The sequence below is a fragment of the Hemibagrus wyckioides genome, linkage group LG01, assembly GCF_019097595.1.
Source record: "Hemibagrus wyckioides isolate EC202008001 linkage group LG01, SWU_Hwy_1.0, whole genome shotgun sequence".
NCBI lineage: Eukaryota > Metazoa > Chordata > Actinopteri > Siluriformes > Bagridae > Hemibagrus > Hemibagrus wyckioides.
Genome location: NC_080710.1, coordinates 31,917,000 through 32,061,178, shown reverse-complemented (window position 1 = coordinate 32,061,178; position 144,179 = coordinate 31,917,000).

The window sequence follows — 144,179 nt, the reverse complement described above, 5'->3', positions numbered from 1 at the left end:
GGAGGCTGAAGCTAAAAATAGCGTTTGCTGTAAAGACTCGGGATGATGGAGGGATGTACGAGAGAATAACACGGTTAGGTGGAGGAGTAATCTCGGTCCGAAAGGCAGCGGCGTTCCTTTGGGTCGACGCTATCCGATTCTGCCGTAATAGCTTTAAAATTCAATATGTAGAGCAAAATCAATGGGTTTCTATGGGATGATGGAGGGATGAAAGATTGAAGCGCAGCATCTCATCAATGAGTGCAGTAGGAACGGATGAAATGGCATTCAGGGATTTGGGTTCGAGCGTTAAATCTTTCCTGCAAGTTTTCGGAGTATCAGATTCATTTAGACATCGCGATGTAAATGCAAATCGATTCCTTCTATCAAGTTGCAGACTTCAGAAAAATATCCAAATCATTTGGCGACGATGGAAAGGTGAATAGAAGAAAAGCAAATTGGTGTAAACGTAAATCAGCTGCAACGTAGCCGGAGGTTTGGATGATCGAGGATGAAAACAGCGCAGAAATGTGAATCATATAGAAAAGAAAGCGCAGATAAAGAAGGGATAACGCTGACAAGTAAATGACCGGTTTCCGGAAACTTCAAAGGTTTCGTCGTGAAGGCCGGAGTGAACGAATTCATCCAGGATATCTATCGAGCCTGCATTCTGGGTCAGACGAAACAGACGAGCTCGTCCGCTAATCCTCCCAACAGATGCCGCTATGACTAAATGTCACTTTAATCAACCACAATTACGTGTTTCAGCTCCAGATGTCTGCAGCGCTGTTATGTCATTACTCTGCGCAGGGTTTAGTGAGAGGGAGACGTGCAGACATCAGAAGGCAGTGTGAAGAGACGCCGGCGCTTGCAACGGGCCAGTTCGGGTATTTTGGAACGATCTTTAAGTCGTAACAGATGGCCAAAGTATAATGTCTGGCGTTCTGGGAAAATCAGTCGGAATCTGTCATCGTGACTGGATTCTGGAAAAGAACACAACTGAGATTTCCCTTTCTTTAAATATACTTTAACATCTCTGTTACATTTACACCAACTCAATATTGGTCACGATACCAACGTTGCCTTCAGCATGCGTTCACAAGCTAGGTGATTTTGCGGGTGTTTTTTTGTTGACAGATTGGTGGTGTGGGCGGTCTGTTCTATTTTTAGCTCAAGCTTGGTGGTACGACTTCCTGTGAGGAGCCTTGACATGGAATGCTTGGCTTGGGTCAGTTCTTTGTAAGCAGCCGTACAGTTTCCATACGCTTCATATTGGGAATATTGGTCATATTTTTGGGAGGCTGGAACGGATTATCTGCATTTACATTATTTCTGATAGGAAAATTCATTTCAATACAAATTTTCACCTTAAGAGCTCACCTCCAGATCAAATTAAATTTGTATGCCGAGGTTATCACGTGATGGACGTTAACATCATGATATTTGTGGGTCAAATCGATGAAATGTGGAATCTGGATTGTCAGATTGAAGAAAAAGAAACATAGCTTTTAGTGTAATTCCTAGGAGAAGTATGGTGGTGTGACGGCTGGAGCTCATGTTAAAGCGCCGCATGTCCGAGTGAAATCATCCCTAAATGAAATCATGAGCTTCTCCTGCTTTGTAAAGGATTAAAGGCTGAACACAGGCATTTATTTTCAACATGGCTCTGTGTATGTGTGTGTGTGTGTGTGTGTGTGTGTGTGTATGGTCTTACAAGTTAACCCTCATTTACAGCACTGACCTTTTGGGAATTCCATTCGTCCAGTTTGCTGTTTGTAGCTCAGTCGCTGTGTCGCTAACCGAGAACGTTAGAATTCTAGCGTTAGAAAAATAACATTCACAGAATGCTGCTGTAATACACTGCAAATTTCTGAGTTTTAATAATAATAATAATAATAATAATAATAATAATGTATATAAATGTTGTATTCATTTTTAAATCTAAAACATAATTCTTTGATCCAGATGTTTTTAGAAGTTAGAGTTAGAGTTCTGCTAACCCACCCTTTTAGCCTAGCTGGTTGCCATGGTTACACTCTCCGCCCCCCGAGCTTATACGAAGGCCGTGTTTGCAATGGTGAGACTTTCTTTTTGTCTCCTGTGTCAGTTTGTTTGCATGTTGTGTTTATTTGTTTACTTGTCTAGCCATGTTTACATGATGGTCAAAAAGTTAACCACGGATTCAATTTTTTTTAATAACAATTTATGCAAATTAGTTATTATTATGCAAATCAGGTTCCAATATTTTCTCTGGTCATCTGGACTTATGGCTGAAAACTACACATTTGTAAAAATAAAAAATATCCGTATGCTTGTGATCAGGATCGTTTCTATATTTTATTACGTTTTTTTTCTTAATCATTTCCCTTTTTGTAAATAAAAACAAAAAAAGAATGTTAGTGTGTAATGGTGTGAAGATGAAGTGTTGTTGATTATTTATCTATAACAGCATCCCAGTGTCATTCACTTTATCCTGGTTACAGGTGGAGATGGACCTGGAGTTCAACACACACACACATACAGACACACACACACACACACACACACACACACTCACATACAGACACACACACACGCACACACACACACACACGCACACACACTCACATACAGACACACACACACGCACAAACACACTCACACACACTCACATACAGACACACACACACACACGCACACACACACACAGACAGACACACACACACGCACACACATACACACAGACAGACAGACACACACACACACACACACACACACACACACACAGAAACATTCACATCTATCTGCCGATTAAAAACAAGTTACTTCCTTTCATTTGCATTACCTTAAACCTAGCATAGTTACATCACTAGCCCCGCCCACTTTTTGGTTCAACATGCACTCCTCATTGCTGGAAAAGTCCAAAGGTCTCTGGATCTCCTCATCTCTGTGTGTGAACAGGGCAGGACTGCATGTCAGAGTATTATACACACACACACTTCCTTACTGTCTACCCCCGGCTTCCTTGAGTTCCCTCGCTTCCTCAGCTTCCATTTTCTTAGAATTATTTATCTCATATCTCCTCTCTCTCTCTCTCTCTCTCTCTCTCTCCCTTTATCCCGCTCTCTGGCTTTCCATCTCTATTTCTCTCCACAAATAAAAAGCTGTGTTTCTCTCTCTGCACATTTTCTGCAGTAACAATGTTGTCTGAAGTCTCTAGCAACCGAGCTGCTTTCTTTTTTTGTGTTTATTTCTTCTTTTTCCCATGCCCTCTCTCTTTCTCTCTCCACATACACACACACACACACAGCTCGAGATCCATGGTTGTTCATGCCAGGAGAAATCAACCCCTCGTTCTTTTGGTAAACTCGTTTCTGAAGTAGATGCCCATACATCACACTGAGCTAAAGCAGATTACGGAGAACCGCGGCTCAAACGTCGCCTCCAAACTCGGTTTGGCTTCTCGCGTTCATATACAGCCAAATAACAGCCTGAAATATCCGTGCCCTGTTTATGGGAGCTCAGATAGAAGAAAAAAAAACACTGAACTAAATGATCTCATCCATCTCTGCAAGCCATATTTCAACATGTGGAATGAGGAAATATTCCAACTTTAGAACAATAGTTTTGCATGGGTTTTTTTTTCCTGCTTAAATAACATATTCTCTAAAACAAACACAAAAAACCATGTCCTTCATATTTTATAAACTTACACCATCTGATTGGACAGAAGTCGTTGGTCAGACTCCAGTGGTGGGCGGTGCATTTCACACCTAGGCCATTTACTGGTGTCCTTCCTGAATTAATCCACCTCTATACCATCATTATGACACCACGGCAATTGATACTAATCAACTATTAACAAAGTAAAAAAGAAATTAGGCTACAGTATTTCACACCTCACAAGGAATAGTCCATTTTATTACAGTCTGCCTTGAAAATGTATTTGTAAGGATGTCTGCGACCAAATCGAGTTCTTCTCCTCTGTCAGCCATTGTGAGTTAAAATATATATATTTTATTTTGTTTGTGCAGGTCGCCGCCTCTGACTACTCCAATTATCCAATCAGAGGACGGGAAATTGCTGATGTAATCGTATGCCTGCTAGATGGCCCCAGTGACGCCAACTCGAAATCTGATTGGTTAATGGAACAGTTTCATTGCCACTTATTTTAAGCTCCAGGCGCCTACACTGTTGATTCTGAAGGCCTTAAGAGAGATTTCTTTCACCCTGGCAACACATGATGTCAGCCACTGGCTGAAATATGATTGGATAAATATTCTTATCATAAATATACACTACTGGAAGCAGCGCAACCGAGAGAAAAGCTATGAAATGTAGAGAATAGACTATTGGGAATAATTTAATACACATTCATGGAAAAAACATATTAAATATATTAATATCAGTGATTCAGATAACTGCTGTTTAGCAGCAGAGAAGGCCTTGCTGCCCCTGACGCCCCACCACTGCCAGAATCATAGCTGAAAATCGCATGCCTATATTCTATTGTATCTGCGTTATCGTTTCCATAGCAACAGCTCTTTCGCAAACAGAAGCTGGCGGTCACTCTGTTTATTGCTGCTATAATGTCACCGATAACGTAATCATTTAAATGTAACTACACTCAGATAAAATTAAAACAGTGATGTTTGCTTTGTAATAAATACAATGGCAAGTTGCTGTGCTATGAGAGGAATAACAACTGCCTAAGGAGGTTGTGTTACCGTGGTAATGCCTCACACCACCCAGATGTGGATTGTTTTCCCATGACAGCATGATGCTGTGTGTTTTATTCTTTATTCTTCATACAGTATAATAGAATAGAATATTGTGTTAGTCCTCCTTTTGGTGCCAAAACAGCCCTGACCCGTCGAGGCATAAACTCCACTAGATCCCTGAAGGTGTGCTGTGGTATCTGGCACCATGATGTTATCAGCAGATCCTTTAAGTCCTGTAAGTTGTGAGGTGGGGCCTCCATGAATCGGACTTGTTTGTCCAGCACATCCCACAGATTCTGGATTGGATTGAGATCTGGGGAATTTGGAGTCCAAGTCAACACCTCAAACTGGTTGTTGTGCTCACTGAACCATTCCTGAACCAATTCTGCTTTGTGGCAAATCATGTTATGCCTGATCACTGTATATACTTCTTGTCATCTCTGCTGGAAGAGGGCAAGTGCTTGCTATTTTCTTTTATTTTCTTATCACTGTTCCAGGATTTCTTTTTGTTATGTTTAAGGAATGTTGTATAGGGGGTTTATTTGCTGTTTTAGGCTAGATTACCTGCAAAAAGATTTATTAAATGGTACTCACTTTCTTAAAATTTACATTTACGGCATATGGCAGACACCCTTATCAAAAGCGACTTATAATTAAGGGCTAAGGGCCTTGCTCAAGGGCCCAAAAGTGCTAGCATGTGGTCCTGGGATTCAAACGCACAACCTTCCAATCAGTAGTCCAATTAACCACTGAGCTACCACTATCTCATTTACACATCTGAGCAATTGAGGGTTAAGGGCCTTGCTCAAGGGCCCAACAATGCCAGTGGGTGGTCCTGGGATTCAAACTAAGTTCTGATCAGTAGTGCAACACCAGTAGATGAAAATTAACTGAGCTACCACTATCTCACTTATACAACTAAGCAATTGAGGGTTAAGGGCCTTGCTCAGGGGCCCAGCAGGTGTTCACATCCCCACAGAAATCTTTCTGTGTCTGTACTACATGTTAAAATATATATCATACATAAAATTATGTATGATATTATATATTTATATGTATTTATATTACATATATTTTGTTTATTTATTTGTGTGTTTGTTTGTTTGTTTATAATTACAAAAATAAATATATTATATAGATTTAAATTTACCGAAGATTTATTTTATTGAGGTTTATAACAGAAATAGAGCTCCAAAGTCAGCTAAACTGCCATTAGCGCTTTTTAAAAGCTAGGAAAAGTGTTCTTTATAACTGTCCTAGCGTGTTGGTGTAGCTGTATATCGTTTAACGTGTGCTGATTGTTGCAGTACGGAGATATCAGGCTCTGGTTCTCCACAAGTGCAGATCTCGCAGGCTCTACAGCCCAAAGAGATCAGCGAGCAATCTATATATTTCCACAAGTGAGCAATCAACATATTTCCACCATGTACATCATCACATTGTTGCGCTGTGTCATAAAGTATTATTACACTCTGGTTTAATTGTATATTATTAAATAATACAGTACGCTAGAATGTAAACATGGCTTTGTAATAAAGAAATATCGCCCTGACTTTACAGCGATCGATGAGATCTGATTTTCCTCAGGCAAGTGTATAATTATTGGATTTTTGAACGAGGTGTTTTATCTCCTCGGGTGTGTGCGGTGTGTTTTATCAAGACAAGATAATTCACTTTAAAATCCAATACAGTACTACAACGTAATAATCTGACAGGATTTTGAGATGAACCAGTGCTCGAAGCTTTTGTGTACTAAGAGCTAATCATATGCTTGTAATTTCTTCCCTTCCAGCAAAAGAATCGCTCTTCTCGTCTGTTCGCTGTAATGACTCCTTAACAGCGTGACTTAATGACATCTTTTAGAGTAATGAAATATTTACTCTTGGCACTAAAATAACAATGGCTGGCCTAACATCTGTGCTTCTCCTTCCTAACATACAGCTATGATTTAACGTTATTATGAGCGTCGAATGTGTCCGGTGGAGTGGTAATATGAATGGAAATGAGAGTTGTGCTGGAGGAAAGCTCAGATGCTCAGAAGGATTATACAGTATTACTGCTTAAATGCGTGTAATCCAAATGCGCAGAACTCGTAATTGTTCTGGAGTTAGTTGCCAGTGAACCGAATCCAAACCACTGGGTTTAATATAAAGGTCAGGTTTTTTACAGGTGGCTCCAAAAACTAGCGCCAAGGACTGATTAATACACTAATAGAATAATTTTTCAAAGAGAAAGATGCACACTAGCAACTGCAGTCTTTAGCCTCCTTGTTGGTGTGCCCGCCTCCCATGCCGGAGACCCCGGTTGGAGACCCTCTTGGAGTGGGTGTGAGTAGGACCCGGGGGGGTTACATTGGTGCCGTGACCCGGATAGGAGTGAGGTGTAGCGGGGTGAGTGTAACGGAGGCCAGTGGTAGGTACTGTGCAGGTAAAAACCTCACTCCTCTCAAGAGGTGCACTAGCAACTGACGCTAGTGGCTGCAGTCTTTAGCCTCCTTGTTGGTGCACCCGCCTCCCATGCCGGAGACCCGGGTTTGAAACCCGCTCTGAGTGAGTGTGAGTAGGACCCGGGGGGAGGGGGGGTGCTTTGGGCATAATAAACCTGTAACTATTTACATTTATTAAAGGATTATTGATATTGATAATGTAGTTGGACAAAACTTTTTCACCCTTTTGTGTTTTTTTTTCTTGAAGAATATTTAGACCCTCACATGAAGGCGCCACCACCTTTATTAATTCCTGCCACCTGATTTCTAAACTATTTAATAAGCAATTTAACGCTTTTTTAAAAGATGCTGGTGTCAATGGGGAGGAAAGTGACCTTTTTTATTCAAGAAATGAACGGCTTCCAGTGTGTTTTATTCGTGTGTTTTCCCCTCTGCTGGAGAACCTTACACAGAATGTTACTGGTTGAAGATGAAATCTGAGCTGCTTTTTAGATGAACAAGCACTTGGAGAACATCTCAGAGAGCAGAAATGGGTTTGAGATCAACATTTACTTTGAAGATACAAACATTTGTGTGGAAAAAGAATGAGCCGTTTTTGTTTATTCAGATCTTTTCTATGAATATATCATCCGTAGTAATCTAGTGAAAAACAGAAATCCTTCTAAAACACTACAAATTCTTAAAGTCCTGAGTGGCTACGTTGAAATGAGCTTCATATTCACCACCACTGTGAAGTGGAACATGACAAAGACCTTCAATCATCAACATGGACCAGGAGCAAACTCAAAAAAAACATTTTTCAGCTTGTGGGTGAAAAAGACGCCTTGTCGGCCCGAGGCTCGGGATCCACCTCAGTGTTTTACTGCTAGTTCCGTTTTGAACAGTCGAGAGCATGACGAATTTAATCTCAGACTGAACGAGTGAAGCATCTGGCATGAGAGTCGTTTAAACATTCAGGTTCAGAGGTGTTTAAGTGTTCAGGAAGCTGAATGTAGAACACAATTTTAGCTCCACTTGCTAATGAGGTTTTAAGCTCCGTCTGCATGCGCAGTGCGTCTGTACATGTGCAGCTACGCTTTCTATTTTCATTCTGTCTCCTATTAAAGTGGGACAGGTGGGTTTTTATGCTGCTCCAGAGCAACATTGACCTCTCTTTCAAACACACTTTACTTTTTTTTTTCCCCGACTCATAAAGCTTTTAGTGTCGACGGCTTAGAGTGTTTAATGTGGAGTGATGTAGATAAAGCTAGGTTTAAAGAAAAAAAAGAGAAATGTGCAATAAATAAATAAATAAATAAATAAATGATGCATTACTTAAAACAATTTAAAAAAAGAAAAGAAGGATAAATAGCCTATTATTAGCCCAATTACATTCAAAGTAATAATAATAATAATAATAATAATAATAACAATAATAATAATAATAATAATAATAATAATAATAATAATAATAATAATAATAATAATAATAATCCTTAGTTCTACTTCTAAAATGGTGTTTATGTATTAATTACTATAGCTTTAATTACTACTCTACAATACTGGTGTGTGTGTGTTGTGTGATTGCTGCTTGAAAAACACACATACACACACACTGTAGCTATTTCAGGATTTTCCGTGAGGTTTTGGTTTTATCGATCCATCAAACCAGAAACGTCAACCCAGTTGTGAACGCAGCCGTCCTCCTCAGCACTGTCCCTAAACTCTGCTGTGATGAGACACGAGCGAGCCTCTGCTTTTATTTTTAGTGAGTGAAAATCCATACATCAGCTGTGACACTGCAGATAAAAGCAGACACAACACTGTCTGAACCGGGTGGAAGCTCACATCTGCGTCTGATGCTCCATCAGGGCTGAATTTATAAACTCTGTATAAATGCTTCAAGTAGCTTGGAAGTAATTACACACCAAATGTCCATATATGGAAATGTAGGAGTGGCTTTAAAAGGTAAAGACAGAGTTTGTCTGGAGGATGAAAGTTGTTGATGTTTGTATGACCTGATTGGATGTCTAAAAAGAGATCTTAAAAGACAAGCCCACCTTACCTCTCTGTGACACACCCACAGAGTCCCATCAGAGACACGCCCTTCTGTGTCCTTGGAGACACACCTGATTGTCTTGTCATAGAAATAGTCGTCACTTTCTTCAAAGACACACCCATACCTTTAGCTACTTGTCTTTCCTTTCACACAAACCCATATATGTCTTTAGAGATACGCCCCTCACATCCTCTCAAAGACACACCCACCCCCTCCTGAGACATGCCCATCATGTCACCTCAGAGACATGCCCACTACCTCCTGAAACACACCCATCATGTCGCCTCAGAGACACGCCCATCATATCCTTTCAAAGACAGGCCCATCCCCTCTTGAAACACTCCATGAGACACACCCATCACATTCCTTCTTAGACACGCCCACCTCTTCCCTCAGAGACATTCTTTTCTGTTCCTTGAGAGACACACCCACCCACTCCTAAGACATGTCCATCATGTCCTCTCAGAGACACACCCACCCACCACTGAGACATACTTGTCATGTTCCTTCCTAGACACTCCCACCTCTTCCCTCTGAGACACACCCTTCTGTTCCTTCAGAGACACGCCCACTCGCTCTCAGAGTAATCAATAACCAAACTCAAAATAAGGTGTGAATACTGCACCTGATCAGAGGCGTGGCTTTGAAAATACATTCTGTTAAATCAGCCCTGTTTGTGTGTGTGTGTGTGTGTGTATATGTGGGTGTGTGTGTTGTAAGCTTGAGATCCTTGGAGCATGTGACTGGGAGAGAAAGAGAGCAGGAGGATCTGAATGATAAAAATAGAGAGATGAGAACACCTGGTGAGGGGAAAGCGAGAGACACCAGGGAGAGACGAGCGCATGGAGATGGACAGGTTTATGACTCTGGAAACCTCTGGGATACACAAAGGCCTGAGGCACTGAGAAAGACGGAGGGAGAGAGGCAGACTGATGGGGGAAAAAAGAGAGAGAGAGAGAGACGGATGGGGATTAAGTTGGAGAGTGAGACAAGAAGAGGTCGAGAGATGAGAGAGAGAGAGAGAGAGAGAGAGAGAGAGAGAGAGAGTAAAATCATTACGTTTTCTTTTATCTCTCTGGACCTCTGAGTGACGGGCCCGAGGAACAAAGCTCATTCAGACACTCACCTGTTCACACACACACACACACACACTCTTGCCCTCACATACACCCTCTGGTCCCTTGCCTCCACTCGGTCGCTCTTAGTGTGCTGCAGGTGTGTGTAGGTGTGTGTGTGTGTGTGTATGGGGAGGGGGTGAAAATATGGCGTTATCTTTCATCTCTCTTTGTACCAAGTCACCACACAGAGAAACCCAGACAATGCAGAAGAGTGTCTCCCCAGGTAGCTGGTGTGTGTGTGTGTGTGTGTGTGTGTGTGTGCTGAGTTCAGGGTTGACTTCTGGAGTTGTCTGCTGGTCTACCAGATCCTTTGCTGTTGTTCTCTGCATTCAACACTCAGAAGTATTGGCACCATAAAATCGTTCCAGTGATCAGGATAAAGATCAGATTGGAAGATTTCTTGGGAGAACTTTTGGATCATCCATCAGACACTAATCCGAACTTCACTAAGCTTCAGTGGAGCTACAGTTTTGTTCATCAACATCATGTTGTGGTGGAACGAGGCAGCAGGTACGAGGAAAAGCCTCCAAACCCAAGCACGTTGTGGAGTAAACACACAGGATGTGGTCATCATTGGTCATCGATCGTTTGTGAATGTTTTGAGGCTTTTATGAAGACTGATGATGTTATGATTTGTCAATCTGAACACTCTATCAGACCTCCACAAGCTGGACTCCTCCCCAGAGGAGGGGTCACCTAACGGTAATTGTGGGGGTGCTAATAATTTTGTAAAAAGTAAAGGGGAATTATTTAAGAAAAATTATTTTTAGGTTGTTTTTAGTGCTGCCTGGTGATGCATCAGTGTTTGGGATGCATGTTACTCCTGTGTCCTGAGACTGAAATGAAGAAGCTTCTGACTCATTTATTAATAAATCAGGAGGATTGTCTCAGAGCCTCAGAGTTTCAGAGCCTCGGAGTTTCAGAGCCTCTGGGTTTCAAAGCCTCATCATCTAAGTGCTTGTTGTCTCAGTGCCTCATCATCTCAGTGCCTCATCTCCTCAGTGCCTCATCATCTAAGTGCTTGTTGTCTCAATGCCTCATCTCCTCAGTGCTTTTTGTCTCAGTGCCTCGTTGTTTCAATGTCTCACTCTCTAAGTGTCTCAGTGCCTGAATGTCGCAGTGCTCATTCTCTCATTGCCTCAGTGCACATTACTTAGTGCTCATTTTCTCATTGTCTTTTTTCTCAGTGCTTGTTTGTCTCAGTACCTCATCATCTCAGTGCCTCATTGTCTCAGTACCTCATCGTCTAAGTGCTTACTGTCTCATTGCCTCATCGTCTCAGTGCCTCGTCATCGTCTCAGTGCCACATTGACTGGATGCCTTATTGTCTCAGTGCCTCATTGTTTCAGAGCCTCACTCCCTGGGTCTAAGCGTCGCAGTGCCTGAATGTCCCAGTGCTCATTTTCTCATTGTCTCATTGCAACAGTGCATCATTTTTAGTGCTTATTTTCTCATTGTCTCAGTGCCTCATTGTCTCAATGCCTTATTGCCTCAGTGCCTTGTTGTCTCAGTGCATGATTGTCTCAATGTCTCATTGTCTCAACGCCCCATTGTCTCAGCATCTCAGTGCCTCATCATCTGAGTGCCTCATTGTCTCAGCATCTCAGAGCCTCAGTGTCTTATTGCTCAGTGCCTCATTGTCTCAGTGCCTCAGGGACCCAGTAGTAATTTTTTCATTGTCTCAACATCATATTGTCTCGGCATATCAGAGTGTCTCATATCAGATATTAGTGTCTCATGGTCTCGGTGCCTCATTGTCTTAGCGTCTCATTGTCTCAGTGCCTCAGTATTTGTCTCAGTGGTGCAGTGCTTTATTCTTTGTGCTCATTTTCTCATTGTTTCTGCACCACATACCAGAGCCTCAGTGCCTCATTGTCTGTGTCTCATCGCTTATTGCCTCATTGTCTGGGTCTAAGTGTCTCAGTGCCTCAGTGTTCCAGTGCTCATTGTCTTATTGTCTCAGTGCCTCATTCTCAGTGCTCATTTTCTCATTGTCTCAGCCTCTCAGAGCCTCGGTGTCTTCTTGCTTAGTGCCTCAGTGCCTCATTGTCTCAATGCCTCACTGTTTCAGTGCCTTATTGTCTGTGTCTAGTGTCTAATTGTCTCAGTGCCTCAGTGTCACAGAGCTCAGGGCTTCTGAGTATTATTCTGAGTGCTCATTATCTCAGTGCCTTGTTGTCTCGGTGTCTCAGTGCTCGCTGAAGTGAAGTGCTCTCACAGGTGACTGTTTCTCTGCAGGTGAAACGCCTTTCTTGTGAGGTCAACTCAGCTCATTTTTTAAATGACCTGCTCACTGACCCTGCTTTACACACTCAGGTCAGACGTCCTTACGCACTCTTCCATGTTACACTGAGTACATGCTATGAGATGCTCTATCAGCTTACTTGTATTGTAAGAAATGCTGTGGCTCCTCCTCTTGATATTTTTTCCATCTGGTTTAACTGTACTGGTGTCAATCACTGGAAAACGTCAATGTCATTAGCATGAAAATATCCACTCGTATTTTCTCACCTGGTATCAGATGCTAGCGTCTGATCATTTGTCAGCCTGATCAACTGATCGTTATCTACGTGTCTTAGAAGGTATTTTCAAGAAAATGCCAATAATTCCTGTGAGTAACTGACAGCTCGTCTTCCTCTTTATATCCCGTGGTGAGGCGTGTTGTTTATCTGATCTCTGCCTCTCTTTTTACGCTCGGATTTAGTGAGGATCGAGTGTATTTACCTTTTATAACTCAGATGTGTTTACTTCCATAAACACTGAGGAGGAAGAGAAGTGACCCTGCACCCTGCATCCTCGCTGAGGATTTCCACCGCTTTATGAGGACCGTCCATCCGTCTCATCCATGACAGGAGACCTCGGGGAAGGCCACAGAACTGCGAGGTGAAGAAGAAAGTGACAGAAGAAGTGAGTTCAGCAATAGCAGCAGCAGCCACCGCTCCTGAATCCGATGCCCTGCGACGCATCTGCAGCTTGTTTTCTTGGATTTTTCCACAGGGCTGAAATAAAGATTTCATTGCAGAACAACAAGAAAGTCGATCTGTCTGCGTAAACGTTGGGGCCGATCAATAACGGCAGCAGAACGCGTCTTTAATTATTTAACAAATCAGCTTGCAAGTGCATGCAACACAATGGCTGGGCTGAAGGTTGCAGCTATAAAAAAATCATCCAAATGAATGCTGTTTTAATGTCATTTAGCATGGCAGAGATCGGAACTAGCTGTTCATGGAGCCGCGAAAAACTCCAGTTGTTTAATACATCAGCTTCTGAAGCCGTGAAATATATCAAGCATCATTTAGGAGAAAATAATCAGGTGAAGCAGTTGGAATTCCAGCAATACGCTTTAATGCATGCCTTTATCTGCTGCACTGAAGTCACTTACAGCAGCAATGCAACAGGAAAAATAACCACATTTCATTTAAAAAGATTTTTCACAGAAGACTTTCCCAAAGTAGTCCCAGTTTCAGGTGATCAAAAGCAGCGTGACAGGGAATTCTGGGAGTTCCGACTGATTCTGCATGCTCCTAAATGAACTCTTCCAAAAGAATTCCCACCAACTGAGCAACCTTGTAAAAGAAATTTGACTAATCCCTACATACCTGCAGGAATTCTGACCAATCCTGTGTGATCCTGAAGCCATTCTGACCAATCCTGTGTGATTCTGCAGGAATTCTGACCAATCCTGTGTGATCCTGAAGCCATTCTGACAATCCTGTGTGCTCCTCAAGGAATTTAAAATCCTGTGTGATCCTGAAGAAATTCTGACTAATCACATGTGATCCTCAAGGAATAATGATGACTCTTGTATGCTCCTGGAGGATTTTTTTCCAATCCTACATGCTCCTAAAGGAATTATGAACATTTGAGCAAACTTCTGAAGGAAATGTACCAATCCCTCCCACACCTACAGGGATTCTCACATGCTCTGTGTGCTCTTGAGGGAATTCTGATCAATTCTGCATGCTCCTTCAGAAATTCGGTTCAATCCCCCATGCTCCCAAAGGAATTCTGACCGATCTCTAACGCAATCCCGGAGGAATTTTCACAGATCCTGTGAGCTTTTGAAGGAATTATGAATGACTGAGCAAACTTCTGAAAGAAATGGACCACATACCTACAGGGATTATGACCAAATTGGTGTGCTCCTGCCCAGTCCTGCCCTCTCTCTAAGGCATTCCTCCCATGCTCCTGAAGAAATGATCACAAACTGAGCAGATTCCTGAGGGAATTCTGATCCATCTCACCCACTCTCTCAGGAATTCTGACCAACCTCCCATAGTTTCTTTGCATGAACGTAACACACAAATGCAGTAAACACACATGAACATGTGAGCACCGCTTATCTTGCGTCTTACTTCATTATTTCAATATTTTATTCTTTCCCCCCATGAGCTTCATATCTCACTGGGCTTTCAGTCCTGCTACACATCTCTTACAATTAAAAACCCAGAATGATTGTGCTGTGAAGCTTCTTCTCTCTTCACTTTAAAGGCAGCTGAAACAGATTGTCTGCTCGGGGAACGGCGTGTACAGAGGGTTTTTACCGGAGTAGACAGATGGTTCTGTGTCGTTAGGAGACGGATTCGGGAACACAACACACTTCTGTGTAGAGAACATCCACGGGTTCTCTGCTTGGGGAACAACTTTATTTGCGAGCTGAAAATCTGCTGTGTTCTGGATGATGAGAGTGAGGACTGATGAGAGTGCACAGCGTGTTGTGTGTGTGTGTGTGTGTGTGTGTCGGGGGTTTAAGCCGCCTTTGTTGTGTGTTCAAGGTCACTGAGGCTTTTCCGCTCCCTTGCACACACACACACACACACACACACAGATGGCTGTCACCAAAAATTCTGTTTTTCCTGAAACACACTAAAATGTTTTTATTAAAAAAATAATAATAAAAAAGTGACACAGCATTGTGGCTGAAAGGTCTGTTGCCATAGAAACCTCAAACACACACACACACACAAACACACACACACACAACTAAACAAAGAATTGTAACAAAACATCTGGTGCTGCTTTATGCATGTGGAAAATTGAATGGAATTAACATCACTGAACAAATTAAGGAAAAGCAGCTAATAGAAATGTTGTTGGGATTTAAATCTAATTAAAAACAACTAAAACTGTCACATCGTAACCAAGGCCAATAATAATAATAATAATAATAATAATAATAATAATAATAATAATAATAATAATAATAATAATAATGTACAAAGCATCATTACCAAAAGGTCTGTTGCCATAGAAACCCAACTAAAACAATAATTAGTATTATTAGTAACTAATAAGTAACAAAAAGACTCTATGTGTTTGTCTACACACACACATATACACACACACACACGTATAAGGAATTCTGACTAATCCCACACTCCCCAAAGTAAACTGACCAACCCCACACTTTTCCTAATGTATTCTGACCAATCCTACACTTTTCCGAACCAATTTTGACTAATCCCACACTTTCTATAAGGAATCCTGACCAATCCCAAACTTTTCAGAAGGAATTCTGTCCAATCCCACACTTTCCCTAAGGAATTCTGACCAACCCCCCACTTTTCTTAATGAATTCTGACTAACCCCCCACTTTTCCTAAGGAATTCTGATGAACCCCACACTTTCTATAAGGAATCCTGACCAATCCCACACTTTCTATAAGGAATCCTGACCAATCCCACACTTTCTATAAGGAATCCTGACCAATCCCACACTTTCTATAAGGAATCCTGACCAATCCCACACTTTCCCTAAGGAATTCCAATCAATCCCACATTTTCTGCAAGGAATCCTGACCAACCCCCCACTTTTCTTAATGAATTCTGACTAACCCCCCACTTTTCCTAAGGAATTCCGATGAATCCCACACTTTCTATAAGGAATCCTGACCAATCCCACACTTTCTATAAGGAATCCTGACCAATCCCACACTTTCCCTAAGGAATTCCAATCAATCCCACATTTTCTGCAAGGAATCCTGACCAAATCCACACTTTTCCGAAGGAATTATGTCTAATCCCACACTTTTCCTATGAAATACTGAGCAAACCCATACTTTCCATAAGGAATTCTGATCAACCCCACACTTTCCACAAGGAATTCTGACCAATGCTGCATGCTTGTGAAAGAATCAGGACCAATCCCCACCAGCCCCAATGGAATTATGACCAAGTGAGCAAACTCTGTTAGAGAAATTTGAACCAATCCCCACACACCTACAGGAATTCCACCCAGTCACCCAGTCCTGGGTCTGGCTGAAGGAATTCTGACCAACACTTTCATGTTATTAAAGGAATTCTGTCCAATCCCAATCCTGGGAAAAAACAAAGGGGGAAAAAAGGAACCACTATTACAAATGATTTTCAGTAAAATGGCTTTGGAATGACTTTGAAAACAAATGAAAGTTAGTTAAAAAAAAAAAAAACAGACACTACTTTCATAAAAAGAAATGTAAAATATCGTAAAATATCAGATTTTATATTCTAATATCTCAAAACAAAATATAAGAAATAAAAGATTTATATATAAAGTGTGTGTACAGTGCAGTGTGTTGGTTAGATCCAGAAGGAAACAAATAAAAGTAAGAGAAATAAGAATGATGTAGAGTGTTGTGATGAATAAGAGATGATAACGCCATGAAAGATTTATTCCTCTCTCTCTCTCACTCTCTCTCTCTCTCTCTCTCTTGCTCTCTCTCTCTCTCTCTCTCTCTCTCTCTCTCTCTCTCTGAGGTCAGACTGGATGTCAGTGCTGATCCGCTGTGACTCTGCTGATGGATTCAGGTTTACTCCCACTGTTCTTCTGCATCGCTAGCTAAAAAAATATCGGCTTTTTTTTTTTTTTTTTTTAACAAAACTTGGCGTCTGTTTTAATAAAGTGCTTTTAGGGGATAAATGATTTAATCCCATTTTTTTTCAGATCTCAGTATGATGCCTGTGTGATGATGATGATGATGATGATGATGATACAGTGGTATATAAAATATTACATTTATTTGTTGGGGATAAGGTGGGCGTGGGGGGTTTTAGTGGTCTCCATGGCAACAGAATTTTCTTTTTTTGCTTATAAGATATTATTTGCTTTAACATATTATATGGAAATTTTCTATAAACTGCCAAAAATGTGATGCGATGGAGAAGAATACACAAATTTAGTCAAAAAATAAATAAATAAATAAACAAACAATTTTGTAAACTTCCATTCAAATATTTGTCACCATGGAGACTGTCTAAAATGTCCATCAGCTAAAAACTACTTCATAAAGGCTTACAAATGCAAATAAAATTAATTTAAAAAATAACTGCAAAAATCCAAATTGCAAAACTGCAATAATAATAATAATAATAATAATAATAATAATAATAATAATAAATTCAATAGCTATTACAGTATTTAAGAACAAAATAATAAAATAAATACATTGTGCACAAAATAAACAAACACACAACTGAAGCAAAAACAAATAAATAAGAATTGAACGTATGTGAAATACTGAGGCCTTGGGACACTGTGTGTGTGTGTGTGTGTGTGTGTGTGTGTGTGTGTGGCGATTATCACGCTGTCAGGTTTGTCCTATCGGCCTGGTCCTGCACTGCACAGCAGGGTGATATAAGAGTGAGAGAGAGAGAGAGAGAGAGAGAGAGAGAGAGAGAGAGAGGGAAAGAAAACAACATCCCAGCGTGAACATGAAGAGTGCAGAATTGAACAAACGTGGCCCGGAGCTGAGAAGCAGAAGCTATTTACAGTGGGTAATTGGAAAGGGCCGTCCAGACTCGAGCCCATTAGGAAAAGCTTAGACGCAGTCGCCGCCAATGATAGCATCGTTTGGCTAATCTGGACAAATAATGAATTGAAAAGGGCAAAAACATCCACCCTGGGCAAGTCGGACTATCTGCACAGACAGAACCCAAACACTACAGAGGAGAAACACATTAGATGAATTCCAATGATTTGCCTACGAGCATGAATCGACTTTATAAAGCGGACGAAGGACTGGACACAGGACACACTCTGTCTGGACACACGTCTGTGACTTTCTTATTATGTCTTGTCAAATACTTTAGTGTTACGAAGCACTGGACACTGGAGACTCCTTCCGTAAAAACATCTTCTTACAGAAAAGTCTCTTTTTCTCATTTTAACCTTTATTACAGTACAACACGTTACCATAGAAACAACATTCCTATAATCCTGTGACTAGGCTGCTTTTAGAGGAAATTAATCAGCAGTCTCTTCTCTTCCCTTCCCTTCCCTTCCCTTCCCTTCCCTTCCCTTCCCTTCTCTCCAGTCCAAACCCATGCAGCTGATGGTGTTTTCTAAACTGCTGTGTTGTACTGTATCTGTAAATTGCTAAAGGCTAACTTGGCTAGAGCTGTATCAGCAGAAGTGCAGCCAAGACGTCGTGTTTTTAAAGGCCGGAGTGAAGAATACATTTTTGAGCCGGCCTTCAGACAGGAATCAGCTGTTTATGGATTTTATATCCAAGCTTGTTGGCCGCCAGTCGAATGAGAGCGCATTTGGCTCTTGAAAACAGGCAATGCAGAATAAGCGTGAGGAATTATTGATTAAAGTCGACAGTCTCGCTCCAGCACCGCCTCAGCACGTTTTAGTGAGCCTGAAGAATATCCGGGTTTGACAGAAAGACCACGCTGGAATTTCGGAATTCCAACATCTAACAGCTTAGTTTTCATATTTCATTTACATTTTTGAGCCTCACATCCTCCTGGTACCTGCTGCCTTTAAAGGTTTCTGGTAGGACCATACAACAGCAAGTTTTTTTTGTGTTCTTGGCCAGCGTTTCATCATCATTCCTCTCGTCTTCTTTATGTTCTATAATATAAAGTTTTGGCTCCTCACAATCTCCTGGACCACAACCATACACTCTCAGCAAAAACAGTACAGTCTAACACTGGAACTAAAACAGTTTAATCTAGCATTAGAACTAGAAAAGTTCAATCTAGAGAGTTCTATTCTCACAGTTCCAACATTCCTTGTATCTCTTTAGCATTTTCAGATCCCAAAAAAAATAACTATTAAAATAATTGAAATCTAGAACCATAAAGAGCAAACTAATGCACCATAAGAAATTCCCAAGGAACCTCATTTGACGTCCTACGTTTAAAAAAATGCTTCTATTAAATAGAAAATGCCAAAATTCCTGATCTTTTATTGCCACACAACCATGTTGATGGTATTCAGGTTCAGTACAGCACAAAAAAAATGCAAGACAAGACAACATGCACAAAATATGTCCATTTCAGCCAGGTCTTAGCAGAGTATGTGCAAAAGTTTCCATTCTGAAGGTCTAAGGCTTTCCCTCACTGCATGCCTGGAGCTAGCATTTCTACTGACCTTCAGGCTTCATCTTGCTAATAATGAGTCCACAAGGTGGCTCCACATTAGCATTTCAGATTGAGCCAGGCTGGGTCACGTAGCTGACCTAGTAACCAGATACTTGTCTTGATACTTGGACAGTACCCTAGAGGATTGAGTCAGGGGGCAGTAATGGTGCTTTCACTGTAGTGCAGAAGTCTCCAGTCTTATCTGTAAAAGAGTGTTCAATCTTATCTTTAAAAAGACTGTCCAGTCTTATTTGTAAACGAGTGACCAATCTCATCTATAAAAGAGTGTCCAATCTTATCTGTAAGAATGTCCAATCTAATCTGTAAAAAAAGTGTCTGACGTTATCTGTAAAATAGTGTCCAATGTTATTGGTATAAAGTGTCCAATCCTATCTGTAAAAGAGTGTCCAATCATGTCTGCAGATTTTTTACTTCACTACAGCCCACATCTGTTTCCACGTGTTTAATTAGTTGATCTTGACTTTCAGTAGATTCGGGTGTTGCTTCTGCTTGGTTGGAGTGCAAACCTTATCTGGATAAGATTGGACACCCCTGGTGGAGCAGGTCTGTGGTGGTGAAGCAGGAGCTCAGTGTGTGGATGAACTGAAAGAATAAGGTCCATACTTTAGAAATAAAGTATCTCCAGAGTGGCTTCAGAGTACAGCTGTTCCTTTTCTGAATACAGAAGAGCCATTTGAGGTGACTGGTCACCTTTTTGGTCATATTCTGCTAGACCTGTATCAGGCACATCCCACTGGACAGAGACTCTAGGGCAGATCCAGGACCTGCTGGGGTGGTTATACTTCACATTTGACTTGGGAGTGTCTGGGGTTCACCCTGGAGGAGTCTGGACTGAATTTCTCAACCTGCTGCTGCTGTGACCAGATCAGCAAAAGTGGAGGAAAGTTATGACTACGATCAGAATTAGGAGTTTAGGTTTAAATGTCTGTGCAAACATCACAGCATTTCAGACTGAAAGAACAGCAGCATCTGAAGAGCAGTTATGAGTGGAGATCTCTGATGGCAGAAGGAAAGCAACTGTTTCTGAAGTGTCTTGTTTGAGTCATCGAGCGTCTGTATCTTTTGCCAGATGGAAGCAACTGAAGTGTGTGTGCTGGGTGGGAGGGGTCACATGACACTTTTACAGCTCTTCTCTGGAAGTACAGAGATTGGACTGATAGATCATTTTTGAGATCTGCTCAAGCTTGAGTCAGTGATATATAATCATCACATTGTTTACTCCATCTGAAAGAAGTGAATAAAAATAAAAATTATGTACCATCATAGTCTATGTGGTAAGTATGCACATCTTTAGATTTTAGAGAGCACAAGATCATGAACATAACCTAAATATTAATGCATATGGTCAGTCCAGAACTTCCCTTCAACTGGCTTTACAGATCAAACCTTCTTACAGACTTCCATCTTTGCTCTTTATTTGGAAGTCTAAGAAGCAAAGGTACTCAACTGTTGGCATGTAAACAAGTAAAACTGCAACTTTACTTGTACTTTACTCACACGTTTCTTTCACAATCTACTCCCATAAGGTCATCACTCAGCTTCAAGGAGTCAAACTATGGAAATTCCTAAGAAGCCTAAACAGATGTAAGTGAAATCTATCACACAGGACAATAATCTATCTTTTGCTATCTATTTATCACAACTAGCAATTCCGCTAGAGTTATTATCATGATAGCTAACATTTAAAAAAATTAGCAAGGTTTTGTTAGTTTGCCTTAGCTAAAGTTTTGCCATGTTCCTTGGTTTCTTGGTACTTGGTTAACTCAGTATGATTTAAAATTAAGGCCACCAAACTGCCACCATTGAGCCCTTGAGCAAGGCCCCCAACCCACCGTGCTCCAGGGGCGCTGTATCATGGCTGACCCTGCACTCTGACCCCAACCCCCAAGGATGGGATATGTGAGGAAAGAAATGCAGTAATGTATATGTGACAAATAAAAACAGCTTAACTTCAACTTGAGTAAATCTGCAAGTGTACTTAAATTTAGAGCAGATTTATTTAGAAGATTAGCACTTTTAGCAGCTCTGTTTCAGATAAATAATTAGACTGTAATATCCAGTATGGAAACTGAGAATACATTTCCATCCTTTTCTCAATTGCTTCCACTAAAAGTGTAACACGATGCCGATATCTGGATTTTGGTTAATGTTCCAAATATTCATATCTGTATTTGGATTTAATCCTGGAGTGGGCATGGCACTAGGCGTGGCCTAAACCAGAAGGAATTTTTTCTTTTCTTGTCTGTCTGTTCCCTCCTACAGTATTTTCTAATGAACTTGGCTGAACATTATGTATTTACCAAAATATTTAAAGAATTTCAACCACAGTGACCCTGACCAGGCAGTTACTAAGGATGAATGAACGGATGCTGAAAAGATCACGCAGTGTTCATGTGAATCGATGTGGTGTTTTGTTGTTCCATAAAATTCAGATCTGTCTCATGAGATCCCAGTCCTGATGCTCACTTAAAATCTCAACCAAATGTCCAATTCATATCTGTTTAAACCCCATCTGTTCATTCTGAATAATGCATTGGGATTGGGTTACATTCCACCAACATCTTCCAGCTTCTTTTCGGCTAGTTCAAATCTCCAGACTGCTGGAGAGTCACTTTAACCCTGCTCAGCATCCTGCCCCACATATAAGTGGATAAAAGCATCTACTAAATGAATAAATGAATAAATATAATCCTCCAACCCCGGATAATGACCTGGGTTTATTCCCAGCAAAGATACGAGATACCGTACGAGCTTGAGTGTTTCTCAGAGAAAGCAAGAACACTTCATGAGCATGATGTGATCGTGTTAACAGTTCTGGGATAAATGTATTACCCCTCTGGCTCTTTAACCAGTGAAATGGAGCTTGGGAGTTTAAATTAAAACCACTTATCGTTGCATTATACATGGCTTTGCATCAGAGCTCCAAGATTTGTACAGCAAAACCCATTTGTAATAAAAATGCGCAGTGCATTCGGGTTTATTGAGCATCTCATTTATTTAAGTAATTGCCCCTTAACATGCTGAGTTACTAAAACCAGCGCTGTGTGATCAGCTGACCCAAGAGAACTCGTAAATCTCCCTTGGGCAAGAGAGAGAGAGAGAGAGAGAGGGAGAGAGAGGGGTGTGAGCGAGCTCGGGGAAAAAATATATACACTGGCCAATGGCACATGTTAGCATACAAGGTAATAAGGTTTTAATACGCTATCTGCTCACGTACATCTTTCAATAATTCTACGAAAACAAAATGATGTAAGGGGATTAACATATTTTGGGCCAAATATACTAAACTCATCCATTAGCCCCTTACCTCAGTAACTCGGTGGCTAGAGTTTGGGATTAGCCAGTTTATTAAGCTAAATGTTTTACTACCAGCTAATCTGAAGCTGAGCTAGTTTTGCTCAGCTTCAGACACTACGACTCTACAGAGAGAAGCTCGCGGTCTGACAGCAACATCCAGGGTTCTTATCCAGAACTCAGATTTATGTCTAGACAGAGATTCAGACATTCTCCTCATTCCTGCATCCCTTTCAGAGTGTATTCCTGCATCATTACTGCACACGGGATGGGCTGACCAGAATAAAGCGATTAGTGATGATGAATGAGTGACTGAATGAAAAAATAGCTCTAAATACAGGTGAATAAGGTGATGTCGGCCCGAGGTCAGACAAATGCACCATGTCAGGAACAAATTAAATTCTGTTCAGAAGGAGGACGTGGAATATATTGAGTGGTCACACACTGAAGGGAATATATCACTTTCCCGGAAAAGCGTCGATCCTACCTTATTGGCAGCTTAGCGAATTAATCCCTTCTTTTTTCTTCTCTTAATCCTTTTCCTTATCATAAGATTATGAAAAGCCTGATCCCTCTTCTCTCAGATATTAAAATTGCATCCATAATATGACTCCGAGCTTAAAGAAATCAATGCGGGCGTCCCAGCGGCCGCCGCCGGTGGCTCAAGAGCACTTTGTTTTGAATTTCTTTTCCGTAATTTGTAATTCCCCCAGTCCGTCCCGGAGCCCGTGACATGAATAATGCGTGAGAGGCCGCACATCGTTGGCATTCAGAGAATGCCAATCTGCTCAAACGGGACACAAATTGGAAAAACACTCCAGACGTATTTTCATTCAGGTGCTGGAGGTTGGCTTATTTTCTCATTCACCTCACCTGCTTTGACAATATCTTCTTGTGTGTGTGTGTGAGTGTGTGTGTGAGTGAGAGGGTGGTTCTGAGTGACCGGGCACACACACAGTTTTGCCCAAACATGGCACTCGGCATTGTGTAAAGCTCATTTCTTCCTTTCATCTGCTTTGCATCGAGGACTAGAGGTTATCCACTCATGCATGCCCAAATAACCCGAGTGCCCTTTGTGTGGAGAGAATAGAAGTTAGTCGCCTTGTGTTGCCTTTTCTTCACACCCACTGATAAAAAGTTCCCATCTCATACGCCGTGAATAGCAATGCGCTTGCCGAGGCAATCTCAGACAGACGCACTCCAGATGAGCTGTAAGGTAATGCGAAAGGTAATGTATCGCTCTGCGTGCCACTAATACAGACTCCTTCTGCGTTTATTCCTTTTTCTTTTGTCACGATTTAAGAAGTGTACACGATTACACGACGAATACGCCCTGGACTAGCATAAATAACACAACACTAAACACCTTCTACAAAAGGGAAGTGTAAAGTCACCGCAAAAAAAAAAAAGGTGTTAGGTCTTAAATCTCCTTGAAATTGCCAGAGAGGGGGTTTGATTACATATGTGAATGTATTTCCTTTTGAAACAGGAAGTCAGCACAAGCACCAACAAACATTTGAGTCCCATGGAAAAACGAAACAAACTAAACAACAATTTAGCTAACTATGCAGAGTTTAAAGCACACCTTCTTTCAGCTGTTTAGGATTTCTCACCACCACCTTCACCCACACTGAGATGCCGCGTGATTGTTGAGATGAAGTGGTGTTGATGGTGACGGAGAGCTGCAGGGTTGTCATCAGATGCGTCTGAGTGTTAAGATTATAATTATTTACGCTACTAGCAACACCCTAGCAATGGCCATGAAAAGCCTAGTATCCACCTGGAACACCACAGCTACCACCTAACATGACAAGACAACATAACATATTCCCCCATATCTATCAAACCCTTATAGCCCCCATAGCCAACATTATAGCCATCAAACCCTTATAGCCCCCATAGCCAACATGACATTATAGCCATCAAACCCTTATAGCCCCCATAGCCAACATTATAGCCATCAAACCCTTATAGCCCCCATAGCCAACATTATAGCCATCAAACCCTTATAGCCCCCATAGCCAACATTATAGCCATCAAACCCTTATAGCCCCCATAGCCAACATTATAGCCATCAAACCCTTATAGCCCCCATAGCCAACATGACATTATAGCCATCAAACCCTTATAGCCCCCATAGCCAACATTATAGCCATCAAACCCTTATAGCCCCCATAGCCAACATTATAGCCATCAAACCCTTATAGCCCCCATAGCCAACATGACATTATAGCCATCAAACCCTTATAGCCCCCATAGCCAACATTATAGCCATCAAACCCTTATAGCCCCCATAGCCAACATTATAGCCATCAAACCCTTATAGCCCCCATAGCCAACATTATAGCCATCAAACCCTTATAGCCCCCATAGCCAACATTATAGCCATCAAACCCTTATAGCCCCCATAGCCAACATTATAGCCATCAAACCCTTATAGCCCCCATAGCCAACATGACATTATAGCCATCAAACCCTTATAGCCCCCATAGCCAACATTATAGCCATCAAACCCTTATAGCCCCCATAGCCAACATGACATTATAGCCATCAAACCCTCATAGCCCCCATAGCCAAGATTATAGCCATCAAACCCTTATAGCCCCCATAGCCAACATTATAGCCATCAAACCCTTATAGCCCCCATAGCCAACATGACATTATAGCCATCAAACCCTTATAGCCCCCATAGCCAACATTATAGCCATCAAACCCTTATAGCCCCCATAGCCAACATTATAGCCATCAAACCCTTATAGCCCCCATAGCCAAGATTATAGCCATCAAACCCTCATAGCCCCCATAGCCAAGATTATAGCCATCAAACCCTTATAGCCCCCATAGCCAACATTATAGCCATCAAACCCTTATAGCCCCCATAGCCAACATGACATTATAGCCATCAAACCCTCATAGCCCCCATAGCCAAGATTATAGCCATCAAACCCTTATAGCCCCCATAGCCAACATTATAGCCATCAAACCCTTATAGCCCCCATAGCCAACATGACATTATAGCCATCAAACCCTTATAGCCCCCATAGCCAACATTATAGCCATCAAACCCTTATAGCCCCCATAGCCAACATTATAGCCATCAAACCCTTATAGCCCCCATAGCCAAGATTATAGCCATCAAACCCTCATAGCCCCCATAGCCAAGATTATAGCCATCAAACCCTTATAGCCCCCATAGCCAACATTATAGCCATCAAACCCTTATAGCCCCCATAGCCAACATTATAGCCATCAAACCCTTATAGCCCCCATAGCCAACATTATAGCCATCAAACCCTTATAGCCCCCATAGCCAACATTATAGCCATCAAACCCTTATAGCCCCCATAGCCAACATGACATTATAGCCATCAAACCCTTATAGCCCCCATAGCCAACATTATAGCCATCAAACCCTTATAGCCCCCATAGCCAACATTATAGCCATCAAACCCTTATAGCCCCCATAGCCAACATTATAGCCATCAAACCCTTATAGCCCCCATAGCCAACATTATAGCCATCAAACCCTTATAGCCCCCATAGCCAACATTATAGCCATCAAACCCTTATAGCCCCCATAGCCAACATGACATTATAGCCATCAAACCCTTATAGCCCCCATAGCCAACATTATAGCCATCAAACCCTTATAGCCCCCATAGCCAACATGACATTATAGCCATCAAACCCTCATAGCCCCCATAGCCAAGATTATAGCCATCAAACCCTTATAGCCCCCATAGCCAACATTATAGCCATCAAACCCTTATAGCCCCCATAGCCAACATGACATTATAGCCATCAAACCCTTATAGCCCCCATAGCCAACATTATAGCCATCAAACCCTTATAGCCCCCATAGCCAACATTATAGCCATCAAACCCTTATAGCCCCCATAGCCAAGATTATAGCCATCAAACCCTCATAGCCCCCATAGCCAAGATTATAGCCATCAAACCCTTATAGCCCCCATAGCCAACATTATAGCCATCAAACCCTTATAGCCCCCATAGCCAACATGACATTATAGCCATCAAACCCTTATAGCCCCCATAGCCAACATTATAGCCATCAAACCCTTATAGCCCCCATAGCCAACATTATAGCCATCAAACCCTTATAGCCCCCATAGCCAACATGACATTATAGCCATCAAACCCTTATAGCCCCTACAGCTATCATGCCCTTACAGCTATCAAACTCTTATAGCCCCCATAGCCAACATGACATTATAGTCATCAAACCCTTATAGCCATCATGCCCTTATAGCCATCAAGCCCCTTATAGCCCCTATAGCCATCATACCCTTATAGCCATGATACCATAGCCATGAGCCATAGCCATCAAGCCCTTTCAGCTATCAACTCTTCCTTATATCCATCAAGCCATCATGCCCTAATAGCCATCAAACCCCCCGTAGCCATCAAACCCTTATAGCCATCAAACCCCCACATAGCCATTAAACCCCCATAGCCATCACACCCATATAGCCATCAAACCATTATAGCAATAACCCGTCAAACCAATGTTTAGGCTTTCTGAAAGGTCACATGACCACCAACTCATATAAACTCCACTTTCTTCCAAACTCCAAACATTTTTTCAATGAAAGGCACAAACAACACACAAAAGAACCGTGTTTACTGCTACTGTAGCACAAGACACGCCTCTAGAGGTGGAGCATGCCTCTGAGGAACATCCGAAGAGCTTTTAATAGATAAACCCAGGATTAATACAGGATGAGTCATCAACGAGTTTGAATCTTTTCCTGAAACTGATGAACCGTAAAGTTAAGTTGGATTTCTGGGGCATTTTAAGGCAAGACCTGGAAATCTTGGAACCTTTTCAAAAGTGAATTTATTTATGCAAACAAGCCTTGGTCTAAATAAACACAGTATTTTTATTTCTCTGTGAAGTCTCCTGAAGAAACTTTTACTTGAGTAGATCTTTACTTGATCTTGGATTTTGACTTCATGAGGTTAAGTTCAAGTTAGTAGAATTTATTAGGTTTATACAATAAGCAAACTTTTTACCTACATAAGTAATGATGTGGTTGTGAAGTGGGCGGAGTTTAAAGTCTTCTTCAGTGTTGCTTTAAAGTTACAGATTTATATGATGCATGTGAGTGGACATGTGTAGGTTCTTGCCTTTAGAAGTAATAAGAAGAACACACACACACACACACACTACAATAAACTCTGCTTATAAGAAACGAAATTAGGCTCCTAAAATATCAGGACTAATTGAGCAACACAAGTCGGTTTGATTTACGTTACAGATGGTGTAAACCGTTTAAAGGTTCATTAGAGCAGTAAACCAAGGACATTAGCTCAGATCTTATAAACACTGAAAGCAAATTCTCCTTTAATAGGAAGCACCATGTCACACTGCAACAAGAAACCATTCCAGCTTTCAGATTTCTCACCTCAGTGTTCCTGACCACAGTAATACCATCACACATCTGTTTTACTCCTGTCTCTTTAGACATCTGGCAACTTGGGGGAAAAACTTCATATAGTGATATGTTGACAGTTTAAAAATGTGAAATTTGTATATTTTTTCCAAAAGCTATCATTTTAGTCTATTTTTTAAATGTTTAACTATTATGACAGTTAGGATTTTTTACCATCCAAAAGTTACCTTTAACACCTTTAGTTACCTCCACAACCCTGAAGTTTCATTTAATGTCCAAACTTAGCAACACCAACCAGATCTTCACACCCCAGAAGTTACCCTCACAACCCTAAGGTTTACCTTCACAACCTTTAAGTTACCTTGGCCACCCAGATATTTACTTTTAAAACCCAGATGTTACCTATACAGCCCAGAAATTACCTTCACAACCCAGAAGTTACCTTCACAACCCAAAAGTTACCTTCACAACCCAGAAGTTACCTTCACAACCCAGAAGTTACCTTCACAACCCAGAAGTTACCTTCACAACCCAGAAATTTAGCTTCACAACCCAGAAGTTTACCTTCAAAACCCAGAAATGTACCTTCAAAACCCAGAAGTTAGCTTTGCTGCCCAGATGTTTACCTTCAAAACACAGATGTTTGCCTTTACTGCCAAGAAGTTTATCTTCACTACCCAGAAATTACATTCACAACCCAGAAGTTACCTTTGCTGCCCAGATGTTACCTTCGCAACCCAAAAGTTACCTTCACAACCCAGAAATTTACCTTCACAACCCAGAAGTTTACCTTCACAACCTAGAAGTTACCTTCGCAACCCAAAAGTTACCTTCACAAACCAGAAATTTACCTTCACAACCGAGACGTTACCTTCACAACCCAGAAGTTTACCTTCACAACCTAGAAGTTACCTTCACAACCCAGAAGTTTACCTTCAAAACCCAGAAGTTTACCTTCACAACCTAGAAGTTACCTTCACAACCCAGAAGTTTACCTTCACAACCCAGAAGTTGACCTTCACAACCTAGAAGTTACCTTCACAACCCAGAAGTTTACCTTCAAAACCCAGAAATGTACCTTCAAAACCCAGAAGTTAGCTTTGCTGCCCAGAAGTTTATCTTCACTACCCAGAAATTACCTTCACAACCCAGAAGTTACCTTCACAACCCAGAAGTTACCTTCACAACCCAGAAGTTACCTTCACAACCCAGAAGTTACCTTCACAACCCAGAAATGTACCTTCACAACCCAGAAGTTACATTCACAACCCAGAAATTTACCTTCACAACCCAGAAGTTACCTTCACAACCCAGAAGTTAGCTTTGCTGCCCAGAAGTTTATCTTCACTACCCAGAAATTACCTTCACAACCCAGAAGTTACCTTCACAACCCAGAAATGTACCTTCACAACCCAGAAATTTACCTTCAAAACCCAGAAATGTACCTTCAAAACCCAGAAATTTACCTTCAAAACCCAGAAATTTACCTTCAAAACCCAGAAGTTAGCTTTGCTGCCCAGATGTTTACGTTCAAAACCCAGATGTTTTCCTTTACTGCCCAGAAGTTTACCCCAAAGTGTTTAATTCCTTTTGTACCCCAGCAGTATAAGTGGTCTGAGTGCTCCTCAGGTCCGTCATGTGTATAGAACATTTCATTGGTCAGTGAACAGAATTATGGGATTGCTCTCACTCACACACTCACTCACCCCGTCCCTCACTCACTCAGTCACACACTCACTCACTCCCCCACACACTCACTCCCTCACTCACACACTCACACACTCACTCACACACTCACTCACTCCCTCACTCACACACTCACTCACTCACTCCCCCACACACTCACTCCCTCACTCACACACTCACTCACTCACTCCCCCACACACTCACTCCCTCACTCACACACTCACTCACTCACTCCCCCACACACTCACTCCCTCACTCACACACTCACTCACTCACTCCCCCACACACTCACTCCCTCACTCACACACTCACTCACACACTCACTCACACACTCACTCACTCACTCACTCACTCACACACTCACTCACTCACTCCCCCACACACTCACTCACTCACTCACACACTCACTCACTCCCCCACACACTCACTCCCTCACTCACTCCCTCACTCACACACTCACTCACACACTCACTCACTCACTCACTCACACACTCACTCACTCACTCCCCCACACACTCACTCCCTCACTCACACACTCACTCACTCCCCCACACACTCACTCCCTCACTCACACACTCACTCACTCACTCCCCCACACACTCACTCCCTCACTCACACACTCACTCACCCCGTCCCTCACTCACTCAGTCACACACTCACTCACTCCCCCACACACTCACACACTCACTCACCCCGTCCCTCACTCACTCAGTCACACACTCACTCACTCCCCCACACACTCACTCACACACTCACACACTCACACACTCACACACTCACTCACACACTCACTCACTCCCTCACTCACACACTCACTCACTCACTCACTCCCTCACTCCCTCACTCACACACTCACTCACTCACTCCCCCACACACTCACTCCCTGACTCACACACTCACTCACTCACTCCCCCACTCACACACTCACACACTCACTCACTCCCTCACTCACACACTCACACACTCACTCCCTCACTCACACACTCACTCACTCACTCCCTCACTCACACACTCACACACTCACTCACCCCGTCCCTCACTCACTCAGTCACACACTCACTCACTCACTCCCCCACACACTCACTCCCTCACTCACACACTCACTCACTCCCCCACACACTCACTCCCTCACTCACACACTCACACACTCACTCACCCCGTCCCTCACTCCCTCACTCACACACTCACTCACTCACTCACTCACTCACTCACACACTCACACACTCACACACTCACTCACCCCGTCCCTCACTCACTCACTCACTCACTCACACACTCACACACTCACACACTCACTCACCCCGTCCCTCACTCGCTCAGTCACACACTCACTCACTCACTCCCCCACACACTCACTCCCTCACTCACACACTCACTCACTCCCTCACTCACACACTCACTCCCCCACACACTCACTCCCTCACTCACACACTCACACACTCACTCCCCCACACACTCACTCCCTCACTCACACACTCACACACTCACTCACTCACACACTCACACACTCACACACTCACTCACCCCGTCCCTCACTCACTCAGTCACACACTCACTCACTCCCCCACACACTCACACACTCACTCACCCCGTCCCTCACTCACTCAGTCACACACTCACTCACTCCCCCACACACTCACTCCCTCACTCACCCCGTCCCTCACTCACTCAGTCACACACTCACTCACTCCCCCACACACTCACTCACACACTCACACACTCACACACTCACTCACACACTCACTCACTCCCTCACTCACACACTCACTCACTCACTCCCCCACACACTCACTCCCTCACTCACTCACTCACACACTCACTCCCTCACTCCCCCACACACTCACTCACTCACTCCCTCACTCACACACTCACTCACTCACTCCCCCACACACTCACTCCCTCACTCACACACTCACTCACTCACTCACACACTCACTCACTCACTCACTCACTCACTCACTCACTCACTCACACACTCACTCCCTCACTCCCCCACACACTCACTCACTCACTCACTCACTCACACACTCACTCCCTCACTCCCCCACACACTCACTCACTCACTCCCTCACTCACACACTCACTCACTCACTCCCCCACACACTCACTCCCTCACTCACACACTCACTCACTCACTCACACACTCACTCCCTCACTCACACACTCACTCACTCACTCCCCCACACACTCACTCCCTCACTCACACACTCACTCACTCACTCCCCCACACACTCACTCACACACTCACTCACTCCCTCACTCACACACTCACTCACCCCGTCCCTCAATCACTCAGTCACACACTCACTCACTCACTCCCCCACACACTCACTCCCTCACTCACACACTCACTCACTCCCTCACTCACACACTCACTCACTCACTCCCCCACACACTCACTCCCTCACTCACACACTCACACACTCACTCACCCCGTCCCTCACTCCCTCACTCACACACTCACTCACTCACACACTCACACACTCACACACTCACTCACCCCGTCCCTCACTCACTCACTCACACACTCACACACTCATACACTCACTCACCCCGTCCCTCACTCGCTCAGTCACACACTCACTCACTCACTCCCCCACACACTCACTCCCTCACTCACACACTCACACACTCACTCACTCCCTCACTCACACACTCACTCCCCCACACACTCACTCCCTCACTCACACACTCACTCCCCCACACACTCACTCCCTCACTCAGACACTCACACACTCACTCCCCCACACACTCACTCCCTCACTCACACACTCACACACTCACTCACTCACACACTCACACACTCACTCACCCCGTCCCTCACTCACTCAGTCACACACTCACTCACTCCCCCACACACTCACACACTCACTCACCCCGTCCCTCACTCACTCAGTCACACACTCACTCACTCCCCCACACACTCACTCCCTCACTCACACACTCACACACTCACTCACTCCCCCACACACTCACACACTCACTCACTCCCCCACACACTCACACACTCACTCACCCCGTCCCTCACTCACTCACTCCCCCACACACTCACTCCCTCACTCACACACTCACACACTCACTCACTCCCCCACACACTCACACACTCACTCACCCCGTCCCTCACTCACTCAGTCACACACTCACTCACTCCCCCACACACTCACTCCCTCACTCACACACTCACTCACTCCCCCACACACTCACACACTCACTCACCCCGTCCCTCACTCACACACTCACTCCCCCACACACTCACTCCCTCACTCACACACTCACACACTCACTCACCCCGTCCCTCACTCACTCAGTCACACACTCACTCACTCACTCCCCCACACACTCACTCCCTCACTCACACACTCACTCACTCCCTCACTCACACACTCACTCACTCACTCACTCCCTCACTCACACACTCACTCACTCACTCACTCCCCCACACACTCACTCCTTCACTCACACACTCACTCACTCCCTCACTCACACACTCACTCACTCCCTCACTCACACACTCACTCACTCACTCACTCACTCCCTCACTCACACACTCACTCACTCACTCACTCACTCACTCACTCACTCACTCCCCCACACACTCACTCCCTCACTCCCTCACTCACACACTCACTCACTCACTCACTCCCCCACACACTCACTCCCTCACTCACACACTCACTCACTCCCTCACTCCCTCACTCACACACTCACTCACTCACTCCCCCACACACTCACTCCCTCACTCACACACTCACTCCCTCACTCACTCCCTCACTCACACACTCACTCACTCACTCCCCCACACACTCACTCCCTCACTCACACACTCACTCACTCACTCACTCCCCCACACACTCACTCACTCCCCCACACACTCACTCCCTCACTCACACACTCACTCACTCACACACTCACTCACTCACTCCCCCACACACTCACTCCCTCACTCACACACTCACTCACTCCCTCACTCACACACTCCCTCCCCCACACACTCACTCCCCTCACTCACTCACTCAAACACTCACTCACACACACTCACTCACTCACTCACTCACTCACTCACTCACTCACTCACTCACACACTTACTCTCACTCACTCAAACACTCACTCACACACACTCACTCACTCACTCACAGACACTCACTCACTCATTCACTCACTCACACACTCAATCACACACTCACTCACACACTCACTCACTCACTCCCCACACACTCACTCCCTCACTCACACACTCACACTCCCTCACTCACACACACTCACTCACTCACTCCCCCACACACTCACTCCCTCACTCACACACTCACTCACACACTCACTCCCCCCGTCACTCACACTCACTCACTCACACACTCACTCACTCACTCCCTCCCTCACTCATCACTCCCTCACTCACACACTCACTCACTCCCTCACTCACACACTCCTCACTCACTCACTCACTCCTCACTCACTCACACTCACTCACTCACTCCCCCACACACTCACTCCCTCACTCACACACTCACTCACCCCGTCACTCACTCACTCACTCCCCCACACACTCACTCACTCCCCCACACAAACACACACTCACTCCCTCACTCACACACTCACTCACTCACACACTCACTCACTCACTCCCCCACACACTCACTCCCTCACTCACACACTCACTCACTCACACACTCACTCACTCACTCCCCCACACACTCACTCCCCCACACACTCACTCCCTCACTCACACACTCACACACTCACTCACTCACACACTCACTCACTCCCTCACTCACACACTCACTCACTCACTCCCCCACACACTCACTCCCTCACTCACACACTCACACACTCACTCACCCCGTCCCTCACTCACTCAGTCACACACTCACTCCCTCACTCACACACTCACTCACTCACTCCCCCACACACTCACTCCCTCACTCACACACTCACTCACCCCGTCCCTCACTCACTCAGTCACACACTCACTCACTCACTCCCCCACACACTCACTCCCTCACTCACACACTCACACACTCACTCACCCCGTCCCTCACTCACTCAGTCACACACTCACACACTCACTCACTCACTCACTCCCCCACACACTCACTCCCTCACTCACACACTCACACACTCACTCACCCCGTCCCTCACTCACTCACTCCCCCACACACTCACTCCCTCACTCACACACTCACACACTCACTCACTCCCTCACTCACACACTCACTCACTCCCCCACACACTCACTCCCTCACTCACACACTCACTCACCCCGTCCCTCACTCACTCAGTCACACACTCACACACTCACTCACTCCCCCACACACTCACTCCCTCACTCACACACTCACTCACCCCGTCCCTCACTCACTCAGTCACACACTCACTCACTCACTCCCCCACACACTCACTCACACACTCACTCACCCCGTCACTCACTCACTCAGTCACACACTCACTCACTCACTCCCCCACACACTCACTCACTCACTCCCCCACACACACACTCACTCACTCACTCCCCCACACACTCACTCCCTCACTCACACACTCACTCACCCCGTCCCTCACTCACTCCCCCACACAGTCACTCACACACTCACTCACCCCGTCCCTCACTCACACACTCACACACTCACTCACCCCGTCCCTCACTCACTCCCTCACTCACACACTCACTCACTCACTCCCCCACACACTCACTCCCTCACTCACACACTCACTCACCCCGTCCCTCACTCACTCAGTCACACACTCACTCACTCACTCCCCCACACACTCACTCACCCCGTCACTCACTCACTCAGTCACACACTCACTCACTCACTCACTCCCCCACACACTCACTCACTCCCTCACTCCCCTACACACTCACTCACTCACTCCCCCACACACTCACTCACTCCCCCACACACTCACTCACTCACTCACTCCCCCACACACTCACTCACTCACTCCCCCACACACTCACTCACTCCCTCACTCACACACTCACTCACTCACTCACACACTCACTCACTCACCCCGTCCCTCACTCACACACTCACTCACTCCCCCACACACTCACTCACACACTCACTCACCCCGTCCCTCACTCACACACTCACACATTCACTCACCCCGTCCCTCACTCACTCCCCCACACACTCACTCACTCCCTCACTCACACACTAACTCACTCACTCCCCCACACACTCACTCCCTCACTCACACACTCACTCACCCCGTCCCTCACTCACTCAGTCACACACACACTCACTCACTCCCCCACACAAACACACACTCACTCACCCCGTCCCTCACTCACTCAGTCACACACTCACTCACTCAATCCCCCACACACTCACTCACAAACTCACTCACCCCGTCCCTCCCTCACTCACACACTCACTCACCCCGTCCCTCACTCACTCAGTCACACACTCACTCACTCACTCCCCCACACACTCACTCACTCCCTCACTCCCCCACACACTCCCTCACTCCCCCACACACTCACTCACTCCCCCACACACTCACTCACTCCCTCACTCCCCCACACACTCACTCACTCCCCCCACACTCACTCACTCACTCACCCCCACACACTCACTCACTCACTCACTCACCCCACACACTCCCTCCCCCCCCACACTCACTCCCCCCACACACTCACTCACTCCCTCACTCACCCCCACACACTCCCTCACTCCCCCACACACTCACTCACTCCCCCACACACTCACTCACTCCCTCACTCCCCCACACACTCCCTCACTCCCCCACACACTCACTCACTCCCCCACACACTCACTCACTCACTCCCCACCCTCACTCCCTCACTCAGACACTCACTCACTCACTCCCCCACACACTCACTCCCTCCCTCCCCCACACACTCACTCACACACTCACTCCCCCCCTCACATCCCCCCACACTCACTCACACACTCACTCACTCACTCCCCCACTCATTCACTCACTCACTCACTCACTCCCCCACACTCTCACTCACTCCCTCACTCACACACTCACTCACTCGCCCACACACTCATTCACTCACACACTCCCCCACACACTCCCTCACTCCCTCACTCACACACTCACTCACTCACTCCCCCACACACTCACTCCCTCACTCCCCCACACACTCCCTCACTCCCCCACACACTCACTCACTCACTCCCCCACACACTCACTCACTCACTCTCCCACACACTCACTCACTCCCTCACTCACACACTCACTCACTCACTCCCCCACACACTCACTCCCTCACTCCCCCACACACTCCCTCACTCCCCCACACACTCACTCACTCACTCCCCCACACACTCACTCACTCCCTCACTCACACACTCACTCACTCACTCACTCCCCCACACACTCACTCACTCACTCCCCCACACACTCACTCACTCCCTCACTCACACACTCACTCACTCACTCCCCCACACACTCACTCACTCACTCACGCACTCCCTCAGTCCCCCACACACTCCCTCACACACTCACTCACTCACTCCCCCACACACTCACTCACTCCCTCACTCACACACACACTCACTCACTCACTCCCCCACACACTCACTCACTCCCTCACTCACACACTCACTCACTCACTCCCCCACACACTCACTCACTCACTCCCTCACTCCCCCACACACTCACTCACTCCCCCACACACTCACTCACTCCCTCACTCGCACACTCACTCCCCCACACACTCCCTCACTCCCTCACTCACTCACTCACTCCCCCACACACTCACTCACTCCCCCACACACTCACTCACTCACTCCGTCACTCCCCCACACACTCCCTCACTCCCCCACACACTCACTCACTCACTCCCCCACACACTCACTCACTCACTCACTCACTCCCCCACACACTCACTCCCTCACTCACTCACTCACTCCCCCACACACTCACTCCCTCACTCACTCACTCACTCCCCCACTCACTCCCTCCCTCACTCACTCCCCCACTCACTCCCTCCCTCCCTCACTCACTCACTCACTCCCTCACTCACTCACTCACTCACTCCCCCACTCACTCCCCCACACACTCCCTCCCTCCCTCCCTCCCTCACTCACTCACTCACTCCCCCACACATTCACTCCCTCACTCACTCACTCACTCCCCCACACACTCACTCCCTCACTCACTCCCCCACACACTCACTCACTCACTCCCCCACACACTCACTCACTCACTCCCCCACACACTCACTCACTAACTCACTCACTCACTCCCCCACTCACTCCCCCACACACTCACTCCCTCCCTCACTCACTCACTCACTCCCCCACACACTCACTCACTCACTCCCCCACACACTCACTCCCTCACTCCCCCACTCACTCCCCCACACACTCACTCACTCACTCCCCCACACACTCACTCCCTCACTCCCCTACTCACTCCCTCAATCACTTACTCACTCCCCCGCAGACTCACTCCCTCAATCACTCACTCACTCACTCCCCAACACACTCACTCACTCCCCCACACACTCCCTCACTCACTCATTCACTCACTCACTCCCCCACACACTCCCTCCCTCCCTCCCTCCCTCACTCACTCACTCCCCCACACACTCACTCACTCACTCCCCCACACACTCACTCACTCACTCACTCTCCCACTCACTCCCCCACACACTCACTCCCTCACTCACTCACTCCCCCACACACTCACTCCCTCACTCCCCCACACACTCACTCCCTCACTCCCCCACACACTCACTCCCTCACTCACTCACTCACTCCCTCACTCACTCACTCCCCCACACACTCACTCCCTCACTCCCCCACACACTCACTCCCTCACTCACTCACTCACTCACTCACTCACTCACTCACTCACTCACTCACTCCCCCACACACTCACTCACTCACTCACTCCCCCACTCACTCCCCCACACACTCACTCCCTCACTCACTCACTCACTCCCCCACACACTCACTCCCTCCCTCCCTCCCTCCCTCACTCACTCACTCACTCACTCACTCCCCCACACACTCACTCACTCACTCCCCCACACACTCACTCCCTCACTCACTCACACTCACTCCCCCCCCCACACACTCACCCCCCCACTCACTCACTCCCCCACACACTCCCTCACTCCCTCATTCACACACTCACTCACTCACTCCCCCACACACTCACTCCCTCACTCCCTCCCTCACTCCCTCACTCACTCACCCCCCCCCACACTCACTCCCTCACTCCCTCACTCCCCTACTCACTCCCTCAATCACTTACTCACTCCCCCGCAGACTCACTCCCTCAATCACTCACTCACTCACTCCCCAACACACTCACTCACTCACTCCCCCACACACTCCCTCACTCACTCATTCACTCACTCACTCCCCCACACACTCACTCCCTCCCTCCCCCACACACTCACTCCCTCACTCACGCACTCCCTCAGTCCCCTCACACACTCCCTCACACACTCACTCACTCACTCCCCCACACACTCCCCCACTCACTCACACACACACTCACTCACTCACTCCCCCACACACTCACTCACTCACTCACTCCCCCACACACTCACTCACTCACTCACTCTCCCACTCACTCCCCCACACACTCACTCCCTCACTCACTCACCCCCCCACACACTCACTCCCGCACTCCCCCACACACTCACTCCCCCACTCCCCCACACACTCACTCACTCACTCACTCACTCACTCCCCCACACACTCACTCCCTCACTCCCCCACACACTCACTCCCTCACTCCCCCACACACTCACTCCCTCACTCACTCACTCACTCATTCACACATTTACTCACTCACTCCCCCACACACTCACTCCCTCACTCACTCACTCACTCAGTCACTCCCCCACACACTCACTCACTCACTCACTCGCCCACACACTCACTCCCTCACTCCCTCACTCACTCCCACTCACTCCCTCACTCACTCACTCACTCCCCCACAGACTCCCCCACTCCCTCACTCCCTCCACTCACTCACTCCCTCACTCACTCACTCTCACTCACTCCCCCACACACTCACTCACTCACTCACACTCACTCACTCCCCCACACACTCACTCCCCCACTCACTCACTCACTCCCCCACACACTCACTCACTCAATCCCCCACACACTCACTCACTCACTCCCCCACACACTCACTCACTCCCTCACTCACACTCACTCCCCCACACTCACTCACTCCCCCACACACTCACTCCCTCCCTCACTCACTCACTCCCCCACACACTCACTCCCTCCCTCCACTCCCTCACTCCCTCACTCACTCACTCACTCCCTCACTCACTCACTCCCCCACACACTCACTCCCTCACTCCCCCACACACTCACTCCCTCACTCCCCCACACACTCACTCCCTCACTCACTCACTCACTCACTCCCCCACACACTCACTCACTCACTCACTCACTCACTCCCCCACTCACTCCCCCACACACTCACTCCCTCACTCACTCACTCCCCCACACACTCACTCCCTCACTCCCCCACTCACTCCCCCACACACTCACTCCCTCACTCACTCACTCCCCCACAAACTCCCTCCCTCCCTCACTCCCCCACACACTCAATCCCTCACTCACTCACTCACTCACTCACTCCCCCACTCACTCACTCCCTCCCTCACTCACTCACTCCCCCACACACTCCCTCACTCTCTCACTCCCTCCCTCACTCACTCCCCCACACACTCACTCACTCACTCCCCCACATACTCACTCACTCCCTCACTCACTCCCCCACACTCACTCCCTCACTCACTCACTCCCCCACATACTCACTAAATCACTCACTCACTCCCACACACTCACTCCCCCACACACTCACTCCCTCACTCACTCACTCCCCCACACACTCACTCACTCCCTCCACTCACTCCCCCACACACTCAATCCCCACACACTCACTCCCTCACTCACTCACTCCCCACACACTCACTCACTCCCCCCACACACTCACTCCCTCACTCCCCCACACACTCACTCACTCACTCCCTCACTCACTCACTCCCCCACACACTCACTCCCTCACTTCCCCCCCCACTCACTCCCCCCACACTCACTCACCCCCTCACACACTCCCTCCTTCCCTCACTCACTCACTCACTCACTCCCCCACACACTCCCTCACTCACTCACTCACTCACTCACTCCCCCACTCACTCCCCCACACACTCACTCCCTCACTCACTCACTCCCCCACACACTCCCTCACTCCCTCACTCACTCACTCACTCACTCCCCCACACACTCACTCACTCACTCCCCCACACACTCACTCACACACTACCCCACACACTTACTCACTCACTCCCCCACACACTCACTCACACACTCACTCCCCCCACACTCAATCCCTCACTCACTCACTCACTCACTCACTCACTCACTCCCCCACACACTCACTCCCTCCCTCACTCACTCACTCCCCCACACACTCACTCCCTCCCTCCCTCCCTCCCTCACTCACTCCCCCACACTCTCACTCACTCACTCCCCCACACACTCACTCCCTCACTCACTCCCCCACACTCTCACTCACTCACTCCCCCACATACTCACTCCCTCACTCCCCCACACACTCACTCCCCCACACACTCACTCCCTCACTCACTCACTCCCCCACACACTCACTCACTCCCCCCCCACACTCACTCCCTCACTCACTTACTCACTCCCCCACACACTCACGCACTCACTCCCCCACACACTCACTCACTCACTCACTCACTCACTCCCCCACACACTCACTCACTCACTCCCCCACACACTCACTCACTCACTCACTCACTCTCCCACTCACTCCCCCACACACTCACTCCCTCACTCACTCCCCCACACACTCACTCACACACTCCCCCACATACTCACTCACTCCCTCACTCCCCCACACACTCACTCCCTCACTCACTCACTCCCCCACACACTCACTAACTCACTCACTCACTCCCCCACTCACTCCCTCACACACTCACTCACTCATTCACTCACCCCCCCACACACTCACTCACTCCCCCACTCACTCCCCCACACACTCACTCCCTCACTCATTCCCTCACTCACTCCCCCACACACTCACTCACTCCCCCACACACTCACTCACTCACTCCCCCACACACTCACTCACTCACTCCCCCACACACTCACTCCCTCACTCATTCCCTCACTCACTCCCCCACACACTCACTCACTCCCCCACACACTCACTCACTCACTCACTCCCCCACACACTCACTCACTCACTCCCCCACACACTCACTCACTCACTCACTCCCCCACACACTCACTCACTCCCCCAGTCACTCACTCACTCCCCCACACACTCACTCCCTCACTCATTCCCTCACTCACTCCCCCACACACTCACTCACTCCCCCACTCACTCCCTCACTCACTCACTCCCCCACACACTCACTCACTCACTCCCCCACACACTCACTCACTCACTACCCCACACACTTACTCACTCACTCCCCCACACACTCACTCACACACTCACTCACCCCGTCCCTCACTCCCCCACACACTCACTCACTCCCCCCCACACTCACTCCCCCCCACACTCACTCCCTCACTCACTCACTCCCCCCCCCACTCACTCCCTCCCTCACTCACTCACTCCCCCACACACTCACTCCCTCCCTCCCTCCCTCACTCACTCCCCCACACACTCACTCACTCACTCCCCCACACACTCACTCCCTCACTCACTCCCCCACACACTCACTCACTCACTCCCCCACATACTCACTCCCTCACTCCCCCACACACTCACTCCCCCACACACTCACTCCCTCACTCACTCACTCCCCCACACACTCACTCACTCCCCCCCACACTCACTCCCTCACTCACTTACTCACTCCCCCACACACTCACTCCCTCACTCACTCACTCACTCCCCCACACACTCACTCACTCACTCCCTCACTCACTCACTCACTCCCCCACACACTCACTCACTCACTCACTCCCCCACACACTCACTCACTCACTCACTCCCCCACTCACTCCCCCACACACTCACTCCCTCACTCACTCCCCCACACACTCACTCACTCACTCCCCCACATACTCACTCACTCCCTCACTCCCCCACACACTCACTCCCTCACTCACTCACTCCCCCACACACTCACTAACTCACTCACTCACTCCCCCACTCACTCCCTCACACACTCACTCACTCATTCACTCACCCCCCCACACACTCACTCACTCCCCCACTCACTCCCCCACACACTCACTCCCTCACTCATTCCCTCACTCACTCCCCCACACACTCACTCACTCCCCCACACACTCACTCACTCACTCCCCCACACACTCACTCACTCACTCCCCCACACACTCACTCCCTCACTCACTCACTCACTCACTCCCCCACACACTCACTCACTCCCCCACACACTCACTCACTCACTCACTCCCCCACACACTCACTCACTCACTCCCCCACACACTCACTCACTCACTCACTCACTCCCCCACACACTCACTCACTCCCCCACTCACTCCCTCACTCACTCACTCCCCCACACACTCACTCCCTCACTCATTCCCTCACTCACTCCCCCACACACTCACTCACTCCCCCACTCACTCCCTCACTCACTCACTCCCCCACACACTCACTCACTCACTCCCCCACACACTCACTCACTCACTCCCCCACACACTCACTCACTCACTACCCCACACACTTACTCACTCACTCCCCCACACACTCACTCACCCCGTCCCTCACTCACTCCCCCACACACTCACTCACACACTCACTCACCCCGTCCCTCACTCACACACTCACACACTCACTCACCCCTTCCCTCACTCACTCAGTCACACACTCACTCACTCCCTCACTCACACACTCACTCACTCACTCCCCCACACACTCACTCCCTCACTCACACACTCACTCACCCCGTCCCTCACTCACTCAGTCACACACTCACTCACTCACTCCCCCACACACTCACACACTCACTCACCCCGTCCCTCACTCACACACTCACTCCCCCACACACTCACTCACTCCCCCACACACTCACTCCCTCACACACTCACTCACTCACTCACTCCCCCACACACTCACTCACTCACTCCCCCACACACTCACTCCCTCTTTCACACACACTCTCACTCACTCCCCCACACACTCACTCACTCACTCCCCCACTCACTCCCTCACTCACTCACTCACTCACTTCCCCACTCACTCCCTCACTCACTCACTCACTCACTCCCCCACTCACTCACTCACTCCCCCACACACGCACTCCCTCACTCACTCCCTCACTCACTCCCTCCCCCACACACTCACTCACTCACTCACTCCCCCACACACTCACTCACTCCCCCACACACTCACTCACTCACTCACTCCCCCACACACTCACTCACTCACTCACTCACTCCCCCACACACTCACTCACTCCCCCACACACTCACTCACTCACTCCCCTACACACTCACTCACTCACTCACTCCCCCACTCACTCCCTCACTCACTCCCTCACTCACTCACTCCCCCACACACTCACTCCCTCCCTCACTCACTCACTCCCCCACACACTCACTCACTCACTCACTCCCCCACTCACTCACTCACTCCCCCACTCACTCCCTCACTCACTCCATCACTCACTCACTCCCCCACACACTCACTCACTCCCCCATTCACTCCCTCACTCACTCACTCCCCCACACACTCACTCCCTCACTCACTCACTCACTCCCCCACACACTCACTCACTCCCCCACACACTCACTCACTCACTCCCCCACTCACTCCCTCACTCCCCCACACACTCACTCACTCCCCCACACACTCACTCACTCACTCACTCACTCCCCCACACACTCACTCACTCCCTCACTCCCCCACACACTCACTCACTCACTCCCCCACACACTCACTCACTCACCCACTCACTCACTCACCCACTCACTCATTTGCATGTCCATCATGTTGGTGTTTAATCAGAGTAATCTTTAACCCCAGGTTGACCTGTGGTCCTCCAAAATCTCCTATACTCATAGTCTCTTCTTCTTGACCCCACAGGTTACAGGTCAGTCCTGCGAGGCTCCTCTGACCACTGATACTCTCAAGCTGGCTGCTCTGTGTACACTGTAATACTTGGAGGACTTGCATCACTAATAAAAAAACCCAGCATGCTATGCACTTACAAATATTACTCCTTGGAGACCCACATCCTGGTCTTGGATGGTGGAAGGACTCTGGAAGCATTCACTGAGGTTCCTGTTGTGTTTATTTATTTATTTTTTTTATTTTACTGACCAGGTAAGCATTTTCTCCTGTGAATCTGCAGGCTATATACCAAGTTATTTTTAGATTCTCCATCTTCTTGCCAAAGCTTTGGCAAAGCTTTTAGTGACCAGGAATGGAATTGTTGAATTTAATATATATCTATAGGTTATTATTTTGGGGCAGTTTAAGGGTGGAGCAACAGTCAGATTCATGATAGAAGGCTCCTCCCACTTCTTGTAGATCCCAGTGCATCCTTGGAAATAAACACCTAGCCTTAATTAACATGCTACTGCTATGCCAGTGTTCATCCATTTTCTGCAACTCATCCCAATGTCTCAACAGCTACTTCATTCTACCCGTCGTCCTCCATGCGCGGCTCGTTCCGTTACCCATGGCCTTAAGTATTTCCAGAAACACAATATTGTTGGATGGGATTTTTGCTTCAAAGTCCAAAAGCTACTGGGAAACAGCAGAAACTCTGCTCATTAACCAAAGCCAATTATGCCGTTGTTGGCAGTGATTCATCTCCTGCAGCCGGTCTGGAAAACGCATCTGGATTCCCATGAGCTTTGCTGAATTTTACAGCTAAAACAAACCAGCTCTGAATCCCACCTCACCTCACTAACCTCCACCAGGGCCGTGTAGGATGGGTGTATTGCTTATTTAGCTGCAGTCAGGATCGATCACCTGATTGTGTTGGGTTTTTTACGTAACTTTAGCAGATTGGAGATGGTGGAAATGCTAAATAACACTCTTCTGAGAAGAGCTACAGTTACTACACTGAGGATGACCTTTCTGTTCCAGCAAGCTCTGAGATTTTTATTCATCTGATACCACAGCATCATAGTATTTATCCGTTTATGGTTACATTTAATTCTCCACAAAGCAGCTTGTCATGTTAGCATAAACTCCTCCGCCCTGAACAGCTTCACCTGGAGACGGAAAAATTTACCACATGATGAGGATCCCGAGGTATCTAGAGATGTTGGATTCCACTTCATAAAGATTTCGGACGTACGAAGAGAAGATGCCGACCCCATGTGAACTTTGAGGATAACAGCCTCCTAATCAATACACAAAATATCACTCTACACATGCTGTATCTCCATCATGGAGCATCTGCAGGCTTCAGCATGGAGGAGTTGGTGTTGAAGCTATAATGAACTCAGATGTTCAGCTAATTTATGAGTTCCTCAGGAGCTCCTGGTTACAACTCCAACTGACTGGATATGACTGTAGAAAGGACATTATTCATAATCACACTCTCTGTGTTTATAATCATTCATAATCACACTCTGTGTTTATAATCATTTATAATCACACTCTCTGTGTTTATAATCATTCATAATCACACTCTGTGTTTATAATCATTTATAATCACACTCTCTGTGTTTATAATCATTTATAATCACACTCTCTGTGTTTATAATCATTTATAATCACACTCTGTGTTTATAATCATTCATAATCACACTCTCTGTGTTTATAATCATTCATAATCACACTCTGTGTTTATAATCATTTATAATCACACTCTCTGTGTTTATAATCATTTATAATCACACTCTCTGTGTTTATAATCATTTATAATCACACTCTCTGTGTTTATAATCATTTATAATCACACTCTCTGTGTTTATAATCATTTATAATCACACTCTCTGTGTTTATAATCATTTATAATCACACTCTGTGTTTATAATCATTTATAATCACACTCTCAGTGTTTATAATCATTTATAATCACACTCTCCCATGTTTATAATCATTTATAATCACACTATCTGGTGTTTATAATCATTTATAATCACACACTCTGTGTTTATAATCATTTATAATCATACTCTCCCATGTTTATAATCATTTATAATCACACTCTGTGTTTATAATAATATATAATCACACTCTGTGTTTATAATCATTTATAATCAAACTCTCCCATGTTTATAATCATGTATAATCACACTCTGGTGTTTATAATCATTTATAATCACACTCTGGTGTTTATAATCATTTATAATCACACTCTGGTGTTTATAATCATTTATAATCACACTCTCCCATGTTTATAATCATGTATAATCACACTCTGGTGTTTATAATCATTTATAATCACACTCTCCCATGTTTATAATCATGTATAATCACACTCTGGTGTTTATAATCATTTATAATCACACTCTCTGGTGTTTATAATCATGTATAATCACACTCTCTGGTGTTTATAATCATTTATAATCACACTCTCTGGTGTTTATAATCATTTATAATCACACTCTCTGTGTTTATAATCATTTATAATGACACTCTCTGTTTATAATCATTTATAATCACACTCTCTGGTGTTTATAATCATTTATGATCACACTCTCTGTGTTTATAATCATTTATAATCACACTCTCTGGTGTTCATAATCATTTATAATCACACTCTCTGGTGTTTATAATCATTTATGATCACACTCTCTGTGTTTATAATCATTTATAATCACACTATCTGGTGTTTATAATCATTTATAATCACACTCTCTGGTGTTTATAATCATTTATAATCACACTCTCTGGTGTTTATAATCATTTATAATCACACTCTCTGGTGTTTATAATCATGTATAATCACACTCTGGTGTTTATAATCATTTATAATCACACTCTCTGGTGTTTATAATGATGTATAATCACACTCTCTGGTGTTTATAATCATTTATAATCACACTCTCTGGTGTTTATAATCATTTATAATCACACTCTGTGTTTATAATCATTTATAATCACTCACTCTGTTTATAATCATTTATAATCACTCACTCTGTGTTTATAATCATTTATAATCACACTCTCCCATGTTTATAATCATTTATAATCACACTCTCCCATGTTTATAATCATTTATAATCACACTCTCCCATGTTTATAATCATTTATAATCACACTCTCCGGTGTTTATAATCATTTATAATCACACTCTCTGGTGTTTATAATCATTTATAATCACACTCTCTGGTGTTTATAATCATTTATAATCACACTCCCTGGTGTTTATAATCATTTATAATCACACTCTCTGGTGTTTATAATCATTTATAATCACAATCTCTGGTGTTTATAATCATGTATAATCACACTCTGGTGTTTATAATCATTTATAATCACACTCTCTCTGGTGTTTATAATCATGTATAATCACACTCTCTGGTGTTTATAATCATTTATAATCACACTCTCTGGTGTTTATAATCATTTATAATCACACTCTCTGTGTTTATAATCATTTATAATCACTCACTCTGTGTTTATAATCATTTATAATCACTCACTCTGTGTTTATAATCATTTATAATCACACTCTCCCATGTTTATAATCATTTATAATCACACTCTCCCATGTTTATAATCATTTATAATCACACTCTCCCATGTTTATAATCATTTATAATCACACTCTCCGGTGTTTATAATCATTTATAATCACACTCTCCCATGTTTATATTCATTTATAATCACACTGTCCCATGTTTATAATCATTTATAATCACACTCTCCCATGTTTATAATCATTTATAATCACACTCTCCCATGTTTATAATCATTTATAATCACACTCTCTGGTGTTTATAATCATTTATAATCACACTCTCCCATGTTTATAATCATTTATAATCACACTCTCCCGTGTTTATAATCATTTATAATCACACTCTCCCATGTTTATAATCATTTATAATCACACTCTCCCATGTTTATAATCATTTATAATCACACTCTCCCATGTTTATAATCATTTATAATCACACTCTCCCATGTTTATAATCATTTATAATCACACTCTCCCATGTTTATAATCATTTATAATCACACTCTCCGGTGTTTATAATCATTTATAATCACACTCTCCCATGTTTATATTCATTTATAATCACACTGTCCCATGTTTATAATCATTTATAATCACACTCTCCCATGTTTATAATCATTTATAATCACACTCTCCCATGTTTATAATCATTTATAATCACACTCTCTGGTGTTTATAATCATTTATAATCACACTCTCCCATGTTTATAATCATTTATAATCACACTCTCCCGTGTTTATAATCATTTATAATCACACTCTCCCATGTTTATAATCATTTATAATCACACTCTCCCATGTTTATAATCATTTATAATCACACTCTCCCATGTTTATAATCATTTATAATCACACTCTCCCATGTTTATAATCATTTATAATCACACTCTCCCATGTTTATAATCATTTATAATCACACTCTCCCATGTTTATAATCATTTATAATCACACTCTCCGGTGTTTATAATCATTTATAATCACACTCTCCCGTGTTTATAATCATTTATAATCACACTCTCCCATGTTCATAATCATTTATAATCACACTCTCCCATGTTTATAATCATTTATAATCACACTATCTGGTGTTTATAATCATTTATAATCACACACTCTGTGTTTATAATCATTTATAATCATACTCTCCCATGTTTATAATCATTTATAATCACACTCTGTGTTTATAATAATATATAATCACACTCTGTGTTTATAATCATTTATAATCACACTCTCCCATGTTTATAATCATGTATAATCACACTCTGGTGTTTATAATCATTTATAATCACACTCTGGTGTTTATAATCATTTATAATCACACTCTGGTGTTTATAATCATTTATAATCACACTCTCCCATGTTTATAATCATGTATAATCACACTCTGGTGTTTATAATCATTTATAATCACACTCTCCCATGTTTATAATCATGTATAATCACACTCTGGTGTTTATAATCATTTATAATCACACTCTCTGGTGTTTATAATCATGTATAATCACACTCTCTGGTGTTTATAATCATTTATAATCACACTCTCTGGTGTTTATAATCATTTATAATCACACTCTCTGTGTTTATAATCATTTATAATCACACTCTCTGTTTATAATCATTTATAATCACACTCTCTGTGTTTATAATCATTTATAATCACACTCTCTGTTTATAATCATTTATAATCACACTCTCTGGTGTTTATAATCATTTATGATCACACTCTCTGTGTTTATAATCATTTATAATCACACTCTCTGGTGTTCATAATCATTTATAATCACACTCTCTGGTGTTTATAATCATTTATGATCACACTCTCTGTGTTTATAATCATTTATAATCACACTATCTGGTGTTTATAATCATTTATAATCACACTCTCTGGTGTTTATAATCATTTATAATCACACTCTCTGGTGTTTATAATCATTTATAATCACACTCTCTGGTGTTTATAATCATGTATAATCACACTCTGGTGTTTATAATCATTTATAATCACACTCTCTGGTGTTTATAATGATGTATAATCACACTCTCTGGTGTTTATAATCATTTATAATCACACTCTCTGGTGTTTATAATCATTTATAATCACACTCTGTGTTTATAATCATTTATAATCACTCACTCTGTTTATAATCATTTATAATCACTCACTCTGTGTTTATAATCATTTATAATCACACTCTCCCATGTTTATAATCATTTATAATCACACTCTCCGGTGTTTATAATCATTTATAATCACACTCTCCCGTGTTTATAATCATTTATAATCACACTCTCCCATGTTCATAATCATTTATAATCACACTCTCCCATGTTTATATTCATTTATAATCACATTGTCCCATGTTTATAATCATTTATAATCACACTCTCCCGTGTTTATAATCATTTATAATCACATTCTCCCATGTTTATAATCATTTATAATCACACTCTCCCATGTTTATAATCATTTATAATCACACTCTCCGGTGTTTATAATCATTTATAATCACACTCTCCCGTGTTTATAATCATTTATAATCACACTCTCCGGTGTTTATAATCATTTATAATCACACTCTCCCGTGTTTATAATCATTTATAATCACACTCTCCCATGTTTATAATCATTTATAATCACACTCTCCCATGTTTATATTCATTTATAATCACACTCTCCCATGTTTATAATCATTTATAATCACACTCTCCCATGTTTATAATCATTTATAATCACACTCTCCGGTGTTTATAATCATTTATAGTCACACTCTCTGGTGTTTATAATCATTTATAGTCACACTCTCTGGTGTTTATAATCATTTATAGTCACACTCTCTGGTGTTTATAATCATTTATAGTCACACTCTCTGGTGTTTATAATCATTTATAATCACACTCTCTGGTGTTTATAATCATTTATAGTCACACTCTGGTGTTTATAATCATTTATAGTCACACTCTGGTGTTTATAATCATTTATAATCACACTCTCTGGTGTTTATAATCATTTATAGTCACACTCTGGTGTTTATAATCATTTATAGTCACACTCTGGTGTTTATAATCATTTATAATCACACTCTCCCATGTTTATAATCATTTATAGTCACACTCTGGTGTTTATAATCATTTATAATCACACTCTCCCATGTTTATAATCATTTATAATCACACACTCCGGTGTTTATAATCATTTATAATCACACTCTCCGGTGTTTATAATCATTTATAGTCACACTCTCTGGTGTTTATAATCATTTATAGTCACACTCTCTGGTGTTTATAATCATTTATAGTCACACTCTCTGGTGTTTATAATCATTTATAGTCACACTCTCTGGTGTTTATAATCATTTATAGTCACACTCTCTGGTGTTTATAATCATTTATAGTCACACTCTCTGGTGTTTATAATCATTTATAATCACACTCTCTGGTGTTTATAATCATTTATAGTCACACTCTGGTGTTTATAATCATTTATAGTCACACTCTGGTGTTTATAATCATTTATAGTCACACTCTCTGGTGTTTATAATCATTTATAGTCACACTCTCTGGTGTTTATAATCATTTATAGTCACACTCTGGTGTTTATAATCATTTATAGTCACACTCTCTGGTGTTTATAATCATTTATAGTCACACTCTGGTGTTTATAATCATTTATAATCACACTCTCTGGTGTTTATAATCATTTATAGTCACACTCTCTGGTGTTTATAATCATTTATAATCACACTCTCTGGTGTTTATAATCATTTATAGTCACACTCTCTGTGTTTATAATCATTTATAGTCACACTCTCTGTGTTTATAATCATTTATAGTCACACTCTCTGTGTTTATAATAATTTATAATCACACTCTCTGGTGTTTATAATCATTTATAGTCACACTCTCTGGTGTTTATAATCATTTATAGTCACACTCTGGTGTTTATAATCATTTATAATCACACTCTCTGGTGTTTATAATCATTTATAGTCACACTCTCTGGTGTTTATAATCATTTATAATCACACTCTCTGGTGTTTATAATCATTTATAGTCACACTCTCTGTGTTTATAATCATTTATAGTCACACTCTCTGTGTTTATAATCATTTATAGTCACACTCTCTGTGTTTATAATCATTTATAATCACACTCTCTGGTGTCACCCAAATGACGATAAGGTTCTCTTTTGAGTCTGGTTTCTCTTACGGTTTCTTCCTCATCACAGTCAGGCTCGCTCATCAGGGATTAATACAGTGTAATAAATGTAAATAGAAGTGTTCTGTTTATGTTCTGTGAAGCGTCCTCGAAAAACAAGACTTTGTTACTATAGAAACGTTAATGTATTTGAGTAAGGGCAGCGATATTAATGTCAGTATAATGCTCTGATTTGCCTACAGGAAATGTATCTTCTGACCAATCAGAGTGCAGTTTGTGAGAGCGCTGTGGTATAATGAGTAGTGTGTAAAGAGGACCTGCAGATAGATTTCAGTTGCTGCATTAGTGTGTGATAGGTGAGCTTTTTGTCTTGTTTTTTTTTTCTCTGCCCCGGTGCAGGTCCATTAGATTAACACCTCGAAATGGGCTCGAGGTTGACACCGCTGTCGTTGTTCACGTCTCTGTCCATTCTACAGCTGAATTAAATCACCAGAAAAAAAAAACCTGAGGCCAAAGTGCCCTATGATCACAGTGCTCCATTAGAGCTTTATTAGTCTCTGCAAATGTCATTTTGTCACCAGAGGCACCGTGACCTCGATGCGTGCCTCGTTTTCTTCTGACCAGCACTCATCCGGGCTGCTGTTAACCTTCGCTTCGTTAATGTCACTGCACGGAGAGGCGCCGGATCAAACGGGCCGGAGTGAAGTGCATTATCTCGTACATTTGTGTTTCGTATTAAATCTGATCAGACTGAGTGGGTTCTGCGCAGGGCATCGAGTGCAGCGTCTGATCTCCCGCTTTTTAAATCGATATCTGCTTCTAAACAGGATCTGATCAAAGGTCCGAGGCAGGAAGAGGATTAAGCTGGTGTGTGCAGAATCCCTGCTAAAAGAAGAAGAAGAAGAAGAAGAAGAAGAAGAAGAAGAAGAGAGAATGTTTTTAGCAGTAAAGAGATAAGATTCATGGTGAAGTCTGCATGTGAAAGTCTTATCGTTACATTGAAACGGAATACATTATACAGCCTCTAAAACTCGTACAGCGTGCACCAGTCAAGGCTTACTGGGAGGATGAAACTCCTCCTGAACTACACAGTCCCCTTAACCATCTCAGGCCATGAACCAGTTTCTGTAGATTTGATCGATTAGCAGAATTAAATCTTATAGAAGTCTAATTAAGCTTACTGAATAGTGAGGACAAGCTAGCTTGTAAAAGCATGTTAGGACATTAATTAGGACATTAATTAACGTTAATTAGTTCATGGCTGTAAAGAAGTCGGCTTTAAGAAGCTAGGTGTTTGTTTTTGCACTTCTGACTAGCGCCATGGATTAGGTTTGAATTTTTAAACGTTCTGTTTTTTATGTGAATCTGTCAGGTCAGGGAGGGTAAATCAAATAGTCTGAAAATTCTTCTTTCTGGTGTAATATTTCGACCTTTACCTGGAGTTAGTCTCTGATCCAATGAGCTGTGATCGGTCAAAACAGAGCAGCATGTGAGCCGTGTCAGAAAGATCTGTATTTACGAGTTGAACTCACACAAAAAACACTACAGAGTCGTAATTCCTGGTTTTCAGGCTAGGGGTGTGTCAACTGTGGAATTAACGGATGCAGTGTTTACGACAATGATGTATGGAGGATTCACTTGGTGTTTCATGTATGTGTGGCAATGCTACAGAGAAAAAGCCCGTGATTGGTCAATAGAAACAAGACGTCACGCGTCACGTGAATGGTGTTTAATGTACTGTCCTCATAACCTGAAGCTCCCGTAGCATTGTTGTGTTTCACGTTGTTCACCATCGACGTGGAAAAAACACCAAATCAAGATGAGATGATACGACCCTTCTAACATTCACACACTACATGAGAAGTACATGGTGTAGCTGTGTAGCATGTCGTATGTCATTTACCTCTAGTCCATGCTGTTCTAGAAATTCTAGAAATTTATATATATATATATATATATATATATATATATATATATATATATCACAATTTTCTGTATTTGAGGTATTTTGACTTGCAGGATTTTTTACATTTTTAATTTTTTTATTATTATTATTTTTTTATGCAGTGTGCTGTAGTCTTCTTTTACAAAAATATGGATTGAGTGTTTTTATATATATTTTTTCTCTCTTCATATTTTATGAACACAGTGTGGACCTGCTTGTTCTACAACATCAACAGAAATCTCCGGCTGATAAAAATCTGATATCCACTCAGACGCTGAGCTCGAAGCTGAGAAAACCGTAAGTGATCTGATCTGCGCCGGGTCTGTTCAAGGTCAGATCTTTACCAGATGAAGTGTGTAAGCGCTTTTTATCTACATCAGGGAATATAAAATGCCATATTCTGGAATGGGTTAGTGTGTATTTGAGCATGTGTGTGTGTGTGTGTGTGTGTGTGTGAGGTGAAAGCTAAACGTAAGCCAGGGACAAAAAAGAAAGAAAGAAAGAAAGAAAGAAAGAAAGAAAGAAAGAAAGAAAGAAAGAAAGAAAGAAAGAAAGAAAGAAAAAAACATCATATGGATTATTTTTTATTTATTTATTTATTTATTTATTTATTTATTTATTTATTTATTTATTTATTTATTTATTTATTTATTGTTAAATGTTGGGATGGTGTTATTCACTGTTTAAATAAATTATATATATTTAGAGTAAAAACAAGTAAATCATGTGGTTTTTAATTTTTTAATTTTTTAATTTCTTTTTTACATTTTTTATGCAAAAGTAGATGAGGATGATCTTGCCTTTTTTTTAATAAAAACAATTAGTAATTTTATATTTTTTTTAATTTAAAGCTTAAGGAGTTGCGAGTGAGCAATCACTGTAGATGATAAAATTAACAGTAATTGTATCCTTGAAATTAATCCCTTAATTCAAGATTTATTAATATAAATTAAAAATAATTAATCCATAAATGAAAGATTTATTAAAATAAATTAAAATTATTCATTTATTTTTTAGATTGTGAAGTTGGTCACTGTTTCATGTTTGAGAATATTTCGGTTAAAATATTATATAAATGTAAAAATATGTATATTTATTTAATATTTAGAGTAAAGACTTTTTTTTCTCTTAATAAAATGTTTTATGCAGAAGTAGATGAGGATGATCCTGACTTAGCATTTTTAAAAATAATTTATTATTATTTTATTTTAAAACTTAAGGAGTTGCGAGTGAAAAACCGCTGGATCTATTTTTTTTTACATTTTTTTTTTTTTTGATAGAAAATGTTTTATGCAGAAGTAAATGAGGATGATCCTGTCTTAGCATTTTCTAAATAAATTTAAAAAATCATAATATTGTTAATATTGTTTTAATTTAAAGCTTAAGGAGTTGCGAGTGAGCAACCGCTGTACAAAGGCTGGAAGTAACAAATGAACAGTAATTGTATCCTTGAAATGAATCCATTAATTAAAGATTTATTAATAATTATGCATAAATTTCTAAGATTATCATTAATCATAATAATCCTAGTTCATAATATATTTTACCCAGTTAGTGCATTATTCGAGTTATTTTTACTTGATAAGATGTTTTTGTGAAATGGATCATGTTAGACTTCTTTGTCTTTTTTTTACATTTAAAGCATAATTAAGAGACAAAAATGTGACTTGCGTTAAACAACCCGCTTAATATAGAAAGAGACGACATTTTGCGGCTTATTATCTCGACTACAGAACACTGATACACTCACAAAATAGATCTGGAAATAAGATTTTTATTTATTTATTTATTTATTTTCCTCTGAACAAGAAGCCATAATTATGTGATTATTAATAACACTAATAATAATAAAGCTTGAGCAGAGATAGAAGTGAAATGAGGGAAATGGTGAAATGTGTCTGATTGCTAAATATAAGTGAGTAAGACGAGCTTTCAGGAAGACTAGCGACGGTTTTAAAGCGGTAATCCCGGCTTATTTGCTTAAACAATCCTGAACAATGTGGCGTGATTAGTATCACGTCTCTAATCAACGAGGAGATTTCGTGGCCTTTGATCAGAGGATGTTTTCTCTTTTATTCTGGAAACAGGGAGCTTTAGTGTGCCCTGTCCTAATCCCTTCATTCAACACCCAGATGTTTTACTATACCATCACTTCTCAAACCCTTCACTTTATTTAACTCTCAGAGACTGAGCGGTGTTTAAATGTGTTAAGGAGCTCTGATGAGATTTTTTGTCAGCTCTACGATGAGGCATACAAGGTATCTGAAACAACAGAAATGTATTAATGCAAAATAAGGAGAATCATGACGTCAGTAATCGCCACTGTCGCTCAGTCGAACATGAGAGAGAAGGAATGTGAAGATTTCACTGGATCAGACACAGAATCAAGACTCAGTGCTGACACAAAACATCCCGCAATCACATCAACCAACAAAGAGGAAAAGAAAAAAAAAGACAAAAATACATACAGATAACTAACAAACAGTAATATTGTGCAAATGCACCTTCCTTCAATCAACCAATAAATCAATCAATCAATCAATATTACTGAATGAATGAATAAATAAATAAATATTATTGAATGAATAAATAAAAAAAATAGTAATAACTAAACAAAAAACAAATACTAGAGAATAAATAATATAAAATAAATACAATAAAATAAATAAATAAAATAATAAATACTTTTTTATTAAATAAAAAAATATAAACGAATAAATAGAATAATACATACACACAGAACTAACACACAGTAATATTGTGCAAATGCACCTTCCTTCAAACAACCAATAAATAAATAAATAAATATTATTAAATGAATAAAAAACTAGTAATAAATAAACAAAAAAAACAAATACTAGAGAATAAATAATATAAAATAAATATTATTAAATGAATAAATAAAATAAATATTTTTATTAAATAAATAAAAAATAAATATTATTGATTAAATAAAAAATAAATATTAAAGAATAAATTAAAAAATAGATATTAATGAATAAATACAAAAATAATAATTGAATTAAAAAAAAACACTCAGTCACACATGCCCTTCTGAACCTCAAAAATCTTGTATGTTTGCTCTACTATCATCTTTCTCTTGATATATACTGCTGGGCCTGTATCTTGTCATTTGTAAGTCAGATTTGGAATGAAAGCATCTGCTTAAAAAATATAAATATAAAGGTAAAGGTGCATCACAGGGACTTGGAGATCAGACTCGCACATAAACATGTAAATAAAATCATTGAAGAAATGAAGAAACTCTGGTGAGGGAAGGAGCATTTCCAGCTGCTCTAGTGCAAGTGAAAACAGGATGTTACTAAAAAACGGATAAAAAAATATATGTCAATTACTGTGGAGGAATAAAACCCCTTGTTGATTATTTTCCCGTTACCGAGTGTTTCATCCCCCGCTGCTTCCTACCTACACACTCAATCAGACTGAAAGGCCATTTAGCGATAAAGCGAGGGATCTAGAAGACGTATGTTTCCGTGCGGCGGCTCAGCAGATGGTGACACGTCTCCGACTGTGAGCACATCTTCTCCTGTTCTCCTGCACTACATCAGGCTTTAACCCGAGCCTGTCACGCCATCACCCGTCAGCCGAGACCTCCGGCACTTCACCTTCTGATCGGCTTTCACGCTGCCATAACACTCGATAATAATACACACAATACGCGCTGGTGTGTGTTTACCACCCTGCCTTTCTGTCTGCTAGAAGATAAGAGCACTTAAGCCAGTGTTTCCCGGCTGCTAATCCACCCGCTCCGCCGCTAACTCGCCTCACGCCACTTGCCACCCTGGCCTTTCAGAATTTTGTAGATATAATAAGACGAGAAAAGAATTTTAATTGAGATTTTACAATTCAGATTTCCTCAAAGACCTCGTCAGAGTTTTAGACTCTAATGAGCGAGTCGAAAGCCCTGGCAGTGAGGAAGAATACGCTCTAAAACGGAGATCAGGAGGAAGAAAGTGTGTGAAGAAATAAGGAGATCAGCAGGGAGATCATGTCTTCCAAACATCCTCCTCACATTCTTCTCATCTTCTTCAAATGTTCTCTTTAGCGTTCTCCTCACAGTGCCTCAACTTTACCTCACAGTCTTCTAACATCTTCCTCATATCCATCTCATTCCCTCCTCACCATGCTCTTCATCATGCTCCTCACAGTCTTCTAACATCTTCTTCATATCCATATCATGTCCTCCTCACCATGCTTCTTAATTCCACCTAACAGGCTTCTAATAACTTCCTCATATACATCTCATGCCTACATCCTCCACACGTCCTCCTCACCATGCTCCTCCCAGTCTTCTAACATCTTCCTCATATCCATATCATGTCCTCCTCACCATGCTACTAACAATGCTCCTCACTTCCAGCTCACAGCCTTCCACACATCCATCTCATTTCCACATCCTCCACACATCCTCCTCACCTCCAGCACACAACTTTTATCTTCCGTACATCCATCTCATGTCCATGTTCCTTGGCATGCTCCTCAACTTCCAACTCACAGTCTTCTTCCTCATGTCCATCTCATGTCCACATCCTCCACACATCCTCCACATATCCACCAAACCTTGCTCCTAACAGTTTTCTAACATCTTCCTCATATCCATCTCATGTCCTGCTCAGCATGCTACTAACAATGTTTCTCACCTTCCACTTCACAGCCTTCTATCTTCCTCATATCTATCTTGTGTCCTTCTCACATCCTCCTGGAGCAGAAGCATGTGGTCCTCAGAATGTTCAGAGAAGAATCTGGATGGTAGCAGGAGTTTAAGATCATAGAAGCAAGTTCTGGAGATGAACTGGATGTTGGGCCTGTGATCGGAGGATGAAAAATCTGGACAGGAGCATGAGCTTGTAGTTTTTAAGACTGAAGCTGGAGCACAAGTTTATGAGGTGCTGTAAATGAAGACCTTGTGGACATCTGGTTAGAAGCAGAAGCACTTTGTATTCACTTACTTTACTCCAGTAGCATGAGCGCTAGTTTTCTAACTTCCTCCTTTTTGAACAGGTATTAAATCAGCAGCTCATTTTTAAGGTCATGCGCTGTGTTGTCGTTGCATGTCTATACTTGTATTATTATTATTATTATTATTATTATTATTATTATTATTATTATTATTATTATTATTATTATTATTATTATTATTGTGTCATTTCCTGTTTCCATGTAAACATACCATCCTACTCCACATAAAAAAAATCTTCATCTCGGCCTCAAAATGTTCACGTCCCAATGAATCTGGCTGAGTTTCTGAAAGTGTTGATGCAGTATCACTTTCAGCTCTGACGTGTGTGTGTGTGTGTGTGTATGGTAGAGGACACGGTGGAGGACACGGCTGTTACAGTAATGCTGTACTAATTATGATACAGGAAATAGGAGTACGCTACAAATCAGACCAAAACAAGCAGCGTGATCAGAACTGTTCTGAATATTTGTTATAGGAGGAGAGAAGAGTGTGTGTGTGTGGGTGTGTTCCTCTGTGGAGGCTGTGTGTGTGTGTGTGTGTGTGTTCGGTGAGTTTTAAACATGCCTCCTTAATTATGCATACAGGTTTCACGGTTCTGGAAATAAGTGGAGAAGTGAAGTGCCCTTTTTTGATGTTCTTTGTCAGCGGTGTCAGAGAGGCATATGGCCCTGGCATGCTTTACTGGAGACATGACAGTCCTGTCTGTCTCTCTGTCTGTCTCTCTGTCTGTCTCACACATGCTCACACCTCTCTCTCTGTCTTTGCCTTTCACTATGTTTTTCTATATTTCTCCATTTATTTCTCATTTTCTCATTTATATATATATATATATATGTGTGTGTGTGTGTGTGTGTGTGTGTATACATATAAAGGATTTTTTCTGCTCTGTTGAATGTGTAACTTAACCCCTGAAATGCAATCTCTGTTAATGAGTCCAGTTTGAGTCAGCATTATTCATGTAACAGACACACACACACACACATGCATGCTACACACACTACACACACACTCTGATCTGTAGGTACAGTAGCTGTATGTGTGCATATATGTGTGTATGTAGTGTGTTTAACATGTGTGTATACTGTATAGTGTGTATATAATGTAGTGTGTGTGTGTATATAATGCAGTGTGTGTGTATAGTGTGTGAATAATGTAGTGTGTGTATGGGGTGTGTGTGTATGTGTATTGTTGTGTGTGTGGGTATAGTAGTGTGTATGTATAATGTAGTGTGTGTGTGTGTGTGTGTATAGTAGTGTGTGTATGTATAATGTAGTGTGTGTGTTTGTGTTTGTGTGTGTGTGTGTGTGTATAGTACAGTGTGTGTTACAGGAGCAGGCTGACACGGTGCCATGACAGGTTAATATGATCAGCGCTCATCATCAGCTCTGAGTGAATTTCAGTCTTAATGTCATCTCCAGACTCCAGATATTTCCTCTCCACATCTACATGTGCTTCCTGATCCACACACAACATCCACACAACAAGCCTGTGTTTACTTTGTTCATCTACACTCATACTTCTACACATCAACAACATGGAGGACAACAATACTGCTGCTGCTCTTACATTAGAGACCAGATCTTAAATAAATAAAAAAACAAAAAAGTAAATAAATAAATAAATAAATATCTACAGCCACATGCTGGATATTTTCACTCAGATGCTCAACAGGTTTGTACACATAAAACATTTAACATGAGGGAAATTATGGCAGATATAATAATAATGATGATAATAAAAAATAAATAAATAATAATAATAATAAAATAATAATAATAATAATAATAATAATAATAATAATAATAATAATAATAATAATTATGCAAAACATTTTAATGGATTTATTTAATACACATAGTAAGTGCCGTACAGTCAATGTGTACTAATTAATTAATTCTGAAAGGCAGTGTAATTTTTTAACGAAACCTTTTTGTTTAATAAAATAAATATAAAATTTAACATGAAAATGCAAAAAGATCAAATACTTTTACTTAATTTCAATGTTTAAAAAAATCCATAGACGTTAATGTTTATTTTCACAGTAGTTTTTAATCAGGGTCCTTATTTATTATTTATTTATTTGTATTTTACTGAAGCTTTTTATGGAGAGCGATATCATAATGTTGTTAATTTAAGAAATTATGTTTTTATATTTTTCTATATGAATTTTTAACTCGTTTATAGTTTTCATTTATTATGGTGCAATATATTTATATTTAATTAGTATTATAATTTTATTCGTATTGTGTGTGTGTGTGTGTGTGTGATTTTTACTAGCAGCTGGAGAGCGGAGAATACAAGCCAGGCCTTCTTATCCAACATCAGTGCCTTTACCTGCACATGAATGTAATATGGAGTTGTCCCGCCCTTTACAGCTATAACAGCTTCAACTCTTCTGGGAAGGCTTTCCACAAGGTTTAGGAGTGTGTTTATGGGAATTTTTGACCATTCCTCTAGCATTTGTGAGGTCAGGCACTGATGTTGGACGAGAAGGTCTGGCTCACAGTCTCCACTCTAATTCATCCCAAAGGTGTTCTATGGGGTTGAGGTCAGGACTCTGTGCAGGACAGTCAAGTTCCTCCACACCAAACTCACTCACCCAAGTCTTTATGGACCTTGCTTTGGTCACTGGTGTGCAGTCATGTTGGAAAAGGAAGGGGTCATCCCCAAACTGTTCCCACAAAGAGCATGAAATTGTCCAAAATGTCTTGGTATGAAGCTGAAACATTAAGAGTTCCTTTCACTGGAACTAAGGGGCCGAACCCCTGAAAAACAACACCTGAATTCAATGATTTGGAGGGGTGTCCCAAAACGTTTGGCTATATTGTGTATTAGCATTATAATTTGCATGCTAGCCATACATTTAGGAAAAAAAACAATATCATAAAATAAAATCTGCAGCAACATTACTCCTAATCACCTTCTCAACACCTTCTGACCAATCAGAATCCAGAATATCTGACATAAACAGTGATGGGGTTCAATTAATGAATTATACACAGATATAGTTACAGTCCTGAATAGATACTGTACACTCCCTTTTCACAAGACCAGACTCTTGGACTCTTTAAGAAAGAGACGGAATAAAACACATAGCCTTGACGTAAAAAAAAAAAAAATCAGGTATAAAGGCGACGTGAAGGCTGCCGGACATGGAGCCGAAGCTAAATAAGGGATCAGCGCTAATCACACCGACCCTCTTAAAGCAAATCCCCAGATAATTAGAAAGACAGGAAGATGAGATGAGAGTTGCCCTGCTAGCGTCTGACACATGGATCAAAAACCAATTCCACATGCTGAGTGAGCTCCAGATAATGCTAATGCTAATGCTAACACTAATGCCTAACGCTGGAATCAGGAGGGTTTCCATTGCTATTTTTTTCTTATGCAGGTGACTAACTCATTCCATCTGAATTCAAAATGGCGGACATAAGCAGACTAAAGGGGTGCGTCCCAAACAGCATTGTTACACACTAGTGTATGCTATAAATAGTGTGAGCCGTGTGTTCATGCTGAAACACGAAGAAGAAGAAGAAGAAGAAGAAGAAGAAGAAGAAGAAGAAGAAAAGTGTACTTCACCAAACCAGATGATTCAGTTATTCTGCCAAAAAAAAAAAAAGCATCCTGCGTTCTCATTGCTGCAGCACGGGTTCGATTCCCAGGCAGGGCACTAACCCAGCCACTCTCAGTCCCGGTCCCAAACCCGGATTTATTACATCAGGTAGGGAGGCCGAAAGAACAGCAACAACAACATTGAGTATTGGATACTTAACACTCTCATCAATCAAAGCTTCATTTACGTAGCAGAAAAGCCACCAGGTTTATAAATATCTTGTAAATTAGCCTACGTTTGAATGAATGATGAATCTCAGCTAGCATCTTAAATGCAAATATTAGAGAAGTCACAACATGCCCTGGATTTAGCATCAGCAACAAGTGCAGTAAAAAAAAAAAGTAAATAACTTCCTGTAAAGTCTGCTAAGTTTTAAGGCAGCGTTCGGCTGGAGGGAGCATCCGCGGGGAATTGTGCACAGCCGTGATCAAAGCGTTAAGGTCCCAGCTCCTCTGTCTCTCAGAGTTTGCGGGATCTTAGCCGAGAGTCGTATCTTCTCTTCTCCAACAGGTGAAGGCCCGCGTGGCTAAGACCCGCCAGCGAATCAAACGGAATATATTTATGCTTCCTGGCGACTTGATCTCCCGCTGCTTCATGGAAACGCAGCTTCAGGTCCTTTTTCATGTTGGGTAAACAGAACGAGTGTTAGAAGTGGAAGTTAGCGTTAACTCTGAAGCATTAACTCTGAAGCACTACTCGCCCAAGGGCTGGTTCATAAAAAAAAAACAAAAAAAACACACTCTTTACTCAACCACTCCACTAACAGCCTGAACTGATGTATTATTTCATACACTTCTGTTTCAGACAGATGATGCAACTTTATTGTATTTTTGTTCGACTGGATGTGAATGAAATAGATATAATAGAATATATTGCAATTAAAAATAAAAAACTGTAGTCTTTTTGCAATCAAAAGCTCACATCTTGACTCAGAGATCTCTGATGACTTGATTCACTGATCCAGTCTGGGCTTGACTCACAACTCGACTCACGAAACACATATTTAAATCAGGGCTTGACTCACGACTCACTGCTTCACTGATCCAATCTCTGTTTGACTCATAACTCGACTCACGAAACACATATTTAAATCAGGGCTTGACTCACGACTCACTGCTTCACTGATCCAGTCACTGTTTGATTCATAACTCGACTCATGAATCACATATTTAAATCAGGGCTTGGCTTACGGCTCAACTGATGACTCACAACTTCACTTGTATCTTGACGCTACCTCATTCTTGGCTTATATCAAATAATGACTTATCTAACAACCTGAATCATTGCCAACTCACAATTCGATTCTTGACTCTGCGGTAAACTCATACCTCGACTCAGATCAATTCACAACTGGAAAGGTGACTTGAATCACTGAATCAATAGCTATTTCATGGCTCATGGCCCAGACTGACTCATGAATCAATTTTTAGCTTGACTCACATTCGAGCTGTGGGTCAAACCATGAGTCAAACCTGAGTACTGATTCACAGATTGATCTGCACATTAAGCAATGAATCACTTCAGTGATGCATATATACTAATTCACAGATCAACACATGAATCAGTGCTCGGTTCGGCTCATGATTCAGTTCACAAGTTGATTTGTGAGTCAAGCTGAGAACTGATTCATGAGTCAAAATGTGAATTGAACCGATATGTGAATTGAAGCTGATATGTGAATTGAAGCTGATATGTTAAATGAATCATTTCTCATCTCGATTCACTTCTTGATTTGAGTTGAATCAACAGAATTGTTTTTGGCTCAATTCACAGTTTGACTGAAGTTTAACACCAATCATGATTCAATTCATAGCTTTTAACTCAAGAGCTTATCTCATGACTCTGATAATGGTTAGTCTGAGGACTTGATTCACAGCTTGACTCACGAATCGACTCACAGTAGCATAAAAAACACTAGCGATGTTTGCTCCATTGAGGAAAACCTCACAGTGAAAAGCAAGCTGCTGTGAGATAAGATTTAGCACTTAGCATTGTTAACTGATCAAATGCAAAGCCTCAGCGATGATATGTGTGTGTGTGTGTGTGTGTGACAGAGAGAGAGAGAGATAGAGGGAGAGAGACAGAGAGAGAGAAAAAGAGAGAGATGGGGGGGTGGCTCTACAGACTCCCATGATAAGGTGAAAAAGAGGGAAAGAAAGAAAGAAGGAAAAAGGAAAGAAAGAACAGGAAATGAGAAAAAGAAAGAAAGAATAAGAATAAGATTTATATTTCTTCCTGCTTGTCATTTTTCCTCTCGCTGCCTCACAACTGAACAGAACATACATACTTTTTTTTTTGTAATTTCGATCTCTTCTTTTTAATATCAGATCAGCTTGTTGATTCTCTCCCGGCCTGGGTCACTGGATCCAATTACATCTCGACCCTTTAAGCCCTTTAGTTCTTGCTGACCGAAGTCTCGCGGCCTCCCAGCGCAGTAAGCCGTCTATCAGATAATGGAACGCTGCCTCCACCTTTCCGCCTCCTCGGGGGAAATCTGTGAAGAGCAGCTGCCCTTTATCAAGCAGCTTTTCCAGCTTTTCCATCTCACACCTCCATGATGGCGAGAGAGAGCAGAGTGAGGGAACGTCATCCACCTGGACGCAGACAAGAGCACTGAATACATGCTGAGAGGGCCAGCAGAACCTCCCAGAAGCACCGTGCTGGAACACCGTCTAGAAGCACCATCCAACAGCACCGTCCAGTATCACTGTCCAGGAGCACTGTACAACAGCATTGTCCAACTTCACTGTCCAGGACTGTCATACAGCAGCACTGTCCAGAAACATCATCCAGGAACACCATCCAGCAGCACCTTCTGGAATCACTGTCCAGAAGCACAGCAGCACTGCCCAGGAGCACCATACAGCAGCACTGCCCAGGAGCACCATACAGCAGCACTGTCCAGAAACACCATACAACAGCACTGTCCAAGAACACCATACAGCATCACTGTCCAGCAGCACCATACAGCATCACTGTCCAGGAGCACCATACAGCTGCACTGTCCAGGAGCACCATACAACAGCACTGTCCAAGAACACCATACAGCATCACTGTCCAGCAGCACCATACAGCATCACTGTCCAGGAGCACCATACAGCTGCACTGTCCAGGAGCACCATACAACAGCACTGTCCGGGAGCACCATACAGCAGCACTGTCTGAGGAACACTATCCAAGAGCACCATACAGCTGCACTGTCTGGCAGAACCGTCTGGCAGCACTGTCCAGGAGCACTGTCTGGCAGAACTGACTGACAGCACTGTCCAGGAGCGCTGTCTGGCAGCACTGACTTGCAGCATTGTCCAGAAACTCTGTCTAGGAGCACAATCCAGGATGACCGTACAGCAGCACCGTCTGAATGCACAGTAACACTGTCCAGTAGCACCTTACAGCAGCACTGTCCAGCATCACCGTACGGCAGCATTCTCCAGGAACACCCATACAGGAGCACTGTCCAGGAGCACCATACAGCAGCACTGTCCAGGAGCACTGTCCAGGACCATTCTCCAGGAACACCCATATAGCAGTACTTTCCAGAAGCACCATCTAACCGCATAGTCCAGGAGCACCGTACAGCAGCACTATCCAGTTTGACTATCCAGCTTCTCCATCCAGGAGCACCATCCAGAAACATCATCCAGCAGCACCATACAGCAGAAGAGAGTGACCTTTATTAATCCAAGGTTTCTTCATTTATTCTATTGAAGAATTAAAGCACAGATAATCAGCAGGACAGGAAGTAGATTTCTCCACGAGGTTCTCACATTACAGCAAGGCGTTAGAAGTAAAAAGCTCAAGACTGTTACATGTCACTGCAAGTCTGGCAAACTACTTCATCTTTCAAATTTTTCCCAAAATATACACATCCATCCATCCTTCCATCCATCCATCCATCCTTCTATCCATCCATCCTTCTATCCATCCATACTGTGTTGTACATCTGTCACCTGAGTGAAGGTATAAGCAGCTTTGAAAGAAAGAAAGAAAGAAAGAAAGAAAGAAAGAAAGAAAGAAAGAAAGAAAGAAAGAAAGAAAGATACCTAAAAAATTGTCCTAGTCTCTTCCCCCTTTCTCTTACATGAAGAACAGAAATACGTGAATCAGATCTTAATACAGCCCCGTCACACTCCGATACTCAGAAATGCCCCTTTACTCTGAACAACAGAAGCCCTGAAAAAAATAAAAGATTTCGACTGAAAATCAGCTTGTGTGTAGAATGGCGTGGAGTCGCAGTCTTCGTCCTCTACCTCGTGTTAACCTGCGAAAAACAATTAACGCTCCTGAGTCAAGAGTGAGACAAAGTGAACTGTCTCACTGCCCAGAGCTGCGTTATTATTAACACTGAGGAGTTACACGTCTCATTTTCTCACCAGCTTCTCAGGATAGCAGGTCTACAAACACGACGTGTAAGAAAAAGGGGGCGGAGACTAGGACATTTTTTTTGGTTTATTGCTGGTTGCTATGGGACAGTGAACAATGTGACACTAATGAGACACTAATCATCAGACAGTGAGCACTGAGTGAGACACTGAGATAATGAGCACACTGACATTTAGAAAATGAGACAGTGAGCACTGGGACAGTGAGACACTGAGACTCTGAGACAGTCAGCAGTGAGACAATGAGCCCTGAGACAGTGAGACACTGATACAGTGATCAATGAGACAGTGAGAGATTAAGATAGTGAGACACTGATACAGTGAGCAATGAGACAATGAGCAATGAGAAACTGAGACACTGAGACAGTTAGCAATGATACAATGAGCCCTGAAACATTGAGACAATGAGCACTGAGACAATGAGCAATGAGAAACTGAGACACTGAGACAGTTAGCAATGATACAATGAGCCCTGAAACATTGAGACAATGAGCACTGAGACAATGAGCACTGAGACACTGAGACACTGAGACTAGGACCATTTTTTTTAGGTTTAGGTTTTAGGTCCTGTCCTGTCCTGTCCTGTCCTGTAATCTCGTATCAATCGCATCGCTGACCCTGGAAATAGAACATAAGTATCGGAAATGCCTGATCGCTCCATCCATGGTGTACGATCACAACATTTGAGTAATATAAATTAATAAGTGGTAACATGAACAGTCCCCATAACCCCTCCTCTTCCCCCCTGACCCACCCAATGCCCCCTCATCCCTCCCATCCAGTCTTGGGATACAGGAGCCATAGAGTCTGGAGAAGAAGAGTGCAGGATGTTAATGTGTTCACTTGTTGTGATACACTCAGGCTTTCACATCGCCGTCACGCTGTACGCTTAATAATTCCCATAAAACCCAAAGAACGCAGTCTGTCCCTCTCCAATGGCTTCAGAGCCAGATTCGGCTATTTGCTAGAGCCAGAATTTGATTTAAAGGGAAAAAAGATCTATTTATGAGCAATTTGACCTGGTAATTGATACAACATTGGTTTAAGGAGCAATTAAGAGGAGCAGCAGAAGAGAGAGTACATTATTAACTGCAATTCCTCCGACTCTTTATGTTCAATCATCTTTATCTGTTTTCAGTCGTCTCGGTATACGACTCTAATGTCCCTTTTTTAATTATTTTTCTGTCCTAGATAACCAAGCTAGCCGTGCAAAACTGGAGCACTTTTCTACAGAGCCAAGCATTTATTCTTCCTTATCTCATCACTATCTTAAATCTAAAGTATTTGAATTTGACTTGGCTTAAAGATACAAAGAGAACAACGAAGCACTGAGACTGTGCGACAATGAGACAATGAATACTGAGACAATGAGACAATAAAGCAAACACTGAGATCATGAGCAATGCAGCATTGAGACTCTGAGATAATGAGCAGTGAGAAAATGACACATTTAAAGGCAACAACAGATCTACAAGACATCGTCTCAGTGATCATTGTTGTATTGTCTCATTATCTCCTAGTGATATGAGCAATGAAACAATGAGCTCTGAGACACTGAGACTGAGACAATGAGCAATGATGACTCTGAGACAGTGAGCAATGACACAATGAGCACTGAAACAGTGAGACACTGAGACAGAGACAGTGAGCAATGAGCACTTAGACAGTGAGACACTGAGATTCTGAGACAGTCAGCAATGAGACAGTGAGGCACTGAGACCTTGAGACAGTCAGCAATGAGCCCTGAGACAGTGAGAGCACTGAGACAGTGAGAGACTGATACAGTGAGACACTGAGACAATGAGAGCACTGAAACCATGAGGGCACTGAGACAGTGAGCACTGAGACAGTGAGAGCCCTGAGACAATGAGACACTGAGACTCTGAGACAGTAAGAAATGAGACAGTGAGACACAGACTCTGAGACAGTCAGGAATGAGACAATGAGCACTGAGACAGTGAGAAACTGAGACAGTGAGAGACTGATACAGTGAGCCCTGAGACAGTGAGACTCTGAGACAGTCAGCAATGAGACTATAAGCACTGAAACACTGAGAGACTGAGACAATGAGCACTGAGACAGTGAGCAATGAGACAATCAAGCATATATTTAAAGGCAAAAAAGATCTATTTATGAGCAATTTGACCTGGAAATTGATCCAACATTGGTTTAAGGAGCAGTTAAGAGGAGCAGCAGAAGAGAGAGTACATTAATAACTGCAGTTCCTCCGACTCTTTAGGGTCAGTCATCTTTATCTGTTTTCAGTCGTCTCGGTATAGAAGTAAACAAAATCTGCTTTTCTTTTTCTATCCAGAATCACTTTTTTTCCACTGAGCTAAGCATTCTTTCCTCCGTATCTCATCAGCGAGATCATTCTAATGTACTTGAATTTGATGATCAAAGAAACGGTTTGAAGATACGGAGAGCAATAATGCAGAAAATCCTGCATCTTCAGTCATCAGATCTCATCTTCCCTAGAATAAGAGTTAAAATAGTCGGGTTTTATTGGCAGATCATTTCAAGAATTGTTTTTTTTTTCTAGAAAGAAGCAACGATCAGACAAAAAATGCATTGAGGTCCATAAGTATTTGGACAACAACACAATTTGTGTCATTTTGTCTTTGTACATCACCGACGCGATGGATTTAGTAAAAAGAAGCAATCAAGATGTGACTGAAGTGTAGACTTTCAGCTTTAATTCAAGAAGTTGAACAAAGGCTCAAAAGTAATTGAACAAAATCCTAACATTAGGATTTTACTGAAATTTTATTTATCCTGCACAATGGCAGGGTCTGCTGTTTTGAGCAGATCATTTGATCCACATGATTTGGCACAGGTTTTACACCGGGAGCCCTTACTGTCACAACCCTCCCATTTTTATCCAGGCTCAGGACTGGCACTGACAGTTCCATGGCTGGGGTGGCACCCTGCCCAGGAATCAAACCTGGACCGCAGCAACGAGAGCACGGGATCGTCCCACTGGACCACTAGGAGGCCTTTGGATGGCATCAAAATACATGGATGTAAATCTTTCATCTGAAGTCTGGAAGCTGTGGACATATATCATCTCACCACATACTGAGTTTCCTCCTATAGGATGCTTTTCCAGGCATTTACTTTACTTCATCTGCTTTCATTTTTGTCCTTTGTTCAGTGAGTCCAGAGCTCAGGTGGAATTGGGATGTGGTAGCTTAATGGTTACGGTGTTAGCTTACCGATCGGAAAGTTCTGAGGTCAAATCCCAGGTCTGCAATGCTGCCCTTAACCCTCAGTTGTATAAAGTGAGAAAGCCATGTAAGATACTTTGGATAAGGATGTCTGCCAAATACTAGAACTATAAAAGAGGTCAGGTGACTGATTCGGTCATTTTATTTCCAGCTCTTGGGCTGCTTTTGTGATGTTTTGGGTTGATACCCATCCGTACTGTGAAGCAGAGTCAGGGTTTGATTGAATCAGAGCAAAAAGTGTTCAAGAATTCATCCTGCTTCTTGTATCAGCAGTCACATCATCAATACACCCCAGTGACTCAGTTCCTCACTGCCTCCACCATATCTGACAGATGATGTGATGCTTTAAATCATGAACCTTTCCTTTCCTTCTCCATCCTCTCTTCTTCACATCATTCTGCTACGAGTTCATCTGGGTTTCACTTGGTCCTAAAAATCTTTAAGAAATGTTTTTAGATGTAAATGCTAGTCTGTCCTTTCTGCTCCTGGGTGCAACCAGTGGGTTGTATCTTGACATAAACCCTCTGTAAGTCACTCTCATGAGGACGCCTCTTGATTGTGATGCTGATGTGTCTACCACCTCCAGAATGCTCTCGACTGGGCTAGATGTTGTGTCCACTTTAGTTCTTGTTGGATGAGTCAGAAGCTTAAAAATAGGAAATGGTTGCAGGAGGATGTAGAGCATTACAGGTTCCTGAATGAGAAAGGAAATTCAGAGAGCATGGAGGAGGATCTAATTCCATTCATATGCAGAATTATTTCAAATATAAATATGTATATAATATGTTTATATATGAAAATTGAATAACATTTAAGCTTTTGAAGATGGTGCATACAAGTGCAGTATGTTGGGCTCTTATCAATATCAAGATGTTTTTTCTTGGTCTCTGAATTTGACTTGTCCCATAATTGGATTTGTCTCAGACCTGGACTTGTTTCAGACTTCGACTTGTCTCAGACCTGGACTTGTCTGAGACTTGGTCTTGTCTCAGACCTGGACTTGTCTGAGACTTGGTCTTGTCTCAGACCTGGACTTGTCTCAGACTTCAACTTGTCTTAGACCTGGACATGTCTCAGACTTCGACTTGTCTTTGATTTGGACATGTCTTTGACTCGCACTTGTGTCAGACCTGGACTTGTCTCAGACTTGGACTTGTGTCAGACCTGGACTTGTCTCACACTTGTCTGAAACTTGACTGGACTTGTCTGAAAACTAAGTAATGGATTGGCCTCCAAAGGAAATTTCCCATCTTGCTTTTATTAGGAATCAATCTCTACTTGGCCTTGAGCCGCTTCAAGCTCAGTTTCGGCTCCATCTTGGCTAGTCCTGGTCTTAATCCTGACTAAGAGTTTGTAGACAATGATACTTGTATTGCTGTTGTTGTTTTTTCCACATGCACACAGTTTGCCAAGAAATCAGTCCTTCTTCTGGAAATCAGACTAATTCAATTTAATTCAATTTTATTTTATTTCTATAGCACTTTTAAAAATGGATATAGTCACAAAATATAGCTTTACATCTCTATAAAAATAATAATGTTTAATAGTTCCATTTTAATTTATCCTCAGAGGTGACACTGGTGAGGAAAAAACTCCTCAAGATGATAAGAGGAAGGAATCTTTACAGGAACCAGACTCAAAAGAGAGCCTCATCCCCATCTGGGTGACACCAGAGAGTGTGATTATAAATGATTATAAACACCAGAGAGTGTGATTATAAATGATTATAAACACAGAGAGTGTGATTATAAATGAATATAAACACAGAGTGTGATTATAATTGATTATAAACACAGAGAGTGTGATTATAAATGATTATAAACACCAGAGAGTGTGATTATAAATGATTATAAACACAGAGAGTGTGATTATAATTGATTATAAACACAGAGAGTGTGATTATAATTGATTATAAACACAGAGAGTGTGATTATAATTGATTATAAACACCAGAGAGTGTGATTATAAAAGATTATAAACACTGGAGAGTGTGATTATAAATGATTATAAACACCAGAGAGTGTGATTATAAATGATTATAAACACAGAGAGTGTGATTATAAATGATTATAAACACCAGAGAGTGTGATTATAAAAGATTATAAACACTGGAGAGTGTGATTATAAATGATTATAAACACAGAGAGTGTGATTATAAATGATTATAAACACAGAGAGTGTGATTATAAATGATTATAAACACAGAGAGTGTGATTATAAATGATTATAAACACTGGAGAGTGTGATTATAAATGATTATAAACACTGGAGAGTGTGATTATAAATGATTATAAACACAGAGAGTGTGATTATAAATGATTATAAACACAGAGAGTGTGATTATAAATGATTATAAACACTGGAGAGTGTGATTATAAATGATTATAAACACAGAGAGTGTGATTATAAATGATAAATGTGTTTATAATCATTTATAATCACACTCTCTGGTGTTTATAATCATTTCTTTAAGTAAACAGTAGAGGAACAACAAAAATGGGATCTGGTAGTTTAGTGGTTAAGGTGTTGAACTACTGATCAGAAGGTTCCCAGATCCACCAAGTTGCCTCTGCTGGGCCCCTGACCGAGGCCCTTAATGCTCAGTTGTATAAAAGGAGATATAATATAAGTTGCTGTGGATAAGGGCTTCTGCCGAATGCCAGAAATGTAAATGAGATGTAATTTCATCTTATTGTGCTGTTTTATTGCATCTGTAAATATTATATAATCATTTTAAAACATATCTAATCTCTTGAATCACTCTCGAATCATCCAGTAAAATAATAAAACTATTAGATTTGTAATAAACCGATCTGGTGTAGTGTGAGCAGAGACACGCCGTTCTTAATCGAATATCAAATTCAAATTCCATATCAGCGGCTAAACATCACACGCTCGGTTAAACTACGAGTGGAAACCCGATTGTACGACGGAATCTATTATCTGGAATGATTCTGCATGGGTTTTTCTCGTTCTCAAGAGAATTTGCAAATTGGGTCTGTACATGTTGAAGACGGTGAAGGGAAGGCTTGTAGAGAAAAACGATTTGGTTTTTTCAGACTCTTACTAGAATTCTACTGGGTTTCTTTTACATCCATATAGTGAACTAGTCAAATGCCAAAGGTTTAAGATTATTTATTTTTTAATACAGAATATTTTTTATATGTATAAATGTATGAATGAAATAATAGCTGAACAGCCACAGCTTATGTGTTTTCCAGTATGTAGAGTATACTGTGTTTGTGTGTGTGTGTTGTACTCTGTAAATATTTAATCATTCTTAAAAAGATGCCATGCAAACCAACCCATGATAAGATAATAATAAATGAAATGTTCAGCACCGTGCTGTATCAATCCACTTCTACTGCTTCATGCGAGGACGGTGCATTATGGGTAACCTGAGTCCGGGGCTGTGATGACCGGTCGCATGAGTGAGACGTCGCACTCTCAGAAAGCTGAAAAGTATAAAAGCGTAGAGATCTTAAGAAACAGGTGGAGGTCAAGGGCACGGCTCTCTGACCACATGTCTGAGATCCCGGCCGTCTGATCCACCTCAAGAACGATTAGTAACGTCTGGCATTCTTTGCTGTCTGCTAGCTTTGTTTTTTTTTTTTTTAAGTGTGACCTTGACAGGGTTTTGTTTCTGTCACTGCTGCCTGCTGGGACACATGTTTTACTGCCCCTTTGTGCATTTGTGAAGCGAAGACTCCAGCTTCAGTATAAACAGTAAAGGAATCTTTTTTTCATTTAGAAGGAGTCTCCAGTGTCAGTGTGCTGTGATTTAAAAAAAAAAAGTGCTGTTTCTGCTCAAAGTTTAGCATATTGTGAGTTCTGAGACTGAGCTAAGCACGGGTGTAAAGAAATACTATAGACTTCCTGTCAGCTGACATTACAACCGCTACTTGGAGTCGGTGATAATTATTGTCTTTTCACGACTTCATCCTGATACTGAGTTAATATCCATTTTCCAGCTGATCCGCTAAAAGAAGCTAATCATTACCAGTGGTTTGTTTACACGGTTTAGCTAAACGCCGTCTCAATTCCCCCGGGCTTCATCCTGTGCACTCCACCGTCTATTCCCGCACTCTTTACCCTCGCAAAGGGCAAAAATTGTTGTTATTCATTCATCATAATGTGTGAAGCCCCAGCAGCCACCCTGAGCTCATTACAGAAAGCAAGAGTACAGCAGTTAACATATTAGCAGTGCTCTCGCTCACTGAAATAAACTCTCAGGGGAATCGGGATTCATCATCCGCCGCATCAGACTGTCAAAACAACGCTATCTGGAGACGGCTTGCAGTCCAACCGGGGACAATGCACTTTTGTGAAAGGCGTGAACGATCAGAGATATTCCTTCGGAGGCCCCGCGTTTTCATCTCTGACCCGTGATTGAGTCGTTCATCATATCTGGTTTCGCAGTCGAACGCTCGTTCCCAGTTCCCATCCGAGACTTCCTGACCTTAAACCTCCCGCAGGAATGCGACTGATTTCTAAAGTCCTGTCAAGCCTGAAGGATTCTAAGACTCGGATGTGCCTTTGTGGCGCTTCGGTCATTTCCCAGGAGCTTCTGCTTTTGCTTCTGGTTCTTTGTCTCGCCTTAACACAAAAAGCTGCTACACACCACACGCAAAGCACAAACAGCCCCTTAAGAGGTGCTTGTGCACGAACCTCGGCCTCACACCTGCATCCGATTGCCCAGCTTATTAAATCTGATAGCCATTTAGACACACAAAAGGAAAAATCTGTGTTTCCCATGTTAACATTTATCATTTTCCCACATTATCACAGCAAGGCATGCTGTTTTTTTTTTTTTAAATTAAAAGATTGCAGGAGACGTCTTCATTCAGCCGTGTGCATGCTGCAGGCTTTATCCGACCCTGGGAACGGTGAAATACATCTCCGCTGAAGGTGACACGTCCCATCTCGGTCCCGGCACGACAGATTTATCGCCTGCTTCGCTATTTACAGGCATTCATGCCACTGATCAGGCCGTGATATTCAGCTCCAGGGCAACGCAGCTCATTGATAACCCGAGGAAGTCTGAATGCAGAGCCGTAATGGCATCCCGGGGAAGCGAAAGGGAATCATTCTGTTTCTTTTCATTTGCCGAACAGGGAGCGTTTATTAATCCTGGCGAATCGTAAACACCATTCCAGAGGCAGGATGAGATTCAGTGACATTATTGTCTGAAGATCTAAATGACTATGAATCCCAAATTACTAATGGAACATTGAGTGTGAATCTAAATCATCTCCCCGAACTCTCTCTGGTGAAGGAACGGACCCGCGACCGGGACGTCACGCAACCAAGCTTCTCGAATGAGATTTTATCGTCCTCTACCGAGACGCCACTTTTATTGCCTGAAAGTAGATGATAACATCCGGAAAAATGGATTCATCTCCGTCTTCAGTGGATCCTAACGCAATAAGGATCGACAAACTCGTATACTGTAGCGTGTCTGAGTTCTGGATCGTGATTGGTCAGAAAGTGTTGATTAGTTTTCTCAAACAGAGGCACAGCTGCAAATCTCAGGGTTATATTAATGCGCTTGTTCTAATATGTTATCATTTCTAACACATGGGCTTTTTTTTCTCATATCCTTCATATCACCACATCAGTCATTGTATTCATATGATTTATTTTCTCATATTTTGTCTAGTTATTTTTCATTGTACAGCTTTCCACTCTACTGTGCAGCAAATTCCACTTTATTTCCTTATTATTCTATTTTATTTTAAAATTCTAATTCTCATTTATTTTAAAAATCTAAATTCTATTTCTGATAATAATAATAATAGTAATAATAATAATAATAATAATAATAATAATAATAATAATGGTATAAGAAAAATACACCACTTCAGGACATCCAATAATAAGAAATTGACTATAGAGTGGAAACAGAACTGATTATTTTCCTAAAACCCCATGACTTCAGATGTTGGTGATGTAACAGCGTCACCTTTGGATCTGAATAAGAAACACTAACAAATAAGAGTTTTATTTCTAATGTGTGTTCCAAATGGAGAGAAAAAGAAGAAAAAAAAACAGCAAGAAGAAAGCAGACAAAACCACAAATCGACTTGTTTTAATAAGATGAAATGAAATAAAAGCAGGCCTCAGTGAGATCTGGAGAACACGTGATCCTGCATGTTGAAGGAAAATAAATTGAACCGAACTCGACTCTGACTGCAGCTTTCTAACACAATTTCCTTTATTCCATTTATCTCTCCGTATTCTAAGCGTGCATTTCACCTGATTCTTTTCCTTTTTTCCCCCGTTCTTTCTTGTCATAATTCAGTCTTCCCGAGCAGCAGCACATGAGTAACAACCAGGTTGGGAATAAAGGTGTCAAGAGCCATTACTGTTTAGCGAGCTCTGCAGAAATACTATTCACCAGCAAAACTTGTCACCATGGTACCATTACTCTCCGAAGTGCACTTTGCTTTAGGCAATAAGGTGATATTCGTCTTTTCTCTCAGGAGTGGGATTACATGGTGTTACTGTCATGCCCAAACTCTCCCACGGATCCTGTGGCTTCGGCGCTGAAAGTAAAATCCCACGATTAAGAGTTTATAGGAATTTATGTGAATGAAAAAAAAAATAAAATTCTTAACGAATGAATAAGGTTAAGGGCAGGAGGTGCAGTTTATGGTGCTCACTCTCAAAGTCATTTATAATAAAATAAAACAATATTTAACAATAATGTTTAATATTTTGAATACTTATAAGATATAACTGTCTATTAATAAAGTGGCTTAAATTCTTCTTCTTCTTCTTCTTCTTCTTCTTCTTCTTCTTATTATTATTATTATTATTATTATTATTATTCTCAGATGATGAGAAGTGCATAAAGATCTCTAACTCTTTAAATAATAGTTCCACTGAAACATTAAGAGATAAAGGGATCGTGATTAAGAGAGTTGGAAAGGTAAAATGGCAGGATAGTGAGAAGGTAGAGTAGGATGGATGGAGGGATAGTGACCAGACTAGATGGATAGTGAGTAGATAAAAGATAAGAGCTAGTGCTTCAGGTTAGTGCAGGAGGTTGGATGGAGGGATGGTAAAGTGATGATGGTGAATAGATGGATAAATGGTGAGCTGGTGGAGTAGGATGGATGGAGAGATAATGGTCAGGCTGGTTGCGGAGGTTGAATGGAAGTTGAGTTACTGGTCAGGAAGATGATGAAGGATGTATGGAGGGAAGATGGGTAGATAAAGGGGATTGGATAGAGGTATAGTAACCAAGCTCATAGAAGAGGTTGAATGGAGGGATTGTAAGAAGGTAAAGATTGCAGAGTGAAAAGGTAGGATGGAGGGGTCATCAAAATTCTGGATGGATAGAGAGGCAATAGATTGTTGGATGGAGAGATAGTGACCACGTGCTGTCTATCTCTCCATTTAACCTCCTTTATCAGTATGTTGATGGCTAAATGGAGAGATACTGTAAAGAGATAGCGAGGATGTAGATATTGTTGGATAGATAGATAATGAGCAGGTGAAGATGATTGGATGGAGAAATAGTGAGGATGAACAGGACGTTGAAAAAGGTTAGAGGAGGGAGGGATAATGAGTAGGTGGGGATGGTTAGATGGAGGGATAACACGTAGGTAGGAATGGTTAGGTGGAGGGATGTAATGAGTAGGTGTGGATGGTTTGATGGAGGCATCATGAGTAGGTTAGGATTATTAGATGGAGGGATGTAATGAGTAGGTAGGGATGGTTAGATGGAGAGATGATCATTAGGTTTGTATGGTTGGATGGAGGGATAATGAATAGGTTAGTACAATGGAGGGATAATGATTAGTTTGACATAGTTGGATGGAGGAATAATCATTCAGTTAGTATGGTTAGATTGAAAAATAATGAGTATGAAGGGATAGTTGGATAAAGAGATAATACACACACAACATACACACACACACACACACACAACACACACACACACACACACAAAAACTGAGAAATGTGTTCCCAGCAGAGATCTGAACTGTGCTGGACACAGTCACACACACACACAACTGAGAACTGCTCTCAACAGAGAACTATACTGTGCTGGATACACACACACACACACACGCACACACACACACACACACACACACAAAAATTGTCCTGTTTGCATATGCCATATGCATATGTCACTTTACATTACACTTTACACTTTATATTGATCCTGTTTACTTTAATATCTGCACTCACTGTCTGCACTGTTCCTTTGCACAGAGTCGGTCTACATGTTGTTTGTCTGCACTGTCTTGTCTTGTCATCCTGTGCACTTCTGTTGTATGTCTAGTTTTACTAAAGATTGCACCTGAAGTATAGTTTAGTTTTATCTCTATGTTTATCTCTATGTTTGTCTGCATCACTGCGTCTTTGTTCTGTGTAGCACCTCTGGTCTAGGAGGAACGTTGTTTCACTTCACTGTGTACTGCATCAGCTATATATGGTTGAAGTGACAATAAAGCTTCTTTGACTTTGACTTTAATGATCAAATTAGGATGGGGGATGGAGGGATAATGATTAGTTGGACATAGCTGGATGGAGGAATAATAAGCAACTTAGTCTGGTTAGATGGAGAGATAATGTGTAGGTAGGGATGGTTAGAGGGATAATCATTCAGTTAGTATGATTGGATGGAGGGATAATGAGTATGTGGGCATAGTCGGATGAAGGAATAATAAGCAAGTTAGTATTAGGGGAATGGAGGGATAATGATCAGTTGGAATTAGTTGGATCGGGGGATAATGGGTATCTTAGGCTGGTTAGATAGAGAGATAATGAAAAGTTGGATGGAGGGATAATACGTAGGTAGGGATGGTTAGATGGAGGTATAATCATTAGGTAAGTATGGTTGGATAGAGGAATAATGCGTAAATTAGGATGGGGGATGAAGGGATAATGATCAGTTGGAATTAGTTGGATCGATGGATAATGAGTAGCTTAGGCTGGTTAGATAGAGAGATAATGAAAAGGTTGGATGGAGAGATAATATGTAGATAGGGATGGTTAGATGGAGGGATAATGAAAAGGTTGGATGGAGGGATAATATGTAGGTAGGGATGGTTAGATGGAGGGATAATGATCAGTTGGAATTAGTTGGATCGGGGGATAATGGGTATCTTAGGCTGGTTAGATAGAGAGATAATGAAAAGTTGGATGGAGGGATAATATGTAGGTAGGGATGGTTAGATGGAGGTATAATCATTAGGTAAGTATGGTTGGATAGAGGAATAATGCGTAAATTAGGATGGGGGATGAAGGGATAATGATCAGTTGGAATTAGTTGGATCGATGGATAATGAGTAGCTTAGGCTGGTTAGATAGAGAGATAATGAAAAGGTTGGATGGAGAGATAATATGTAGATAGAGATGGTTAGATGGAGGGATAATGAAAAGGTTGGATGGAGGGATAATATGTAGGTAGGGATGGTTAGATGGAGGGATAATGAGTAGGTTAGAATAGTTGGATAAATAGGTAATGAGTAGTTAATATGGTTGGATAAAGGGATAGTAAAGATGAGTGTTAGCATAAAGATTCCTTGGATCCTGTGGTGGGAAAAAGGAGGAACATGGAATAGATTTGTATAAAGTTAAGTTTGAGTCATTAATCAGTAACTTAAATCTTTTTCTATTAAACTCAAGGGAAAAAAACTTTTTTCTTTTTTGGTCTCGTCAGTAAAGATGGAAATAAAATTCAGATAATACGTACAAAAAAAGGAGAAATTTTGAAAAGGAACAGCCGAAGGTTGAGCATTCAGGAGCTTTTGTGTGGCAGTGAAAGAGAGGCCGTGTGGCCTGAGAGGCTAAACCAGGATACTTTATAAACAATGTTAATACCTGAAGGGAACGTCCTTTGAAGGCTATGAAAGAGGGATTGAGGGGCAAGGTTTGCGTTTCAATCCGACAGACGCACCTCGTTTTACCTGCAGTGTTAATTCCACTTTGGAATACGGTGTTAGAATCTTAGTCGCTTAGCAACAGACACCCAATCAGAAACTGAGCAGCGCCTCTGAGCCTCATATCAGGTGAAAACCAGGAGGTAGCGACACTTAACAAAAACATCTCAGTAAATAGAGTCAGGTGGCTAAACACTAAACAACACAGAGGCACGCTATGGCTCATTATATAGCTGCATTGCATTCTGGGAATTGCAGTCCTTAAATTCAGTCCACAATTTTGGTTTTTTGGAAGCTAAAAGAAGAACCTGAGTAACGTTCTTGTGATTAAATGTCATGGTAACTGTGCTAGCTAGAACAGTTAGGTTATTGTGTATGTTGTTTATTGTTGTTAGGTTAGTGTGTATGTTGTTTATGGTTGTTAGGTTAGTGTGTATGTTGTTTATTAGTGTGTATGTTGTTTATAGTTGTTAGGTTAGTGTGTATGTTGTTTGTTGTTGTTAGGTTAGTGTGTATGTTGTTTATTAGTGTGTATGTTGTTTATAGTTGTTAGGTTAGTGTGTATGTTGTTTATAGTTGTTAGGTTAGTGTGTATGTTGTTTATGGTTGTTAGGTTAGTGTGTATGTTGTTTATTGTTGTTAGGTTAGTGTGTATGTTGTTTGTTTTTGTTAGGTTAGTGTGTATGTTGTTTATTAGTGTGTATGTTGTTTATAGTTGTTAGGTTAGTGTGTATGTTGTTTATGGTTGTTAGGTTAGTGTGTATGTTGTTTATAGTTGTTAGGTTAGTGTGTATGTTGTTGATGGTTGTTAGGTTAGTGTGTATGTTGTTTATAGTTGTTAGGTTAGTGTGTATGTTGTTTATTGTTGTTAGGTTAGTGTGTATGTTGTTTATAGTTGTTAGGTTAGTGTGTATGTTGTTTATAGTTGTTAGGTTAGTGTGTATGTTGTTTATGGTTGTTAGGTTAGTGTGTATGTTGTTTATGGTTGTTAGGTTAGTGTGTATGTTGTTTATAGTTGTTAGGTTAGTGTCTATGTTGTTTATAGTTGTTAGGTTAGTGTGTATGTTGTTTATAGTTGTTAGGTTAGTGTGTATGTTGTTTATGGTTGTTAGGTTAGTGTGTATGTTGTTTATGGTTGTTAGGTTAGTGTGTATGTTGTTTATAGTTGTTAGGTTAGTGTGTATGTTGTTTATAGTTGTTAGGTTAGTGTGTATGTTGTTTATAGTTGTTAGGTTAGTGTGTATGTTGTTTATAGTTGTTAGGTTAGTGTGTATGTTGTTTATAGTTGTTAGGTTAGTGTGTATGTTGTTTATAGTTGTTAGGTTAGTGTGTATGTTGTTTATAGTTGTTAGGTTAGTGTGTATGTTGTTTATGGTTGTTAGGTTAGTGTGTATGTTGTTTGTTGTTGTTAGGTTAGTGTGTATGTTGTTTATAGTTGTTAGGTTAGTGTGTATGTTGTTTATAGTTGTTAGGTTAGTGTGTATGTTGTTTATAGTTGTTAGGTTAGTGTGTATGTTGTTTATGGTTGTTAGGTTAGTGTGTATGTTGTTTATGGTTGTTAGGTTAGTGTGTATGTTGTTTATAGTTGTTAGGTTAGTGTGTATGTTGTTTATAGTTGTTAGGTTAGTGTGTATGTTGTTTATGGTTGTTAGGTTAGTGTGTATGTTGTTTATGGTTGTTAGGTTAGTGTGTATGTTGTTTGTTGTTGTTAGGTTAGTGTGTATGTTGTTTGTTGTTGTTAGGTTAGTGTGTATGTTGTTTGTTGTTGTTAGGTTAGTGTGTATGTTGTTTATGGTTGTTAGGTTAGTGTGTATGTTGTTTGTTGTTGTTAGGTTAGTGTGTATGTTGTTTGTTGTTGTTAGGTTAGTGTGTATGTTGTTTATGGTTGTTAGGTTAGTGTGTATGTTGTTTGTTGTTGTTAGGTTAGTGTGTATGTTGTTTGTTGTTGTTAGGTTAGTGGGTATGTTGTTTGTTGTTGTTAGGTTAGTGTGTATGTTGTTTATGGTTGTTAGGTTAGTGTGTATGTTGTTTGTTGTTGTTAGGTTAGTGTGTATGTTGTTTATGGTTGTTAGGTTAGTGTGTATGTTGTTTGTTGTTGTTAGGTTAGTGTGTATGTTGTTTGTTGTTGTTAGGTTAGTGTGTATGTTGTTTATGGTTGTTAGGTTAGTGTGTATGTTGTTTGTTGTTGTTAGGTTAGTGTGTATGTTGTTTATGGTTGTTAGGTTAGTGTGTATGTTGTTTGTTGTTGTTAGGTTAGTGTGTATGTTGTTTGTTGTTGTTAGGTTAGTGTGTATGTTGTTTGTTGTTGTTAGGTTAGTGTGTATGTTGTTTGTTGTTGTTAGGTTAGTGTGTATGTTGTTTATGGTTGTTAGGTTAGTGTGTATGTTGTTTGTTGTTGTTAGGTTAGTGTGTATGTTGTTTGTTGTTGTTAGGTTAGTGTGTATGTTGTTTATTAGTGTGTATGTTGTTTATAGTTGTTAGGTTAGTGTGTATGTTGTTTATGGTTGTTAGGTTAGTGTGTATGTTGTTTATGGTTGTTAGGTTAGTGTGTATGTTGTTTATAGTTGTTAGGTTAGTGTGTATGTTGTTTATAGTTGTTAGGTTAGTGTGTATGTTCTTTATAGTTGTTAGGTTAGTGTGTATGTTGTTTATAGTTGTTAGGTTAGTGTGTATGTTGTTTGTTGTTGTTAGGTTAGTGTGTATGTTGTTTATAGTTGTTAGGTTAGTGTGTATGTTGTTTGTTGTTGTTAGGTTAGTGTGTATGTTGTTTATAGTTGTTAGGTTAGTGTGTATGTTGTTTATAGTTGTTAGGTTAGTGTGTATGTTGTTTATAGTTGTTAGGTTAGTGTGTATGTTGTTTATAGTTGTTAGGTTAGTGTGTATGTTGTTTGTTGTTGTTAGGTTAGTGTGTATGTTGTTTATTAGTGTGTATGTTGTTTATAGTTGTTAGGTTAGTGTGTATGTTGTTTATAGTTGTTAGGTTAGTGTGTATGTTGTTTATAGTTGTTAGGTTAGTGTGTATGTTGTTTATGGTTGTTAGGTTAGTGTGTATGTTGTTTATAGTTGTTAGGTTAGTGTGTATGTTGTTTATAGTTGTTAGGTTAGTGTGTATGTTGTTTGTTGTTGTTAGGTTAGTGTGTATGTTGTTTATTAGTGTGTATGTTGTTTATAGTTGTTAGGTTAGTGTGTATGTTGTTTATGGTTGTTAGGTTAGTGTGTATGTTGTTTATAGTTGTTAGGTTAGTGTGTATGTTGTTTATGGTTGTTAGGTTAGTGTGTATGTTGTTTATTAGTGTATATGTTGTTTATAGTTGTTAGGTTAGTGTGCATGTTGTTTATGGTTATTAGGTTAGTGTGCATGTTGTTTATAGTTGTTAGGTTAGTGTGTATGTTGTTTATGGTTGTTAGGTTAGTGTGTATGTTGTTTATAGTTGTTAGGTTAGTGTGTATGTTGTTTATGGTTATTAGGTTAGTGTGCATGTTGTTTATAGTTGTTAGGTTAGTGTGTATGTTGTTTGTTGTTGTTAGGTTAGTGTGTATGTTGTTTATTAGTGTGTATGTTGTTTATAGTTGTTAGGTTAGTGTGTATGTTGTTTATGGTTGTTAGGTTAGTGTGTATGTTGTTTATAGTTGTTAGGTTAGTGTGTATGTTGTTTATGGTTGTTAGGTTAGTGTGTATGTTGTTTATTAGTGTATATGTTGTTTATAGTTGTTAGGTTAGTGTGCATGTTGTTTATGGTTATTAGGTTAGTGTGTATGTTGTTTATGGTTGTTAGGTTAGTGTGTATGTTGTTTATAGTTGTTAGGTTAGTGTGTATGTTGTTTATAGTTGTTAGGTTAGTGTGTATGTTGTTTATGGTTGTTAGGTTAGTGTGTATGTTGTTTATTGTTGTTAGGTTAGTGTGTATGTTGTTTATAGTTGTTAGGTTAGTGTGTATGTTGTTTATAGTTAGGTTAGTGTGTATGTTGTTTATAGTTGTTAGGTTAGTGTGTATGTTGTTTATGGTTGTTAGGTTAGTGTGTATGTTGTTTATAGTTGTTAGGTTATTGTGTATGTTGTTTATGGTTGTTAGGTTAGTGTGTATGTTGTTTATAGTTGTTAGGTTAGTGTGTATGTTCTTTATAGTTGTTAGGTTAGTGTGTATGTTGTTTGTTGTTGTTAGGTTAGTGTGTATGTTGTTTATAGTTGTTAGGTTAGTGTGTATGTTGTTTATAGTTGTTAGGTTAGTGTGTATGTTGTTTATGGTTGTTAGGTTAGTGTGTATGTTGTTTGTTGTTATTAGGTTAGTGTGTATGTTGTTTATTAGTGTGTATGTTGTTTATAGTTGTTAGGTTAGTGTGTATGTTGTTTATAGTTGTTAGGTTAGTGTGTATGTTGTTTATAGTTGTTAGGTTAGTGTGTATGTTGTTTATGGTTGTTAGGTTAGTGTGTATGTTGTTTATAGTTGTTAGGTTAGTGTGTATGTTGTTTATAGTTGTTAGGTTAGTGTGTATGTTGTTTGTTGTTGTTAGGTTAGTGTGTATGTTGTTTATTAGTGTGTATGTTGTTTATAGTTGTTAGGTTAGTGTGTATGTTGTTTATGGTTGTTAGGTTAGTGTGTATGTTGTTTATTAGTGTATATGTTGTTTATAGTTGTTAGGTTAGTGTGTATGTTGTTTATGGTTGTTAGGTTAGTGTGTATGTTGTTTATTAGTGTATATGTTGTTTATAGTTGATAGGTTAGTGTGTATGTTCTTTATTAGTGTATATGTTGTTTATAGTTGTTAGGTTAGTGTGTATGTTGTTTATTAGTGTATATGTTGTTTATAGTTGATAGGTTAGTGTGTATGTTGTTTATTAGTGTATATGTTGTTTATAGTTGTTAGGTTAGTGTGTATGTTGTTTATTGTTGTTAGGTTAGTGTGTATGTTGTTTATTGTTGTTAGGTTAGTGTGTATGTTGTTTATTGTTGTTAGGTTAGTGTGTATGTTGTTTATAGTTGTTAGGTTAGTGTGTATGTTGTTTATTGTTGTTAGGTTAGTGTGTATGTTGTTTATAGTTGTTAGGTTAGTGTGTATGTTGTTTATTGTTGTTAGGTTAGTGTGTATGTTGTTTATAGTTGTTAGGTTAGTGTGTATGTTGTTTATTGCTGTTAGGTTAGTGTGTATGTTGTTTATTGTTGTTAGGTTAGTGTGTATGTTGTTTATTGTTGTTAGGTTAGTGTGTATGTTGTTTATAGTTGTTAGGTTAGTGTGTATGTTGTTTATAGTTGTTAGGTTAGTGTGTATGTTGTTTATAGTTGTTAGGTTAGTGTGTATGTTGTTTATTGCTGTTAGGTTAGTGTGTATGTTGTTTATTGTTGTTAGGTTAGTGTGTATGTTGTTTATTGTTGTTAGGTTAGTGTGTATGTTGTTTATAGTTGTTAGGTTAGTGTGTATGTTGTTTATTGTTGTTAGGTTAGTGTGTATGTTGTTTATAGTTGTTAGGTTAGTGTGTATGTTGTTTATTGCTGTTAGGTTAGTGTGTATGTTGTTTATAGTTGTTAGGTTAGTGTGTATGTTGTTTATTGTTGTTAGGTTAGTGTGTATGTTGTTTATAGTTGTTAGGTTAGTGTGTATGTTGTTTATTGTTGTTAGGTTAGTGTGTATGTTGTTTATAGTTGTTAGGTTAGTGTGTATGTTGTTTATTGTTGTTAGGTTAGTGTGTATGTTGTTTATTGTTGTTAGGTTAGTGTGTATGTTGTTTATTGTTGTTAGGTTAGTGTGTATGTTGTTTATAGTTGTTAGGTTAGTGTGTATGTTGTTTATTGTTGTTAGGTTAGTGTGTATGTTGTTTATAGTTGTTAGGTTAGTGTGTATGTTGTTTATAGTTGTTAGGTTAGTGTGTATGTTGTTTATAGTTGTTAGGTTAGTGTGTATGTTGTTTATAGTTGTTAGGTTAGTGTGTATGTTGTTTATAGTTGTTAGGTTAGTGTGTATGTTGTTTATTGTTGTTAGGTTAGTGTGTATGTTGTTTATAGTTGTTAGGTTAGTGTGTATGTTGTTTATAGTTGTTAGGTTAGTGTGTATGTTGTTTATTGTTGTTAGGTTAGTGTGTATGTTGTTTATTGTTGTTAGGTTAGTGTGTATGTTGTTTATAGTTGTTAGGTTAGTGTGTATGTTGTTTATTGTTGTTAGGTTAGTGTGTATGTTGTTTATAGTTGTTAGGTTAGTGTGTATGTTGTTTATAGTTGTTAGGTTAGTGTGTATGCTGTTTATTGTTAGGTTAGTGTGTATGTTGTTTATAGTTGTTAGGTTAGTGTGTATGTTGTTTATAGTTGTTAGGTTAGTGTGTATGTTGTTTATAGTTGTTAGGTTAGTGTGTATGTTGTTTATTGTTGTTAGGTTAGTGTGTATGTTGTTTATAGTTGTTAGGTTAGTGTATATGTTGTTTATTGTTGTCAGGTTAGTGTGTATGTTGTTTATAGTTGTTAGGTTAGTGTGTATGTTGTTTATAGTTGTTAGGTTAGTGTGTATGCTGTTTATTGTTAGGTTAGTGTGTATGTTGTTTATAGTTGTTAGGTTAGTGTGTATGTTGTTTATTGTTGTTAGGTTAGTGTGTATGTTGTTTATAGTTGTTAGGTTAGTGTGTATGTTGTTTATTGTTGTTAGGTTAGTGTGTATGTTGTTTATTGTTGTTAGGTTAGTGTGTATGTTGTTTATAGTTGTTAGGTTAGTGTGTATGTTGTTTATTGTTGTTAGGTTAGTGTGTATGTTGTTTATAGTTGTTAGGTTAGTGTGTATGTTGTTTATTGTTGTTAGGTTAGTGTGTATGTTGTTTATAGTTGTTAGGTTAGTGTGTATGTTGTTTATTGTTGTTAGGTTAGTGTGTATGTTGTTTATAGTTGTTAGGTTAGTGTGTATGTTGTTTATAGTTGTTAGGTTAGTGTGTATGCTGTTTATTGTTAGGTTATTGTGTATGTTGTTTATAGTTGTTAGGTTAGTGTGTATGTTGTTTATAGTTGTTAGGTTAGTGTGTATGTTGTTTATTGTTGTTAGGTTAGTGTGTATGTTGTTTATAGTTGTTAGGTTAGTGTGTATGTTGTTTATAGTTGTTAGGTTAGTGTGTATGCTGTTTATTGTTAGGTTAGTGTGTATGTTGTTTATAGTTGTTAGGTTAGTGTGTATGTTGTTTATAGTTGTTAGGTTAGTGTGTATGCTGTTTATTGTTAGGTTAGTGTGTATGTTGTTTATAGTTGTTAGGTTAGTGTGTATGTTGTTTATTGTTGTTAGGTTAGTGTGTATGTTGTTTATTGTTGTTAGGTTAGTGTGTATGTTGTTTATAGTTGTTAGGTTAGTGTGTATGTTGTTTATAGTTGTTAGGTTAGTGTGTATGTTGTTTATAGTTGTTAGGTTAGTGTGTATGTTGTTTATAGTTGTTAGGTTAGTGTGTATGTTGTTTATTGTTGTTAGGTTAGTGTGTATGTTGTTTATAGTTGTTAGGTTAGTGTGTATGTTGTTTATAGTTGTTAGGTTAGTGTGTATGTTGTTTATAGTTGTTAGGTTAGTGTGTATGTTGTTTATAGTTGTTAGGTTAGTGTGTATGTTGTTTATAGTTGTTAGGTTAGTGTGTATGTTGTTTATTGTTGTTAGGTTAGTGTGTATGTTGTTTATAGTTGTTAGGTTAGTGTGTATGTTGTTTATAGTTGTTAGGTTAGTGTGTATGTTGTTTATTGTTGTTAGGTTAGTGTGTATGTTGTTTATAGTTGTTAGGTTAGTGTGTATGTTGTTTATGGTTGTTAGGTTAGTGTGTATGTTGTTTATAGTTGTTAGGTTAGTGTGTATGTTGTTTATTGTTGTTAGGTTAGTGTGTATGTTGTTTATAGTTGTTAGGTTAGTGTGTATGTTGTTTATAGTTGTTAGGTTAGTGTGTATGTTGTTTATAGTTGTTAGGTTAGTGTGTATGCTGTTTATTGTTAGGTTAGTGTGTATGTTGTTTATAGTTGTTAGGTTAGTGTGTATGCTGTTTATTGTTAGGTTAGTGTGTATGTTGTTTATAGTTGTTAGGTTAGTGTGTATGTTGTTTATAGTTGTTAGGTTAGTGTGTATGCTGTTTATTGTTAGGTTAGTGTGTATGTTGTTTATAGTTGTTAGGTTAGTGTGTATGTGTGTATGTTATTTATTGTTGTTAGGTTAGTGTGTATGTTGTTTATAGTTGTTAGGTTAGTGTGTATGTTGTTTATAGTTGTTAGGTTAGTGTGTATGTTGTTTATTGTTGTTAGGTTAGTGTGTATGTTGTTTATTGTTGTTAGGTTAGTGTGTATGTTGTTTATAGTTGTTAGGTTAGTGTGTATGTTGTTTATTGTTGTTAGGTTAGTGTGTATGTTGTTTATTGTTGTTAGGTTAGTGTGTATGTTGTTTATAGTTGTTAGGTTAGTGTGTATGTTGTTTATAGTTGTTAGGTTAGTGTGTATGTTGTTTATAGTTGTTAGGTTAGTGTGTATGTTGTTTATAGTTGTTAGGTTAGTGTGTATGTTGTTTATTGTTGTTAGGTTAGTGTGTATGTTGTTTATAGTTGTTAGGTTAGTGTGTATGTTGTTTATGGTTGTTAGGTTAGTGTGTATGTTGTTTATAGTTGTTAGGTTAGTGTGTATGTTGTTTATAGTTGTTAGGTTAGTGTGTATGTTGTTTATAGTTGTTAGGTTAGTGTGTATGTTGTTTATAGTTGTTAGGTTAGTGTGTATGTTGTCTGTTATCTGTGAGCAGAACTGATCACTGATCCAATTAAATTCCTCCAGATTGAGTGAGAACAGCAGGGTGAAGATGGTTGGTTCGGCTGCATCCTCCACAGCTGTCACTCAACTGCCGGTTTATTTCCGTTATGAATGGCTTGTAAAAACTGAACTGACCCCAGAGACAGATAGACGTCTTCTCCACTTCTTCCACAGCTGACAAGAGCTGGAGCGCGTCCTTCAGCCTTTTGGCTCTAATTGCTAGTCACGTTCCAAATGTCAAACCGTCAGGCGGACTATTTGGCAATGTCTTCATCTGTGTGTCAGGTTGAATGGTTTTACTGCTGCTGGTCACAACATTAACCTCAGGTATCACAGAGAGATAATGATGCCCTCTGGACTTAAGTTGCTTGGAAAGTCTCTTTAGCTAAAAGTTTCTGCCAGATGAAGTAATTGAATATCACTGCTACAGCCCTGCTATTAGTACTGTCAAAGAAACAGCACACAAACAGACACAGGACACACACAGGACACGTACCTGGCCACAGCTGTGGACAATGACACACACACACATAGATAACGTATAGACAGACATATACACACACATTGATTTGCATTTTATTGAGTGAAATAAGTATTTGACCCCTTTGCAAAACATGACTTAGTACTTTCCATTTTCACCATTTTCAATGCCCTGGCTGAGGGAAGGAGGTTCTCACTCAAGATTTGACGGTACATGGCTCCGTCCATCGTCCCTTTGATGCGGTGCGGTTGTCCTGTCCCCTTAGCAGAAAAACACCCCCAAAGCATAATGTTTCCACCTCCATGTATAACGGTGGGGATGGTCTTCTTGGAGTCATAGGCAGCATTCCTCCTCCTCCAAACACGGCGAGTTGAGTTGATGCCAAAGAGCTGGATTTTGGTCTCATTTGACCACAACACTTTCATCCAGTTCTCCTCTGAATCATTCAGATGTTCACTGGCAAACTTCAGATGGTCCTGTACATGTGCTTTCTTTAGCAGGTGGACCTTGCGGGCGCTACTGGATTTCAGTCTTTCACAGCGTAGTGTGTTAACAATTCTTGGTGACTATGGTCCCAGCTGCGTTGAGATCATTGACAAAATCCTCCAGTGTAATTCTGGGCTGATTCCTCGCCGTTCTCATGATCATTGAAACTCCATGAGGTGAGATCTTGCATGGAGCCCCAGACAGAGGAAGATTGACAGTCCTTTTTCTTCCATTTGGGAATAATCGCACCAACTGTTGTCACCTTCTCACCAAGCGGCTTGGCGATGGTCTTGTAGCTCATTCCAGCCTTGTGTAGGTCTACAATCTTCTCCCTGACATCCATGGGCAGCTCTTTGGTCTTGGCCATGATGGAGAGTTTGGAATCTGATTGATTGCTTCCTTCTGTGGACAGGTGTCTTTCATACAGTTAAGGAGCTGAGATTAAGAGCACTCCCCGAGAGTGCTCCTACTGTAATCTCAGCTCCTTACCTGTATAAAAGACACCTGGGAGCCAGAAATCTTTCTGATTGATAGGGGATCAAATACTTATTTCACTCATTAAAATGCAAATCAATGTAGAACTTTTCTGAAATGTGTTTTTCTGGATTTTTTTTGTTGTTATTCTGTCTCTCACTGTTCAAATACACCTACCATTAAAATTACAGACTGATCATTTCTTTGTCAGTGGGCAAACGTACAAAATCAGCAGGGGATCAAATAATTTTTTCCTGTATATATATATATATATGTATATATATTTATTCTACCAGTGAAAAGTTTGGACAAACCTTCTAATTCCATGGTCTGCTGAAGGTGGCCGAAATCCAGAATAATGTCCTTTGAACAGTTGATATTGAGATATGTCTGCTACTGATGCTCTGTAAAGCCTTCATAACGCCTCTAATCTGAGGTGCTGTTAATTGGTGATTTCTGAGGCTGGTCACTCTAAATGAACTTCTCCTCTGCAGCAGAGGTCAGTTTTGGTCTTGCTTTACTGGGATGGTCTTCATGTGAGCCAGTTTCATCATGGTGCTTGATGGGTTTTGCAAATGCACTTGACAATACTGTTCTTGCAAGAACTATTCCAGAACACCTGACCTTCATGTCTTAAAATAACAACTGACTGTTTTTTGTTGTCATTACATATGGATTACTGAAGTCCATGTGTGTTATTTCATAGCTCTGAAATCTCCAGTATTGTTCTAGAATGTAGAAAATAAATCCCTAAACAAAAAACATTGAATTAAAAGGTGTGTCCACTGGTAGTGTATATATATATAGACACTGATAAACACAGGGACACACACACACACAGATGCACATATAAATATAGACACATGGACACACCCATGGACCTGGACACATGTAGAGACAGATATGTAAATATAGACACTGCTACACACGCACACACACACACGCACAGATTCACACATACAGATATAAATATAGACACCGATACACACACGGACACACCCATAGGCCTGGACTCACATGCAGAGGGACATATAAATATAGGTGCATGCACACACACACACACACACACACACACATAAATACACATAGACACACACACACACACACACACACACATATATATATATATACTCACACATTGGACACACCCATGGAACTGGACACACACACACACACACAAACATATAAATATGGACACCTGCTTTTAACATGACTATAGAGAGATGGCGGTGTGTGTGTAAGAATAAAGAAAATTAAGTTGTATATGTATATTATATATTGTATATTTTGCTGATATGTGGAACAGAACTGACAAACTGGAGAAGCCCAGGCGCTGAAGGACACACTCCAGTTCTCCTCAGAAGTGGATGAGACGTCTGCCGTCTCAGGGGACAGTTTAGATTTTACAGGATGATCAGATCTGATCTAAAGCGTTTGGAAGAAGCCGCTTGTGAGTGGCGGGTGAGGAGGAGGAGGAGGAGGAGAGTCACTCAGTGGAGCACTTGTCCTCCTCCAGACTCATGCTGTGGAAGGTCTCCTGCTGTAAGTGTTTAATCAGCGCTGGTGAATAATTAGGATGAAGGATGCAATTATTTCTGAGATGTTTTACATTGAATTCATGAACGCTTGTAACTTGAGAAGCGAGACGTTTCCTTCCTCAGCAGAAATCTTCGGGATTATATTAACATGCTCAATAATAAGTATGGTTTCTATAGTAACAGCTCATTCGGAGGAACCTGCTCTGGGTATAGCAGATGCTAGCCATAAGCATGTGCTGTCGCTGATACAGTGACGTTTAAAGGAAGGAGATGTTTATTTATTGAAGATTTATGGAAGGAGTCTCCAGTGTCAGGAGTTTCTCAGAAATATGTTGTTCTGGAATGAAGCATTTTGGGATTTTATGCATCATCATAACATCCTTTCATGATTTTTATTTTTAAGTTTTATTTCTTTTTTTTTAAACTAAAATTCGAATGACCTAATTTCCTGAAAACATCCATATTCTTTCATATATAAAACATTTATTTATCACGTACATGATGTGTGTTGAGTCTTAAATATTGAGCAAAATTCAAATCAATATTTTATTTTAATTAATTAATTTATTTATTTATTTACTTATTTATCAACTTATTTATCAACTTATTTAGATATTTAAATTTTATATTATTTTTAGTTGTTTACTCTTTTTTTTGGTGGGGGCGTTTTTTCCCCCTTTTTTTTTGGAATGATTATTTCTGGGGTTTTGTTGCTGTATTTATTTATTTGTTTGTTTGTTTATTTACATTTTATATTATTTTTAGTTGTTTACTCTTTTTTTAAATTTTATATTAATTTTAGTTTTGTTTTTATTTTTGGTGAGGGTGTTTTTCTTTTCTTTTCTTCTTTGTTGCCTTTTTTAGTATGATTATTTCTGGGGTTTGTTGCTGTTTTTATTTATTTATTTATTAATTCATTTATTTATTTATTTCATTTTATTTTTCTAGTGTATATATTCAGATTTAAAAAATTCAGATGCCTTGAAATTAAAGCCCGGAGGTTGTGGGATTAAAGGTTTAATAGCTATCTCATTATTTTCACTTAAAATCAAATTATTTCAACACAGCATTTTGTTATTTTGATTTATTAACTTTGTGACTTATTTATTAACCTTGACTTTATTAAACACAGTGTTAACTATTAAACACAGTGTTTAAATAAACTCTAGTAAGAAGTAAAAAAAAGACAGAGCCACTTGGGGACTTTCCCGGCTTCACAGATCTGCCATTACATCTGTTAGCTTGTGACAGCAAGGAATTAGTGTCTATAATGAACCCAGAAACTACACTGATCTAATAGTTCCTCATGGGCCCTTGGTTGCTGTTGTAGAAAGGACATTAATCAGTTACAGTTACATTTTTTCCTGTCCAGTGTCACCCAAATGAGGATGGGTTCCCTTCTGAGCCTGGTTCCTCTCAAGGTTTCTCAAAAATAGTTTAATAATTTAATTTAATATTTTTTCTCTACGTTTGTAAAGCTGCTTTGAGACAATGTCCATTGTACAAGGTGCTATACAAATAAATTGAATTAAATTGAAAAAAATCTTTGTTAAACTTTATATTTATTGAATTATCTGGCTTATCTACGTGCGTGTTCTTTTTGAGCTTGGGTGATATTTGTGGTTCTTTTATTTTTTTTTTGTTTTCCTTATAAAGATTTCTTGTTAAAACTTTCCTGTCACTGTATTTCTGACCACTGAATAACAAAATTTTATTTATAATTTTATCCTTTTCACTCCTGCACACCCGTCAGACAGCATGTTTTATTTGTTGGATTTAATTATATGCATTGTGAAACCAAGCCAAAGCACAAACAAACCAAAAGAATCAATTTCACTCTGATTCTGATTAATAGGTGTGAATTTGCCCTGAGGTCAAATCCCAGTTCTACCACACTCACACACAGAGAGAGAGAGAGAGAGAGAGAGAGAGCCCCTGGTGGACCCTTACTCCTCAGTTACCCAGCTCTGTGCATGCTGCCTGGCACAAACGTCCATTTCCTTCCGCCATCGAAATTAAATATGGCGTCCTGTTATCAGAATTAGTCCTGTTCCCCAATGGATGGAAATTAAAATAGGATTGCACACGGACAGGCTGACCCGAAAGCCGGGAGCTCAACAAGGAGAAAATTTGACGTTTTTGGGACCCCTGTGGTCACCCCACCCCTCTCCATCCAATCCTCCTACTCACACAATCAGCCACCCAGTGCCGTGTTTGGCGATATAGGTTTGGTTTTTCTCACTCCTCTCTCATGGTCAGCTAATGAGATCTACAGGCAGAAGGGAATGCAGAGGGAAATTGCATTTTCCAGCAGTGATGTACTAGCTGTCACAACAATCAGCATGGCCCCTCGTGTTTTTTCTTTCTCTTTTTTTTTCTTCCCTTTATTTCTTCATCTCCTTTCCCACACACACACACACACACACTCAAACACTGACACACAGGCAGGGAAAAGATCATCACACCACCTTGCAGAGAGTTTCAGTTTCCTCTAAAGGCATAGTTAGGACTTTGACCTGTGATGGCTGTTGATGATTTCGAACAATAGGAGTAAGACGGTTCAATCTCTTAAGATCTGCTTGTTGGAGAGATAGAAATAAATAAAGCTGAGCACTATTTATTTTTCATACTGTCTATTTGGGTACACTGGCTTCTAGTTCAAAGGAGGTGATGTACACTGTGTATCGCTTGTCAATCCGACTGTTTTATACTTTTCATCATTTCTAAAATTTTATTTACTACCATCAATAACAGATGTGTAGATTTTCCTCTCCATCGTCCATCATTTATAACATTGAAACATTCTGCTCTGTAAGATTGTGTTCAACTTTCCAAGACTTCCTAGAGTATATCTTTTTTTTTTTTAAAAAAAAAAGGCCCTGTCAGTAGCCCATTAGCCAATATTTGTCTTTGACTAATAATCTGTGAATTTGTATCCTAAGTCTCAGCATTTTATATCAACCCCACACAGAAAAGCAGCACCAACACCATAAAGCTAGCCTTTTAATAGGTGCTTGGACCCCTAATAATTGCTAGATTAATAGCAGCAGCTTAGTGGTCTGATCGGAAAGGTCCACCAAGCTGCCTCATCTGGGACCCTTAACCCTCAATCACTCAGTTGTATAAAAATGAGATTAATTGTAAGTAGTCGCTCTGGATAAGGGTGTCTGCCAAAATGCCAGAGATGTAAATGCAATAAGAAGAGTAAAAAGAAAAAAAAATCTGCAAGACTTTGCAGTAATAGATAAAACTGCAAAGTGTATGAACAGGAAGTTCAAATGTCATCGTAGATACCGTGTAAAGAGAAAAGATTTTAGATGTTTAGAATGGAAGAGGTGATGAAAGCTCTTTTTACCACAGAGAAACCAAAATATGAAGCAGCAGGATCTCATATGTATTATAAACTCTCATTAGAGATAAATACCCTGAGGTTCTGAAGACCTGAACTGTCATTGAGATGTTTAGCTCTGGTCCAAGCTGCTTAGATAATAAAATACTGCGTCCTTTGATGCCTGGGACGTAAAGAGTATTGTGTTTGATTCCTGGTGCAACTGGAGGCAACAGGATGACCTTAGCAGAGGGGCAACAGGAGAGAACACTGGAAGGTTATGAACCAGTCAAGCAGCAGCTTTTTGAATGCTGTTTGGGGAAATATCTGATCTAAAGTAAGACTAGCATGAAAAGAGCTGCAGCAGTCAAGTCTATAAATAACCATGGGTTGTATAAGAAGGTGAGCAGATGATGATCTGATGTTATGAAGAATAAATCTGCAGGATCTGGTGGTTGATGTGATTGGAAAAGCTGAGCCTGTCATCTCAAATTACACCAAGATTCTTGTCCATGTGTGCTGGATGGCGAGGGTGTTGATGGTGATTGACAGGTCTAGCAGGAAGGAGTTCTTTGCTGTTAGATATACTGGTTTTAGATGATGATGCTTCAGAATAGCAATAAGATATCTTCTAAGACATTTTGGAAGTAAATGGAGGCAGGAAGCTGTGTGTCATCAGTGTAGACATTATAGGACACGGCATTTCTATGCTGGCGACACACAACTTCTCCTTTTCTTTGTTTACCTGCCAGGTCTTGCTGAAGATATCTTACTGACTTTTTCCTGAATGAAGAAGCATCATCTAAGACTCAACATTGAGGCTGAGCCCAGTGTATACAGATAGAACAAGAGTGGACCAAGAACTGACCCTTGAGGTACAGTGACCATGCATAGAACTCTCATACACACAGTAGGTTCTGTATGAATGCCCCTGTAACCAGACTGAATAGCTGTCCAGCAGGTCATTCCTTTCATTTGCTTATTCATCTGTCATAACTGCTTAACCCGGTTCAGGGTTGCAGTGAATTCAGAATCTATTCAAGGAACTCTGAGTACATGCATTTATCATACGTAATTCTCTTATTGGGGTGAGAAGAAACTGGTGAACATGGAAGAAACCCATGTTGGACACCAGGGAACCATGGGAAATTCCATATAGGGTGGTAGCTCAAATGGTTAAGGCTCTAGGTTGATGATTGAATATGTGGGTTCAAGTCCCAGCACCGCCAAGCTGCCAGCGTTGGGCCCTTTAACAACCTCCCCATTTCTAACTGTGCTGCATCAATGCTGACCCTGCACTCTGACCTCTCATGAAGAAAGAATTTCATTGTGCAGTAATGTATATATGACAAAGGCTACTTAACATCCTGGGGCAGTGACACTACCTACTGTTAAGCCTTTAGTTGAAGTTATTAATAAACTTTATGCTTCTGTAAGTGCATGTGTTTACATTGCATAGTGTGTTGCAGGTTTCAGAATATCCAGTCCAACCACCCATCCTTCTGTTGCAGCCCAAACCTGCTCAGCCAGAGACATGACAGTATGATGTAATGCAAATTCCTTGGTCTTGGATATGAATTAAAGGGGAAACAGGTCTGTAGTTGAAACATTAATGATGTCGAGCATGGGTTCCTTAAGCTGACTTGAAGGACAATGGAAGGAAGACCACTTAACAGATATGTATTGATCATAGCTGCCACATCTGGTGTGAGCTTTGTGGTCTGAGAAGTGTGGATTATATTAGGTCAGGTAAGTGGGTTGGTGGATAATTCATGCTTGTCAACAGTGAGAAATCGGCCAGATGACTAAAGAATGCCTGAAATTCAGTAATCTTCTGAACAAAGTGCATCATGAAGTCATGAGCAGTATCAGAGTCTGTAGGAGACGAAGTTGGGGATATGAATAAGGAAGGTGGAGAAACATTTATGTAGGCCAAGATAGAATACATGTGGATTTTAGCTTGAACAAAAGGCTATCTTGATATAGCAACAGTAGAGGAAATGAAGGCAAGCATTGTCCAGTATTTAGCATGATCGGTAGGTTGGAGGACAGTTGGTGTTTCTCTGTTTTCTGGAATAGTGACCACCTACCAGTGGCTGGAAGTTGGGCAGTACAAGACCAGAGATATGGAAATGGTTGTGTGGATCTGATACACTGAAACATAGGGTGTTGAAATTTTTATGGTCTGATTTGGTGGACTTCTTGGATTGATGGTGACTGCAAGAGTCTCAGGTTCAGGAGATGGTGAATGACTGTGGATGTGGTGCTCCTGGTCTCTAAAGAGCAGGATCACAGGAGTCATCATAGAGCAATAGAGAGCAAAGAGAATTGAGGTCATACCTGAAGTTTCTGAGAGCACCTCGAGTATTATGGAGAACACTTAAGTAAAGTTTTCAAACAGTAACAGTATGAAATTCAACTGTGAAGATCAGAAGTTCATGAAGAGAAGAAGGATGAGAAGCAAATCTGCCCCCTACTCTGACCAGAGGTTGATTCCAGCAGGTCTAGGTGTGACACCATTATTAAAAGTTGGAGCCAGAAGGTAACAATAGTATGAGCTTAACCCGGGACATACCTGTGGTGTGTCTGGGTCTGTCTTTTGTTTTCCTATTACAACGATCCATCCATAAATAATAGCAACATTTCTAACAAACTCATTAGTTCTATTTCCCCAAATTTACCCAAGTAATTAAAATGTAGTCTAGTGACCAGTATGATGAATCCTGGCAAACCCTTGTTGTCTCTGGGAATGTTTTGTCCCTCCTTTCCTGATATTTGAGAAGGAAATATAAATAAGGAACAGAGATAATGGATACTTGGAATATCTGAAATTATGTGCTATTTCGTCCACACACTCCCCACACCCCCCCACACCCCCTTAACCTTAACCGCGGATACTTTCTTCCTATTCCTGTAACAGAATATACCATTGTTTGGCGACAGACATAGCAAACCTCCAAGGTTGTGTTTTGGATGTCACAGGTCCTTGAGCACAGCTCTCGGTGCTTCTGGGGTGAAATTTTACACTTAAAGCAGATTTTACAGTGTGGTCAGGGGAAAATCTTTATTCTGAGGAACATGAGCCAGTGACAGGATCGGGGGGCCGTGCTGTAATCCAACCACAGCTCAGCCTCGGAGACTAATGTATTTCCTGCATAGATAAACACAGATAAAGATCGCTCCTTTCTCGGCTAATCGTTAACGTTATGGAACGCGATACAACGATACGAAGATACGCGAGATCGCTCCGAGTGATACACCACAGTGGAGAGTGTTTGATCGGCTCTTAATCATAGAATTACTGGCCTCAATTAGGACACGCTGGAGCTCACACACACACACTCCAGGCAGTGTGTGTATGTGTGTGTGTGTGCATGTGTGTGTGTGTGGCTGTGTAAAGGTGAAATCGCTGGCATTTCCATCAGGAATATTTGCACACGGATTAATTTGACGAGCACCTCTTCATGGTGCCCATGTGTCTGTTTATGGAAAATAAAAACAGCTGTTCATACAAATCTATTCGGAAAACAATATCGTTCGGGTCTGCTGGATCAAATATGCTGCAGGATGAGGGATTATTTCTGAGCCAATGAAATGTTTCTGCCAAATAACTGCAGGTGATTACGGATTTAGAAAGCCGGCAATACCTGGCTACCAGATTTAAAGCGTTCCAGCAAAAAAGAAAAATTGCAATACTCAAACACACATGAAGGATAAATACTGACAGAAGGATATTCCAGATGTCTGTTTACCTGGAATTCAGGGCTGGGAACAACTTTATCCGAATATACAATCTCAGGTTTTTTTGTTTTGTTTTGTTTTTTTAAAACAATTTTCCCAAAGGATTATGGAAGATTGACATTTTGAGCAAGGGACCTAGTTTAATTTAGAAATAAGACACAAAGGCACAGAGTACACACAAGGTGAATTCATTCTTTTAATTTAACTTTATTATTAGAGTAGAAAGCAGAGAAGAAAAAAGAACAACAATCAAATTTAACTACAATCACTGTTTGAATAATAATAATAATAATAATAATAATAATAATAATAATAAAAGATAAATAAAGGATGCATATTGTTGTTATTATTATTATTAAATAAATAAAATAAAAAAGGCTTCTAGAAAGACTTCTATAATAATAATAATAATAATAATAATAAAATGTCATGAAACAATAAACAAAACAAAAAAAGTGAAATAAGAGGCTGATTCTGGTTGCTTGAACTAATAATTAAAGCATTATTATTATTATTAGTAGTAGTAGTAGTAGTAGTAGTAGGGCAAACACTTTTATTATAATGCATCTATTCTGATCAAACCCTTAAATAATTAAATCTCAGAAACACAAATAAATAAATAAATAAATAAATAAACAAACAAACATTTAAAAGCAGCTTGTAAAAAAAAAGAGGAAAAAAAGAGAACACACACACACACACACACACACATACACACCCTCCTCTGCAGCAATCAATATCCAGGCTGGGGTAAAGCACAGGCTCCCTCTTTTTTCTCAGAGAAATGCACAGGTAGGTGGAATGTGGTGTGGATGTCAATCCCATTCCCTTCTGCGCTTCTGAATCTCCATACCAACAACGTTTTTCCTCAAACACACACACAAACACACACACACACACACACACACACACACTTGTCCCCATCCTCTTATGTCCCTGCTTCCTCCTCAGCCCCAGGCTCTAAGATTGCACTGACAGCCTTTACAATATGTCACTGAGAATCTCCTTCACTGTTAATATTTTACAAAGTTCCAATGGGGGCACTCGTCAGACTCCCAGGACACACACACACACACACCCCAATAATCCAAACCCAGAGGACAAGGCCACACAGAAGGGTAAATATGGCGTGTTTCAGGTTTTAAATGAAGACACAGGATCTCTTCAGTTCCTTCTCACATTTCGTCCTGGGCTATCAGTGAGGCTTTTTCCGCCATGCTGGGAAACATCTGAGACATAAGATTCCCACGCTGTACAAAACCAATTCATGTAGAATTAGCTATTTTAGTCATCTTTACACGGCGGTCACATTAGAAGGCAAGAGGTATGCAGTATCCAGCTTTAAAAAATAAATAAATAAATAAAACTGTAATATTAGAAGTTAAACTATTTCCTAGTGTGGAGTGTGTGGAGATAGCTCTGTTAGCTTGGCCTCGTTTAACATCGATAAAAAGTTGTGTGGAAATTTTTTGGATCCTTCTCCAAATGAAGAAAAAAGTGAGCCACAAACACACAACTTCATAATTTACAGAAATCTGAAAACAACAAAATAATCATTATTCAATACAAAAACAGTCTTCTTCTTCTCCTTCTTCATCTCCTTTTTCATCATCTTCTTCTCCTTCTTCTTCTCCTTCTTCTTCTCCTTTTTCATCTTCTTCTTCTTCTTCTCCTTCTCCTACTTCTTCTTCTTCTTCTCCTTCTCCTACTTCTTCTTCTTCTTCTCTTTCACCTTCTTCTCCTTCTCCTTTACCTTCTTCTTCTTCTTCTTCTTCTTCTTCTTCTTCTCCTTCTTCTCTTCCTCCTCCTCCTCTTCCTTCTTCGTCTTCTTTTTCTTCTTCTTCTTCTCCTCCTCCTCCTCCTTCTTCTTCTTCTTCTCTTCCTTCTCCTCCTCCTCCTTCTTCTCCTCCTCCTCCTCTTTCTTCTTCTTCTATAAATCGTGCAGCTCAATCATTCCTGGATCTAACCAACACCAAAACTCCATCCTCCAGTCCAATGAAAGTCTTTTTTATGGGTTTTTATATCAGTATGGTGCTTAAAACAGGAAGTAATGTGACCAGCATGAGCTTCACACATGATGCGGCTCACACCACAGCTCGGTTTTACGCAATTCATCTATGAGAGTTTTCAAAAGGACCGGGGACCAGCTCTGTGGACCACTCACCTGTCAGGAACAGCTGGACAGTTCCCTGCCAGGCCCAGAGAGGGCACTGGCAGGTGAACCTTGGAAGCCTGCTTCTTTGTGTGTCTTTTTTTACGCCCTTCCTATTGTTCCTATCCTGATTGTGTCACCTGTATCCCATTAGCCCTAATGTCTACCCCTATAAATAGGGATCCTTGTGTTTGTGTCCTTGTCCATGATTGTTATCTGTACCGTGGTTTCTGTTGGGGTTTTGTTTGCTAGGTTCCATGTCCAAGCTAAGGTCTAGGTTTTGTTTTTGTTTTTGTTTTGTTTAGTTAACCATGCCATGTCTAGTGTTACGTTTGTTTCCCTATGTCGCGTCTTAAATGTAATAAAAGCAGTGCTTCGCTGAATCCTTCGCATGGGTCTCATTACACCGTGTGCTGGCGTGCGCACACACACCACGGGCGTCTGGGGTCGAGCCCCGCATAGGGCGGGGGTCCCAGATGTTACATCGCCGGCTCGGGAACGGCTTTCACACTTCACCAGATGTAGCAAACTCTCAGAGCAAACAGAAAAAATGGAAAATCAATGAAGCTGACTTGTGTCTAAAGTCCATGAAGATGTTTCCAATCAAATAAGGTAAACAATGATAGCAATTAACTGATCAAATTCATTAACACTTTACTTCCTTTTAATAATTAAACATGTTTATACTATTATTTAAGATGTCCTGTATTTACTATCATAGAACAATTCCATGAGCTTTATTCTTTCTACTAATCTTGTGAAAATGCAGCTGATTTAATTTAAAGCTGAAAAAAAGAGAGAGGTTTCAGCTCTGGTCAGCTTTCTGAGAGGTTTCTAATGTTAGCATGCCGCTCAGGGCGACGGCTTACGCTGAGGCCGCTGAATTCTTCACTCTGAAAAAAAGGGGGTCAGGAAATAATGACTAGAAAGATCTATCTTAGCGACAGAGTAAGTAATGTTTAATTTGCATTAGAGCGCACTGGGGCCCTAACACACAAGGTTAAAGCAAGTCCCGCTGCCCCATTTCCTAAAGACATTTAGGAGTTATTTACCGCGCCAAGGCAGAGGCAGCATTAAAGGAGGGGGAATAGAGGCATTATTTTAGACCTCAATCTCCGTGTGGCTGCCTTAATGGAAATATCTATGTGGGGGGAAAGTGGAAATAGAAGAACAGCTCATTCAGTCTACTCAACACACACACAAACACACACACACACACACACACACACACACAAACTCTCAAGAATTTGCAGCTCTAAATGAGTGAAGCAACTAATAAAATTAAATAAATAAATAGCTTTAATTAAAATTGTTGACAGTAATACAGCCACAAATCGCAGGTTTGCACTCGTTCATATATACATTATCGTTTCCATAGCAACTGGTCATACAATATTTTTTTAAATATGTTTAATTATTAAATTGGTGACATTTTCAGTAAAGAGATATTTATTTAACATTTCTAGAAGGAGTCTCCAGTGTCAGGGCTTTTACTATAACTGTAACTTTAAGATTTCTGACATCGTCAAACCAAGGAGGATAGATAGATAGATAGACAGATAGACAGATAGATAGACAGATAGACAGACAGACTATGCAATCGGAGGGAAGAATTCCGTTCACAAACTAACCCTACATTTTCCGCCTTGTCGGAATCGTCCTTGGGTTTTCGGATTTGTTATTTCGTTTTCGGATTTATGATGTTTTGCACTTCTCAGCCACCATAAATGTCTCTTCATTTTGTATGTTTTTTGTTCTTTTCATTATTAAGTGACTGGTTATAGCTGCTAATGTTTATGATGTTTAGTAAAACCTCCCTGTGTCTAACGAGATGATTGTGTCTCTTAGTTCACTCTTTCATGCAGAATATTTTAATCTCCTGCATGTTCCCAGGTCTGTATTGTAAATTCAGTACACAGATTTTCGTCAGGGTTTTAATTCACTGAACAGTGGAACCTGTCTGCGTTGATCAGGATGCATGTTTGGCATCGTTATTGCATTAATTATTGCTTTATTGCATTAATTATTAGTGTCCCTGGACCAGCAGCTACGTTACGGGCACTGAAGCATCCGCTGTAGCGTCATTTACCATTCAGTTTTTGTTTTGGTCCTGATTATTTTTAAACTTGGCTTGTACAGTACTTTAGGAATGTACCAACAAATCACTTTAAAATAAATGTATTCTTCAGATAAATTATTAATATTTTTTTAGAGAGAAAATGTAAGCAGTTGTTTCAATTCGAAACTTCTCTTCTTATGAAATGTACCAATATTTCTGGAGTTGACTTTATAGCTTTTAACCTTGGACGGACTCACTGAGTTTGGATAGTTTTTTATTTGCTTTTTTTATTTTTACATACAGGAATATATTATGGATTTTTTAAATAAAATGTGCCACAAATAAATATTCTGCTATAATATTTATTTATTCATTTAATTAAATTAATTTTTTAATTTTATTTAATTTTATTTTATTTAATTGTATTTATTTTGCTTTAGTTAAGTTCCTTTCCACCAAAAGAAGCTACTGGAACTTCGGCCCCAATCTTTCGTTCCAACCAGAGTAACACCGAAGCCACGAGGCTACACCTTTGAAAGGAGACACCATGAGCTGAAGTTCATTTAGAGCCATGTTGGATCAATGAAGCGGCTCTGTATGGACTGGAGTAGAGCCATGAGGCGTCAGCGCACTCACCTCTGTAAACTACTCCTTCACTCTAGAGAAAGAAAGCAAGCAGAGAAACATGGAAAGAGGGGGAGAAAAGATTGAACAATGGAGAGCCATAAACAGAGAGAGAGATTTAACAAGACAGATGAGGCACAAGAGAAGAGGGACAGACTGATAGAATGAAATGAGAGCTAGAGGTGAAGAAAAAGGAGGAGAGTGAAACAGAGATCAAGGTCGATTGGGCCGAGAAACGGAGACAGACTGAGAAGGGGTAGAAGATAGAAAGAAAGACATACAGAGATAGAGAGTGACACAAAAAGTGAGAAGAAGAAGACAAGAATGAGGGATGGAGAAATGAGAGACAGTGGAGACACCAAGATTCAATGAACGGGTAAGAAAAAGAAGTTCTGAGAGAGAGAAAACTAGATCTGAAAGTCAGACAGAAATGTATAGAAAAAGAGTTCATGCTAATCCTGAGAAAAAAAAGATTAAATAAAGGACCAAGAAAGATTGACATGAACAAATTCAGAGTGTGTTCCAACATCTGGAACACTACACAACACCCAGCAGACAGCTGAACAACCCCACAACCATGTACATCTACACCAGGAGCTCATCAGTATCTTGTAACAAAAAATGCCTTAAAGAATTAGCTACTCAGGAACAGCCTCACGAACAGCCTGCATGTCAGCAGAATCGAACGGCTCCAAGAGCAAAGATAACCACAAACCCTACAAACTACTCAGACAGAGGAAGCCATATACAACACAATCTGTAAGAGCCCATTCCAGCAGTGTACATCCTAGCAGAGTCTAGCCCACAGAGCCCATTCCAGGAGAGTCTAGCCAAACTCATCAAATCCAGCTGAACACAAACCAGTCCAGCAGAGAGTCCAGCCAGCAGTAATCAGCCCAGCAGTCACCAGCCCAGTAAAATCCATCCCATCACAACCCGGCCTACAAAATGGACCCCTCCAGAGTGCAGTCCAGTAGAAGCAGTGCCCATCCCTGTATAGCCCATGACAGTAGACCATATCAAGTCTAGCTAAGCACAGCACTCCCCAGTCCGGCCAAGCAGAGTCCATCTCAGCCCAGATGAAAAGAACCTACTCCTGCTGAGCCCAGAACAGGGAGATCCAGGCATAGCAGAGCTCATTTCATATCTCACTATACCTCGGCATACGAACGCCCTCCCTTATGAATTCATGTTAAGAATTTAAATTTTGCATCAGCATACGAAGCATTTTCAGCATACAAACAAACCAAACCGAACGCCGGCTAAGTTGTGTGTACGTCCAGGAGAGTCAGTGGAAAGCCAAGCAAAGCGAGTTTACGAATTTTACAAATCTTTTTTCAGGCAGAGCAAGTTGTTTGGAAAGAGTCAACCCACGAAAAAAAGCTAGCCATGTGTTCAAAAGCTAGGTGATTTTTCAGCCATTTTTTTGTTGACAGATTGGTGGTGTGGGCGGTCTGTTCTATTTTTAGCCCAAGCTTGGTTGCACGACTTCCTGTGAGGAGCCTTGACATGGAATGCTTGGCTTGGGTCAGTTCTTTGTAAGCAGCCATACAGTTTACATACACTTCATATTGGGAATATTGGTCATGTTTTTGGGTGGCTGGAACACATTATCTGCTTTTACATTATTTCTTATGAGAAAATTCATTTCACAATACAAATTTTCACTTCAAAATCTCTCCTCCAGAACCGATTAAATTCCTACTCCGAGATCTGTACCACTGTATCAGCAGACCTCACCCTAGCAGAGGCCATCATTGTTCAAATGTGACCTTAAATGTACCCTTTAACTGTGTACATGAACACTATTCCAGACAGAATTTAAAATCTTCTGCAAATAAGAGATTTACTTTTTAATCAGATTATACAGCATATTCGTTTATAAAAAATATATTAATTTCTTTCTCTGATTTCTACTACTAACATAAATCTAACCTTGTACCAGCACGGTGATGGTGGTACTTTATTTAATCCCAGTCCCACCCACCCTGAAAAAAAGATCTTCTCGCCAAACCCGACCACTCCTGCAGATACTGTTACCTAATCCTGTTCTCTCCAGCAGAAAGTTTGACCAATCTGTTCCAGGAGAATCTCTGACCAATTTTGACTGCTCTTGTATAAAATTTCCTTTTACACAAAAGTTAAACCTGCCCCCTTCCTTAAATCTCTTTACTGACCACACTTCTGGTACAAATGGTCTCAAGTCAGGGAAACAAACACCACCTATGTGGAATCTTTAATCAAATTAGAAACCAGTTATGAAGAAGTAACTAAAGTACTGGGACAAAATAAATGGGGTAAAGGATCTGAAATGAGCATGCGAATGTCAGAAATCCAGGTAGATGGGTTAGAAGGCTTAACACAAAAGCAGATCAAACAGCACAGCAGAAAGGGGCAGTCCAAACTGACATCTACAGCAGAGTTCAAACATTGAATTACGAACCAGAGCATGATGGGAAAAGGCTTAACTATGCCTCTACAGATGTTGACGTTCTCTATAATTTCATTTACTGTCAGACCTCATTATCTGGAAAATATCAGATTAATGTCGAAAGTGTGACTTGCAAAAAAATAAAAATACAGGTTTGTTGTCACACTGAAGCACTGCCTTGGTTCATATGGTCTTGTTCCAAACAGGCTGTTTTTAAGTAGCTCTAAGCACTTACAGCTTAAAGGTGGCTTGTTGCAGTGACCCCCAGGAGAAATGAAACTGATAACATTTGTCCTCAATCAGTTCCAGGAACCTCTAGATTTCAGATCTGCTTTATATTTACTCGTGGCAGACATTTTTTTCTGATTCTGTAGAGTAGAGGGTTAAAGGTCTTGGTCATAAACCAAACAGTGAATGCTTGGTGGTTCTGGTGTTGAACTACAACCTTACAATCTGTAGCCCAGATCATTAACTGCTGAAGAACCACTGCCTGAATCCCAGACTACCAGAGTTCGGTTTTAATGGTTTAAAAAATAAGCCTGTCACCCAATGAATGAATATACCACACTGTTTTAATCTCACTCCCAACAACTCCTAACCAGATCTCTTCAACTCTAATCCCTAAACCCTTATCCAGAGTGGCTTACAATTTATCTCATTTTATACAACTGAGCAATTGAGGGTTAAGGGCCTTGCTCAGAGGCCCATCAGTGGCAGCTTGGTGGACCTGGGATTTGAAACTCACAGCCTTCTGATAAGTAGTCCAACACCTTAACCACTATTCTACCCCCAACCCCCCAGAGTCTGGCTGTTACAGCAGAAATTCTGGCTGTACATATTTGCAAAAAACTTCCCAATCCTGACCATTCCAGGAGAAAGCCTGACCAATCCTGACAACTCCAGGAGACTGTTTTACCAATCCTGACCACTCTAGGAGAAAGCCTGTACATCCCTGACCACACCAGGAGAAAGTCTGACCAGTCCTCATCAGTCCAGAAGACATTTTGACCAATTCAGACCACTCCAGCAGAAGGTTTGACCAATCCTCACCACTCCAAGAGAAACTCTGACTAATCCACACCACCCAGGAGAAAGTTTGAGCAATCCTGACCACTCCAGAAGATGTTTTGACCATAGCTGGCCACTCCAAAAGAAAATGTGACCAACCCTGACTACTCCAAGAGAAATCCTGACCAATCCTGCCTATTATTAGACCATTCCTTAACCGCAACTTGCTGTAATATTTTCTTGTGAACTCAGTTGGTTCTATTAACAGAAAGTATAAACAAACTAATAATGACAGAAATCTCATGTTAATGAACATGGCCTTCACATGAAGGTAAGCCCTTTTCTGTACACTCTTGCTTCACTTCTTTTTTCTACACTGTAGTGCAAATGACCCTTGAGTCTGAGAAAAAACACTGATGTAGGGGAATGTCCAAAAACAAATTTAATCAAGAAATCACCAAAAACGTGACAAAAATCAAGTACAAATCGGCAAATGAAGCAAGTAAAGTGCTTTAAATTTGCTATAAATTTGCAAACCTCAGAAACCCGAGCCAATAGAAAACATGAAGGCCGGTCGCGGATCGAAGAAACACAGGAAACGTGACTTAGTTTAGTTTATCAGTATATCCTTTTGATATTTTCCAAAAAAATATGGTGAAAAGCCACAAAGAGCCAGTAGCAAGCTGAAACATTTCAGATTTTTATGAAAAAAAAACAAAAACAAACCCCAGCTGCACTATTAACAGACTTTAAAGGAAACGAAATGTTCAGTTGATTTCCTAAAAGCATTTTTGGAAAGAACAGTACAAACTAATCACACACACACACACAAAATAAACAGATGGAAAAGATAGGGGAAAAAAAGCGAAAGGGGTTTAAGAAGGTAGGAGATGGAGAGAGTATACGAAGCAAATAGATGGAAGAATGAGAAGTTTTTCCTTTTTCTCATTTCCTGGTCTCGTCATCCAGCATGGTCGATATGTAGAAAATGTCCTGATGGTTGAGTAAGCATTAAAGTATTAGTGAAGTGGCTGTGTTCATATTCATCTCTCGTTCTTTCTCTCCATCTCTTCGCATATTCATCAGCGCTGTAATCCCTGGAAGAGTGTGGAGAACCTGGAGAGTTCATCAGGAGGATGTTGATCTATCTGGGAATGGCAGGAAGTGGAGGAGTGTGTGTGTGTGCGCACATGATTTATACAGCTTAGAGAAGGTAAGAGAGTCGGAGTGATGGGGAGGGAAGAAGAGAAGAGGATGACCTTCTGATGACCTTTGTCTTTCTCATTCATCATGAAAGTCTGACCAATCCTGACCACTTCAGGAGAAAGTTTACCCAACCCTAATTACTCCAAAAGAAAGTTTGACCAATTCTGACCACTTCAGGAGAAAGTTTGACTAATCCAGACCATGCCAAGAGAATGTCTGACCATTTCTGACTACTCCATAAGAAAGTCTGACCAATCCTGACCACTTCAAGAGAAAGTTTAAACCAATCCTGACCTCTCCAAGAAAAAGTCTGACCAATCCTGACCACTTCAAGAGAAGTTTTGACCAATCCTGACCACTCTAGGAGAAAGTTTGATCAACCCTGTTTACTCCAAAAGAAAGTTTGACCAATCCTGACCACTCCAGGCAAAAGTTGGACCAATCCAGACCACACATGAGAAAGTTTAAACCAATCCTGACCTCTCCAAGAAAGAGTCTGATCAATCCTGACCATTCCAAGAGAAAGTTTGACCAGTTCTGACCACTCTAGGAGAATGAATGAGAATGAAGGAGAATGAAGACCTTCTTCTTTCTCACCCATCATATCCTGACAATCATGTCCTGGTTATTTTGAGGAATAATCATTTCTTTTGGAGTTGGAATTTTGCCCTTTAGCAGAATGCTTTCAGAGGAGTAACAAATTCATTTGGAACTCTATTCCTCTTCCACACTATTACACCCCTAAGGAAGATCTAAGGTTCTTTTCCATGCTCTGGACTCCTCATGATGGCAGGTGAGGAAGGTGAATTAAGAGTCAGGAGGAACGTTCACGTTGCACTGAAGCCTTTCTCCTCTCACGTCTCCATCGTTTTCTGTGAAACCTCCTGCAGATGGAGAAGAAAAGAGTCAAGGATTTTGATACAAAAAAGAATAGAGTATCGAGCAGGAAAGCAACAAGTTCTGGGTTTCGACATGAGTCATGGCCACTATTCTCCAAAAATAAAAAATAAAGCAGTTACAGCAGCATAATGACTGAAATTCATTTTCTGACACGGAACTGTGAGAAGTTTCGGAATAACTGCAGAGGTGTCGTGATTCCCGTCTCAGCTCACATCGTGCTTCCCGGCTGCTTTCACACCTTGGTCTTAGTTTTCCGTCTGCTTTGTTATTGTTTTTATCTGGCTCTGGTTTTGACTGAATCTTATTATTCTGTTTTTCTGGTTTATCTCCTCGGTTCTCCTCGTCTTCTTGTTTCTCTCCTCTGTTTCTCTAGCTTTTTTTTCCCAACCATCTAGTTATTTTGTGTTTGTCATTCTGAGTATCGAGTTCCTTTGTTAATATATTTATTTATTATGTCCCAAAAGTGTGTAGGCAACCTGTTACTGTAACTGGATGTTTCCTCTTCTTCCTCTCCTCCTCCTTCTTCACTTCTTTTTCTTCTTCCTCTCCTTCTCTTCCTCTCCTCCTCCTCCTTCTTCTTCACTTTCCTCTTCTTATTCCTCTCCTTCTCCTTCTCTGCCTTCTTTTTCTTCTTACTCCTCCCCTTCTTCTCCTCTACTTTCTCCTCCCTCTTCTTCTTCTTCTTCCCCTTCTCCTCCTCCTCTACATCCTCCTCCCTCTTCTTCTTCTCCTCCTCCTTCTTCTTTCTATTATTCTCCTCCTACTCCTCTTTCACTTCCTTTTCTTCTTCCTCTCCTTCTCCTCCTCCTTCTTCTTCCTCCTCCCTCTTCTTGTTGTACTTTTTCTTCTGCTCCTTCTCCTCCTCCTTCCTCTTCTTTTTTTATCACCCCTCCTTCCTCTTCTTCTTTTTCTTCTTCTTAATCCTCCCCCACCACTTTCTCCTTCCTCCTCTTCTTCTTTTTCTTCTTCTTCCTCTCTTTCTCTTCCTCCTCCTTCTTCTTCCTCTTCTTTTCCTTATCACCCCCTTCTTCTTTTTCTTCTTCTTCTACTTACTCCTCCCCCACCACTTTCTCCTTCCTCTTCTTCTTTTTTTCTTCTTCTTCTTCCTCCTCTCCTCCTCCTCCTCCTCCCCATTCTACTTCTTCCTCTTCTTCTTCTTTTTCCTCTCCTCCTCTTACTTCTTCTTCTTCTTCCTCCTCCTCCCTCTTCTTGTTGTACTTTTTCTTCTGCTCCTTCTCCTCCTCCTTCTTCCTCTTCTTTTTCTTATAACCCCCCCTTTCTTCTTCTTCTTACTCCTCCCCCACCACTTTCTCCTTCCTCTTCTTATTCTTCTTCTTCCTCTTCTCCTCCTCCCCCTTCTACTTCTTCCTTTTCTTCTTCTTTTTCCTCTCCTCCTTTTACTTCTTCTTCTTCCCTGATTCTTCTTCTTGTGCCTCCCCATCTCCTCCTCCTTCACCTCCTCCCCATTCTTCTTCTTCCTCTCCTTCTCCTCTTCCTCTCCTTCTCCTCCTTCTTCTTCTTCTTTGATTTTTTTTATAGATTTCAGGAAATTTCTCCTGAATCATGTTATCATTAGATCTGAGTGAACAAAACAGATTTCTTGGATTTTTTTGGATGTGTTACATTCCATCCATAATGTCAGAGTAACCAAACAGGAAGTGAAGTCATTGTCCAGTTATATTTTGTCATATTAACGGCAATATTTGGCTAATGTGTTTAGACACATGGCCTGATCTTAATAAACAAGCTTCTAGTTCATTTGGAACTTGGGAGTGCTACAGAGAACAGGAAGTAAGGCAACAGCTATCCTGGGGAACATGGACTGTTGCTCCCAGGTTTCCAGTTTTCTTTGATTAATAATGATAAGATCTAGAATGTTCTTGACTTCTTCAGTCACTGGATGGAGCTCTATGTCTCAGATCTTTGAATTTTTTTTACACATCACGCAGGAGACAAAAGTCATTCACTCAAAATAGTGCTGGACTGAAACACATAAAATGGATTTTTCTTCACTTTTTTTTCCTAGAATGAAGGTTTGAGGACACACACACACACGCACACACTCACACACACACACACACACACACACACCTGTGTGAACCATAATGTCATGCTGCTATATACAGTATATATATATAATATATATATATATATATATAGACATATATGCACATTTTGTTTTGTTGCACATGTTTTTTGGCACTATGTGTCCTGTCTTGTGTTGTTTTTTTGTGCTGTCTTTTTTACACTGTCATGCACTGGTTGCACACATTGCACTTTATGTAGCTAGGACAAGCTCTGTGTTGTTGTTCTGTTTGGTAATTATATGTTGTATGTTTATGTAGCACCAGAGTCCTGGAGAAACAATGTCTCATTTCTGACTCTGTACTGCGTCAGCTATATGTGGTTGAAATGTCAATAAAAGCTTCTTGACTTGACTTGATATGTCCGTCTGCGTGTCGTTCCATTCAGTAAACAACCGGAGGTTCCAGACGTATTAACATGAAGTAAGTCCTAACTTTAAATCATCTGCAGCACTTCACTGCAAAAAGAAACTTTTTCTTTCCCCCCAGTGTGCAAATACATTTCAGATTTCAAGAAACTCAAACTAAAATATCCCGGCGCTTTCATACAGTCAGCATGTTTTACCTTCTGTTTCTCTTTGGAGCAGCTCGAACCTACAGCTCCACATGGACTTCACTCAGCTCCACTCGCTTATTTTTAAACGCTCCTTTAAATTGCTGTTGAAGGAAATGTTTCACTTGGCTGCAGTGCAGATGTGGCGTGAGGGACGAGATTAAAGCGTTTCACTTATTCCACCAGGAAACCGAACACGTCCGGGTTGAGCTGATGGCTGTCAGGTTTTCCTGAGCGATGTCTCGCAGATGTTAAGCAGAGAGATAAATGCAGGGTGAACAGGAGGACGTTTCAGACAATGAAGCTCCAGTTTATTGTAATATTTTTATTATTTTGTAATAAAACACTCGGCATGGTGAAGAGGAGTTTCTTTTACCAACTCTAAGACTTACACTGACACCCTTATCCAGAGTGACTTACATTTTTATACAACTGAGCAACTGAGGGTTAAGGGCCTTGCTCAGGGGCCCAGCAGAAGCAGCTTGGGATTCAAACTCACAACCTTCTGATCAGTAGTCCAGCACCTTCACAATTCTTTCTTCGCATATTCCATCAATGGAGGTTGAGGTCAGAGCACAGGGGCAGCCATGATACAGCACGGGGGTTTGGAGGCCTTGCTCAAGGGCCCAACAGTGTCAGCTTGGCAGTGCTGGGGCTTCAACCATGATCTTCCCAGATCTTCCGGTGCTGGGGCTTCTAGCCTGATTTTCCCAAATCTTCCAGTGCTGGGGCTTCTACCCCAATCTTCCCAGAGCTTCCGATCTTCTGGTGCTGGGGCTTCAACCACCATCATCTGGTACTGGGGCTTCAACCCCGATCTTCTGATGCTGGGGCTTCAACCCTGATCTTCGTGTCAACAACCCAGAGCTTTAACCACTTGAGCTACCACCACCCCAAAGCTGATTATTTCCTTATGTTTTTATTTATATTTTATACCAAAAAATGCCAACTATTATATTTTTAAAAATATTTCTTAAAGAAATATCAGTTTCATTTTTTGTCAAAATATCCGCTGAATCAAACAACTCCGTGTTCAAATTCAAATTTTATTGGTCACATACAAAATCATACACAGTTCGACATGTAGTGAAATGTTTATTACGACTGTCTTACATAAAAAAGACAAAATTTAAAGTGTGGACATGAAAAATAGGGGATAACTTGAAAGTCAAGTGTCAGATATGCATATGCAAAAATACGTACTTAATCCCCACAAAACTGAACTGCTGGTCATCCCAGGTGATTCATCCCCAGACAAGGATCTTGCATTATCTCTGGACAACTCAATGATCTCCCCTTCAGCCACTGCTCGCAACCTTGGGGTAACCATGGACAATCAACTGTCCTTTTCCTCCCATGTTGCCAATGTGACACGCTCATGTCGGTTTCTTCTGTACAACATCAGAAGGATCCGACCATTTCTGTCCACACAGGCTACTCAAGTGCTTGTTCAGTCTGTGGTCATTTCGAGAATGGACTATTGCAACTCTTTACCGACTGTCTTCCTCTGAATGCAACTCGTCCACTGCAAATGATCCAAAATGCAGCTGCACAGCTTGTATTCAACCTGCCTAAGTTCTCCCACACCACCCCACTGCTGCGCTATCTCCACTGGCTTCCGGTAGCTGCACGCATCAGATTCAAAACACTGATGTTTGCCTACAAAGCCAAGAATGGACCAGCACCATCTTACCTGAAAGATCTTATTACTCCTCGCACTGCTCCTCGCTCCCTCCGATCCACTAGCACTGCCCGACTGGTCCCACCATCTCTCAGGGTAAAAGGTAGGTATTCATCTAGCCTCTTCTCTGTTCTGGCACCAAGGTGGTGGAATGAACTTCCCCTAGATGTCCACACAGCAGAGTCTCTGACTGTCTTCAAACAACGTCTTAAGACCTACCTTTTCCTGAAGCACTTAAACTAGCTCTTACCTTTCACTGTTTATGTATTGTTATATGGTTTATTTAAAAAAAAAAAATTCCTATTTTAGGCGAATGGTGTCCTGAGTCTGTAACCTATTGAACCAGTGTTAATGTTTTCAATGATAGTGACTTAAAGCACTTTTGTATGTCGCTCTGGATAAGAGCGTCTGCCAAATGCCGGAAATGTAAATGTATACGTATATATATATATATATGTATGTATGTAGTATCAATATAGCAGTAAATATTATACATATATATATATATATATATAAGGCTTGTTTGTGACCTGATATCGAGAGTTTAGCTAGCTAGCATACACAATCTTCTTGCTAGCTGGTCACAATAAGGTCACCTAACAAGCTTCACGGATGAAAAAATAAACGTTAAATCTTATATTTAGATAAGTTCATGTTTTTTTTTTCTTTTTTTGTCGGTTGTTGTAAGCTTCAGCGTAACAGAAACAGGGAATTAGATGTTTACTTCATAAAAAGAAGAAAAAGGAAAAACAAAAAGGTTGTGATGTTTCACATTCACTGTAAAAACCTGAAGTGAAATCCTTACACTAAAAGTTCCGTCCAATTACCCAGCGCTGGCTTTAAAGATTAGCGCTCTGATATCTTTATAGCTAGATAAATGTCAGAAGATCTCCTGCTTGTTTATCCAGCCTCTTTTGGTTTATTTGGAAAACCGAACCCGAAATCGATGACCCACCTGATCAGCAAGGGGTCGGCCTTCCGTGTCAAAACAGCATGAGCTGCAATAGATTAACTCCCCGTCCGATGCTTTGTGGTTGAAACCTTGTACATTCGGGTTCAAAATGTCAGGAGCGCGAGTCGGACCGGGGAACTTGGCATTGATCTGTGTTCTTAGCCGAGACAGGAGCAGGATGTGGCGTCTGTCGAGCCGAGTCGGAGGCGGTGTCACTGCTGCACCGCTGTCGCTCCTTTTTCTTTTCAAAAAACGTGTGAATTTGTGAACATATGTAACGTTAGCGTGCGAGCTCAAAATGAGCAAGAAGTGAGATGATTAGCACAAAGCTGTTTCTTTCTTCACATTAAGCTCTAATAAGAAGCAGGATCGGATTTCTGACTTCGGCTAGTCACGAAGAAACGTCTTTAATGCGCCTGTTCTTATTGTTTCCATGCTCATTTATTTCCACTTCCACAATGATTTGCAATTTTTTTCCCACTGATTTCCATTCGGTTTTATGTGCAAACGTGAAAATTAGCATAAAAGCTTCTCAGACTATACCCTTATACCCCTTGCTGACACTCCGCAGGGCCTCCAGTCCATCAGTCAGCTTAAAACAGCTCTTCAACAGGCGCTACTTATCCCCCGTCTGCTGAATTAATCAAGTCCATTTTCTTCTCCTCGTGTTCAGCTTAAGGATTAGCTGCTTAGCTAAGCTTCACCTCATGAACAGCAATCCGATGGAATGTCTTTCTTTCGGCTGCTGCTGCTTCCTGTCATGAAATCTTCCTCATATCTTCAGTGAAGAAACCGTTACGCTACACGAGTACAATTTTTTCGAAACGAACTTCAGAAACAAGTGTTGTGTGCTAAAAACAAAAGAATTCTGTGGTAATTACGGATTAACATGCCAACCGGTTAGCATCCCAGTTAGCTAAGGTCTACTCTTAAACCTAGCATAAGTATAGAATGATTCAGCTAGCTAAGAATAAATGGAAGGATACAAGAAGCAGCAAGCTGAGAAAATGTTTAGCTTAACGTAAGGAGTGCGCTCCAAAAGGGTTTGTATTTTTTCTATAACAGCTGCTTTAAAATCTTCTAATCTGAATAAAATACTAAATGTTTTAGGTAAAAACGTACAAATGAGGGTGTTTTTCAATTTTTCATTTCCTGAGAGAAAACATTTAGTTTAGCTTAGTAAATGATAATAGCTAGCTTTATATATTATTGCTAATAACACCTAGATTTAGATATTCATTCTAATATCAGCTACCCTTATAGATTATTTGCTTATATCACCTAGCCTTTTTTTTTTAGCTAGCTTTATGTATCAGTGCTAATATCAATTGGTTTTATATGTAATATCTAATATCAGCTAGCTTTTTTCAGTTAACTATATATATTATTGCTAGTGTCAGTTAGCTTTACATTGTATGCTAAAATCAGCTAGCTTTTTTCAGTTAGCTTTATATATTATTGCTAATGTTAGCTACCATTATATATTATTGCTCATATCATCTATCTTTACATATTATGCTAATATCAATTACTTTTAGAGATTATTTCTAATGCCACCTAGCTTTATATGTCATTGCTAATATCAGCTAGCTTTAGATATTATTGCTAATATCACAGAGTTCTTTTTAGCCAAGTTTATATATTATTGTTAATATCAGCTAGCTTATATATTACTACTAATATCAGCTAACTGTTTTAGCTAGCTTTATACTGCATATTACTGCTAATCTCAGCTAGCTCTTTTTAGCTAGCTTTATTAGCTATACTGTTGCTAATGCCAGCTAGCTTCATGACTCTCTCTGACTCTCTAGACCTGATTAGCATCTGAAGCTAGAGTGAAAGTTTACACACCGCCTCGTATCAACTTTTACAGAAGTTTTACTTGGATTTTTTTATTTTCTCTTATCAAAAAACACTGTTAGCATTGTTATCATTCTAAATCACGACAAAATCATCCTGCCGTAGCAGACTGGTCTCCGGTGAAGAATCCCGAACACTTTTTAAAGCCGTTGTTTAATCAGGCGTATATATTTACAGAAGGGTTTCTGTGCATCATCAACACGCATCATGCTAATGAGCTGTGAGGAAAATCTCCATCTCTCCTTCCTGAACTCCAACAGGTGTTACTCTCCTCCACTTCAATCACACAGCGCTCTCTCTGAAAGGATAAAACACACAGAAGTGAGCGTGCCACACAGCTGGAGAGCTTCTCATTACCTACTCTTCACTTTTTACTCAAAAAATTAAGTCATTTCCACCGAAATGACGAATAAAAAATGTGCATATTTTAGCTGTGGAAAAAAAACACACACACGTTAGCTTAGCATAAGCTTACCGCTAGTCCTGGACACAAACATCGTAATTAAACCACAATCTTAATTATTCAAGAACATTCCAGAAACCTGAGCACCACACGCACATTTTCCTCTATAATTACCTGTGGTCTCTGGTACTGGAGACTCAAGTGTCACATGAACATCTTCATACAGAGATTCGTCATATGTTCATCCAGAGCGTCTGCTGTGCCCGTTAGCATGACGTATGATTTGCAGCTGGTCAGAGATACAATTCGAAAAAAAAAAATCCACACCTTCTGACCAATCAGATTAGAGAACTCCAAAGTGCTGTGGTGTAATTATTTTAATAACTCAGAGCGCCTCATAAAGCGTTAAACTCAAAGTCTGTGAGCGGAGCGTCTCGATCACCGAGGTGAACGGAATTAGCCTGGAGGAAGTGTTGGCCATATTAAATCACCTCAGATCGAGAATGATTCAACCACTACAGAGAGAGAGAGAGAGAAACCGGACTGGACTCCCCCTTCTTCCCCCCAGAGGAGCTTCTGACCGCACCTTAATAAGCTCCATACCTCCTCTTTGAAAAGGAAGCTCCTGCAAATCCCCCATAAATCCTTCATATAGACTTATTTCCTCTCCCATTACCTGCTCCGGGCCTACAGAGACTCCAGAATTACACCTCAGTGTCGTGATTTTCAAGAAAAAGGAAGTAAAATATATTTATGGGGGTTTTTAAACAGATGATTAACTGCGTCCTCTGACCCCAGTGCAGGTTTTAGCTTCATTACTGAGAAGATTAATCTGTTCGTTCTCCTGTTTAACTTGTCAACTTAGCATAATATAAGGGAAATAAGGGAAGTCTATAATGGTTAGCTTAGCATAATGAATGAAAGTCTATATGAAACAGTCGGCTTAGTGTAATGAATGGAGGTTTACAGAAAGCTATTAGCTTAAGATAATGAACAGTAGTTGACAGGAAACAGTCTGTTTAGCATAATGGATGGAAGTGAACATGAAACATTTATTTTAATCTAAATAAATCTATAGGAAACAATCAGATTAGAATACTAACTATAAGAGAAGTCTATTAAAAATAAATAGCTTAGCATAATTAATGAAAGTCTATTGGAAATGATTAGCTTAGCATAATTAATCAAAGTTTATAGGAAATGGCTAGCTTAGCATAAAGAATGGAAGTCAATATGAAATGTTTAGCTTAGCACAATGAATGGAAGTCTATAGGAAATGGTTAGTTTAGCATAATTAAAAGAAGTCTATATGAAATGGCTTGCTTAGCATAACGGAAGTCTATATGAAATGGTTAGCTTAGCATAATTAATGGAAGTCTATAGGAAATGGTTAGCTTAGCATAATTAATGGAAGTCTATAGGAAATGGTTAGCTTAGCATAATTAATGGAAGTCTATAGGAAATGGTTAGCTTAGCATAACTAATGGAAGCCTGTATGAAATGGTTAGTTTAGCATAATTAATGGAAGTCTGTGTGAAATGGTGAGCTTACTATAATTAAAATAAGTCTAAAGGAAATGGTTAGCCTAGCATAATTAATGAAAGTCTTTATGAAATGGCTAGCTTAGCATAAAGAATGGAAGTTTATAGGAAATGGTTAGCCTAGAATAATTAATGGAAGTCTATATTAAATAGTTAGTTTAGCATAATTAATGAAAGTCAATAGGAAATGATTAGCTTGGCATAATGAATAGAAGTCTATAGGAAAATATTAGCTGACTGTAACAACATAACAAATAACAGCTTACAAGGGCGGATTAGTTTAGCGGATTAGATTAGCATAATGAATAGATGTATGTAGGATGTATTGCTTAGCTTAACAGAGTGAATGAAAGTTTATGAGGAAGGATTCGTTTTGCCAATTTTTTTTTTTGGAGATATGTAGTGTCTTAGCTTAGCACGAGAAGATGAAGCTAATGATTTTCTTAGATTAGATTAGATTAGATTAGATTAGATTAGCATAGGTCAGCTATGCATAATGAGTGGAAATCAGAAGGAAACGTTTAGCACAGGAAAATAATCTGAGGTATCGTTAGCCGTAAAATGAGTGAACGGAAGGAAACACTAGCGTAGAGAAGGAAAATCTGTGTTAACTATGTAGCTTAGCGTAAATAATTAAGGCATGTATGTGTTTTTATATCTAAAACTTTTCACTTCAGAGTGGGAAACGTAACGCCGCTCGTTTCTCGACTGTGTAGGAAAGCTGAAATGGCACGGCGGCTATTTGAAATATCCCCACAGCGCGTGTGTGTCAGTGCAGTCGCAGGCCCGAGTGACAGATTACAGATAGCTGGCATTAAAAGATATGAAAAAGAAATCAAAGACAGGCTCACCTTAATCCCCTCGGATCTGCTGCCCATCCATCACGGAGAGAGGACGAAATCCGGCTGGGACATTACGCACAGCCTGCCACCGTGCCGCTTCAACATTTTAATATCGCTCTCTCTCTCTCTCTCTCTCTCTCTCTATCTCTTTCGCATGGCTGCCGAAGTTTAAAAGAAATCAATAAATTAAACCCAGGAAAGGTAAAAACTTGATCAGTTCTGAGGGACGACCTTATTCACATCTCCATAATCATACCGGCTTTATTACAGAGAAAGGCCAGGCTGCAGACGCATTATTACATCGTTATATATGACTTTTACATCAATCTCCCCCTCATTGATACACACCTGAGCTCTAGATGAAGAAACGGCAGGGTGTGTAAACACCCATTCATGCCTGTGTGTGAATAAGGGTGTTATTACCGCTACATTTCAGGAGGACCTTCACTGCCATGATCTCGACTTTTCTGTATACAATATATTTTCATTACGTGAACTTTTTAACTTTGCATTATAAAAGAGCTGCTTAATTTAAAATGTAGGGAAGTGTTCATAAGGCTTTATGACGCTTCATAAGCCTGTTACAATGCATAGACATCCTATCCAAGGGTAAAGTTAATAAATAAGCCCTTAATGCCATCTGAGATATTACATGTCTCAGATATTATATATTCCAGATTATAAAAGAGATGCTTATTTTAAAATGCAGGGAAGTGTTTATAAGGCTTAATGACACCTTCATAAGCCTGTCACAATGCATAGGCATCCTATCCAAAAGTGAATTTAATGAATAAGCCCTTAATGCCATCTCAGATATCATATATCCCAGATTATAAAAGAGCTGCTTATTTTAAAATGCAGGGAATGCAGTATGACTGCTTATAACAGTCTATTGAATGAAAGTATGCTAGAAAGTATAAACCCTTCACAATAAACTGATTTTACATCCAGAGTGTACTGTATTCCTGTCTTGTGCCAAGTGTCATAAGCTATTATAAGCATTTATAAAGGCTTAATGGCATCAAATGTGATAGATTAGTGTTTGGTGTTTAGGATAGATGATAACTGTTGGAATAAGCTTTTATAGACGTTTATGTCAGTATTGATGTATATATGTCATGTAGCCTCATGAACACTACACATAAGCCTCATAAGGCTATGACACCAGCCCAGAAAGTGTCACTGTACTCACATCAGTGATTCTAGTGTGTACTTTTTATCCACTTATAGTTATGCATAACATTGTGGAACATCTATGAAAGATGTTCACGTTACTTCCTGTGGTCAGAACAGCTGAGTGGCGAGGTCAGGAACCCTGTCCGTGATTATTTTCGTAAAACTGCATGACATCAGCTGAGGTTTTTATTTTTCTCGTATAAAGTCGATGGAAAACGAGTTAGTCCAGGTGAGGGCCAGATTTTTCTGACTCTAACTGCTGAAAAGTTTCTGTCTGGTTTTCTGTAGAACTTTGATCTCAGCTCATTTATTGTTCTAACCCCCCCCCCTCTCTCTCTCTCTCTCTGGGCTTTAGACGACCCGTAGGGAGGAGAGTTCTGTCATCCCCTTTTTTCTTTCTCACTCTTTCAGTCTAATGCTTTATCTTAAGCCTCTCTCTCTCTCCCTCTCTCTCGCTCTTTCTCTCTCTCTCTCTTTCTGTCCCTCATGTCCCTTGTTCTCTCTCTTTTTATCACATCTCACATGCTTTCTCTTCCAGCCCATTCTCTCTCTCTCTCTCTCTCTCTCTCTCTGTCTGTATCTCTCTCACAGTCTGTCTGTCTGTTTCTCTCTCTCTCTCTCTCTCTCTCTCTCTCTGTATCTCTCTCACAGTCTGTCTGTCTGTCTGTCTGTTTCTCTCTCTGTCTCTCTCTCTCTCTCTGTCTGTCATTCTCACATGATATTTCTCTCTTTCTTTCTCTCTGTCCTTCATGTCCCTTGTTCTCTCTCTTTTTATCACATCTCACATGCTTTCTCTTCCAGCCCATTCTCTCTCTCTCTCTCTCTCTCTCTCTCTCTCTGTCTGTATCTCTCTCACAGTCTGTCTGTCTGTTTCTCTCTCTCTCTCTCTGTATCTCTCTCACAGTCTGTCTGTCTGTCTGTCTGTTTCTCTCTCTGTCTCTCTCTCTCTCTCTGTCTGTCATTCTCACATGATATTTCTCTCTTTCTTTCTCTCTGTCCTTCATGTCCCTTGTTCTCTCTCTTTTTTTATCTCATCTCACATTGCTTTTGCTTCCAGCCCATTTTCTCTCTCTGTCTCTTGCTCTCTCTCTCTGTCCCTCATGTCCCTTGTTCTCTCTCTTTTTTCATCACATCTCACATGCTTTCTCTTCCAGCCCATTTTCTCTCTGTCTGTCGTTCTCACATGATCACTCTCTCTGGCTCTCTCTCTCTCTCTGAACACTAAAGCCCTATTTGACCTTTTCTCCACGACACTCCATGCAATCAAATATGAATCATCGTTTTAAGCCAGAGTGTGACGTGTTCTGCTGTTTTCTCTCGGCTCGTTCGTGTGGAGAGCAGATTTAAGGGTCGAAACCTCAATTACGGACTCCGATTTTTAGATGTTTTATTGCTTTGATTTGTTTTATTTTTTTACTTCAGCTGTTGATGTTATTGTTTAATAATTATGATGTAGAGGGTCAGAGCGAGCATGAGGGCAGTTTAGTGTTGTTTTGTAAGATATCCATGTTTAACTACAGAAACTAGCGGGATTTTGTCTTTTATTTTTATGAATATTATCATATCTTCACATTAGTCACTTTAACATCAGATTTTAAATCCCACAAATGGCAAGTAGCTCAATTTTTCCCATCTGTTTTTTTTCACATGATTAACTTATTTTCATGTGATGAAATTTCTCATGTTTTTTATTTTATTTGTTTTTTATTTTATAGCATTATTTACCTTCATTAATATTCACATTGTTTTGTACAAATGTTTCATGTACTCATTTATTTTCATGCATATGATTTTTGTTTTATTTTCAAGAGTTAATAATAAAGTATATTATTATTATTATTATTATTATTATTATTATTATTATTATTATTATTATTATTATTGTTGTTGTTGTTGTTGTTGTTGTTATAGAAGAAGAAGAAGAAAATTATAGCAAGTTTTATTTTCATGTTATTCAATCATCATTTATTTCAAATTTTTGAGAAAACATTTTTTTTTCACATGATTATTGAATATAATTCTTTATTTTAGTTGCAAGTAGATGAATTTAGCACCTGCAGTGAACTCAGCGACTCTAACCAATCAGTGACTCTAACCAATCAGTGACTCTAACCAATCAGCAACTCTAACCAATCAGTAACTCTAACCAATCAGTAACTCTAACCAATCAGTGACTCTAACCAATCAGTGACTCTAACCAATCAGCGACTCTAACCAATCAGCGACTCTAACCAATCAGTAACTCTAACCAATCAGTAACTCTAACCAATCAGTAACTCTAACCAATCAGCAACTCTAACCAATCAGTAACTCTAACCAATCAGTAACTCTAACCAATCAGTGACTCTAACCAATCAGTGACTCTAACCAATCAGTGACTCTAACCAATCAGTGACTCTAACCAATCAGCAACTCTAACCAATCAGTAACTCTAACCAATCAGTAACTCTAACCAATCAGTGACTCTAACCAATCAGCGACTCTAACCAATCAGCGACTCTAACCAATCAGCGACTCTAACCAATCAGTAACTCTAACCAATCAGTAACTCTAACCAATCAGCGACTCTAACCAATCAGCAACTCTAACCAATCAGTAACTCTAACCAATCAGCAACTCTAACCAATCAGTAACTCTAACCAATCAGTGACTCTAACCAATCAGCGACTCTAACCAATCAGTGACTCTAACCAATCAGTAACTCTAACCAATCAGTAACTCTAACCAATCAGTAACTCTAACCAATCAGCGACTCTAACCAATCAGCGACTCTAACCAATCAGCGACTCTAACCAATCAGCGACTCTAACCAATCAGTAACTCTAACCAATCAGTAACTCTAACCAATCAGTAACTCTAACCAATCAGTAACTCTAACCAATCAGCGACTCTAACCAATCAGTAACTCTAACCAATCAGCAACTCTAACCAATCAGTAACTCTAACCAATCAGTGACTCTAACCAATCAGCGACTCTAACCAATCAGCGACTCTAACCAATCAGTAACTCTAACCAATCAGCAACTCTAACCAATCAGTAACTCTAACCAATCAGTGACTCTAACCAATCAGCGACTCTAACCAATCAGCGACTCTAACCAATCAGTAACTCTAACCAATCAGCAACTCTAACCCATCAGTAACTCTAACCCATCAGCAACTCTAACCAATCAGTAACTCTAACCAATCAGTAACTCTAACCAATCAGCAACTCTAACCCATCAGTAACTCTAACCCATCAGCAACTCTAACCAATCAGTAACTCTAACCAATCAGTAACTCTAACCAATCAGCAACTCTAATCAATCAGTGACTCTAACCAATCAGTAACTCTAACCAATCAGTAACTCTAACCAATCAGCAACTCTAACCAATCAGTAACTCTAACCAATCAGTAACTCTAACCAATCAGCGACTCTAACCAATCAGCGACTCTAACCAATCAGCGACTCTAATCAATCAGCGACTCTAACCAATCAGTGACTCTAACCAATCAGCGACTCTAACCAATCAGTGACTCTAACCAATCAGCAACTCTAACCAATCAGTAACTCTAACCAATCAGTAACTCTAACCAATCAGCGACTCTAACCAATCAGTGACTCTAACCAACCAATGACTCTAACCAATCAGCGACTCTAACCAATCAGTGACTCTAACCAATCAGCAACTCTAACCAATCAGTAACTCTAACCAATCAGTAACTCTAACCAATCAGTGACTCTAACCAACCAATGACTCTAATAAATCAGCAACTCTAACTAATCAGCGACTCTAACCAATCAGTAACTCTAACCAATCAGCGACTCTAACCAATCAGTAACTCTAACCAATCAGCGACTCTAACCAATCAGTGACTCTAACCAACCAATGACTCTAACCAATCAGCGACTCTAACCAATCAGTGACTCTAACCAATCAGCAACTCTAACCAATCAGTAACTCTAACCAATCAGTGACTCTAACCAATCAGCGACTCTAACCAATCAGCGACTCTAACCAATCAGTGACTCTAACCAATCAGCAACTCTAACCAATCAGTAACTCTAACCAATCAGTAACTCTAACCAATCAGTGACTCTAACCAACCAATGACTCTAATAAATCAGCAACTCTAACTAATCAGTGACTCTAACCAATCAGCAACTCTAAACAATCAGTAACTCTAACCAATCAGTGACTCTAACCAATCAGTGACTCTAACCAATCAGTAACTCTAACCAATCAGTGACTCTAACCAATCAGCAACTCTAATAAATCAGTAACTCTAACCAATCAGTAACTCTAACCAATCAGTAACTCTAACCAATCAGCAACTCTAACCAATCAGTGACTCTAACCAATCAGTAACTCTAACCAATCAGCGACTCTAACCAATCAGCGACTCTAACCAATCAGCGACTCTAACCAATCAGCGACTCTAACCAATCAGCGACTCTAACCAATCAGTGACTCTAACCAATCAGTGACTCTAACCAATCAGCGACTCTAACCAATCAGCGACTCTAACCAATCAGTAACTCTAACCAATCAGTGACTCTAACCAATCAGTGACTCTAACCAATCAGTAACTCTAACCAATCAGCAACTCAAATCAATCAGCAACTCTAACTAATCAGTGACTCTAACCAATCAGTGACTCTAAACAATCAGTGACTCTAAACAATCAGTGACTCTAACCAATCAGTGACTCTAAACAATCAGTGACTCTAAACAATCAGTGACTCTAACTAATCAGTGACTCTAACCAATCAGTGACTCTAAACAATCAGTGACTCTAACCAATCAGTGACTCTAAACAATCAGTGACTCTAACCAACCAGTGACTCTAATGAATCAGCAACTCAAATCAATCAGCAACTCTAACTAATCAGCGACTCTAATCAATCAGTGACTCTAACCAATCAGCAACTCTAACTAATCAGTGAATCTAACCAATCAGCGACTCTAATCACTGGTTTGCATTTTTAAATTTTGTTGTACATGTTGCAATGACAATGAAGACATTCAATTCAATTCAAATTCAATAACCAACAGCCTGTCAGTAAAACTAGCCAATCAGTGGCACTAACCAGTCGTGGTATCTATGAGCGGATGGATGAGGAAGACTTTCCTACAGCACTGTCCTGCCATGTGATGAAGCCTGAGTTCAAAAAGATGTGTTTAGTTGAAGCTGCGTCAGTGGAAACACTTATTAACTTTCACCCTCCGGTTATTAGCTTTCACATGCACAGGCTAGTGCGATTGGAATTAATAGATTGGGGGAAAAAATGAAAAAGAGCTGATATTTGCCTTTATTCCTTTCCTCCTGAATACAGGAACACTGAGCACTGAGGACTGAGGAGAGCTCTGGGCCTCCATTTTTTTGCAGCATTATTTACACTGAGATAAAAATAAGTGTCAGGCTATTAAAATAAAAAGGTGCAATTGTTTTGCTATAAAATATAAATAGACGGCCTGCGGCGGCGGAGCAGAACGTTACTAACTAGGGTTAAATGCTTCTTAGCTCGTACCGTGGGAAGCAGGCGGGACTATAAGCCACAGTTCCACCTCCACCCACAGCAAAACATGCTGCGATCCTCCTGTTCCTCCTGTGGAGTTAAGGCAGAAAACCGGTGCTTTAGTTTCACCTCGCTGTGCCAAAACATTGGGAAAAGCAGCTCAAACGCTGAGATTTATTGACTTAAGCAGAGCTTAGGGTCCCGGCACACTAAGGCCCAGCTATACACGAATGTCTTTATCAATACTCATAAAAGTCCCGGGCTAGGGGAGGAGGGGCGGGGGTGGATTAGATGTGTATTTGAATGCAGAAGAGCGCTCGGTGCGAAGCCGTCGGATATAAAACACCGCTTTTGAAATGCTGAGAGATGAGCTCTTCAGCCGCCTCTCTCACACGAGCTCCTTTTTTTCTGATGGCGATATTCCCTTCGGCTTATCCTTGTCGGAGCAAAACGCTCCAGGACTCGTTTTCATATGTTAAAGAGCCGCTCTCTCGGCACGCTCCGCTTTCAAAGGAGTCGGTGTTCACCATATTAAAATGGGAGTTTATGTTTCTCAGGGACCACATTATTCCAAAAATGCTAAGCGACATCAAATATTTCGAGAGAGAGAGAGAAAGAGAGAAAGAGATGTCCCGGGCTATTCGTCTACTGCAAAACGCTCATTTAACAGCGACAGGCTCGAGAGAAAGACACACATCCATCTGCTTCTGCATGTACCGTAATGAGGAAGGGAAAAAAATGTAAAATATTACTCCTCATTTATTCACTAAAACGGCCCTGAGTGTTGTGGAAATGTGGAGTTTAACTTTTTCTCTTTTTTTTGAGGTAACACACTCCTACTCGTCGTAGTTATCTCGATAATATTGTGCTGACTGTTAGAGCTGGGGGACAAATCAGAACATTTCAGCTCCAGTGCTGAGGGTTGAACTGGGAGATAGTGTGGTGTAATGGTGTATAGTGTGCTGGGTAACTGGCCATTAATACAGAGTTACACCAGGATCTAACCGACACGTGAGTGTGTGAATGCTCGTGAGTGTGGGTTTTGGGTGAGGCGGTTGTTCCTGGGTGTGTATGTGGGTTTCGTTAGTGTGAGTGTGCAGGTTTAGGTTAGTTGGTTTGCGTGTGTGTGTGTGTGTGGGTCTGGTTGTGAGTGTGTGGGTTTTGGGTAAGTTGGTTTTTGTGTGTGTGTGTGTGTGGTTGTGGGTGTGTGGGTTTTAGATTAATTGTGTTAAGTCAGTTTGTGTGTGTGTGGGTGTTGTGGGTTTTGGGTAAGTTAGTTTTCTTGTGTGTGTGTGTGTGTGTGTGAGAGTGTGCGTGTGTATGAGTGGTTGTGTGCATGGTTGTGTGTGTGTATACATATGTGTGATTGTGTGCATGTGTGTGAGAGAGAGAGAGAAAGAGAGAGCGAGAGAGTGTATTGCCATGAGTGTCACACTAGCCAGCTAAACCACAGCGATTTGCTCACAGCTACAGTTTCCGGTCTCTGCTCCATTTTTTTTCTACCTTTGATTTTTTTTTGTATTTACTTTTTTAATTTTTAAGCAACCTCGTAGGACGCTATATAAATAAAAGATATTATTACTGTGTATGTGTTTTCTTTTTAATATAGTGAATGAGAAATGTAAAAGCCCAGAAGGTCATTTCTGGGAAATCGGATTTTTTCTTTCCAGCTGGCTTTGTCAGGCCCCCTCACTAAACACACACACACACACACAAACACACACACAAACACACTCAGCTGCTACCAGCATGGAGAAGTCACGCAGTCCAATCAATACACCATCAGCTCACAGTGGGGTGTGTGAAGCAAACACACACAAACCCGAGCCCATGCTGCAGAATTACAGCTTACAGAATGGGACTAGTGGAGAAAACAGAAAAGCCAAAAGGACAGGAAGTGTGAGGAGAAGTAGATGAGTGCAGCTGAAAGTGCAATGACTGTAGGCTAGAAGCTGCAGAGTTCATCCTGGCACTGTGTCTTGCATTCACACACACACACACACACACAGATCTCTTTACACCTCACTTCACCTTTCATTTGAGCAGGCAGGAACAGAAAGCAGAAGCTCGGTGTGTTGCTTGTGCTCCGCTGCCTGAGTTAAAGGGACAGGAAATCATTAGAGTCCAGGCGAAGGTCACTGAAATCAGGGAAATGAAATTAGTCACCTTGTAACGCAGAGGGAGGAAGAGCAAGCGAGTGGCCTGATGCTCTTCTGCCACTCTACGTTTCACTGGAACCTCATTTTATTGGTTTATTTTCATCAGAACATGATTGGAGCGAGGATTCCTGAGAAATCTGGTCAAGCTGATGGCCTTGATTGGTTCATGGTGCTCAGAATTGACCTTCACCTTCCTACACAACAAGAGCCAGATGATTTACAGTCTGTAACAGTAACATCTGAGGAGGATCAGTGAATTCATGGAGTGAAACTGTGTACTGATCATTGGTATCAATATGGATTGAAGACAATGGCTGATTGAAATGATGGACTGAATTCATGAGATGATCACCAGAATCATGGATTAATCATGGACTGATCTTTGAAATATTAGAAATATCGCTGATCACTGTAATCATTGGATGATGACTGTGAATGTCAACTGATAAGAAAATCATTGGATGATGACTGTGACTGTCAACTGATAAGGAAATCATTGGCTAAGAAATTAAAATCATGAACTGGTCAATTAATTAAATCATGAACTAAAGCTAATTGTTAAAAGTTCTGGATTGACAACTGAAATCAGAAACTGAAGCCATGTGCAGATCACAGAACTGCAGACAGAAATCAGTCCTGGACTGAACGCTAAAAGATGATCACTGAAATCATTGGCTGAAATAAGGAACTAATCCCCAAAATCTTGAACTGATCAGTGAAATCATTAACTGATCACTGAACTAATAGATTGAAATCATGAACAGATCTCCGAAATCATGATCTCATCATTGAAATTGTTGGATAATCACTTGATACTGTGAGCTAAAATTCTAAACTGATCACTAAAATCATGTGCCGAACATATGAACTGATCACTGAAATTATGACCAGATCACTGAAATTATGAACTGATCACAGAACTCATGAACTGTTCACTGAATTTATGATCACTAAAATCATGGGCTGTAATTATGAGCTGATCACTGAAATTATGTGCCAAACAAATGAACTGATCACTGAAATTATTAAGTGATCGCAAAAAATCATGGGCTGCAATTATGAACTGATCACTGAACCCATGAACTGTTCGCTGAAATTCTGACCTGGTCGCTGTAATTATGAACTGATCACAAAAATCATGGGCTGTAATTATGAACTGATCACTGAAATTATGAACTGATAACAAATATCATGGGCTGTAATTATGAACTGTAAACTGAAATTATGAACTGTAAACTGAATTTATGAACTGATCACTGTAATTATGAACTGATTACTGAAATTATGTGCTGAACAAATGAACTGATTGCTATAACTATAAACTGATCACTGAATTTATGACCTGATCACTGATATTATGAACTGATCACTGAACCCATGAACTGTTTACTGAATTTATGAACTGATCACTGCAATGGGCTGATCAGTAAAGCTGTGGGCATTACTGCTCAAACTAAAGTGAAATCTCGGCATTGATTATGATTAAGTTAAGATCCTCCTGAGGTTTGTTTACAGTTGAAATCTCGTCCAGTAAAAACAGCTTCAGCTTGTTTATCATGGAGTCCTTTTCTAGCACAGTATTGTGGTTATATGATAAACAGTAATAAAAGTCAGTTAGTGTGGTGTTGGCCATGATGGAGGACGTAATGCAGTTTATGCATTAAAGAACCTGTAAAAAAAAAAAAAAACAGAACTCACATCTCTCTCTCTCTCTCTCTCTCTGTCTCTCTCTCTTTTCCTCTCCCCGCTGAGCTCAAGGGTGAACACAGATCGATAAAACATTTTTACTGCATTTTTGCTTGCAATTCAAAGAAAGATGACTCAGAGGCCTCGTTATCCAGAAGACAGGAGGCAAGAGCTCACTCTGTCCTTCCTCTAATCAGCCTGCAGACTGAATAATGTTAAACAGTGAGGAACACTGCAACAACTTTTAGATCTTCACCTCCCTCTGCTCTCTGGAACAGTCCATCTGATTCCAGCACTCAGCTCTCTGAAACCAGCCACCTGGCCTCTGGGGTCTGTCTGTCCAGATTCCTCTTTGTCATGTTCCCACATAGAGCACAGAGCTCCTCAGAACAGAACACTCACCACAGTGGATTGGAAGAACAAGTGAAGTTCACTGCACATGTTAAATGAAGCCAGCGTCCTCGGAAATGACCGGCTTGCCAAGGACCGCTTGTGATCCCTCTGGGATTCTTAGCCATTTTCTCTGGGTTTCAGGTTTCCTCTGAATTTTTTTATCTTTCTTTATTTCCTTTGGATCTTGATCTTTATCCTTCTTTCTTTCATCTGTATCTTGTCTTCCTTCTCTTCTCTGTATCTGTCTTGCTTTCCACTAGAACTTTGTTTTCTAATCTTTGCTTCAGGATTTGTATCATTCTATATCCTATAGATCTATGTTCTTTCCTCTTTATCTTTCTATGTCCTGTCCACAAAGCAAGCTCCCTTCACTGGATCGAAGAGAAGAGAAGAGAAGAGAAGAGAAGAGAAGAGAAGAGAAGAGAAGAGAAGAGAAGAGAAGAGAAGAGAAGAGAAGAGAAGAGAAGAAGAAAAATAAGGAAGAGAAGAGAAGAGTTTATTATAACAACAGAATGGGATGTTCAACACGCTTATATGGCTCTGATTGTCAAATTAACATTTTCCCTCTTTCTTCATCTGTTCTTTTGTTCATACAATCATACTTCCATTACTTTCTCTAAGTTTCTAGGGGGTCTTCCATCTCTTACTCTCCCATACTTTTTTAATCCTTTCATCATGGTCAGTCTCTTAGACTGATCTCATCCTCTTCATTCTGCTTCTTTTCTTACGTGGCCTTACGGATATCGTCTTTCTTTCTGTCTGGGTTAGTCTCCCTTTACTTCCTCCATCCTTACTCCACCCACCCATTCATCTCATTACTCAGTGTTTCTTATTCTCTCACCAGCGCATCGATACACCTACACAGCCACCCGAGCGTTTTCCCTATACTTGATGATAACACTTTAATCAGGCTGCCACAGTCAATATCACAGAGCTGTGTGCAGACGAGCGCTGCTTTAGCCATGAATAAAAGCTGAAGTTTCTGTTAATTGAGATTTAACATGCTGCGATGGTGGCGCAGGATTTTTTTTTTGCCCCCGTCTTGTTGGGACACAATGGAGACACGATGGAGAATGGAAAAGGTCGTCATTATCAAATGTGCTTCTATTGTAGGAAACGGCCAGGACGGCGGCCTCAGCACATTCATTAGGAGGGTTATTCATCTGGTCGTTAGTGAGTGCACATTAACAAATGTCAACGGCGCTGTAGCCTTTACTGTATTTATAGATTCGCAGATTCAGAATCCGCCTCGTGCTCTTATACAGTAGATCATTAGGTAGCATGAATTATAAAACGAATAGAGATAGATGCGGGCCATTAATCGTATACGTCATGTGATGCAGTTCTCACATTCATCACAGATACTTACACATCAGAGGGAAGATATGAAGAGTCTCACTTTTTCCGGTTTAACTAACCCCATGACATATGATCTGAAGTGTCTATACAATGAATCGCTGGACTCACATAACTTATAACGTATACACGCTGTTAACTATACACCATCTGTTGCCCTTCACATCTCTGGAGCAGGAGGACCATAATAATGTCTAGCTTTAACCACAGAGGATATTGTGGCGTGGTTAACAGATATATTCGAAATGACTCCTATTAAATATGCAACTTGAGACACACCTTTTGTTTAAATACATCATGTCTGACAACAAAGTCATTAATTATCATCAACTCAAACCTCTCTAATGATGTTTATTTATTCAAATTCAAATTTTATTGGTCACATACGAAATCATACACAGTACGACGTAGTGAAATGCTTTTTACAACTGTCTTACATAAAAAAAGAAAGAGTAAAAAAAGAAAAATGTAAAATTAAAGTGTGGACATGAAAAATACGGGATATAGTTAAGAATATATAAGGAAAAGTAGGGAAAATTAAATGGTAGAAATCACAAACGAAAATAACTTGAAAGTCAAGTGTCAGATATGCATACGCAAATATATGTCTATGTATATATATATATATATATATATATATATATATATATATAGATAGATAGATAGATAGATAGATAGATATGTATATATATATATATATATATAGTATCAATAGCAGTAAATATTATAAATATGAAAAATAAAATAAAAATAATAAAAATATTAACAAAAAAATAGTTATATAATGTATACAAATATAAAAACTGCTTTATAAAAACTAAATATAAAAATACAAATATAAAAACAAAAATATAATACACTAATGTAATACAGTAAAATATAGTATATATATAGTATATGTGAAAAATAAAACAATATATAAATAAATATATATGTGTAGACTATAATATATAGAAGATACATATATATGCATATATGTAGATAAAATGGTCAACTTTGAAATGGTGTAACAAATGAATACAGTATGTACAGTATGCATATGTAAGATAAATATATAAATATATATGTGGATGTATATATAAGACCAATATAAATGTCCAATTGAACAGGGAGTAAAGTGACAGTGCAGTGTACACACAAAGATGTACAGAGAAGATGTCCAGTGAGAGTGTTATTGTGTGTACAGAGTAGTGCAGAGTACAAAGTAGTGCAATTATTGCATGTGCAACAATCAGCTGAGGTAGAATGTCATGTCATGTGGGGGTATGTCCAGAGGTGTCTAGGTGTTCTGGTTGAGGGCCCGAATGGCCTGCGGGAAGAAGCTCCTCCTCATTTTCTCTGTGTTCGCCTTCAAGGAACGGAAACGTTTCCCTGACCTCAACAGAGAGAAGAGGCCATTGTTGGGATGACTGAGGTCCTTCATAATCTTCCTGGCTTTGGTCCAGCACCACTTGCTGTATATGGTGTCCAGGTCAGGAAGCTCGGTGCGGATGGTACGCTCGGCTGATCGCACCACCCTCTGGAGAGCTTGCGTGTCCTGCTTGGTGCTGTTCCCAGACCAGGCTGTGATACTTCCCGTCAGGATGCTCTCAGTGGTGCAGGTGTAGAATGTCTTTAGCACCTTTGAGGGCAGTTTAAAGTCCTTCAGGCGTCTGAGATGATAAAGACGCTGCCGGGCCTTCTTCACCAGGGTGTTAACGTGACAGGACCATGTCAGGTCCTGCGTGATGTAAACACCTAGGTACCAGAAACTGTCCACTCTCTCCACTGGCGTCCCATCGATAGTGAGGGGCTGGTAATTCCTCTCCTGCTTTGTGCTGAAGTCCACTATCAGCTCCTTAGTCTTGCTGACATTCAGAGGAGATTGTTGACCTGGCACCATGTCTCCAGGTTTTTAATCTCCTCTAGGTAGGCCATCTCGTCGTTATTGGAGATCAGACCCACCACCACAGTATCGTCCACAAACTTCACGATGTTGGTGGAGCTGGAAGTGGCCACACAGTCAAAGGTGTACAGTGAGTACAGCAGGGGGCTCAGAACACAACCCTGGGGGGCTCCAGTGCTGAGGGTGAGTGAGGGTGAGACATGGTTGCCCACCCGTACTGCCTGAGGTCTGTCACGCAGGAAGTTGGAGATCCATCAACACAGGGATGGGCTAAGGTCCAGGATCTCCAACTTAGTGGTGAGTATGGAGGGAATTATGGTTTTAAACGCTGAACTGTAGCCGACAAACAGCATTTTGACATAATTCCTCTTCCTGCTGTCCAGATGGCTCAGGGCTGCATGATGGAGATGTGCAATGGCGTCCTCAGTAGTCAGCCCAGTGTCAGTCCTACTGAATCTTTCTTAGTTAAGTAAAATTGTGGACTGATCACTGAAAGTGTGGACTGATCACTGAGGGTGTGGACTGATGACTGAGAGTGTAGACTGATCACTGAGAGTGTAGACTGATCACTGAGAGTGTAGACTGATCACTGAGAGTGTAGACTGATCACTGAAATCGTGGAATGATCACTGAGAGTGTGGACTGATCGCTGAGGGTGTAGACTGATCACTGAAATCGTGGACTGATCACTGAGAGTATAGATTGATCACTGAAATCGTGGAATGATCACTGAGAGTGTAGACTGATCACTGAGAGTGTAGACTGATCACTGAAATCGTGGAATGATCACTGAGAGTGTGGACTGATCGCTGAGGGTGTAGACTGATCACTGAAATCGTGGACTGATCACTGAGAGTATAGATTGATCACTGAAATCGTGGAATGATCACTGAGAGTGTAGACTGATCGCTGAAATTGTAGACTGATCACTGAGAGTGTGATCTGATCACTGAGAGCATAGACTGATCGCTGAAATTGTAGACTGATCACTGAAAATGTAGACTGAACACTGAGGGTGTGGACTGATCACTGAGAGTGTGATCTGATCACTGAGAGCGTAGACTGATCACTGAGAGTGTAGACTGATCACTGAAATCATGGAATGATCACTGAGGGTGTGGACTGATCACTGAGAGTGTGATCTGATCACTGAGAGTGTAGACTGATCGCTGAAATTGTAGACTGATCACTGAAATTGTGGTCTGATCACAGAGTGTGGACTGATCACTGAAATAGTGGAAAATTATGGATCAGTGCATAAAATAACTTGTGAACTGATCTGTCAAATCATGGGCTGATCATATTTATTATGAATTTGCAGCAGAAACTACGTCTCACATTTAAACGCAGTTTCCAGTATTCCATCTATTATCTTAACCCTGCTAGCCGAGGCTGGTGAATGACCTGCAGTGCATTTTTATCTAAATTATCTCCAGTCCTAAAAATGTTACATAAATAGTGAAAAAGTTATCACAGTAAACTTTATGGACAAAGAGAAATGTCTACAGGAAACAGTGTTTAAAAACAAACATGTCTGCCCTCAGACTTCCTCTCTCTCTCTCGCTCTCTCTCTCTCTCTGTCTACTGGCTACCTGCTGAGACATCTCCGTCTCGCTCACTCTGAAGACAGGAGAGACGTTTCAGTCCACCTGGACATCAAGCCACTGACAGTAGCGTTAAAAAAAAATCTTACAAGGCTGTATGAGTGACAGAAATAAGACGAGGTTGGGAATTATGTTTGTGAATTGCTTGAAATACTCAAAAGAATAAGTAAATAAAGCAAATAAACAGCGGATCATGATGTACAGGACGTCCAATCTCCTGTGGGCTGAAAACATAATTGCTAGATGTTTTCTGAGCAAAAGCACTTTTTAGAAAATGGCACCATATTTAACACTGACTCTTGAAAATAATAATTCAATATTCACTCTATCCACCATTTTCCATTAAATTGATAAAGCCAAATACATTGCAACCTTGATGACACAGTTAGCAAACTACCAACTAACTAGTAAGCAGTTAGTAGTTCTGCTTTTCAGCATGTTAGTTTGCAGGCTAACATTCTTTAAACAGATCCTGAAAAAAAACGAAACATGAAAAAATATTTTTTAGGCTTTACGTAGCCAACTGGTCAATTGATAACTAATTAACATGCTAGCTATTTAGCATGTGCGCCTGTTAGCTGCTTAGTCAGTGGGTTGACATGTAAAGCATCTGTGAAGTGATTTCAGTCCAAAATATTACAAAGATTTTTAGGATTGTTGAGTGTTACGTTAACAAAAAAACTTCCTAAGATGGCAGAACAATGTTAGCCATAAGGCTTACTAGATATTTGAGTGGGTTAATAACATCATCTGACATCTTTTGCATTTATTTAACACCAAGAAAGTGATACAGTAGCTAATGGAGCTTTACTACTCTACTCTGCTTACTAGATAATTAGCAAGAAAGCTAGTTAGCATATATACAAGTAATTTAGCAAGTTAATAATATCATTTGGCATCGTTTGCAGTTATTTAAGTGTGTAAAACTCCAAGAAAGTAACACAGTAGCTGAATGGGCTTCTCTTTTCTTACTCTGCTAGCCAGATCATTTACAAAGCAGCTCGTTAGCACACTAGGAATTTTACTAGGAAGTCATTTGACTGAATAGAACCACAGATCTAGTGTTCCGCTAGTCTGTTTGCATGATTCTGTGAGGTAAAGCTGTGTTTCTGTTAACACATGTTTGGAACTGGAGAAAAAGGAAACATGCTTCTCCGTGTGCAGACCTCCAGAGCCGTGACAAATCAGATCCAGTTCATTAAGGAATGCTGTTAAAAAGGCTCAATCCGGTCTAATTTGACTTTATGAAGCCACTAGGGTCACGGTGACAGAGCGCAGCAGCTCAACGCAGCCTATACATTACAGCTTATTAGCTTGATGTGGCTGGCTGTTATTTAGCGGCATGCTGTGAGCTGCGCTGGTGTCGTTTCTGGGTCCTGGATATCTCCTCGCTTAATTCTGTCACCACAGTCGCATTGTCAGGCTTCCTCTGCATGATTGGAGCTGGAAGATGAAGAGGATTTTATCTTAAGCGTTAGGGGGTGAGATGAACTGGAACATCAAGGCATTACAGCAGCATCCCCAATTAAGAGGTCAAGAAAAATTGAGCATTACAAAGTGCAGAGTCTGTGGGCAATGCTGCATTTTTTTATCTGATACATCAAGCAATATGTTCTTCACCTTCTGTCCAGGAAACATTATTACTAAAATGTTTTTTTATGTATATAAAAACAATTGTATTACCGCATAACACCTCCTTCACTGAGACTGACAGAGAGAGACCACACCTACTCTACTGGGACTACCAGACACAGACCACGCCTACTCTACTGGGACTACCAGACAGAGACCACACCTTCTTTACTGAGACTGACAGAAAAACACCACACCTCCTTTTCTTTGACTGACAGAGACCACACCTCCTTTACTAAGACTGACAGAGAGACACCACGCCTCCTTCACTGTGACGGACAGAGAAGACCACTCCTCTTTCACTGCGACAGACAGAGAAGACCACACCTCCTTTTCGGTTACTGACAGAGATAGACCACACTTCCTTTACTGAAATTGACAGAGAGAGACCACACCTCCTTCACTGAAATTGACAGAGAGAGACCACACCTCCTTCACTGAGACTGACAAAGAGACCACACCTCCTTCACTCTGACGGACAGAAAAGATCACTCCTCCTTCACTTTGACAGACAGAGAAGACCACGCCTCCTTTTCTGTGACTGACAGAGATAGACCACACCTCCTTTACTGAAATTGGCAGAGAGAGACCGCGCCTCCTTCACTGTGTCTACTAGACAGAAGCTCATATGAAAGTAGACACTCAGGACATGAAGAATTTGTAGTGTTTCAGAAAGATTTCTGTTTTTCTTTAGCTTATTGGGGGCGACATTCTCATAGAAAAGTTCCAAAAAACAAAAACGGTTCATTTTTTCCCACTCAAATGTTTGTATCTTCAAAGTCAATGTTGATCTCAAACCCATTTCTGCTCTCTGAGATGTTCTCCAAGTGCTTGTTCATCTAAAAAGCAGCTCAGATTTCATCTTCAACCAGTAACATTCTGTGTAAGGTTCTCCAACAGAGGGAAAAACACACGAATAAAACACACTGGAAGCCAACAGACTCGTTTTAGATCAGACTCACATCCATTCTTTATGTCCTGTAAGTTCATGTATATTCCACTGGTGTAACAGAATTCCAGTGTACTGGTAAAAAGGATTACCACACCAGTATCGAATTCTCGATCGTGATTGGCCAGAATTTCTATAACACTCCTTCTCCTCCCTACACATAGGCCACGCCTCTTAGGGTTTATAACAGTATTAACATTCTTTAAACGTTGTCTTCTTTATGCTAAGTTTGTCTTTTCTCTAGGATATAGACTGCTAATTGAGAAGTGTGGAAATCAATTAAATCAATAATCTAATTTCATAGAGATTATAGTTAAAGACTCTAATCAATTCATTGTGTCAAGCACACAATTAGATGAACTGCTGATCATTTGCAAATAGTTACCTCATATATTTTTTTGTCCTGTTCGCACATAAAACTCATAACTGGGATTTCTTTTTTCTTTTTGTCTACAAATACAATTGTAATACATTTTTTTTTACCTAAAAATTGACAACAGATTGTTCAAAATATTCATTCTTCATGCCACAGCTATCAGTTGCTAGCAAGCCATATTATTAGGAGCCAGAAGGCTTACTAGATCATTAGCAAGCCTGATAGCTGATTAGCGGGTTAATAATGACATCTGACATCTTTTGCATTTATTTAACACCAAGAAAGCGGCACAGTAGCTGATGGAGCTTCACTACTCTACTCTGCTTACTAAATAATTAACAAACCAGCTAGTTAGCATATATACAAGTAATTTAGCAAGTTAATAATATCATTCGGCATCGTTTGCAGTTATTTAAGTGTGTAAAACTCCAAGAAAGTAACACAGTAGCTGAAGGAGTTTCTCTTTTTTTACTCTGCTAGCCAGATCATTTACAAAGCAGCTCGTTAGCACACTAGGAATTTTACCAAGAAGTCACTTGACCGTATAGAACCACAGATCTAGTGTTCCGCTAGTCTGAGGTAAAGGACAATAGATTTTATAAACTGCCACAGCTATCAGTCGTTTAGCAGCATGCTAGCAAGACTAGCTGCTAAGGTGTTTTCAGAACCAAAATCCAATCGTTTTTCACTGATTTGTTAGGATCTATGACCTCAGAGCGATTTTCTCACATTTACATTCACTTCATCAGATCAGCTTGCTAATGATCTCTCCAGTTTTGTGTTTCTGTGAGCAGAGACACTATAAAAGACTTTCTCTATATACAGGGTGGGGCGCAAAACCTCCCTTTTTTGAAGGCGAATGAAAGAAAAATTGTGGCTGATAAGCAAAATTTATTTTTTGATAATGAAAGAACATTATTATGCTGAAATTATGCTGTTTTAAACAAAATATCTTGAAGGTGGTGCCCACCATTCCGCAATGTTCCCCGGACGGCTCATCTCGATTCGAGGTGACATCCCGTGGGTGGTGCGCTCGCCCGATCTAACGCCCTGTGATTTTTTTTATGGGGATACCTCAAGGCAGAGGTTTTTAAACAACGCCCCTCAAACCTGCTTCAGTTGAAGAATATTATTCGGCAGGAAATAGCCTGAATTCTGGTGGACATGTTGGAACATGTAGAGGGAAACGTCAGAAATCAGTTGCATCAGTGCATAGAGAATGGTGGCCACCACCTTCAAGATATTTTGTTTAAAACAGCATGATTTGAAATTTGAAATTATGTTCTTTCATTATCAAAAAATAAATTTTGTTTATCAGCCACAATTTTTCTTTCATTTGCCTTCAAAAAGGGAAGTTTTTGCGCCCCACCCTGTATATAAACACACAGGTTCCTGTTTTGTCTTTGTTTCTTGAACTCATGGTGACTATCTCGCTCTGACCTCCAGGTAAAAAACACAGAGTAGCGGTCAGGTCGAATTCAGCAGTTTCACAACAAAAAGACTGCGGTGGCTCTTTGTGTGCAGAATCCCACCGTTTCTGTGGGTTCCAGGAGCAGGCGAGTGGCCTTGCAGCTGATTTCACATCTCCAGGTTTCTGCTGCTGCTAAAAAAGCATGTTTTCTGACTTCCTGAGAGGTTTGATGATTAAATGATGAGTTCAATCAGGGTGAGATTAGTCAAGATAACATTAAAAATGTACTGATAGCATGAATTACTTTACTTTCCTCCTAACTTTGAGTAAAACCTCATTTTCTTCTCAGGTCAGTGGTTTATTTTGAAGAGTTCTGTATGTTCAGGTTAGATTCACGCACTGAAAATGTATTAAAAAGTCGTTTTTTGCCTCAAAGAGTCACAGAAGCCACATCTCCCTAATGTTGACTGACAGCAAAATCATTTCTTTTTTAATGACAAAAAGGCCACGCCTCCTCCAAGACTAATAGACACAGATGCCACGCCTTCTTCCCTGACTCTGACACACATCCATGGTGAGAGAGAGAGAGAGAGAGAGAGAGAGAGAGAGAGAGAGAGAGAGACCATGCCTCCTTCAGTGAGACTGACAGAAAAATGCCACACCTCCTTCACTGTGACAGACAGAGAGAGACGACACCTCCTTTACGGAAATTGACAGAAAGAGACCACACCTCCGTTACTGAGACTGACAGAAAAATACCACACTTCCTTCATTGTGACAGACAGAGAAGACCACACCTCCTTTACTGAGACTGACAGAGAAAGACAACACCTCTTTCAATAAGACTGACAGAGAGAAACCACACCTACTTTACTGAGATTGACAGAAAGACCACGTCTACTTTATTGAGACTGACAGAGAGACCACACCTCCTTTTCTGTGACTGACAGAAAAAGACCACTCCTCCTTTACTCAGATTGACAGAGAGACCACACCTTCGCTGAGACTGACAGAGAGAGAGACCACAATTCCTTCACCGAGACTGACTGAGAGACCACACCTCCTTCACTGAGACTGACAGAGAGACCACACCTCCTTCACAGAGACTGACAGAGAGACCACACCTCCTTCACAGAGACTGACAGAGACTGACCACTGAGACTGACAGAAAGACCACACCTCCTTTACTGTGACTGACAGATAGAAGCCACACATCCTTTACTAAAACTGACAAAGAGAGACTACACCTCCTTTACTGAGACTGACAGAGAGAGACTACACCTCCTTTACTGAGACGTAATACCGTTTCTCAATAATAAACAGTAGGAATAAAGAAGTGTGTGTGTTATCTCCAGTGAAATGTTATTCAAACTCAGTTCAGCCATATTGAAAATATTGAGACCAGACAAGCGAGTCAAATTCAGCAAATCTTTATTCAGTTAGAAATAATTCATGAGTGTTTTTTTTTGTTGCCACAGCAGAATGTCAGTGACACTCAGGCACAAAAACACACTCTGAACTAAAACGCAAAGACTCGCATTAAATATTTGTTGTCCTTACGAGACGATGTTGCTGAACATGTAGCTAAATAATGACGAAATAGTGGATGAGAGAATCAACACTGGGTCATGGTCAGCTCTTTGTGTGTGTGTGTGTGTGTGTGTGTCGGCCAAAAACACCGCCAGGCCAGTGTGACCATCTTCCATTATTCACAGCGCAGAAGGAAAAAAAGTGGGAAGCATTAATATTTTAGCGGTCTGCAGGAACCTTGAACGGGACTTGCATACCCGAGGAAATAAAAAAAAAGCCTGATTTCTGTCCAGACTGGACCGGCTGTTCGGTGTGCTTTTCTGCTCACACTCACATCTGTGATTTATTTAAAATCCTCAGCAATTTGGGGACGTAAAACACACCGGGATGCTGCTGTATAATCTCACAGTTTGTCCTAAATATGCTGGTGTACACAAACAATACGGCAAGACAAGGACACCACCTCGGGAGGAAGGAGGAAAAATCCAGAACATCTACCAGCGTGCAGAGAGACGGCTGATGAGCATGACGAGGTAGGCTGCATACTGGTTAGAGTTCTTACTAAAACACCAGGGAAATTAGGACACGCCCATCGTGGTAGCGTGATGTTTATACAGAGTGATGTTTAGGGACGAAGAAGATGTATGTTACCCACAAGCAGACATTACTGACTTTACTGGATTTTTTTTTTTAAATATAAACAATAAATTGATTTCCTTTTGCTTTTTCCTGATAGTGGCTGCTGTGGCAACAAGCATATAAGGTCAACAAACCCCTAGCCTTAGATTCCAGCTCCTCCTGGCAGATCTCCAGATGTTCCAGCAGGTTCTGGGTCTACCATGGACATGATACTGAAACAGCTGTACTGTGGGTTCCTCTCACTTCAGAGGAGCATCAGGTCTACACCAGGGACCTTGTGGAGGAACCTTGTTTTCACCACCTGTTCTCACAACATTGTTTTTTTTTTTTTTAAAGTGAGCTCCCGCTTCACCACCACAGACCAGGACAGAGACTGCTGCTGAAGCTGATCAGTTTGTCAGTCTCACATTCTCTTCTTCTATCTCTTCTGAATAATATGTTATGTTCTCCTTCAGGGCTGAGGTGCCTCACTTCACCTGAAGGTAGCAGACTAGGTGTTTTCCTGGACACAACCATGGCTTTGGACTTGGTGGTGCTGATTTTCATTTATCTTCACTCTCAGAATGCTCAAAGGTGTGCTGGAGGTGCAAGAGAAGAACATCATGATAACAGGGATACTTAAAGTGTTTTTAGTATGGCAGCACCTGCAATAAGCTGACATGCAGCTGGTCCTAATTTCTGGACTTCTGCACAACATCTAATCTAATACATAGATTTTTGCACAGAGCATATTACATATATTGCATTAAAATTGCACACAAGAGGCCATGCCTACATCACTGAGACACAGAGACAATGCCTCCTTAACTGAGACTAAAACAGAGAGGCCACATCTCCTTAATTGAGGCACAGAAGCCACGCCTCCTGAACTACAACTGAAACAGAGAGGCCAGGTCTCCTCCAATGAGACATGGAGGCCACATCTTAACTGAGACACAAGAGGCAAGACCTTCTTAACTGAGACTGAAACACGGAGGCCACACCTCCTTCACTGAGACACAGAGGCCACGCCTCCTTTAATGAGACTCAGACACAGAGGCCATGCCTTCTTCACCGAGACACAGAGGCCACACCTTCTTCACCGAGACACAGAGGCCACGCCTTCTTCACAGAGAGACAGAGGCCACGCCTTCTTCACCAAGACATAGAGGCCAAGCCTTCTTTACCAAGACACAGAGGCCACGCCTTCTTTCTTCACCAAGACACAGAGGCCATGCCTTCTTCACTGAGACTGAGACACACCCGCTTCACCTCCTTCACTGAGACTGAGACACAGAGGCCACGCCTTCTTCACTGAGACTGAGACATCGAGGCCACACCTTCTTTACTGAGACTGAGACACAGAGGCCACACCTTGTTCACTGAGACACAGAGGCCACGCCTTCTTTACTGAGACACAGAAGCCACGCCTTCTTTACTGAGACTGAGACACAGAGACCATGCCTTCTTTACTGAGACTGAGACACACTCGCTACACCTCCTTCACTGAGACTGAGACACAGAGGCCACGCCTCCTTCACTGAGACTGAGGCCACATACATTAGCATTTGAGAAATATTATTAATTAATATTTGCTTTTTGTGCAACACCTCCTTCACTGAGACACAGAGGACACGCCTCCTTCACTGAGACTGAGACATACTTGCAACACCTCCTTCACTGAGACACAGAGGACACACCTCTTTCACTTAGACTGAGACACAGATGCCAGCCTTCTTCACTGAGACTGAGACACAAAGACCACGCCTTCTTTATTGAGACTGAGACATAGTGGCCACACCTTCTTTACTGAGACTGAGACACAGAGACCATGCATTCTTTACTGAGACTGAGACACTCGCTACACCTCCTTCACTGAGACTGAGACACAGAGACCATGCCTTCTTCACTGAGACTGAGACACAGTGGCCACGCCTTCTTCACAGAGACTGAGGCCACATACAT